The sequence below is a fragment of the Parasteatoda tepidariorum genome, chromosome 9 (assembly GCF_982258835.1).
Source record: "Parasteatoda tepidariorum strain Cologne lab strain chromosome 9, Ptep-v5.0, whole genome shotgun sequence".
Classification (NCBI taxonomy): domain Eukaryota; kingdom Metazoa; phylum Arthropoda; class Arachnida; order Araneae; family Theridiidae; genus Parasteatoda; species Parasteatoda tepidariorum.
Genome location: NC_141763.1, coordinates 43,380,289 through 43,494,267, shown reverse-complemented (window position 1 = coordinate 43,494,267; position 113,979 = coordinate 43,380,289). Strand labels below are relative to the sequence as shown.

The 113,979-nt window shown below is 29.0% G+C and overlaps 3 protein-coding genes across 15 annotated transcripts; all 3 read right to left on the bottom strand.

The window, feature by feature from the left end:
- Positions 1–11,322: 11,322 nt before the first annotated feature.
- Positions 11,323–57,336, bottom strand: Hem (Nck associated protein 1 Hem). 3 transcript variants are annotated; one of them, XM_087151686.1, is made up of 31 exons: positions 57,237–57,336; positions 49,273–49,383; positions 47,815–47,907; positions 45,652–45,708; positions 45,426–45,568; positions 44,184–44,274; positions 43,715–43,852; positions 42,684–42,732; positions 42,453–42,606; positions 40,964–41,020; positions 39,539–39,635; positions 38,533–38,698; positions 37,513–37,604; positions 36,220–36,366; positions 35,341–35,486; positions 32,012–32,144; positions 31,812–31,931; positions 29,686–29,819; positions 28,413–28,544; positions 28,222–28,337; positions 26,023–26,125; positions 24,359–24,489; positions 23,773–23,870; positions 23,578–23,671; positions 21,558–21,575; positions 21,261–21,343; positions 19,422–19,499; positions 18,828–18,912; positions 17,568–17,678; positions 16,361–16,473; positions 11,323–13,233 (listed from the first exon to the last, which is right to left on the bottom strand). In XM_087151686.1, the coding sequence occupies exons 1-31, from the start codon at positions 57,264–57,266 to the stop codon at positions 13,036–13,038; spliced, it is 3,318 nt and encodes a 1,105-aa protein (XP_087007812.1). In that variant the 5' UTR covers positions 57,267–57,336; the 3' UTR covers positions 11,323–13,035. The 3 variants fall into 3 exon arrangements, with proteins under 3 accessions (XP_087007812.1, XP_087007810.1, XP_087007811.1); XM_087151684.1 differs by lacking the exon at positions 57,237–57,336 and adding an exon at positions 50,350–50,815; XM_087151685.1 differs by lacking the exons at positions 21,558–21,575; positions 57,237–57,336 and adding an exon at positions 50,350–50,815.
- A 964-nt stretch (positions 57,337–58,300) lies between these two features.
- Positions 58,301–62,799, bottom strand: LOC107448267 (speckle-type POZ protein B). The gene is made up of 2 exons (XM_016063399.4): positions 62,647–62,799; positions 58,301–59,977 (listed from the first exon to the last, which is right to left on the bottom strand). The coding sequence occupies exon 2, from the start codon at positions 59,896–59,898 to the stop codon at positions 58,429–58,431; it is 1,470 nt and encodes a 489-aa protein (XP_015918885.3). The 5' UTR covers positions 59,899–59,977; positions 62,647–62,799; the 3' UTR covers positions 58,301–58,428.
- A 4,715-nt stretch (positions 62,800–67,514) lies between these two features.
- REPTOR (repressed by TOR) lies at positions 67,515–110,105 on the bottom strand. 11 transcript variants are annotated; one of them, XM_043049828.3, is made up of 7 exons: positions 109,871–110,105; positions 86,913–88,082; positions 81,450–81,846; positions 80,200–80,273; positions 78,460–78,579; positions 77,770–77,863; positions 67,515–77,032 (listed from the first exon to the last, which is right to left on the bottom strand). In XM_043049828.3, the coding sequence occupies exons 2-7, from the start codon at positions 88,063–88,065 to the stop codon at positions 76,999–77,001; spliced, it is 1,872 nt and encodes a 623-aa protein (XP_042905762.1). In that variant the 5' UTR covers positions 88,066–88,082; positions 109,871–110,105; the 3' UTR covers positions 67,515–76,998. The 11 variants fall into 11 exon arrangements, with proteins under 11 accessions (XP_042905762.1, XP_015918895.1, XP_015918894.1 ...); XM_016063409.4 differs by lacking the exon at positions 109,871–110,105 and adding an exon at positions 109,512–109,737; XM_016063408.4 differs by lacking the exon at positions 109,871–110,105 and adding an exon at positions 109,512–109,736 and having other exon boundaries at positions 86,913–88,085.
- Between the last annotated feature and the right edge of the window lie 3,874 nt (positions 110,106–113,979).

Below are 113,979 nucleotides of genomic sequence, written 5' to 3'. Positions count from 1 at the left end.
CAATGGCTAGTCCATACGAATTCTGCACCCAGCTGGCACAGACGAAAAATGTCCTCATGGGTGAGAGTCCCACTACCATCAAGCTAACCTTGAAGGGGGTCGTAGTTTTTCTTTCCATGTACGCAAATGCTGGTTAGTACCATCACAGTCTTCGAAAAAGGCAAATTTCTCTCAGTACTTCATGCTGGAGTTACCTTGCGCATTAGATTAAGTTCGAAATTGCAAGACTACGGTGTTGAACATTGGTTAGAAAAGATCTAATAACGTAACTAATTTTTTTTTTAAATCTATATAATATAAAACGCTAATACGTACGTATGTATGTATATATCAATAAAACCGATGATATTTCTTTTCTCGCGCTGGCAACAGTTTTCATTTTTAATTGATTGGATTCGGCGCGCAAGAGCACGTAGTGAGCAACCAGATAACAATAACCAGAGTGAGCATTATCAGGTTGTTCAATTCAGATTCATGCACTAAAAACATGACAATATTTAAACTCAATTAGGAATTAATTAATTAATTGAGGTGAGAATGCTTTAAAAGGCCGCTGTTGAATTGATATTTTTCTACTGGGAGCTACCTAAACGTCTAAAAAACGTTTAAGTGTTTGTATTGAATGCATTGAATTTTTTTATATTTCGCGTTTATTTATGCATTGAATTTTCACGCTTTAAAATGCAGAATATTAGTGAAGCAATATTTGATAAATTATTTTGCTAATATGTTTCTTATTTAGCTAATGTTTTGATTTTTTCACTATGTACAATCTAAATAGCTAATATACTTTTTTAAAAGCCAATAAGAACATTGGTAGAATTCATCTACATAAGTACAATACTATGTCTTTGATGACAGTATATTATGTCTTTGTGCTAGAACATTGTGTTCATTGGCGAGCGAGCGCAGCGAACCATGGTTCACGGCGTGAACCACATAGGATTGCGTAGCAATTCTCGGGGGTTGGCGAGCGTTAGCGAGCAGGGGGAGGAGCCTCCTAGTAATAAATGAAAAACTTTACTAATTATTTTAGGAGAAAATAGTAAAAAATCGCCGTACTATCCATCAATGACGCTAATGATAACTCGTTAATTTTTGTAACAGGCACTACAGCTATTAAGTCGTGAATACTGCTATTAAGTAGATACCAAAAAAACTCATTTAGTCACAATGTAGCATTTGAAATCTATTAAAACTGCACCAATATTAATGATGCATTTTCAATATAGATACTAGGAAGAGGCTTTTTAAAACCCTTAGAAAGGGATAGGTACAGGAGACAGTTGTTGGTTATGATGAGTTTACCCCCAAGTAATAGAATAATGCAAATGATACTGAATACAGTTGACTTTTATTTTGACTGGATGAACTACTAAAAATGTGTTTCGCTTAATCTAATAACGTAAGTCGAGGTGGCTCAGGGGATAGAGCACTTGCCATCCAATGAGGTACTAACCCAGGTTCGAATCTCAACAATGGCTAGTCCACACGAATTCTGCACACAGCTGGCACTGACCTGTGCTGACAAAAAATATCTTCATTGGTAGACGGATCATGGGTTAGAGTCCCTTTGCCATCAGGCTAACCGTGGAGTGTGTCGTAATTTTCCTTTCCATGTAACGCAAATGTTGCTTAGTACCATCACAGTCTTCGAAAAAGACAAATTTCTCTCAATACTTCATCCAGGAGTTATTTTGAGTATTGGATTAAGTTCAAAATTGAAAGACTACGGTGTTGAACGTTGGTTCAAAAATTGGGTCAGCTGTACAACGATGGTTATAAAAATTTTTTAAAAAATGAAATAGCGTAAATAAATAAATGTATTTTTTTAAATAAATTGAATTATTTTAGCTTATAATTGTGATGGCATGAATCTAATTTGTGTTGATAAATAACAATGTCTTGATTATTTACTTTTTTCCACCCTATACGAAGAACGGGTACTTAGCCAGTACAGAAATAAAATGCAAGCAGTGATTGTAAGTATAGTTCGTAAAAAAAAATTTATTCAAGAAAAAATTGTCTTTAAAAATTTCTCATTGCTCAAAGCTTCGTTTTTTTTTTCTTTTTGAAAATTGTAGTTTGTTTTCCTGGTTGTTATCCTACCTTTCCTGTGAATTGCTCGTCCTCTATTCTGTCATGAAATTGAATAAACAACGTAAGCTATGGCTTCACATAAAAGTGACTTGACAACTATTTTCTTTCCACTACTAATACCATTAAAACTAAAATAAAGTTTCAGAAAACTGATTAAAAAAAAATTTCTTTTTGAAAAAACTGTTTTTGGAATTTGCAGCTTATCACACGAAATCAAATATTCAGAAATCAAAAATTTTTATTTTTTGTCGTTTGCGTTGATTTTTCGATTTCACAATAGTATTCTGTTAACTCATGGAAAAAAAAAGACTACATTAGCAATTATGCAGATTTAAGATCGATTTGATCCGGGCCGTTCGCTGAACCTGAATTAAATGTAATTAATACTTATTCGAATTTATTATCTTTTAAAAATTAATTTAAATGTATTAATTTCAAGTGTGCGAAAAGGAACTTTTAATATTTTTTTAATTGTATATTTTTAATAGCATTGTTTTAGGTAATGTACCGATGAACAATAGTCTATCAGGAAGTTAATATTGTGACAAGCTAAAAATATTAGCAATAATGAAGTGTTTTGTTTTATAAAATTTTTGCTAAAAAAAATCACTACTTTAAAACTATATATTTATAAATCATTTAATTGATGCAATGGAGTTTTTCCCGGATCTATTTTTCGTTTACCCTTCTGTTGCCTAAGTATGAAAAAAGAAAAAGTGGCGTTACTCTGATAACAGAAAAATAAAAATTGCAATTTCTCGGCAGGAGGAAGAAGTTAAAATAGAAAAAAATAAATCACATAATTGTACTAAAAAGTGACATCATATAACTGTCATAAAATTAAGTAATGATTTAGCGTTTCATCCACAAATTTGATAATAATATTTGCAAAGTTGTAAGCTTTCATGTTAATTGAGCATAACTGAGTTATTGAATGTAAATAAATTTATATTAAAAAGTCTCTAAAAGGAGCAACATCAAATAAAAATAATCGCTTTTAGTTATGAAGGGGGTTCCACAAAACCCATGTGTTTTTCGAATCTTTGTAACCTTGTTAATAACGTCGTCTTTTAATAATATGTTAGTCTTTTTTAACTCAAATATAAATTTATTATTTCATTATATATTTCCTACTTAACACAAGGACAGGAACGAATCCTTGTAGAACATAAACAAACTAATTATGCCAGGTTGATAGTTCGCGAAGTTGCCAGGTGCACAAAACAAAAATACATCACGGAAACAATAAAATAAAGAAACAAATAGTAAATCTAAGTTAAGTAAAAGATGTAGATGAGAAGAATTTTATTTTAACAAATTTGATGTGCGATACGGCGGTCTATTTAATTAACTTCACGCTAATTAACATTATAATTTAGGTGAAGAAACTTAGCTCGACTTTAATCTTGTTTCTAAACGACTCGTCATCTTGTTTATAAACAATCAGATGGTGCTGAGCTCATAGGTCACGTGTCTGTGTATCAGTGATAGTCTTCTTTTCGAGTTGCTAGTACCCAACTGTAATAATTTATTCATTCTTTTAATCAATTATTCATCTAAAATGGGAGCCTACATTCGAATTTCAATTATCGTTTTAGTTTATCGTTCAATAAAATACACATTTATAAAACATAATAGATCGAATGAAACATATTAAAAGAATTAATTATACATAAGTAATTTAACTATTTTTAGAATATAAGATTAAAGGAAATCTTACTGTTCAAAATAGTTCCATTTCATTACTATCTGAAATAATTTCACCAATTTCAATTGAAGGAATTTATTCATTAGTTATTTAATCAATTTTTACATCCAAAAACAATTAAATGTATTCGAAATAGAATTCAGAACGTTTTTAAAATTTCAAACAGAAACATTAAAAATAATTTCTTTTAAGTCATGGAGCTTGGAAAGTCATGGAGGACTTTAAAGTCATGGAGCTTGGTTTAGAAGTAAATCATGTTTACAAATTATTCTGAAGATCGTTTTGAGGGTAGGATTCACAATTCTCATGTAAACTGTGCTTGTTATCAAAAAAAAAAGTCAGAAACTGATGAAATAACTATTCAGAAACAATATTAAGGAACTGTTTGGTGTAAAAAGTATCATCTTTTACATTCTCTTATTACATTTAATTACATACAATGCAAAAAAAAGATATTTTTCATTATGATTACATTAAGATACATGCCCAAAATACCTGTAAAACTCAATTAGTACCATTCATTTATTCTACAGGAGGAATTGAGGGAAATTTTGGTGCGAAATTTTTCATGACATTGTATCCAATAATAGGACTGGAGTCAATCAATTCTTTCCATTCATCCTCAGGAGCTATTTCCAAGATGTGTTTAACTGCAAAAACATTAGCTTCTTGTTTCAAATATTCATCTCCGTATTCGTACGCCATCTTGAGAACATCACAAGCAATGTCAACTGATAAAATAGAAGCAGTAATTTCACTGCATTCTTTTTTTAAAATACGAACATCATATTTATCAGCTAAAATAAACAGTTCTTTCACGACTTCCCAGGTTTTGTCCTCGATTTCTCCGGAATACAAATATTTCAGGAAACATTTAAAAATTTCTGGTGATGAATCATTAATGGAAATGGTATTTGTCTTGGATTCTAAAAAGTCATTGCATATCATTCTCTGGAAAACGGGAGAGTGAGCGGCTAAAATGCACTTGTGGGCGGAAAGTGATTCCCTTCCGATTTTAAATTCGATGTCGGTCAATAGACTGGGTTGGTATATGCGATCAAAATCATTCACAAATTCTTTCAGGTTCTTCAGAAATCTCACATTACCAAAATAATCACTCGGAGTGACGAGATGTTCGAAAAAAACTAAATTGCATTTTATCAATAATTTCGAATGATTACCAAAGCATGGATTTCCAGTTTCTTTATATCGTTTATAAATTTGATCATAAACATGGAACTTAAAAATTTCACTCGAAACTGTAATGACGTCCATTTCGTTAACACTGATACTGGATATCTGATACTTCTTCAAAATCGCATCAGATGAGTCATTTATGGATACGGTGATATTCATCTTCATGGATTGTGGAATATTTATCCCCACTTTTTTCCCTAACACCATTTTGAAATAGGATGTTTTCTCATAACCTGACGAACCTTCCGATTTTTCTTGATACCAAATTTCAAAATAAAATTCTGCATCTGAGTTAGGAATCGGCGAAAATGCATTCGTTTTTATGCTTTTTTCACCTAAAGATATTAAGTTCTCTATACTCCATGAGGTAGAATATTCTTGGCTAAGTTTACTTACAGTTTCGTTCTGATTTAGCGCTATAGCCATGGCCAAACACTAAGATGAACAAACTAAATATCTATCGTTGAATAATGTATTGAGTTCTAAATAACTGTTAACTATAATTCATACACATTTATTTTGAATTTAAAAAGTAATAACCAAAATTAACATAGATTATTAGAAAAAAGCAGGCAGCAACAGAAATCAAGTTAAGTAAGGCAAAAAATTGATAACTTGCTATCATTTCTGCTTTTAAAGCATCTAATGCCATTGTTTCCAAGATAATGTTATCTTATCATTCAAAGGATTTCTTCGAGCAAAAATAAAGTTTGAATAACTCAGTCAAAAAGCATTGCATAATTTATTTTCCTCTGGAAAAAATTTGTTACGGTTTGGAAACTTGTTGGTCAAACATTTTCTGGGTACTTACATATCATTCCGTTGACCATTAATGCTAAATCTGAAAATAAATTTGGAAATGGATTACTAAACTTATTGCACACAATAAGTTTTTATTTGTATTTTCTCAATTTCTTTATAATTAATTATTCAAAATAAATTTGAGAGATACCAAAGCTAATTTGACGCCATGTTGGCGAAAATAGTCAATGAGATAATACGTAAATATTCATTTCTGTTAAAGAAATTTCTTGTGTAAAGTACAGAGTTACGTAATTAAGTCTACAATCTGTAGACAAAAGCGGTCTACTCTGAATATGCATTGAAAATCAAAATAGTTGTCCGTAATAAAAGGAAAAGAGGTTTGTTATAACGAACTTTTACTTTACTTTCCATAAAGAAACACAACCGTTTTATTACGGCGAATGTATATTTTTTATTCAAATTATAAAGAGTATCCACAATTTGGAAAATCCAGTCCAAATAATTAAACTATAGACGGATTCGAGCCACTAAATACGAATCAGAAAATAATCAGAATAGAATTAAAACAAAAACATTTATTCAAAAGTAATCTTTTAATTACTTAATTTAATAATAATTATAAAAATACATTTTGGTAATTATTAATAAATTAATCCAAAGAAATAATTTTTGGCGAGTAAGAAAAACAAATTTTTAAATTGCAATCCTTACGAGGCGTTTTACATTGCAACTTGATTCTTCCTTTATTCGAATAATTTTTAAAAATTTCAGAAAATATGTTACTGATTGCTATTAGCGTTTGAAATTTGTACCACATTCGAATTGGATTTTTTCATAAGTGGGGAAAATGTTATTATTTCCGCACTAATGCTATTTAAAATTACTATTTCAAATATGAACAGTTTGAAAAGTTTTTAACTTTTTTGTTGTTGTTTATTTTCGCAATTTCAAACAACGTTCATATTAAAAATAAAATAGTGGTAAAAGAATGGGATGCCTGCAAGTGACGCAGTATGGGTATCTCAATGCTGATTGGTTATTGAAACGTGGTATTTGTTTACGTTAGCAACAGTTCTTTCCATTCTATTTCGAGTAAGCCAAGCCCTTCAAGTATCATTTCTCTTAAGTGACACATTCTATATTCTTACGCAAAGATTCGCTCACAAGGATTTCAATTCCTTCACTATACAGTCCCCGTCCAAATTTTAAGACGCATTATTAAATTCTATGTAAAATCTTAATTACCAGGTTATACTATACAACTTTAGTGTTTTTACGCGACTGAAACCAGTTTGCACTTATTTACATTCGTGTATCAATTGGTTAAATTAGGCGATATATATAAATTCCATAATTGGATAAATTAGACGATATATTATATAAATATAGAATAATTCAGGTATTATATTAGTATATTATAATAATTAGACCAAGAGGCCGGGATAGCCTGGTCGGTAGGGCGCTGGGCCCATATCCAAGAGGTTGTGGGTTCGATCCTCGCCGGCCGAAGACTCCCCGTGTGGTAAATGGTGACTGATGCACGTTAAATCTGTCGAGTCTCAAAGTCCTCCATGCTCCCACAACAAATCAATACCTCTGGGGGTGCTGATCCAGTAGTTTCCTTGTCTTCTGGATTGGTTCAAAATTACAAGGCTACGGAGTTGAACGTAAGTAAGTAGTCCTAAACCCATGAAATTGGGTCGGCTGTTCAACGACGGTTATAAATAAATAAATAATTAGACCAAATTATCAGACGCACTGTAGTGCTTTAATTGCATGCTTTGCACCAATACTTTTTTGTTTAAACATACATGTAATGGGTTTTTATTCTGGAGATTTTTTATATACTTCCTATTTGTATAATATTTATTTTTAACGTATTGCATTACAATATTAACCAATTGATACACGAACATAAACAAGAGTAAACCGATTTCAGCCTTGTAAAAACAATAAAGCTGTATAGTATCACCTGATAATTAAGATTTTACATAGAATCTTATAGTGCGTCTAATAATTTGACCAGGAAATGACCATTGTGCAGCTCTAATGCGACGTAAATTAACTACAACTCTCCTGAAACTTTTATATATTTAAAAACTTCGTTACAAAATATTAGGTATCTGGCAACATTCAATTCCTCACTCTTTTACATCTTTATAATCATTTTTTTTGTATTAAATCAAGCGCGAGCTTATAAAATTGAGAATTCAAAAGCGATAAATGTTTTTACATCAATGGATAAATAGTTATTTTTTGTACCAGAAAGAGTGGTGAAAAATCGCGATAAAGTGCTTAAAATTGCAATAACGATCGAAAAAAGTTGCGTTAAATATAAATTAAAAAGGATCCTTTCAACAGGTCAAATTTCAGCTCTGTAATTGCATTTCTGCGTACTGCAGAGTCGCACTTACGGACCACTCTTATTTACCTATCTAGGATCAAACCCGATTTCTTATCTAAGGTTTTATTTCTCTAACAATTACCTAACCATATTTCCGAAATTAAATTTTTAAAAAACTAGCAATTTATTTATCGCGGACCAATTAATAAGTGAAAATGTGAGACAAAATGTTTACGCGTGCTTTTTTTTTTTTTTTTCCAGTTTTGCATGTAATGATATACGTGCAAAAATATATCAATAATAATATATCAACAAGTATTTAAAACTAGTCTTGTTTAGTCTTGGTCTTATTACTTCCGAAGCTTGCACCCCCCGAGGACGTCAGCTTTGGTTGTCATATTATCCAATTTTTTTCTTTTTTTTTTCCTTCATGTTTTTATTCTTATTTAATTCCTTTTGGATTCACTGCTGCTAAGCGCGTTTTTCCACCGGATGTGTATTATTATTATTTTTAATTGCTCTAAAATTTTGAATTCTTTACTTAATACATGAGAGATACTGCAATGTATTCATTCATAGAACATATTGTGAAACAATACCAATAATCATTTTTTTATGTGTTCATATTCTTAAATATAAATTAACGGTGGAAAAATGCCTTATTTTTCAATCAGTTTTTGGAAAAGATAAAGATTTATATTTCAATTTCAAGAATGGGTATACATAAAAATGCAATTTTTTATCATATAAATGTATTTTTAAACACTATATCAATCCTGTTTAAAACTTTCAAGTAAATATTAGGAAATTATTCTTATTTCCTAATATTCTTATTCCGCTGAGGAAAATAGATTGCGTCAGGCGGATTCCCTTTGGAATAGGGATTTTTTAAAAATTTTAAACTTATATAATGAATCCTCCTACAGATATGGAATAAATGCAAAATCAAAAGTAAATATCCTACTAAAGGGAATTATCATTACACAATTTCGTTTCGTCTGAGCACTTTAATGTTGATTGTTCGTCTTCGTTGTCAAGCAATATAAGTTGATCATCGTTTTTTTAAATTTTATTATTATTATTGTTATCGTAGAGTTATCTAACAAATTCTTGATCGTAATACTGATGCTACTTTACTGAATAATATTTTACTCCATTGTGAATATTCGTCGAAAGTGAATTGTTAATTTCGCCTGAGCATTTATTGTGTCGCGCATTGTCTTTCGTTGTCGCGCATTTTCGATTTTGTTTAAAGTGTGGTTTTGTGAACTTAGTTGTAACAATAGCAGTACTTTTGTCAATAGTTTTAGCTGGAATAATATTTATGATTGAATCGTGAATGTCCGACGTTTGAATAATATTTTAGACTCCGTAGTGAATCATTGGCGAAGACGAATTATCTTAACCCTAAAAATTTCCTGATTATTATGCTGTGCTACGTTCATTGTCGCTCATTTTTGTTTTATTCTAAGCGTGATCTAGCAAACTTAATAATGACTCTTTAAAAAATGCTGCCATAATAGAAAAACTGATAAAATATTAATAAAAAAAATCAAAAGAGAACCAGAAATAAATTTAACGTTGAGAATCTCAATTTTCTAAGTAAACAAAACAAAAATCTCTTTTGATTTTTGAACTAAAGATTTAACGATAAAAATCTTAATTTAGCTTTTTCCATTGCCGTATGTTTAAAAAAAAGTGACCATAAAAGAATAATGCTCATTAGAATAATGCCCAGTGATCTTGACCCCAATCCAGAAGACAAAGAGATATTTGCCTCCAGTGAGTACTTTTTAATGGAACTAACCCGCATTCGCGTTACGTGGAGAAGAAAACCTCCCACTGTTAGCATGACGGCAAGGGAACTCTAAGCCATAATCCGTCTACTTATGAGAATATTTCAGGTCAGCACTGTGGTCTGTGCGATCCAAAGTTGGAATTCGAGCCTGAGCCTCCACAGCTTTCGTCATTGCCGTATGTTTCCATTGCCGTATGTTTAAAAAAAAGTGACCATAAAAGAATAATGCTCATTAGAATAATGCCCAGTGATCTTGACCCCAATCCAGAAGACAAAGAGATATTTGCCTCCAGTGAGTACTTTTTAATGGAACTAACCCGCATTCGCGTTACGTGGAGAAGAAAACCTCCCACTGTTAGCATGACGGCAAGGGAACTCTAAGCCATAATCCGTCTACTTATGAGAATATTTCAGGTCAGCACTGTGGTCTGTGCGATCCAAAGTTGGAATTCGAGCCTGAGCCTCCACAGCTTTCGTCACTTTAAATTGGGTTTTTTTTTTTTAATAAGCATTTTTTTTTTGCAACTTTACTGAAAGGCCTCTCTTCCTACACATTTAAATTTACAAACATCATTAAAACTAATACAGCTCTTAAATTACTATTATTATTATAACCTGTATAAACTAATGAACATAAATGAAACAAATATGTAGTACAGTTTAATTATTTACAGCTAACTTTCGCTTTCATTTCTATCCAATATATAGCTTGGATTATTTCGGCACTTCATTGCCAACGTGAAAAAATATATATCGATTTTTGGATCATATACACCAAAGAGCCATTACATTATGACCACTTTTAGCCCTCAAAACTGCTAGCACCTGCCGTGCCATTGATTCCACAAGGTGCTGATAGGTAGTCTGCGGTATCTGGTACCAAGTGCTCACTAACTGGTCCTGCAATTCCCTCACATTGCGAGGGGTAGTGTGGCAGCACGAATTTTATTTTCCAAGTAGGACCACAAATGCTCTATTGGATTAAGGTCAGGTGAATTTGGGGGCCAAAACATGACTTGAAAGTCACTGGAATGTTCCTCAACGCTTCGACCCTTATGACATGGTGCACTATCTTGTTGGTAAACACCATCCCCTGCAGGAAAAACTGTTGCCATGAATGGGTGAACCTGGTCTGCAAGTAGCTTACAGACGTCAGGGATTGTTCTATGAGGATTATGGGTCCTAATGTGCCCCATGAAAACATTGTTCCTGGGCGAGAAGCCATGAAAACTTGGGAGAGTCCATTGTTACAGATGGAGGGTGGTCATAACGTAATGGCTCTTCGGTGTAAGTTATGTATAATAAAAAGTTAACATCGAATTTCTTATTGAACATCTGTCATGAATATTGTGGTAAATTTTTTTTTACAGTATGTTTCTTTGCATGTCTTAAATAATAACAAATTAAGAATAAGCGATTCTTTGGAAATTTTATTTCTTTATATACATGTAAACAAAGCATCAGTAACAAACTAATATAAATTTAAAGAAATAAAAGTTCAATAATATAAAAAGAAAAGTATATATAAATTACAATTCTCATATATATATGTATAAATATACATAGGTAAATACATTTTTAATGCTCTCATAAGAAATGCAAAGCAAGTATATTAAATAGTTTTTTATTTCACCACATTAAAAACAACTGCCGCATTACATCAATGGCACTCCTTAATTAAAATATATGATTAATGTACATACACTTTTAATTCATTTTCTCAAGAAATATATACTAATTAATAAAAACATTGACAGGGAAGCCAACTTCTAGGAATACTTTACCATGGTCAACAAACGTCACACTTAAAATAATAATAAAATAAGCGATAAAAATGTTCAATAGAAAACAAGCTTTAACATTTTTAACAAAGTCTAATATAGTGTCTAAAGATAAAAAAAATCAGAATATATATTGAGTGGATAGAATGATATTTATGAGAACTGCAAAAAAATAGTTCATGCGAACGGTTCATCATTCCGGAGCTATCAAATTCCCTTTATTTAAATGATGTCAGTAGATTGTTTGAATCAGCTTTTAGAATGCAGAGAAAAAAATGCCTATTTTTTTATTTTTAGTATGCAATTAATGTTTATAAAACAAATATGCCAAAAAAAAAGGAATTAATAAACACTATTTCTATCTAATTTATTCTTCAACAAAAGAAAATTCACTTATTTTAACAAAACATAAATTTGTAAATAGCAATTTAAGCTAAAATTCATGTCAGTAAAATAAATAATCATATATGAGAATGTTTTAATCCTGTTAAACATGCTATAAATTTTTAAAACTAAATTTCATTTTTTTTAAAACTCATCTTAATGTTTTCATTTACAAACATCTATTAAAATTAATAAATAGAAAATTAAGAAAATTTGTTTGCAACACATTAAAAATTTGCATTTTCAAAAGGGTGTTCTGTAATGATTGTTCTTGAGAATTCAAAATGGACAAGATGCTAGGAATGAACAAGAGCTACTGCAATAAAACTAAAATAGTTAGATTGTCTAACAATACTTAAGAGAGAGTTTTAAATAAGAATAAACTTGAAAGTGTTCTTTTCAGTTTCCTCCAGCAATCAAGCAGGTTTAATTTTTTTCAGTCATGCCTTTCTCAATACTGATTCAAAAGAATTTTTTTCTTTGCTTAAATATTAACTTGTAACCCCAAATGTACATAAATTTTAACTGCATTTTGTTCAAGGTTTCTAAAAATCACAAATTATTCTGCATTTAAAAGATATTGGTGATACAGCTAATTTCTTACTTTCAATGAATTTCAATTGGAAGAAAAAGGCACTAGATGAACTTGAACAAGAAAAATAAGAGCACAAAAATGGGATATTCAACACCAAATTTCCCTTTTAAAGTAGATATATTCAGCCTACAGTAACCTATAACCTTTACACAACCTAGTTGGCTTCCCTGCTCTGGTAATGTTTAGTCTGCATTTAACGATAAACAAAAAATGAGGAACAAAAAAGAATGAAATAAATGGGGAAGAATAAATGCACTTTCCACAAGCATTCAAATGTTCATCATAGATGTAACTGCATATTCTTGATATAAAATATTTATAAACGAAGCATGAACACAAAACTGTTTTTGAAGGCATTTTTGATTATACATTTTCAGTTCTATATACAGCATGATATGCATTCCTAAGTAGAGCATAAGGAAAGCAAGATTCCAGTAAATCCATCGTTAAAAAGGGCGACTCTTGTACGATCAAGTCGAGTAAAATATATACTGATTCCCTGTTTCTTGTGGCTTCTTTGTCGTTTTCCTGTCCTAGTCTTAATAGACTAGATGATGCCAGCTACGCAAAAATAGAAGAGTGTTTTAAAATGCAATCATCGCTTTAAAAGTTGGCATATACAGTACAGAACCCGTTATCCGGAAATCAGAAAACCGGAAAACCAAAATCCGGAACGAAATTCGATACATTTTCATGCCATTTTTTAATAATTTTAATCATAAGATTTTACGATTTTTCTTTCTTTTTTTTAAAGATGTTTACCTTACCATCATTTTGGAAATAATCATTAGTGTATTGCTTCATTGTTTTTTTCTTATTTTTAAGATTATTTCCAATTTTGTTTCCTCTTTTAGTTGGGTTTAACAATAAAAAAAACGGCTTTTTGTAGCGATTCAGAAAACCGGAAAAATCAGTTATCCGGAATAGCGATGGTCCCGACCGTTCCGGATAATCGGTTCCCTACTGTTACAACTATCATAACTTCTGTTGTAATTGACAGTTTCTAATTTCCAGGTGTAGATCAAAGATCAGCAATATTTTTATGAATTGAAATTCACTTAAGAAAATATTAAAACTCTTATCCATCTGGTCTGTACTTAACTGTAAGCTCTATTTCAGTAACCCCCTCGTGTGGCGACGATTGTAAAAATGCAGTGTTTAATTATAAAATTTGACAAGAGGTCACATTGTGTGATTAGAGAATATTGAGTCCCACCCATGAATTCCATGTATAATCAGAAGTTAACTGTGCAAGGACGTTTCAAAAGAAAATTTTATAAAGTTTCGCCATATTCTTGATCAGAATTTTTTTTCTTTTTTGAAAAAGTTATATTTTTGAGATTTCTATTTGTAATAATATACTTTATGCGTAATAATATATTTATACTTTATACTAAAATAAAATACTTTATGCATGGCATTTTTACTTTAATTTCATTTCCAATTACAGTAAAATTACTGCAGCCCCAAATGCTTTCTGCACCTATAAAAACATTTTAATGCCAAATCACTCATATTTATGTATCTCAAATATCAAAATTTTCTATTCTTTTTATACTTCAAATAATAAAAATTTTCTTGATCCACGTGGTTGTACTGTGAACCACCATTAATTCTGAACTCGTAGTTTGAAAACCTGTTTATTCCTAAATAATATTATAGCATTTTATTCAATATACAGGGTTATTCATAATTCCCTCCGGGGTTTTGAAGCGTTATAGTAAAAAAAACGGGGACGAATATGGCAAAAAAGAACATATTCCGAAAGTATTCAAGTTTTAATTTAAGCAGTTGCCAGTAGATGGCAGTAGCATGTACCACTGAAGCCAGTTGTAGAAAAGAAAAATGGTGTTTACAGACGGAAGGAATTATGAATAACCCTGTATATTATTCCCTTAAAGGTCCCCTTCAGACAGTAAAGTGATTATACTTCCTCAATGCAAACCTATGGAGAATTTAATGTCTGGAATTTCGTTATTTATTATGTAACTAATTAATACCTTTGAATAATTGTTTCATTTTGTTCACTGAAATATATTCTACTGAGTTAAAGAATTTTAAATTTGTAAATATTTTTATAACTTTTTCAAAGTTCAAGTCTTAAAAATATTTGCAAACTTAAAATTTTTAACTCCGTAGAATACCTTAAAATGAAACAAAAATTCCAGACACATAATTTTAAGTAGGTTTACATGGAGGAGGTGTAATAACTTTTCTGTCTGAAGGATACCACCTTTAAAGGAGTAACACATATCAAATAAAATACTAAAACATTAGTTAAAAATAAACAAATTTTCAAGATATGAGTTAAGAATTAAGAGTGGTTCCCAGTACTACCATGATTGGATCATAATTTTTTTTTTTTTAAATGTTTTACTTTATTATAACAATTCAAATTGAAATCATAAAAATATAACATTTTCATTTTAATTATTCTTGAAGCTTATGAACAGTTAACTTCTGACTATCTAATGGAATTCATTGAGAGGGACGGTCACTTAACCGTGCTTGTCCCGCAGAAAACAATCAAATTAGTAATAGATAATATGAGTCTCTTGTTAAGTGAATTCAGAAAAATATTGCTGATCTTTGATCTACATGTGGAAGTTGGGCACTCTGAATTGTAAATTAGCAAACTTTTAAAGGAAAAAATAACAATATATAAAAGAATTTCAGAGAAAAAAGGAACCAATTAGAATTATCCTGGAAAACACTTCCTATGAAATAACATTTTTAAAAGATAATGTAGATGTAGGCTAATAAAAATTTTATAACGCAATTACATTATTTTAATTTTAGAATTCATAAAAAGTATGAAAAAAAGCAATAAAAAAAACTTAATAACTGTGATAGTTATAAAAAAAAATTAAATATGAGTATAGTAGAGCACCGATTATCCGAACTGCTCTGGACTGAACGTGGTTCGGATAGTTGGAAAGTTGTTTAAAATCTAGTTTAATTGACTATTATTTATGCACTAACTTCCCTTCGCACTTTTTCCAGGCTTATGGCTGGCAGTACTATCTAAAACAACTCTGGCGTGTTTAAAAGTATATTTTTTTCATTTTTTACTTTTTTTTTTATTTTGAATTTTTTTTAATCATGTTTCTGCTTTTCATAATTTTTTTGTGAATTACTGATTTTAGCACATTTTTCTTTATACTCCATTTCAAAAGAAATCCAGCAAAGACTTTTGTTTCAAAGAAGATGCTCTTTTGTGAGCAACCATATCCCTTATTCTTTTTAAATAAATCAACTGAACTGGATCAACATCATTTTGACGTTATAGCCAATTCATTGCAGTATCTAATGAATTGCATACTTCTATATGAGAAGATCCACTAACTTGAACTTGAACACCTATATCTTCGTCTGTGGAGTTCCGATTCCGATTGGAAGATAATTTTCCGTCGAAGAGGGCTAAAGGGGTATGTAGATTTAACTGTATAACAATATATGTATGGCAACAGTAAGAAAACTGCTAAAAAAAGGTTGTAAATTAAATTCTAAACTTTAAAAAAAAAAAAAAAAACTAATTCGGACATAGTTCGGATAATTGGACGTTCGAATAATAAGGGTTCGGATAATCGGCGCTCTACTGTACTATAATACTTCATTACAGAATCGAAAGACTGTTACTGATTAGTACCATAGCACTTAATTACTGAATAGAAAGATTGTTACTTACTGCCAAAAATTCTTTCAATCGATCTTCAATATCCCCATGGCCACAAATAGTAAACAAAGCACCAGCTATTCCATTGATGGCTTCAGCTAGGCAGTGTATATTATTGGTATGGCCTGAAAATAATTATAAGAAATATTTATGTAAGCATAAAATATGATTTCACTTTTTGTCAACAGGCAGTTATTTTAATATTTGGAAAGCTTTGCATATACATTAAAAAGTTCTAAAAGTTTATCATTTGAACATATTATATATTTAAATTGATGAGAGTATGTAGTTAAAGACTTTTTCAAAAATGCAAAAATACAAATCACGATGCGTAAATTTTAGATTGTTTAAATACGAATCCCCATGTCTAAACGAAAAACGAATCACAACATTAGATTTTAAACTCGCTTGAATACGAATCGCTATATAGGATTTTAAAAACGCTTAAATACAAATCGCGCTATTGGATTATTAAATCTCATAAATAATAATCGCAATGAACGATACTTAAATCGCGTGAATAAGAATCGCAATGCGCAATTTTCAAATCAATTAAATACGAAAATTGATGTTTGATATTAAAATCACATGAATCAAGGTATTAACACATTCTGGACTTGGGATTTCTAAAAGGCTTGTTTGTATTGTTTTTTGTTAGCCATAATAAATAAAAATTTACGAGATTAATTGAATGAGCAAATAAATATTTTCATTGCAAATCCACCGCTATTTTCTCTTATTATTTTGTTTGCTTTCGCGCCAGCTAAAAGGAAGCAGCAAGACATCTGAATTACGAAAATACGAGCTATCTGGCGAGCAGGTGTTCTAAAATAAGTAAAAATTCGGGAGGGTTGGTAGCTACGTCGATTGAGTATTCTGTTACCTTTTAAAATCGGAAATAGATATAATTATTTTATTTCAACGACTTAATTTCCAGAAAAAGCGGAATATTTATTAAAAACTTTTAGAGAATCGAAGTTTTTGATAAAAAGGCTGATATTTGATAAACAAAAGCGAAAAAAGTGGGAATCTGCTAAAAAGCGGTAAAATCTCATCCCTGACAATGGAATGATATTAAATTCAACACTTTTTTCATAATATATTAATTTACTAGCAGGTATTTATGGATAAGTCAAGTATCTTTTTCTTTATTTATTGAAATAAAACTGAGCAAATTGTAGATTTGTAAGAACAAAAGAAGTAAAATATAAAGTCTTACCTTCAAGAGATGCTTTATAAAATGATGCCTCATTTCTTGACAGTTTTTTCAAAGATACAGCAACAAATACCATTAGTAAGCAAGCTATTGTGTATTCATCTTCACCTAGATCTAATCAATGGAAATTTTACTTTTTAATACACAAATTCTATATTGATATGCAGCTAAAATTTATAATGCTATTAACTAAAATTTTAACTCTAAACTGATAAAACTGAAAAAATTTTTGTCGTTCGCTTAACTGTAAAAATGTGTCATATTGCACATTATATAATGTGCCATATTCCTATAAATTTATTTTTTTTTATAAAATATTTGTTAAAATACTTTACTACTGACATTAAAACGAAGAACTTGAGAGACTAATAGTCGATCATACAGGCTAACTATTTAAAAGCTTCAAACTTAATAAAGTAGAAATTTTTCTTCACTGAGAGAAGAAAGAAAAAACATTTTTTTAACAACGGAAATATGAAAGCATAATTATCTCGCAAGTAAATACATTATGCATTCATGAGTATTTAGCTGGAAAGTCTTTGCAAACATCAAATGGTGTTTTCAATTCTGGCATATGTGATACATTCTTTAACTTTCACCCAAATTGGTGAAAGATTTCCAACATATATAGTACTGACATACTTCCTATAGCACACAAAATTGTTTTAAATTTTTATTCATACTTTTTGCTTAGTTAAAGAAAAAATGCTGATTTTATAGCATTTTTCACTTGATGTGCTTTTTTTTTCAAAAATATATATATATAAAAAAACTATTTGTAATAATCATGTTGATAATATGCACATAAACATGGTATTAAATTTATAAGTGCATCATCAGTACCAAAATTTATGGAGCACTATCTTGGTAAATTCAAATTTGTCTGTGACCTTGAAGCAATCAGCTACATATTATTGTAAAAATTCAGCTTAATCTAACATATGAGCAGAAAAATTTGTAAATAAAAATTTTGTAAAAAAAACTCTGTAGTATTTTTTTAAATTTAAGATGAATTTTATTCAATGATACTAAAAAATTAACAAAATTCCTATACAGTTAAATCTGTAATAAAGTAACAGAAAAAAATTCTTCAAATTTTGTTTCTGTTGAGTTCTTCCAATACAGCTTTAAAGATTCACCTGATACTTCTTACTGATCTCAAAAAAAACTAAATAAATAAATAAAATTTAAAAGTTATTTATAAAAAAATTGCTTGAATACTCATTAATGAAATCTAAAAATTTAATATGAATGAATGTTTACCATTTTTCTGAGAACGTAAAGCAGCTACTAAATCTGGATCAACACGACAAGGAAAGCCGGCAGCTGAAGCCATTTCAGAAACAATCTAAAATTCAAATTATCTGTTAAAGGGCTGAATTACCAAAAATAACCCTCAAAAAGTTATAACATTTAAAAGCAGATTATGTTGATAATAATTTTCGTAATTGTAAGGTTGATCAAGTAATAGTTAATTAAATGTAGACATATTTAACTTTAAACTACACACATATACACATCATAAGAAAGAGTTTTTTTTTTTATTTCTTAATATAATTTTTTTTATATAGGTAAAATTTAATTATCCTAAGAATTACTATAGATATAAAGCTATCAAATATTAAATAATTATCCAAAATTTCAAATTTAGACATACTAAACTTTAATTTAAAATTACACTGAGTTTTATTGGACTTAATAAATAGAATGCAATCAAAAAATACTCAAATATGAATAGTTTCAAAAATTTATGCTTATAAAAAGTAGGAAAAATATAAAAATAAAATGCAACCACAGGAAAAATATTTTACAAACAATAAAATACTATACTAACATATGATAAAATATTATACAAACCATAGAATCTCCATTTGGCACATGATTTTTAAAGTCACACACTGAACTCAATAGGAAAGGAATACGTTCTGTAAGAACCTAAATGAAAAATTAATAATTCAGTTTCATAAAATTTGCTTTTCCTTAAACAAAATTTTCAGAAAAGAATAATATTCAGCAGTTATTATACATTATTTTAATTTCTAAGACTATCCAAGTTTAAAGTTATTGAGTATGAATGACACTGTTTATATATATAAAGTGAAACCTCATGTTATGGACACTCCTGCAAAACGGACGCCTCTCAATACGGACATATTTTTAATTCCCCGAGAATCTTCTATGAATAAACCATTACGTACATTCTCCGCAAAGCGGACACTCCCATAACCGGACGCGGACAGTCATTTTGATCCTGAAATGCTGTTTTTTATCTCTATAAACCGGACACTACTTTTTCTAAATAAATTGCAAGCTAAAAAAATGCAACTTTTCTCCATTTTTAAAGCATATAAATAAAACTTTTTGCCTTATCCATAGCTAAAAATATTGTTAAGCTATTTCCCCACCGAAAAATCAATCTTTCTCTTGTCACCTTGCCTTATCTTTGTAAAGAAAGGAGAGAAAATGGTACTGCACTCCTGAAATAATTCTGACATCGGCATCTCTTGATCTTTTCATCTGGACCACACAGGTTATGAGACCCCTCAAGTTGAAATGACTTCTCTCAATGCTTCTTTCCCCATTGAAAATTTCTTTAATTTTCTTATCAATTTGAAGACTGTATTTAACACAACTGGGGTAAAAAAAAAAGAGAACAGAAGTATAATCTTTGAGGTGTTTATATAAATGAAACATTTATTAAGACACTTGATAGCTGATCAATTTTGAATAATCATCTCCATAGGTCCTCATGACTTACAGGTATGCATTACTTTTTTTTCTGTGAATCATGGGACGTTTATTTTCCAAGAAGGCATTAACCATGTTCCCTATCAAATGATAAGTAGGTGTAAGGGGATGTGAACCTAATAATTGAAACGGACTGAGGACAGTACGCTCCTATTTGGTATATGTCTAACTTGAGTATCTATGCTAATAGGAAAATTATATTTATTTATCTGTAGCTACATCCAGAATTATGTATTTATATCAAACTTCTTTATATATTCTTTTTTATCTTTCTCATTGTTTAAATAAATATTCTTGTAGATATTTACAGTATCCTTGTAGATATTATTTAATTATTTCTACATCTTTGAAAATATTCTAAAAACAATTTACGGTGTTAAATTTTGTTATTAGGGTACCCTTCCCGTAAACGGACAACTCTCATAAACGGACAAATTCTTTGGTCCCATGAATGTCCGCTTAACGGAGGTTTCACTGCATATATATATTTCTTTTTAGTTTTACATAAAAATAAACCTTCAGCTAAATAACAAAGATAAATTATAATGTAAGTTTATGTCTAAAACATGTATACTATAGCTGGAAAAAAAAATACTTTTGAAAAATTTTAAAATTTAGAAGTTATTATACATTACTTTAATTATTAAAACTACTGAAATTTAAAGAGTATTTATTGAATGAAAATAACACTATATTTATGTTTATTAAATAAACTTACATCATTAAATGAATCTTGAGCTTAATTTCATAAATATATTATAATATTATGTGAAAATTTCTAAAACATATATATCCTAGAATAAATATACTATAGCTGAAAAATAAAATACTTTTGCAAAATTATGATATTTAACAGTTATTATACATTATTTTGATATTGTTAAAACGAAATAATACTACATTTATGTATGAAAATAATACTACATTTATGTTTGGAAGTAGACTTACATCATTAAGTGAATCTTCAGCTAAATTCCTAAAACATATTATGACTCCTATGATGGTCATACGTTGAAGAACATTGTCAACATCTATAAAATAATTATATTTAGTAATTCATAGAGCATTTTCAAATATTATGCAAAATTTCAACATAAAAATGTAAACAGAATTTGTTTCATTATAAGCTATTTTGAAACATAAAATTTTTACAACACCTCAGCAAATGCAACAAACAAACAAAGTCTGACATTAAAACTATTTGTGTTTCAATAAATATAAATGAAATAAGAGTTTATTACTTACTTTGAGCCATCTTTGGTCCTGAGTGACAGCACGTAAAACATCAAACATAAGTAATTAAAACATGTTATGATTTTTAAAAAAATTAATTTATTTCTAATATTTAGAAAGCAAATTGATATTTAGTAAAATATTTCACTTAAAAAATGTATAAATAAATATAATTGCTATGTTTGAAAGCATAAGATATTATGCTTTCAAACATAGCAGTAGCATTTGATATACAGTCGTCCCCACTTAATCGACCCTCGGATACTCGAATAATCCGCTTATATGAATAAAATTTAATGGAATCAAATCATTTTATATTAAACTAATGTTAAATTTCCCCGTTTAAACAGTTATTTCTTGTTTTTTGCCCCCACTTAATTGCATTAAGAAGTGGTACTGAAATGAAAAAAATTTGTTTATTGAGAAATGTTTCACCAGCTAAAATACAATTTCCCCTTTTAAGATAAGGATACAAGATGGTAATTTCAATTGGGACTTATTCATTAGTAGGTGTTTGGGATGAAGTTGAAAAATTAATCAAATCTTGCTGCCAGTTATACATTGAAGTAAACGTAGGGTGTTTTACTCCTCTTTGACTTACTTCACTCGCACATCATTTAGTGTGTGAAAAAGGGATAGAGTGATTTGTTTTTAGGTCAAGACTTGTGGTCCCCTCTTGGTTGCAAGTTGAGAGCGAAAAGGAATGATTTAAATTAATTGGGAAAAAAAACAATGCATCTTAGAATCAATAAATTTCAAAATAATCCCCAACTAAAATAGCGCATTAATTAGGAATTTCTCAAGTTTCAAAGATTAAAAAAAAATAAAAAATTCTGAATGTGTTTGAAAGGAATATGCACAAGCCATGAAAATTTTAATAGAAACTAAAAGGAAAAATCTAATTTTGATAAACTGACGAATTAAACGGGTACAAAAGAAAGTCTTCAATTATAGAATTTTTCGGATGGGATCAAATAATATTTTAGTTCCAACATGATTCACAAACATTGATTTATTTTTATGTAACTTTAAATGATATTTTTTATGATACTAAGGTAGAAAGTTTTAATTATAATTATTTATTGATCATAAAACTGAGTTTATTTAATCAAAACGCTACACTACACATTAAATACCATTAAAAAGTAAAATTTCACAAAAATTCAGAATTTAAGATTGAATATAGCACTCCCCTTTTAATTGAATAACCCGCTTAATAGCATAGATTTGACTGGAACCGATGGTATTCCTTTAAGTGGGGTTGACTGTACTGGCACCAACAAATTGTCACATACCATAGTGCAGTTCAAAGCTTGTTTTTACTTGTTATGTGACTCTAAAATTCACAGAGAAAAGTGCTACTTTTTTCAGAAAATCATAGTAGTGTTTTCAAAATAAATTCAATCTTGATTTGGGTCATTTAACCCTTAAACGGCCCAGATATATTTCAAGTTTACTTCCTACCAGGTATAATAATAATAATTAATTATAATACTAATTATGTAATAGATTGCAATTAAATTGCAAATAGGACTATTGTGTGGCTTTCAAAAGAACTCTTCAAGATATAAGGCTCAAAAGGTACTATGGTTAATGGGGCAAGTCACTTCAGATAGGGGTGTAGGGTGAATAGTTTCGTCTTGATCTTGGCACAGATCTGTGTGAGAATCTTTGCTTTATGGGCAAACAACTTCTTTATTTAGAAAAAGAAAGAGCACATTAGAAATGTGCACTTTCTTGTTACTATAGCAGCAGACAGCCCCAGACTAAGTCTAGAGGAGTTCTTCTCGCCAAACAGTGCAGTAAGCATGACAAAAATAATAAATAGGACTTTAGCCATCATGTACACAATATTTCACTCAATAAGTAAAAGTGCCTTGCCACTTATAAGGCAACGTTAATTGGTTAAGTTTTAAAGTATAAATACATGTAAAAAAATTATTAAGTAGTTACATAAATTAATTTTTAAATATATAAATATTTTTAGAGTGAAAAGCATAAAATTGCTAAATAATAATTTAAAGACATTTACTTTGAAGCCTTCTTAACAGCTCCTTCATTTGTTCTGGCTTGTCAAAATTACTTCTAAGTGCCATTAATATATCTTTGTTTATAATTACAAGTTTCTAGAAAAAAATATTGGTAAATAAATAATTCATCATAGAATATTTTATCACTAAAGTAATTTATTTCTTTAAGCAAATAATAAATGGAATTCACTACTCACTTTTAATTCAGTAATTTGGCTGGCAATATGCCACATTAGTGATTCATTTAAGTATTTCAACCCATATGGACCAATGAGCTCAGCTAGGGCTCGAAGTTCTAAAACAATACAATAATCATATTAGAAACAAAATTAAAGTTTTAAGAACAGGCTAATTAAGTTATCACAGAAGATACAGTTTTTAATTTGTAAAATTTAATTCTTTCTCTTATTTAAAACTAAAAAAAAATCCTAAAAGTAAGTAAAATCCTTATCAATCCTAAAAATAAGTAAAAACTTTTAAAAAAAATAGCATTTTCCTATTACTGACAGAAACTTAACTAATTAAAAAAGTAGAAATAAGAAATTTACAGTAAAAGAAATATAAGTTTCATGCTAAAACTGGCATAGCTAATGTTGGCTTATTTTGACATACATAAAATTGATTACATTAAATACAATAATAATGTAAACTTTCTCAAAATAATGTCAAATTCATAAGACAGTTTTCATAAACTGTAATTTGTAATGAGATGAGAAACTATTAAAAAAATGTTTTGCATATTATTAATACAGCAATAAAAAAACTCTTAAAATTAAATATTACCATTAATATCTGAGTACTCATCAGCGCTGAAAGGTAGTTGTCCTTCTGATGATAAAGTAACAAATGCCCTTTGATTTCTGGAAAAAGCTATGTTACCAGCACTCACACGTCTTAGCAATGCTTGCAAGTACCTATTAATTAATTTGTTGCACAATTTATTTTTTGAAAACAGCATATTTCAATAGTGATCAAAGTTTTAAACTCATACAATAATTAACTAAAACGAACATTTTCATGCATTAAGAACGATTTGGGTAATGCAAAAATTTATGAACAATAGTAAATAATTGAACCTAGTAAAATAGTAAATAATTGAATATTTCTGTTAATTGTTAGAGTCAACATTCTTAACATCCCCCTCCTTACGTAACAAACCTTTTATTAGAATAACTAATGCAAAAAAATCCTTATCTATTCTATAGACACAATGATTCCGTAGATATGTCGTTTCTAAACAAACTGACCCGAATCAATGACCATTGGTGGTGGTATACACATAATCCTTTTACAGCATTATAAAGATTTCAGTTTTATGGTGTCTTTATAAAAATAAGTTCTTTCTCTATCTTCATAAAAATAATCTGTATAAAAATAACGCCCACAGAAATTCATGATACCTCTCAAATAAAGGGTGTGCAACTTTCAGTCATTGAACAGTTTCTGTGTTATCCCCATCTTAAAACAAACAATAAAACACTTGCATAAAAATAGATAATTGTTCCTCAAAACAATTTTTTTTCTTAAATATTGCCGCTGTACAAAATTTAAATTATACTCCAGTTACACAAAATTAAAATTATTCATTGCATGTATGTATTAATTAAAAATTTACTTATTCTTTCTTTAACTTGATTAGAAGTTTCAGAAAATATGTTGATTATATCAGCAGATATCACACAATTCTTTATAATTAATAATTTAGTTTTGCAGTTGACTTTAAAGATAATTTTTAGCTTCTTAATATGCAGACATCAAATAAAATCTTCAATTTCAAGAACACCAGTTTATTCCTTTGTAATGTAGTTATGACAATAAAGTTTATTCACTTACGTTTTCATGATGTTATGTTAATTTTTTTCCTAAGTTTATACTTACATTTTATAACATTTATAATATTTCCAACCATAAGCAATAATGAATTTATATACAACATAACAAAAAAGGAATATACTACGTAAAAAAAATTGCAATAAATATTGAAAAGTCTCTTTCTATAAATTAGTATAAGCTTTTTGATAGACATAGTTTTTTTATGCCTAAAACTTCTTAAATGTTAGTATCCAAATTATTAAGAAAAAAAATTCAAATTAAAAAATTCAGGATATTTTTAATTTTTTAAAAAAATCTTAATTTAAATATTTTTAAAAAAACTGAGGAGATGTGCCCTAAATAATTAAAAAAAATTTATTCATATCATTTGCTTTATGTATCTTTTATCTAGGCATTAGGCAGATCTGTGCTTATGGCTTGGTGCCAAAAGAAAATATCCTGGCAATTGAAAACCTTCAACCTATTTAATAAAATACATACACGAGCATATGCAAATGTTAATGCATATAATGAAATGATATAATGAATGCATACAATAAATGCATACAATAATACATTTAATGAATGCATACAATAATACAATACACAAGAAAATAAATTCTATACATATTTACCAATTAGTATAAAGACTAGTGACAGTTTTGTCTCCATGGCTATCCTGAGGTTGTGTTTGTTGCAAAAGAACATTATTGAAAACTCTAGTGATATCTAAATGAACTGAAAAAAAAATAATTATATCAGCTCTAAGTAAGTGATTTTAAAAAAAATTCATAATTAATAAAAAAATTTAATGGAAATAAAGAAAAATATATATTGTTGATGCATATTATTAATTTAAAAGAAAATACTAATTTAAAAAATTCTATAATTCTTCCATAATTTAAAATCATGTTCCGTAAATCAGTTAAAATATTAATTTTTCATAAAATATAAAATATAATAAACTGGACAAAAAAAATGATAAATATAGCAGATAATATTTTGTGGATAATTTTAACTCAATCATCCCTAGTATCCTTTTAAAAGGACTGTTCTTTTCTTTTTTTTCCCCGAAAAGTAAAAAAAGGTTAATTCAAGTTTTTTATTATTAACCTTTATTTTGAAAAAAAAAGATGGTTATATCTACCATAATATATATAAATAATAAAAATATTTATAATAGGATCAGGATTGAAAGCATGATACATTTTCAAAGCTAAAGGGGTAGTTGAGCGAAAAGAAATATTTTCTTAATTCAAAAAATTTTTATACAATCTATTATTATTATTATTTTACAAAGACACTTTTTTTACATTATTTCAAAATTTGGCATCAATCATTAATTTCAAAAAATGCACAAAGCTCTTTGAAAACAAAAATGAAAGAATGCAATAGTTCGTCTTATTGAACGTTCATATAATTGAAACAATGAATAATACATAAAAATGAATAAGACTGTAAAGCAATTATTAAAATATGAAAGAAATCCTACATATTATTAAATTGATTTATTACTGGCTTGTGTAAGAAAATACCAAATAAAAATTGGTTCATGTTTCTAGATAGTAGCACTCGAGTGAGCACTTATTCTTTGCAGATTTACTTTCCTAAATAAAATGTTCTAAGTAAATGAAGGAGATCTTCTCTCCTAACCCAATATGCAAGTGAAAAAAAAATTCCTCTTAGTTCTTTTATATAGCAAATTAATGTGTAACTAAAGAATATGTTTACAAAACTTAACAGGAATTATAAATTTCCTATCTTCACCATAGTTTCATAAATTAACATATACAGTCAGACCTCGATATAAGGTCATCCGCATATAAGGTCACCCCGCATATAAGGTCACTTTTCCAAAGTCCCGGCTCACTGAATAGGAATTTTTTGTTACAGATTATCGGATATATGGTCAAGATTTAAAACTCGTTATCGCTAATAAGGTCATTTTTATCTGAGGCGTAGCATGGTGTCCACCACATGCATAGCAAATTGTTTTCGTCATGCTGGTTTTGTGAGTTCTCTGAATACTGTGGATGACGAAACCGAAGAAGAAGACAATATTCCTCTATCTGTTCTGATGGAAGAGTTGAAAAATCGTGGCCATGTCAATGAAGAGGAAGCTGAATATGGTTTGATTGAAGGAAATTGCCACTACTTCTGACGCTACGATTTCTGAAATTGTTTCACAAATTGTTGACAGTGATCCTGAGTCTGTAGCTGTAACCCAACGGAAAGCCTTCAATGCAATAAATGCCATACGAATTTTTTTTACAAACCATGAGGGAGCTGAGGAACATTTTGAGAAGTTACAAAATCTAGAAAACATTGTTCTAAAAATGAAACAAAAAACGAGACAGACCTGCATAAGTGATTATTCTGAATAAGGAAAGGTGTAATGTATGTATGTACACTTTGAGGAAATTTGTAAACAGCTTTATTTTAAATAAAACAAATTTTAAAATCGAACTTTCTTTAATTTTCTACTAATTCTGTTAAAATTTATTGACTTAAATATTTAATTTACGGCCGATCGTTTTCGTTTGTCTTACCATTTTTAAAAAATACCAATGTGTACTATTTCCGTACTTAGTTACGAACTGCTAATGAATTGGTTAAAAGGTCACCCCGCTTATAAGGTCACTTTTGCGATGTCCCTTAGGGTGACCTTTTATCGAGGTCTGACTGTATTTCTCATCGCAAAAGTGGCTTTTGCTTCATGTTTGACAAAAGTGCTTCACTTTTCTAACAAATTATATGTTCCTCTAATATAATCACTTTCATTTTAGGATAATAACATAAAACTACTTTAGTTAATAAATAAATTATTTTCTTACCATAATTTTCTATTGTTTGAAGAACACCCATGAATGATCGTACTGTTGTTAGTAACTCAGAAGGCTTAGCAATTTCATTGGTTTGAGGATTATACATAACCATTTTAACTAATGACCTGCATTAAAATAAAATAAAATAAATATCTTTTATAATGAGTGTCATACTCACAGATAGGAGGAAATTTGCATACTTATTAAATCGATTTTCTAAATGCTGCGTTAAGTATTCTCTTGGAGCAAATGCATGATCCCATACATTTATAGTACTAGTATAATTAATAGCAAAACTCAATTCACTAAGAGCCATATGTAACTTATCCATCCTGAAATTCAAAACAAATTAATACAAGTATTACAGCTTGTATGAGATGAAGGTTAACTATCATAACTATACATTCTACAAAAATTCATTCATTTCATAAAAAATAAAAATTACCTGCTTTGGAGTTCTAAAACAAAATTTTGAGTGAGTGAGTAACAAAAAGTCAAATTTTTAAAAATTTTTAGTATTTTGCCTTTTAAAAGTTCTGGCCAAGTGAGATTTTGCTCCTAAAAATACATTAACCACACAAGATTAGGATTGATATTTCCTTGTGTCAAGTTATAGAAAATATTACATTTTGTAGGAGATGAGGTTAACTATCTATAATAACTATACATTAAACAAAAATACATTTATTATAAATGAAATAAAAATTATCTGTTGTCTTGTTTTAGACAACGTTTTAATTGTATCAACAAAAAAATTAAAAGACTATCAATATTTAGCCAATAAGAAGATTCAGATATTGTGAGATTTTGTTTCACAATATATATTAACCACACAAAATTAGAATTAATATTTTGTTTATGTCAGATTCTGTCTCACAAAATTTTAAATGAATATCCTGTAATTTTGTTTTTACTTCACATTTTTCCGGCTAATTCAATTTCTGCATTTGTAAAATGTTTTTAAACATCAATTAAAAATTAAGAGGTATTTTAATACAATAAAACATATAAATAAGACGCTGTTCAAGCAAACTTGTGTTAAAGTTGTGTATGGCAATGTTACTACCAATACAACAATTTCTTGATTTTTTTTAAATAAAAAAATCTAATTTATTTTATTTAAAACAAATTTTTTCTATATTTTAAATATTGCTTTAAAAACTTAGGTTTATAATTAGCTATATTTCATAAATATAATTATAATTGAAATACTATTAAACATAAACCATAAAAATACCCTTCTAACAATATTACAGCATTAAAAATTGCTTTATAGCAATATATAATACATCGAAATGCTTGATTCTACATTACTATGTTTTTTTTCTTTTTTTTTGTTTCAGTTAGTCAGCACATTTTTTTTCCTTCTACTGACCAGTATGGATTAACTGAGTATTTCTAAAAATTATGCATTGAAAATATATACTATCAAAATTGCCTAAATAAATTAACAAGCCTGCATCAAAGCCTTACGTTGTAAGATCCTCTCTTGTTTTCCTATAAGACTCCATTCCCGGCTTGAAAGGCTCAGCCACAATCTTGTTCTTTTTGTCCCTGCGTTTATTTACTACTTGTGCAATCAACTGTGCACAATGCTTAGGTAAGAGCTGAAAATAACATTTTAAAAACATGAAAATGTAAACAGGAAAATGCTCCTAAAAAATCATTTCTAGAAAAATGATTGAAACTAAAATATTTGCATTGAAATTAAAATGATTGAAACTAAAATATTTGTAAGCATTTCAGCCTATAATAAAGAGTGCAATTAAAATTATACAAAATCCTTTTTTCTTTTGGTTAAAAAAATAATTTAATGACATTGAAGACAAAACTTGTTTGATCCTTAAATGGTGAGGAAAAGAGGCATATAACTTTTTAGATCTTAATTTTCTTTAATCTGAAAAAATTATTCTTGGAACAAAATGTTGTAGAACACAAATAATTTTTATACAAAACATTTCCTAATTATTTATTGCCTTAAAAACAAATAACTATCCAAACTACAAATTTAATCACATAATCTATTACAGTAATACAAAGCCATAAAAAGGACATTTAAATATATTGCATATGTACTTGTGTATGAAAAGTGCTACAAGTTACTTTTGAGGATTAGGGGAAAGGGTTTGCTTAAATTTAAAAAGCTAGCACATAAGAGAAAAAATTACTATTGTTTTTTTTTTACCCAATTTTAAGGTTGTAAACATTTTTAAAAAGTTTTGAAGTTGTAATAATAGTTTTTAAAAAGTTTTAAAAATATTTAAACTTTAAAATTTAGTAAGTGCGTGCAGTAAAACAAATTTCAGTGAATAAAATGAAACAAAAAATATTCAAAAATATTAAAAAAGTAAGGAAATTATGTTCATAAAATTCTTTACAGGCTAATGTGAAGGAAGTGAAATCCCTTTTTTTGCCTAATAAACATAAATGTTTCCTAGTAAAACGATTGAAAATAAGAAAAATGTAACAAATTATATGTTCCCAAAATTTGGAGTTTTAATCTATGAAAATTAAATTTTAAAATATAATTTGTCTTTATAAACTGAAGAAGAAAAAATGACTTAAATTAGTTATTTTTCTTTTTTCATTTCAATAAAAAAAAAAAACAGCAAAAGAGTGCAACTCATTCCCAAATGAAAAAATAATTGATATTTTTAAAAACTTTTATTCCTTTTTTCAGCATAGGAATATGTGATATTTCCCTATTGCTACTCTGTAATGAACTTGAAATTATCAGTACTTACAAAATTACTGTTTCAATTTAAAAAAGCAAGTTTAGAAAATTAGATTCTGTCTAAGAAATTTTCTTGCACAATATAAATAAGTTCCTATATTATTTATAAGTTCCCACTTTATTTTATTGTAATTTAATTTTCATCAAAATTCAACAAATAATTTACTTATAAAATGTACATTTGCTTTCAAATGTAAAAGATTTAATTATTTAAAGTTTCCGACTTCATATTATTATTATTCCATTTAACTTTTTACAATGTTAAACGCTATTTTTTTCAAATTATATAGAAGGAATTCAAAGATTAAAACGGAGTGAAATGTTCAAAACTTTTTACACTGCAGGTTGATGCAGGTGGGTCCCTTTCACATATTTTTTTCTGCTCTAATTAAAGCAAAAACATACTTTGGCATTTTTCAATTATAAAAAACAGTCTAATAGTTACTAAAAAGACTGTTAGATTATCGAAATTATATTTATATCAAAATTCAAAAAAAAATTAGCATGAAATTTTTTTTTCCATTCATTTTCTAAAATTTATTATTAATTGATCTTGAAAATTTAAAGAAATTTTAATGGTGAATAACTGTTTCTCTTAGATTTAAATAACTGCAAATTTGAAAAATTATTGTTTGGAAGTGAGTCATGTTTGCAAGATTTTACCTTAAATGCTAGAAGAAAAAAAATGCTGGTGCTTCATGCTTTATTTCATAACTATAAATTATTAAAATGCTAAATAAATTATTTTTCTCGACAAAATAATTTTAAAAAAAGTATGAAAAATATATTAAATTAAAATTCTGCATCAAAGGGTCAAGGTGCTCACTGTTGGCTACCCCTGCACTCATTTATCATTGACACTTACCTTATCACTAAGATCACACTGAGAATCACATAGTGTGGTGATAATATCTTTAGCTTCTTTAGACATTTCATCAAGAAAGCCATTTATCATTGTTAAGCTTCTGTCTCCAATGTGAATTCTCTGAAACAGAAATTTTTGCACATTTATTATACAGAGACTGACCACTGTATATGGCTTGTTTGATTTTTAAAGAAACTCACCTCTTCTGGACAAAGTTCATGAGTGCAATTCATGAAGTGACAGCAAAGGAGAGGAAAGGCTATGATGTATCTGGTTTGGGCAGGGAACTCCAAGCACATATGAAACTGACTTTCAAATAAGGTGCTATAAAAACTTTTAAATAAAAGATTAATTAATTAAAAATATTATACAGTCTCCAAACACACTATAATTTTTTAGATATATAAATGAGTAGGCATATTTGATACTTAGTTGCAAATAACTTGACACAAGTACTATTTGCAAATATAGTCTAATATATAATTTTAATAAAATTTTAAACTTTTTCAGCTTTAAAAAATAATCATAGTCTTACTCATTTACTCATTTACTCATTTACTCTTTTTATAAAAAAGAGTAAAATTACAAACTTTAATTAGAATAGTTTTACAAGCTTTAAGAATCAATTTTAAAACTCAATAAATAGTGTAAGGAAATGAAGTGAATAGTTCCCTTCCTTTACAAATACATTCTTTTTTACTTATTTATTTACTTATTTTTTTAGAATTTTTGTCAAAAATGAAAACTTGTAGTATACACTTAGGGGTCTGGACAAACTCAATATTTAGGCAAAGAAAAAGCTAATAGTAATAATAAATCAATAAAATGACGAATAACTATTAAGGAATGGCAAGAAATTGTACAAAACATCAAAATACGTTTGAAAGCCCAAGAAAACAGTTGAAAAACAATTATTAGAAACACCTTCAAGTTTAGGTCAGCAATCGAACAGTACACTTGCTTAACTAGATAGTTATTTGGCAGATTTCTGAAGTATTTTTAATTCTTGATAAAAAAAAATTAAATGCAATTCTCAATGTTAAAACTCTTTCGTCTTCATTTTTCACAAAGATTCTAAAAGTTCATATAAAAGCTAGTCATCACAAAACACCCTGTGTAGCTGGTTTAAACAGTACAATCTAAATAATTATGAAACTGGTTTAAACAGTTCAATCTAAACAATTATGAAACTGGTTTAAAAAATAAAAACTCGTTATGAATTAATAAATATAACTATATACAGTCTATTTAATCCTCAGATTCTGCATAGACAGGGTGCATAGCCAAATTATTCAACAAAAAATAAGCACCTTTTAAGCAGTTTTCAAGTACTCAAAAAGCATTTTTAAGCACTTTAAAAAATATCATAATTAGGCAAGGTTGGAAAGTTTTTGACAATTGATGGTTTTACCCAATTTTAACCGTCATGTCCACAAAAAAAAAACCTTTTGGCATTTTTTTTTTTTAAACAATTGTCAAAAATCCTGAAAAATAGAATGAAGTAAAACGAATGGCGTTTTCAGATGCTAGGGGCTGACAAATGCCAGAATAGATTGTGGTTAAATTAATTGTGAAAACGTTGAATAGAATAATGTGAATTGTTTCTTTTTGCATAATTCATAGCAAAAATCAACATAATAAGGGAAAAATCTCATTTTGAAAAAGGAAAAATTAATCACTTTTTAAAAACACCCAATAAAAAAAGCACCTTTAAGGGATTTTAAAAAACTAAAATAAGCACCTTTAAAAAACGCTACGCACCCTGGTTGAATAACACAAAGGAAATTGGGGTTTTATGCAAAAATGCCACCCGATTTAAGGTTAGGAAAAGCCAGAGATATAACTCAAAGAAGTAAATAAAAACTCAGATGTAGCCAAAATTTCAATAAAGTTATCATTAAAATACTGCATAGTATATTAGCAGAGTTAAATATGAAACTATGATTCAAAAAATACTAACTGTCTATCAATAGAATGCATAAGAGAATTATAATTTTATTACTTTTTATGCAAAAAGATTTATGCACATATTAATTAAACCTGGAACACAAGAAGAAGTAAAGTGATTTTGCCTAACCATGTAATATAAATCAGATTTAATTGGATACCTATAGAAAATGTCAAGCATGTGTGTCTAACCTGAATGGCTGCTGAATCGATAAATGCCACAATTTACCTACAATGACGCCACTTATTGGCTTATAATCACATAATAAATTAATAGAATAGAATTAGAAAAGCAATTCTCCCACACTTTCTAAGCAATAAAATATGAAAAATAAAGCACTTTTATATTTTAATTGGAAACTCTTCAGAAAATATTTTCAGCACATTTCAACATTCAAAGGAGAAATATACATTTTTAGTAAAGTATAATAGAAAAATCATTTTCTCATTTTTCTTTTCTTTTTCGATGGAGTATAACATGTCCCCAAGATTAGGTCAATCTAATCTATATTATATAAATCGCTAATATGTACGTATGTATCAATAAAACCGATGATATTTCTTTTCTCGTGCTGGCAACAGTTTTCATTTTTAATTGATTGGATTCGGCGCGCAAGAGCACGTAGTGAGCAACCAGATAACAATAACCAGAGTGAGCATTATCAGGTTGTTCAATTCAGATTCATGCACTAAAAACATGACAATATTTAATTTAAACTCAATTAGGAATTAATTAATTAATTGAAGTGAGAATGCTTTAAAAGGCCGCTGTTGAATTGATATTTTTCTACTGGGAGCTACCTAAACGTCTAAAAAACGTTTAAGTGTTTGCATTGAATGCATTGAATTTTTTTATATTTCGCGTTTATTTATGCATTGAATTTTCACGCTTTAAAATGCAGAATATTAGTGAAGCAATATTTGATAATTTATTTTGCTAATATGTTTCTTATTTAGCTAATGTTTTGATTTTTTCACCATGTACAATCTAAATAGTTAATATACTTTTTTAAAAGCCAATAAGAACATTGGTAGAATTCTTCTACATAAGTACAATACTATGTCTTTGATGATAAAATACTATGTCTTTGATGATAATATATTATGTCTTTGTGCTAGAACATTGTGTTCATTGGCGAGCGAGCGCAGCGAGCCATGGTTCACGGCGTGAACCACATAGGATTGCGTAGCAATCCTCGGGGGTTGGCGAGCGTTAGCCAGCAGGGGGCAGAGCCTCCTAGTTATACTATAATTACTGAAATACGAAACTATATTGCAAAATACTTTAATACATTCACTAAATAAAAATATTAGTAAGATATTTCAATGCATAAAGGTGGCTTGTAAAATCTTAGCAAAATATATCAAAAAATAATTTTCTTAATAATTATGCATTTTTCCTTATTAATTAAAATATTATTTATGTTAAAATATTCAAAATTACAGTTCTAAAAAGAAACACGTAAAACTGATATCTCAGTTAAAATTAATAAAAATTTAATGCTTTAGAAGATTTATAAACTCAAGAAACATATATAAAAATCAAATTAAGTGTTTAAAAGAACCATCTTGAAATATTCACCAAAATAAAGATAAATCAGATGTCTCAATCATCAATTCATCCAGGTAATCAACGGCCTTGGTATGAAACACAATAGTATTCATCAAGTAAGCTAGCTCACGATGTTCGTGTAAATTTAGAGGATACTTTGCTACACTACTATATGCCTGAAAAAGTTAAAAGTTAATTAATGAATTGAAATAAATTCTCATAAAAGAAAGATTTCATATAATGTGTAAAAACAATGAACATATTAGTTGAATTAAACACATGTTGAGGAAAAATAAAAATTTATGAGAAATATTTATAATTTGTTCTTAATTTATGTGCAGCTATTTTTTCTTATATAAGTTAAGTTCAGTAGTTTTAAGATGTTCATGCAAATTTAGAGGATACTTTGCTACATTACTATATGCCTGAAAAAGTTAGAAGTTAATTAATGATTTGAAATAAATTCTCATGAAAGAAAGATCTCATATTATATGTAAAAACAATAATAAACGTATTAGTTGAATTAAACACATGTTGAGGAAAAATAAAAATTTATGAGAAATATTTATAATTTGTTCTTAATTTATGTGCAGCTATTTTTTCTTATATAAGTTAAGTTCAGTAGTTTTAAGATGTTCATGCAAATTTAGAGGATACTTTGCTACATTACTATATGCCTGAAAAAGTTAGAAGTTAATTAAGGATTTGAAATAAATTCTCATGAAAGAAAGATCTCATATTATATGTAAAAACAATAATAAACGTATTAGTTGAATTAAACACATGTTGAGGAAAAATAAAAATTTATGAGAAATATTTACATTTTGTTCTTAATTTATGTGCAGCTATTTTTTCTTATATAATTTAAGTTCAGTAGTTTCAAGATTTTGATTAGTTTAATGTTAATACCTGCAATCTAAACCAATCCAGTCTCAATCCTCGGAAGTCAAAAAGTTCTCTTTCATTTTCTTCAATAAGTTTAACATTCAGTGATGAAATAGTATTGCATAATGATGACAAAATTACTGAATCTTCTTCTGGAATTACTGTAATATTCTAAGCATAGAAGGAAAAAAAACATTAGAAGACGATAGTTACAATTTTGTACTGTGATAGATATAAATTTCATGCTTAATAGAATAGAAAAAATTATTCAGTGCAAGATACAAATTACTAAAATTATTTCAAATTGCTACAATTAGTATGCATACTAAAAAAAAATTTTTTTTTGCTTAAATTAATGCATTCGAACACTTACTGCATATATTTTATCTTTATATTATTTTAGTACTTTAAAAGGCCGGAAAAAATTACATCATTAATAATTTGTCATAGAATGCTGCCGTTTATATGATGAATGCTCTACAATAAAAGGTGAAATGAAAGATGTCTAGAATCAATATAGATAAATGAAAAGCAGCATTGTTTCACTTTATTTCATATTTCCTGCCAACAATATTAACCCTTTAAATTTATTAAGCAAATATACGAGCGATCACTGGCTAAGTTATTTTCCTCTTACCAAAAGAAAAATTTTGTTATACAGTACAGAACCGGTTATCCGGAAATCAGAAAACCAGAACAAAATTCGATAAATTTTCCGGCCATTTATTTTTTTTAAAAATTTTTCCTCATAATATTTTAGGAATTTTCTTTCTTTTTGAAAGTTGTTTACCTTACCATCATTTTGGAAAAAACCATTAGTGTATTACTTCATCGTTTTTGGAAATAATCATTAGTGTATTACTTCATCGTTTATCATCTTTTTAAGATTATTTCCAAGTATTTTTTTTTCTTTTTAGTTTGGGTTAACAATAAAAAAAACGGCTTTTTGTAGCAATTCAGAAAACCGGAAAAACCAATTATCCGGAATAGCAATGGTCCCGATTGTTCCGGATAATCCGTTCTCTACTGCATTTGGAAAACCAGCCCTATCAAAAGAAAATCAACCCTATCCATTTATTTTCTTTCTTGACAACTCTCAACATTCAATGATATCAGTGAAGTCAAAAGCTATTGTATTTCATTTAATTTTTTGATGGTTTTTTAAATTGCTATTTTAAAATTAAATAAGTGTGTTTGCCTATGACGACAAGCTCATTACAAAGACTATTCCTCTTGCTGTAGTAAATTGTTTTTACATAGGACTTTTACATTATTGAAATATAATGCATACAATGAGAAGTTGTAGTGTACACTTACCTGAATCATATGGTCTAGAGCTACAGCATCATAGCCAGAAAGATATTGCAAATAATACCTTTGTATAACTTGACTATATTTGCGAACAAGTGCTGAAATTAAAATAAAAAAAATTTAGTTTTAAAAGAAATATTCAATAAAAATCAAAATTTTTTTTTTTGATGAAATAGAAAACTGAAGTTATACTATTGAATATACTTTTTTTATTAACAGTACGTAAATTTTTTTAATAACAGTAAGTTATTCAACAATTGTAGAAACTTATCATTATTAATTCAAAATCATAGTTTTATTAATTTTTTAAAAAATTGTCACATAAAAAAAATTTATTAACAAAATGACATAATACGAAATTTAGAAAAGGATAATAAAATTTCTTTGTTAAAATAACCTTTTGAAGAACAGATTTTTTAAAGCATATTCATAACATTTAGGCAATAATTTGAAGAATTAATACAGGCAATATAAAATGCGTTTTAACTAAATAAAATATGCTTAATCTAAAATTGTATGAAAACTTATACCAACAAATAAACTAATTAAACTATAACACTATTAAACTATCACACTAATTAAACTATGACTTTCACTAATTAAACTGACATATATTAATCAACTTTGATAACTTTCAAAATAATTCTATTAAAAACATTTGTGAATTGAATTAAAAATAAAATAAAACAGACTAAGAACCAGACACACCGTACTGCACCATATTCAAGATTAAAGAAAAACTGTACTCGAGGTAAGAAAATCTAAGAATGTTAAAGATTAAGCATGATGCAAAAAAATAATAATAATAATAAGAGAAAAATGTGAAAACAAACAATAAGGCGGTAAATACTCTTAAGAAAAGAAACCAATATACCACTGAGGAAAATCAGCAATAAATATTCTTTAGCTAACCACGGAAAAATCAGAAAAGATTTTGAGGAATCGGGGTTTGCATCAGACAAATAAACTTTAGTTACATACTGAACTTTATATTTTTTCAAATTATTAATCTGAAACATAGGTTACCTCTGAGTTCTTCCATGTGAAACAATAACTCAGGTAGCTGTCTGTCAACCAAATCTTCAGCTGGCATTCGAGTTCTGCCTTGCCTTTGAGGTAGATTTTCACTATGTCTCAATAACCAGTGAACTTCATCTCGAGCAAAAGATAATCCCATAAAAACAAAAAGGACCTAAAAAATAATATAAAAAATAAATTTAAAAATATGTGTCAAGCAAATTTTAATAATCCATTATGCAAATAATCTATCAAGAGAAATAATATTCCATTTTAGTTAATTCATAATACATATAATTAATTCTAGGAAGAATTGCAATTTGAATTGCAAATAAAGGATGAAAACTTAATCAGTTAGTGCTCACAGTCCCAGTTTTGGGACAACTGATAAAATGCATCATAAATTCATATTAATTAGTTGCTTGATGTCAATTAATTTTAAGTACCCTTTAAATTTTGCTTTAATTTTGGTTTATTCATAATATGCAAAATTATCAAAAGAGTTGCAATTGCAATTACAATCTAATTGCAATCAATCCTTTGATGCCCAACTATTCCATTTATGGGGCAACTGTAAAAATACATCATTAAGCTGACGTCATAGTTTCTTGATGACAACTAATTTTAAGTACCCTTATGTTTACAACTTTATTCAAAAGGATATTGCAATTTTACAAACATTTTGACTTTTTCAAATAAAATAAAAGGTTTCAGACAGCCACTTTTTTTTTTAAATATTTTTGTAGTTTATTGCACATCACCCATTATTAACATGCAGAAGATCATTAAAAATATGACTAGAGCATTAACAAGTTAATAATAATATTAAGGTTTGAAAAAATATCTGGAAAAAAAAACACAAAATTTAATTTAATATATTCATAATGCTTTAATTTATATTAAAACAATAAAAATTGTTAAGCTATCTGAGAATTAAAAGAAACATTCGGATAATAACTTTTTAAATAACATGAATAGAAAATAAATAATGATAACATAAGCAGGAAATAAATACCTTGGGACCTAAAAGCCCAGGTTGATCAGCCAAAATGAGACCCAATTCTTTCAGTGCCGTGCGTAAATATTTCCTTCTTTCTCTATGAAGAAGGCAACTGAAAAAAATATATATATGTTATTATCTAACCAGTTTTGAACTAGTTACTTGATAAACCTAATATATATATGAAATAACTGGGGACCAAGCCCCGATATTTCATGTAATAATCGTCAACATTGCAGGAAAAATGAAGTCCTTTTCTGCACATTCTTTTTTATTTACTAACGATGGTGAAAGCATACATCTCAGCCCCCTCCAAGCTGGAGAGGGGGAGACCCACATCCCGTCTAAACTGACGTAGTTTAGTTGGGCATTATAAACAACAAAAGTCACGCAAAAACCTTCGGTCCTGCTTTTTATAGGATGATTAAAAAGTGTGAAGAGGCCAGTCATATTGCCTTTTCTGTATTCTTACGCCTCATCAAAATTATTTATTACTCATAGAAAATCGTTTAATCTTTCCTTATATGGAAGTGAAAGATCTTAAAATGACTTCTCTTTTGAAATATAAATCTAATTATTATTCATTGGCATGTTTTTAGCCTTGAAGTCCCAAAATAGAATATCTGCATTTTATGAACACGAAAAAGTTTCAATGCTTTTATTAATACAAAAGTATTTTTATAACTTTTGTATTACATATATATATTTCAAATTTCCTTATACTATAAATATTTATCTGAAATTTCTAAATGCTTCCCAGTAGAACAAACTGATTTGTAATAACTATTTCTATAAAGAAATTTAATCATAAAGGGTATGAACTTTTAGAAACATAAACAAGTTTCTGTTAATATAAAATTAAAAACATTATACTACCAAACTCTTTTTAAAAAAAAAAGAAAGTTTAATCAGAACACAATTTCATGAAGTGTCAAAATCAAAAGACCACTTAATATCTTCGCAACTCCAATTATCCAGAAAAACTGTAGTCTTACATTTTAACTGTCATAATAAATCATGACATTAAAAACAATAATTTCAATCAACTTTAAAATATTTATTTTAAACAAATCACCTGAACCTACCCACTTCATTATATTACTTATTTTATCACCTGATTTGTGCAACCTTAAAATATTTCAAAACAAACTTTAAACATTTTAGACTTTTTAATAGATTAATTATTATAAAGGGTTAATTATTATAAGGGATTAATTATTATAAAAGATTAATTATTATAAGGGATTAATTATAACAACAACAGGGAGCCAAAAAGTAGAAAATCTGTGGAAAAACTGAGTACTCAGAGCAATGCAGAGAAAGGCAACAGGGTCAGTTTGAAGTTGAGAAATGATAAGTTGATGACGACTAGTAAAAAATATAGAAATTTCCACTATTTAAATTACAAATGTAGCAATAATTAACTTATTTTATACTTACGCATTTTGAGTGGCAAAATTATAGCATTCTTTTACCTCAGAAACCCTCTTATTATAGCTGTAAAATGTACAAATCATATTAAAAAACCTTTTAAACTTTTAAATTTACAATTAAATATGATAAAAATTATTGTTCAAATGAATAAGAAAATAAAAACAAAACGAAGCTGCATCTTCAGAAAAAAATACTATTCTTTGATAAACATATAACTGAAAAATGCATTTACTATTAGTTTCTAATTTTTTAATAGCTAATAGGAAATGTAAACAAAGTGAGTAATTGCTAAAATTGTTATACAACTATAAAAGTTTAAAAGAAAAATTTAAAAAAAGATGAATATTTCTTTATTTTTTCCAAAGAGCAATTTCATCATTACTAATTTCATCTTTGCTGATTTTATATAACTAATGTAAAAAAAAATATGAAGTTAAAAAATTTTTGTTAAAATTAATTTTAGTGCTTCTTACACTCCTCTAATTTTTATTAACTTTAAAAAATTAAAAATCGGCTGTTACGAATGTATTATGTCTCTAATAGCCAGTTAATCAAAAACATATATGCTAATTTTTTTTAAAAACTTGATAATAGATTAAATAAAATAATCAAATATTATTATAAAATTACATTATAAATATAAATAAATTGTAATAATAACATTGAATCATTATAATTTGAAACAAATAATGTGCTAAGCAAATATTAAGGCTATCTCAAATATTAATTCGTCAGTCATGATAAATGAATCTATTATTTAAAAAAGAAAACCCTCCTCAGAAGCTTTAAGCTAGTTTTTCTTCTTTTAAACCATTTCAATAACAAAATACATCTTTCAATTGATAATTCAAAATAAAAAAAATTAGAATTTGACTAAGGGAGCTTTAAACATAAGAAAGAGAATATAATAATTTAAATAAAATCTGGAAACTTTTCAGCTAAGTTAGTCAACAAATAAGCAACTTATGAGGCCAACTCATTTAGATAATATATCTTTGAAAAGGTTTTAACAAATATATTAAGAAGAATTAGAATTTTTGGCCATGATAGTAAAAAAAGAGAAAAAAAACAAGGATTTATTCAAATTACTTAAATCCATTTATGATAAATTTGAAGTTGAATTTTTCTCTATTTAAATTAGTTATGATTGAGAATTTTTTTTTTCAATCACTGCAATGTGAATTCCATTTTGAGACAATAGAAAATAGATAAAATAGATTAATGAATAGAATAGATTAGAAAATAGATTAATTAGAAAACAATAAAGAATAAAACAATGCAAAATAATAGCTCACATTAAAACAACAAAATGCTTTTTAAAAAAATTTTTAAAAAAATCTTTTATATGTATACATCAAAATAATAAACTAATCCTTGTGCTAGGCATAAAACTCCTAATTAAGAAAAATAATGTGAAAAAATGTACATTAATCAGTACAATTAATTGTACAATTAATCAGTGTAACTAATTGTACAGCATAAAATGCATACTAACCCTTTAATAGATTCGAAAAAAGTTTGTATATATTGATGTGTATGAAGCACTTCATCTCTAAACAAAGTGTGGATCCAACCTCCGTTCAGAGCACTAGTAAATAATTCCTGTGCAGGAGGCTGACTAAGATATTGATGAATCAGAGCAAATGAAACTGCAAAAAGAAGAGGATCAGTTACCTTGAATCATCATATGGGAAAGAAAAATTTTACAAAAATGAAGATTTCTTACATATAATCCATCTCTGCATACAATCTAAAGACAAATATTCACAAGGCATCTGAAAATGTTTCATAGTTAAAAATTAATTTCATTAACAAAATATTAAACATAAAGAAAAATAATAATTTATATTTTAATGAGAAATTTACGTATAGTACTTTTTTAAAAAGCTAGGCAATTTTTTTTAATATATATATACATATAATTTGAAGTTTTAAAACCTTCAAAAATTTTTGGATATTAAGAAGAAATTTTAAAGTAATAAATTTCTTTTTATTGTTACCAATTAATAACTATATTATATCCATTGTCAATGCTTATAGTTCTTAGAGCACTGTTTGTAACAAATAAAAAACATTTAAATGCATATTTTAATGATAATTTGTATTCATCTAACTTTATCTAAATAAAATACACCAGACAAAACAATACCTTTTAATGGTTTAAATTTCCTATTGAAAAAAACAGTTAAGCAGATTTCAAAAACATTGTTTAACAAATTTTCTCTCTACTTGGAATTAATAACTAAATTATGACCTTTGTTAATGCTTGTAATTTTTAACTTTGTCTATTGCATGTAAAAAAACATTTAAAACATACATTTTGATGATAATTTGTATTCATCGAACTTTATCTAAATAAAATACACCAGACAAAACAAAACCTTTCAATGTTTTGAATTCTTAAAATAAAAACAGAATTAAAAAAAAAAATACAATAAAACGGCTATTAAATATATTCTTTACCAAATTTACTTTGAATAAATAATTAAATTATATCCTTTGCCAATGTTATAATTTTTTAGATTGTCTGTTGCAAATAAAAAAACATTTCATCAACAATTTGAATACATCTAACTTTATCTAAATAAAAAACAAATTATTTTAGTTTTCTTAATTCTGTTATCAAAGTAAAATTTATAACTGAAACAATTGGATAACTATCAAAAATTTACCTTAAAAATATTCTCTTTTTATAATATAAATCAATTTACTAGTAATAAAACAATAACAGCTAAAAAAAACATGCAAGAACTCAACTGTTTCTGTTTGTGCAGGATTTAACATTTGAGACGGAGTTGCCACTAGACTTAACATTTGACTTTTTCGCCAATCTTCTACAGATAAATTTCTTCTATGATAAACATGCTGAAGTGACATCAATGCTTGGAATAACAACTAAAAATACATTAGAAATTAAAAACATTTAAAATTGTTTATTCAATAAAAATATAAAAAATGAAACAAAAACTTATTTTAGACATGCTATTTTAAAAAAAAATTTGGAGTTATGTAAATAGATTAAACTTTTTTAATGTGATAGGAAGAAATCAAAAGTTTCCGAATAAATCAAATGTTTAAATTAATTTTAATAAGAGATCGAATAAAAAAAATTGGAAAGAAAACTGTAATACAACTTTAAAAGCAAGAGATTTTTTTAAACAAAAATCCAATTAATTTGAGGGAAAAAAAAATCAGAAAATAAATAAATAAGGAAAATAACACTTACTTTGGAATGAGGAATAAATTCATCAGATAATCTTTTAAGTGGTTGGTCATAGTCAATTATAAGTTGACCAAGCCTCGGAAAGCTTGTATCGCTGAAACAAAAATGAAAATTTAAGTTACAAAACAAAAGGAAATTATTTCAAAAGATAAGACTTTCAAAATATAATACCAAAAAAAAGTTATTTTAGTGAAATGTAATGAATAAGAACATAAAAAACACTGCTTTAAACATATTTATTCAAAATGTTATAACAAATCACAATATAAATTAGTAGTAATATTTTCTTTAATATCTAAATGAAGATTTTAATGCTTGTTTGTACATTAGATATATAGAGTTTTAAAATTTACTTAAAACTAATAGGTTTCTAGATAAAAAAAAAAATCTCCAAAAGCATTTGGATGGAAACATTTTCTTTTTTAAAAAAGAAGTACAACACTAAAAAAATAATGCTCAAAAGTTTGGAAAAATCTAAAAATTTGGAATCAAAAGATTTTTGGCTTGTACTTTTAATAAAGTTAAAACAAATATTTTTAATATCCCTTAAAGTAAAAAAATACAAATCTATAGACCTTAATATCACTTGTGACATTATTTCCTAAAATAGTAAAACATTATAAAAATATCTTTTAACCACTGCAGATATTTACCATAAACAGAAAAAAATATATGTTTTAATTAAAAAATTAACAAAAAATTTATGTTTTAAAAAGACTACAACTAATAAAGGTGGATCATAGAAACTAGCAATCCTCTTCCTTAGCGTCACATCTTACAAACATAAAATTTTATCCAAAAAGTTGAATTTATTATTATTTTTTTTAATTATAATTTTAAGAAATTTTTTCAAAGGATTAGCCAACCCTCCAAGAACAAAAAGTTTATCATATTTCTTTACTGTAAGACTTTACACACAATACAATATATAAAATACTTTTTTGATATTCAAAAATATTTATGCTACAAATAAATTAACAAAATAATTAAGATTAAGGATTGATTAATGTTTATAATGTTGGAATGACATTTTAGAAATCTTCTGTCAAATAATGTGTTTCATCATTAAGTTGAATACAAACATAGTCAATTTTATTAAGATGTGATATTTTATTTTTGTAACATTTTTATTTTCTAAAGGCAAATGTACCGAAAGCAAATATTGATTTCGAGTACTTCTAGTAATAACGTGACATACACAGTGATTCATATATTGCAACATGGCGTATAATTTTTAAGACATACCTGTGACCATGAGTCATCTCATGGGCAGAGTTGAACAGCCCTAAAACAGCTTTCCTATCTTCCACACGGGATAATAATATCATTAGCGACATGTATGTCACAATAAGGTCCAGATAAGATTTGGTTAAATCAAAGCTAGTTGTCTGGAATAAATTTCAAATTTATGTCAGCATAACTATTTTATAAAGTAAAAATACTGATAGTTTGTGAAGAAACATTAACTTACAATATCTAAGGTTAGCTGACAGGCATCCATTGTAGTCAAAAGTTCACATACATGGTCCTGAAAAATTAGCAATTCATTACTTTACATAAAGTTATCCATAAATACCATATATTACAAAATAAAATTTAAATGAACGGAGTGATCGTTTTATTTATTCAGATAAAAGGCTCTTTTTCCCTGTAAAGTGAATCAGTTGAGATTAAATTGAAAGAATTGATTTTAATAGCATTTTCTGCAAAGGTATTTAGAGTCTTTAGATTAAGAGGTTAAAATTATAGTTTGTCTAAAATAAGAACTCCTCCAGACGTTTGTCTGGACTTGTGGCGGTGACTATGGTAATGAGGAATGACTATTTCAAGTAGGGGTGAGGGGTCACTGTTTTGGGTGATTTCAAGCCGGCGAAAGAAGGTGAATCTCCTTCTTCGGACGTGTGTTAGTCCTAGAGTGAAGCAACCCTCCCTAAAATGAGCCATTCTTGTTTCCATAGCACCACACGGCCTCAGACTTTGTGGCGGGAGACGTTCTTAGCTTAGACAGACTATACATGCCCCAAAGAGCAATTAAGTAATGTCATAATTTGTCACATAAAATTTTTCCATTATGTTAAAAGTTTTGCTTTTTTAATACCTTTCATAAATGAATAACACTATTTTAAAAACTAGGGATGCTCTGCTTACTAACCCCCATACCTGGTTCTCATTTGTCTTTATTTCTTATCTTACACATCAATATTTTCCAAAAAAACATGGAATATTTTGCTTTCAAAATATACCATTATGATAGCTTTATGTAACAACATTTTGTTAGGATGTTAATCCTAATAAAAAGATGATTACTTAGGTTTGAAAAATAATCATCAGCAATTTGAAAAAAAATTTAACCTAAGGAACAGATGGTATGATGCAATAATCAAAATAAATTAGTAGTAATTTTACTAGTTTACAAGACACATAATAATTCAAACAGGGTCTTTATCACTCTTCATGAAGTTTCTTTTTATTTTTGAAAATTTTAGTATAAATGCTAATATTCATACATGGCAACATGTAATCCTCCCTCCCCCCCCTCCCTTTTTTTTAATTGGCCTCTACTCGAGCACCAGCTCATAGAAAAGAAATCAAGATCTTATGAGGCAAAAAATAACTTTTCTAAAACAATGGAAAAATAGTCAATAATTATAGGAAAAAAACTATAAAAAAATCATGAAAAAACAATTAAATATGCAACAACTTGGAGCAAATTGGAAATTTGAAACAAAATTCTTGATAAGTTCACAAATAAAAATGTTTCTTTCAGCATGTCAAATTTTTGTCATGGCAACAGGCATTTTAACAGGCTACAGATCGTAAAGAACAATGACATTTTTTTCCAGCAAGTTTAGCAGTTAATAATTCTCAAGCTAACTGTCAAACGTTAATTTTTTTATTTTTTATTCGGTCATACTTCCTGGACTTTTTTCTCTAAATAGCTTCATAATTTAAAAATTCCAAATGTTATAGATTTTGTGCAGCAATGCATAATGCAACGTAAAACCAAAAAAAAAAAAGAGAGAGAGGGAAATTTGCAAAGAAAGCACTAAAAATTGCAATAACTTTCGAAAGAATAGGAATTTCGGAAGAACTGTATTAAGTTCATAAACAAATATAGCCTTTTCAGTATACTAAATTTTAACTTTGCAATTCTATTCTTTAGGCGGGAATGGAATTTTCCCCACTAGTCTAATAGTTAGTAATTCTTGAACTAATTACTGAATTAACATTTTTATTCTGCTCTACTTTGTGCACATTTTTCTATACACCTTCATAATTTCAAGTTCGTAATTGTTTCGTTTTTACACAGAAAAGCAAAATGTAATGTTAAGTTGAACACCCTAACCAGCAGCGACCCTTATGATTTTTTAAAACGGAGAGAAACCATAACAATTATTCCGACATTGTTTTTCTTTCATAATTATTTACCCACATTATTTTACAATAAATTATTACTTTGCAATAAGTATAAATATGTGTACTGCAATAACTATTTTATTTCATAAGTATTCACATATTTTACCATAAATTATTACTCAAAGAAAATATTTTTTACTATGCATATTATTTTAATGAAAAGTGTGCAGTAAAATATAATACAATGATAAAATTATAGAGAAAAAAAAAACATTACCTTGAAATCTAAAAGGTCAACAAAGGTATAATAGTAAAGGGAGAGACTTTTAATAATTTCTTGCCGAATTGTGAAAACAGCATTTAGTTGATTCTATACAAATGAATAAAAGAAAAAAAAATTTAAACATCATGTTAAAAAAATGTTAAATGTTAAAAAAATTTTAAATATCAGTAATAAATTATTCAAATATCCATGCATGAGAATAATAAATATCCAATTAGAAAAGATCAGTTAGGACAGAAACATATATTTTGAACACCAAATAACAACTTTTACATTTAAATAGTCTAAATCTTAGTTTAATACAAAGAAATTAAAAGAAAAAATATATACTATTTTTACTTAATTTTAAAAAACAAATTGATTAATTAAAATGATTTGTAATTTATACAAAAATTTCAGAAAATACTATATAAATAAAAAAAAATACTATATATAAAAAAATATTACATTTGAATTTCATTTTAACTCAATTTTCATTTCAACAACTTTTACATTTAAATAACCTAAATCTTGTTCAATACAAAGAAATTAGGGAAAAAAATATACTACTATTACTAATTTAATTTCTATGTTTCATAATTTATACAAAAATTATTTTAAAAAAATACTATATATAAAAAAAATTTTTATATAATATATCAAAAGACTATATCTCAATTTCATTTCAACTCACTCGGTGGCCACTTTTTAATCACAGTGAATAATAAGTTAACTTATTTTAATATTTGGAATCATTTTTTAAACTTCATTAGTCATTTAGTAGCATGTTGTACAACCAAAACAATAAAATATAAAATTATTAATCTTAAATGAAATAATAAATTTGAATTAAAATAAATAAATATTAAAATAAAAAAAGATAATAACAAAAAAAACACTAATAATTCAATACGGAATTTATTTAAGTTCATAAGAAAAATACCTGGACTATCATGCGAAATGAGAAAGAAAACCGTAGCTCAGTTTTTGACTGATTGAGATTTGACTAGTATTGGTTTAACTATACATAAGAGCAACTTTTTTTCAGGAGTTAGTAAACTGTGTAACTAAAAGCTTCATATTTATTTATCTCTATATCTTATTGTATGATCAAGATAGTCACGAATAATCAGAAGAAAAAAAATCTTAACTATTCCAAAGTGATTTTATCTAATTTTAATTTCCCTAAATTTTTTTTACTAGTGAAATAAATTTTATTATTGATTTCTCAGTTAAATTTTAATCTCATGTATAAAATATAATACCAAACATTTATGTTTGCTATTAGTTTTTTCTTGAATTCTTGGGTATATTAAACAAATTTCCTAATTTTTTTCAGATTAATAAAATTTTCTGATTTTTTCCACTTCTGTGGGCACCCTGATGTTTAATAACACATCAGATCATAAAACAGACATATGTAAAAAAATTGCAACATAAATTAAGATGAAATATAATAAAAAGAAATCTTACGCTGTTTCCTCGAGTATCGATGTTCGGAAAACGCCTTACTATATGCTTTATTGCTGAATCTAAACTCTTTTCGGATAAAAAGTTTGGCTTACTTTTAGCATCTCCACAAGCCTGGAAACAAATATTAAAAAATATAAACATTAATATAAAATTAAATAGATAAGCAATCAAAAATATAATTGTTCTTATTTGAAAATATTATACATTAAAATAGTAAAGCTTCAAGAAATATGTCGGTGAATTAAAAAACTTAATCAACTTTTTAGCAACACAATTAAAAAAATTTACTTCTGAGATTATTGAGCAAAAAAAAACATGTAAAATAATGATACAAATGGATTTTTAATATTATATGGTGATATTTATAATTACATTTAGGAAAAATTAAATATAGTGAGAACAAGGTTATAGAAAATTATCAACACTTATTTGCCTACATTGTTATTTAAACTTTGACAATGAAAATATCATAAATATGTAACAAATTACAAAGAAATTTTGTACAAAATTTTTTTTCATAACAAAATCTTTTTATTAGTTAAACCCAAGAACATAGCATAACAGTTTAAATATTAGATTGAAATCTTGCTTTTAAAAATTATAAGGTAAAGTTGTATATTAATTTTTTTTTTAATATAGAAAAAAATTGTTATTCAAATATAGGAAACTCTTAAACAATAACCATTAAGTTGAGATTGAAATATTATATAGTGCAATTAACTAAATTAGCAAATATGTCATTGACGATTGATATACCCAATATATCTTACATATTGATAACCCAATTATAGATTGATATACCCAATATACCAATATAAGACAAATCTTTTAACTTTAAAATTGTATTATTAACCACAAATCACTTTATTTGACAAACAATAATACAAAAATAAACCAATTAGTTCGAAGTCCAATTAACTAATGAATAAAAAGCAATTTCGCACTAACATCAATCATATTTGTTTTTAAGTCATAAAAACGAAATTTATGTGCGATCAAAGGGGAATTTATTTATTTAAAGAAATTTTGAAGTATATGCAAGGTTAAAAAACGTTTGTTAAAAATAATAATACATACTTTCTTAATATTGTAGATTCTTGTAAGCATACCAATACCCCTATCATTTAAAATAGTCAACTTTTCAGCCAACTTTTGATAACTAGGTACTAATGATCTAGCCATAATTAAAATAATTAATAAATAATTATCACTCCTGCTTAAAAAGATAAAGCACTGTGCTATAACTGGAGTTCCTCTGTCATGTTCAAATTAGACCAAGATTCAATTCAGTTAATTGAAAGCTTCCTTTGAATCATTCAATTCCATGCAGTTAGCGAGTCGCAAATAGTGAATTTAAAAATGAAGAATCGCAAAATTAAGCGGATGCAACTAGTTAATCTGATAAAATAAGTTGACATTACAATTCCATCATGCTAAATCTTTAACAGATGAAAGAATATAAAAAGAAAGATTGTAAATAAATGAATTTATCACGGCCTCGCCAAAATTTACACAGAAACTAGAAACAACAAACATAAGTCACAAAAGTTTTATATAAGATAATGGCAACGTTAAAAAATAGCAGACAGAGGGAGAAATAAGCTATATTTACACTCACACGTTATAAAAAATTAGTTAAAATCAACACACTTGCGTCAGTGGATCACTTTTCATTGCTCTTTTTATTTCTATTATTTTAAATAGTTATATTTTTAAAATAAGGCGACCTAATTACATGATGGTCAAAAAAATAGCACCAATATTTGTTTGGACATAGTTATGAATCCATTCAGAAATCCAACAGGATTCGGGTCATGTCAACTGCATTATGCATAATTTTATATCTGCAACATCTCAGCAACCGGACCCAAATTGGCGACAAAACCAGTATTTCCATCGTAAACAGCCTAAAACTCTTGTCCCTCCAACATAATATTCACCTGCAGTGGGTTCCTTCTCACGTCGGTATCTATGGTAATGATTTAGCGGACAGCCTAGCTAAAGAGGGTTGAAGCCAACCGCACCCTACCTCTTCTGATCTTACCTATCTACCTCATTTGATCTCACCTTTACTCCCTGAAGAAATCCCTGCTTCTCAGAGACTGGTTGATTCCCCCCACCCACCATTGGTACAAGGGAAATAAGCTTGGAACTTCTTTGACCCTTCACTTTGAAAGGAGAGTCTGCACCACCATCTCCCGCCTAGCTACCGGCCATCTTAAAGGTTTACTATTTTCTGAGGGAACTAAAACCTACCCCCTCTGCCCTAAATGCCATCTACACCGGGCTTCCGCCGATCACATCCTGAACTGTCTTGGTCTTCTCTGGGAAGACATTTACTCTACTCCTCTTTTGGTGTCTGATTTTCTTCAGAGGTCAACGGGTTCATAGATCTGGTCTAACTTTGTCAGGCCAGAAGAGGATAAGCAACAACAGCATAATTTTATATACGCGTTTTGCGTTCCTGTGAACGTTACTAGCCATATAGTAGCAGTAGGCCAAATATCATATGATATAAAGGGGCAACGGGATATATCAAAGAGTATTATATTTTTAAAAAAAGGCATGCACATAATGTTATCACAATATTTATCAAAAATGGCTTCTAAGGAAAATATTCCCACAACAGCCCATTATAAGCAAAGGAGGTAGCAGAGATCAAGACTCCATTATTTCATAATTAAGAGATAGGCCAACATCCATTAGTTATTGTATATCACCGTTCTATGCCAAGATCACCGACATAATGGTAGCAATAATTCGGCACCACCGCCTTAAGGCGATTCACATAAGTAATCGCACGCCAATGTGATTCCCGAATGCGCGAGTAGTCTGTCATACATGTGCTTTCTACACACTCACACCCCCGTCTGGGGCAATCGTATACGGTATGAATGCTGCCTTATTTCCCAAGACAAACTTGTTTCCCGCTGATCTAAGCCAAGCTGCTTCAAGCCACAACCGGGCATCGAACTCCACTTCTTTACATTGACTATTTAGTGCCTTAACCATTGAGTCATCGCTGCTACTTAAATATTATTAGAAATAGCAAGTGCCACGGTGGTTTAGAGGGTACAGCGCTTGCCTGACCTGAGTTCGAATCCCGAGGACGGCTGGTCGATGCGAATTCCACACTCGGCTCGCACAAACCACCGTGATGACGTGAAATATCCTCAGTGGTAGGCGAATCATGGGTTAGAGTCCTCTTGCCGTCAAGCTGACCATGGAAGGTTTCCGCGGTTTTTCTCTCACTGTAACACAAATACGGGTTAGTTCCATCGTAAAGTCCGCCATGAGGTCAATTTCCTCCAAAACTTACCTAGGAGTTCCCTTGTCTTCTTTCTTGAGTTCAAAATACAAGGCTACGGAATTGAATATTGGTAATCGTAAACTCAAAATTGGGTCAGATGTTTAACAACGGTTATAAAATCAGGATAAAAAGAAAAAACTGATAATCGATCAATTTCAGCAAAAAGAAAGCAAAAAAGCAATAAGTTTACATCAATCATACGTACCAATGTTTTCGTAAGCTTATATTATTATTACCAGCGGGTGACCGAGCTCCGCTCGGAGAAAACAGGTATCGAAGCTAACTCGAAGATTTAAATTTTCAATTTTGATTTATCAAAACAATACATGCCATAAGAAAATTTGTGAAACCATTGGTAAAAAGATAACCGGTTAAAGTGCACCATTGTAAACTATCTATCGGTCTATATCTATAAATAATCATCGGGTCTTGGATATTCAAAGCGTGCATATTGGTCGAAGATGTGAAAGATGCTGCTTCAGATGGTCCCGACATGTTCAATTGGTCACTGTTCACAACGAATTCGTAAATTTGCTTCCGTTCATCCGCTTCTTGAAAATTCTTGTCCAGGAAAAGGCGTCGATGAGAGAGGTATTGTCGAGCATAAAAGACGATGTAAACTCCGCAGGAAGACGCGTCATCTTGGTGGTTGTAAGCGTTGCGAGGTTTCACGATGCATCCTTTCAGCTTTTCATTCGTAACAACGGTATTCAAAACGTGTCGCAGTATTTTTCTCAAAACAGCATCGATGAGCAGCGGGTTGTCGACTGGATCGCAGACTAATAGTTGACGTTCTCCATAGCTTGCTTCGTAAATTCCTAGCATCCAGTGCTCGCCTCTATCCATTTGAGCTCTCTTGTGAATGGGAATGAGTAGCACGTCGAATCCTTGTTGAACGCCGTATAGATAGTTGGAAGCCTTGTTCTGGTCGCTGATATCGTTGAGAAGAGCCATTCCTTCATAAGCGCCATCCGCTGTTGTAACGTAGAAGCGTGCGACAAATTCAGGGTGAAGTACGGCAACTTTAACGGTCGGGTAAGCTTGTTCGGCGTAATGGAGAAGCATTCTGACAATGACGGTATCTTCTAGTTGTCCATTTGCGGGTAGAATTGAGTTGATCGCTTGTTGTTCCAAAATTCCGGCTCCTTGAAGAATTTCATGTAGAAGTGCGTTCTGCATGTTGAAAATGTAGCTTGAAATCTGTTGAATGTTGAAATGTCGGACTTTGTTGACGGTGATTTTAACACAAAAGTTAAACTTTTCTCCACTTTGATAAATGTAAACTAATGCGAACCTTACATTTAAATTATTAATTCCTTCGTATATTATTGGTTTAAGTTGTCGAAAATTAATACTTCAATTGTAAGGTTCGCATTAGCATACATTTATAAGAGTGGAGAAAAGTATCTATAGCCATTATGGCGAACTAATAAAGTTTGAAAATATCCTATCTGTAACTCCGAACTGCTCGACCGTAGCGATTCAAAACCGGCGCCAATCGATTCCTCGTGGCCAAAAACCCCAGACCCCCAAGTTTACCGGAGTTTATTAATTCTGGGGTGATTTTCGACTTGGCAACCATTCCTCGTATTATAGTATAAGATTTACTCTAAAATCTAAATTTTCGCTTGTATTTGAACGGTTTATGGTGGATAGCCATAAGTCAACCTTACGATGTTTTTAAGTCAAAAAAAAAGAAAAAGAAGTGGTGATGGAAATCCTCCTGTTTTATTCGAAAAGGAGGATTCCTGTTTCTGGGCAAAAGTGGAAAAATGTTTCTGAACAAAAAATAAAATCAAAATTACCATCTTTAATATGTATATTTAGAATAATTGACTTAAACTGTCTGAAAAATAAGTATGCCTCTTAAGATTCGCAAATTCACATACGAGAATAGAAAAAATCAATACATTATTGAAATCTGATTAATCGAATTGAGGAAAGCGAAATTAAATAGGCAAAAACTAGTTCAATTGTCAAAAGAAGTCGGAAAGTGTATCTAGCAATCTACATTTACCTCCTCTCAGTTTTCTTTGGCAATTGAACATATTTTCATGTCTTTATTCTGACCTTCTATAATTGTGTTGCATTTTATTTTCTGGTAAAGTTTTAGTCTTTTCCCCTCTTAGATATTAATATGTGACCTTTAATGTGTATATTGTTCCTACTTCACTCGACAACGTTCAAAAAGCATGTGTAAAATGTCATATGTTAAAGCTTATTATTCTCCTGGTCTGGAAAGTTTTAAAATTTAAATCCCCTAAGTATGGAAACAAAAACACTATTTTTTTCAGATATTTTTAAATAAACTGCTGTTTGTAGAAAATGCAACACCATGAAAGAATCATCAGAATCAAATGAAATTTAATGCAGAAACGACTTGTACTGATACAAATAAATGATGAAATTTTCAAAACAAAAGAAACAAATTAAGCGTCCGAAATCAGTATTTGGTGCAGCCACCACGCGCTGCAATAAGTGCTGCTATACGACGTGGCATGGAGTCAAACAGATGTTGAATATCTGCTTGAGGAAGAGAATTCCATATCGCTTGTATGCGCAACCAAAGTTCGTCTTTGGAAACTGCAGGACGCGGATCACGAGTGAGACGCCGACCAACCATATCCCACACGTGCTCAATAGGCGACATATCCGGCGAATAAGCAGGCCAAGGAAGAAGTTGCATGCGTTGTGCTGAACAGAAGTCTCTAACAGTCCGCGCAACATGTGGGCGTGCATTATCCTGCTGAAAGATAGCTCCAGGGATGCCTTGAAGGAAAGGAACGACTTCGGGCTGTAGCACTTCACGGACGTATCTGTTGCTATTGAGATTACCCTCAATTCGTATCAAATTGGATCGTCCATGATACGAAATCGCACCCCAGACCATAACTCCGGGTGTTCGACCACTATGTCGTTCAATAATACACTCAGGAAGGCAGCGTTGACCGGCATAACGTCTAACACGAACACGGCCATCATGGGTCCACAAATTGAAGCGTGATTCATCTGAAAAGACAACTTGGTGCCAATCAGCTCGCCAGTCTCTGTGCTCAAGAGCCCACTGCCGACGCAGCCGTCGATGATCCGCCGTGAGGGGAATCCTGTATAATGGCACCCTTGCACGCAATCCACGGCGCAGCAGACGACGACGAATTGACGAAGCCGACAATTGTACACCTGTAGCAGTAGACCAATGTGCTGCCAGCTGCCTGGAGGAAGCTGTGCGATCATTCACCGCCATGCGGAGCAGGTGTCGATCATCGCGCTCTGACGTCACCTTCTGTCGTCCAGTGCCTGTTTTTCTAGTTGTTCGGTGCTCGTCGGTCCACTGCTTCCAAACTCGCATCACTGTGGAACTGTTCCGCTGCATACGAGCTGCTATTGCGCGATAGGAAAATCCTCCTTCTCGAAGGCCGATTATCCTCCCTCGTTCAAACTCCGTAAGTTGCTTGAATTTCTTATTCTTCCGTCGTGGAGGCATACTCAGGTCTCACTAAACGTTTGCCACTAACAAATAATCATAGACTATTTTCAACGTCCCGCTACAGCACTTTATTTATACGCTTTCAGCATCAATTCAGAGGGCGCTGCGCGCGCCACGCACGCGCGATGGCTCTGAAACTTTATTAATTTGCATAATATCCTATAATTGACATTTGCTGCGAATTTCATTTGATTCTGATGATTCCTTCATGGTGTTGCATTTTCTACAAACAGCAGTTTATTATATTGGTCTTGACTTTCAAATACTAATAAATCCTTATTGTTTTTTTTTGTTTTGTTTTTTTGAAGTACCATGATTTTTTTGGGGTACCATGATTTAGTCAGGAGAGCGGTCCTAAGTTTGGGCCCCTCAATGTCCATTTCATATTTAAAGTATTTCGCCATATCCCGAGATTTTTCTAAGCAAATTGAAAATTTTTTGCACACAACTATAGAATTCGTTTATGCAAAGGTAATTCCAAGCAAAATATAACTTTTAGTAAATATTTATTAATTCTTAGTATTTTATTCAATAATAGTCGAAAAATTTTGAATTTTAAGGTATATAATTTTTGACATCATTTTAAAGGATGTAATTTTATATGGCAAAAATATAAAGTTTGAGCAAAATTGGTCGAATAGTTCCCGAGATATTGAATTTTATGAGCACCGCATATTTAATAATAATTATTTACTGAATCATATATTAATAATAAATATTTACTGAAAGTTATATTTTGCATGGAATTATCTTTGGATAAACGAATCTTATAGTGGTAACTACAAAAAAATTTTAATTCGCTTAAAAAGTTCTCGAGATATTGAAAAATATGCAAAAAATTAAATTAACAACGAGGTCCAAACTTTGGACCCTCTCCTAACCAAACTTTGGGGACCATATTTTCCTGATTGCGGCTATTCCCTATATTTTGTGGGTCAGAAATCGGAATCCGTCTAAGAAAAGGTATGTTTATGGTAAGGATGGTAAGGTATGTCTGTGAAGTACGTTTGCTTTCACAACCTAAAATATCGTTAGTATTAATTAATTAGCATAATTAAGGTCAACCCGCCAAACCTTTAAGATTGAGTCCTAGAACGTAAAAATTCGATCATTAGATCAAAAATTATTCTGCAGGGGTTCGTTTTTTATTTTGCTCACTGTACTTGCTTTTAAACAAATGTTGCACGATTTAAACATTGGGATTGAGAACTAACGAGTAAGTCAAGGCACGATCTTTACACCTCCGGAACCAGGTACAACTTTAAGGTAAGGCATGAACTTTACACTTTCGCCTACAGTACAAATACGAGTGTAATAACGAAGAACCATGAATCGAGTAACTTTATAATTATTCTCAAATTTACATACTCATTTTGTAATGTTATTTTTGCAATCAACTGTAGAAGAACAATCTATTGAGATTGAGAGGAGCAAAGTAGCAAGTCTTTGAGGCTGAACCAAGTATTTAAAGAAACATGCTGCCGAAGGTAGCAGGTTCAATGTAATTCCGTGAAGTCGTGAATTCAATAAGATCGGCCTATGAGTTTGTATATGAAAATATTGCCCCATGTTTAACGTTACAAGACAAAAATTCGAACTTAACTTTATAAAATTGCACCAGGAAACCTATTTATAAAATTACACCAGGAGATGGCGCAGTGTCCAAAGCACTGAGCTGTCATTGTCACTGACTGGGGTTCATTCCCCGATAGAGACTTGAGGCACGCTCAGTGAGTAGAAAATGACAAATGAAAATGTAGACGATGTGTGTCGTGCTTTGTCTCTAAAGTAAATCATGTTGACGACATTATTAAAAAAAATTTAATGAAAATGCTAATTAAACTCTGTAATAATCTTTTAGTTACCTAAGCCAAAAGTCTCTGACAGATGAGGAGATGACTTTGTAGGTCATTACAGGCCTGCTCTAGATGTTAAAGTTGAGATCAACGGTTTGGAGGTCTCGAAACTGACTAGTGAAAACAGCTTTCAGAAAACTTACACTCTTCCTGAAGTTGAGAACCAGGATAAGTGAAAAATCAGCACGTGAGCCAATTAATACGCGAAGAAATTGTCTGATGTCTGGCTTCTCGTAAATGGGAACTTTAAGCACTTATTTGGGGGGGTACTTGTGTTAGAGATTCGGGAGAAATGCTTATTTGGATTTGGCGTGAAAGTGCAATTTGCTGGTTGGTGCAAATGTGATATTATAAATGCGATGTTTTTACAGCTTCTGGTACATTTATTAAGAAATGACATTTTGGTATAAATCAATACAAAGATAAGTTTCACAATAAATTGTCAGTTGAAATTGCTTTACAATAAATTTAATCATTTTTTATAATATTGCTACAAAAATCATTCAAATCTGCACTGATAATTTCTGCAAGACTTCCGAAGACAGTTTTCGGTTATTTTCAATAAAACAAATCCATTCAGTGGACTGAAGAACTTCACGTCTGTTTGTAAAAATAAAATCCAGAGCGGTCATTTTCAAGTCTCTGTCTTCTTGAAATTCTGCCAATGCAAGGACTTGACAAACAGTTTGGACTGATAAGTTTGACTTCAAAGTCAAAACACACTTCTCTCGCAACCCAAGAACTTGATATTTGTCAGCTGCAACAAGTAATTTAGAGATATTTTTGACGTCAAAGTCTTCTAAATTGCCTGAATACATATAAAGCAGTAAATTATGTAACGTATTCGCATCTAAGTCAGATATATCAACAGTTCCGTTAAGATTTTCAATCATATCTTGTTCAAACATTGCTTGAAAGACAGGAGATCTTACAGACAGCATGGCCTTATGGGCATCGAACGACTCACCACCAGCTTTTAACACCACATCTGGAAATTTCTTTTCTGTCAACATACGCTTCAGATCGTCTTTTAGAGTATCGATAAGTATTGGATTCACAGTAACTTTTCGTGATACTTCACAAACATATATAGGAAGATTTAATGGCTGCCCAGAAGAAATTGCAAATTCACACTGTAAGGTCAAAGTTTCATCTGTGAGGAGGAATTGCTTATCTCTAATGACTTTAGCTTTTGAGATAAATTGAGTAAATGACGACCTTGCATTTGATTTAAACAAATGTTCGAACGTACAGACTTCTCGTGCAATTCCATCTTTGCTCCGTATAGATAAAGTGCAATCTAAAAAACGAGAATTTTTTTCCGATTGTAACTGATTAATCTCAATTGTGATATACTCATTTTTATCTGCCATCTTCTTCAACTTGATTACGATTTCGAATTTTGATTGTAATGGTACAGGTATATGCAAAGTGTGGTCTGTTTTCCACAGAATAAAATTACGTAAATCAAATCGAAAAAAGCATCGATCAATTTCAATTATTGTTCGAGCGATATATCTCCGAACAAGAGAAGCTGAGTTAGCATGTCTCCAGGCATGACAATAAATTGTCAGAGTGTTATTAGGTAAATAATTATCACGTTCGTGGAAAAGTTCTTTTCTGCTAATAAAATTTGAATGTCGAAACATACTCTCTCGCCAAATTTGGTTAGTTTCGGTAGCAAAACATTTTTTATTCAAGCCATTTGCGTCAACGATGCCAAGTTCAACTCTTATAGGTAAACAATCAGATGCTATGTCTGGCCAAGATAGGGATAAATCGCATGCAACGTGATCCGATTTGCTATCAGCTGATCCTTTGGGGTATAGAAATAATCGCCAACTTATGTTGAAAAAATTCTTAGTAAATAAAATAGGACTAGGTAGATACTGGCAACTTTCTTGAGAGCAAAAGGTGAAATTCTTTACACTCCATATGAAAATGATTTCTTTTTGGGTATGAATTTCCTCCATTCTTCAATTGAAGATAGTATTTTTGTGGGTAGCAACTATATTTGTTTCTATAAGATTTCAGGTTCAATCACCAACATACCTGGGAAAAAAATTTTGTTTTTACAATTACTAAAAAAACACTATTTTTGCATTTCTTAAAAAATACTATTATTTTTATAATTTACAAATTAAACTTCACAATTACAAAAAAAAGTTCAAACAATTATTGATACCCAGGAACAATTATTAAATTAAATATCGATTTTACTATAAAGATGTCCAAGTCAGAGGCTGAACTAGATCAGTGTTCCACTATCGTTCAATCAATTTTCGCTTGCATTATAGGTAGGCAATGTAGGTTGGACTATTTGTATTCCTATCTCGATAGAAACCGTCACTGGTAACAGCCATAGCTGATTAACATTAATGGTGCTCCAATGGACAGGTAAGTGAAGTGACGTTAGCTCAGACTTATCTATAGAGTTGTGTGGCAACCATTGAGAATGATGAACATCTATAGGGACATCAGTTTTACAAATAAGAGCGCACTCCCGTTGGATTCTGTTTGTCAGTTCCATGGCATCCATGTGATATGGAAGCTGGGTTTACAAAACACATCAACAAAATTTTTTTGAATTTTTTACTTTCATAACAAAAAGCCAGCAGTGGACTGATTGTTAAGAAACGGTTCCCAGCAGAAAGCATCACTGGCTGCGGTCAGTGTGCGGGTGGGGAACCACTTTGGATCAGTCTTTCCTTATATCTACGTAACTATACCCGGCAGGGTTTAACTCACTTCAGTTTGTTTGGAGGAGACTCGATGATCGCCGAGGCACACCAAAACTTTTAATGAACGTTGGACTAAAAACATCAAGACCTGTTTGACTGCTGAAGTGAAGATAGAGGGGTTGACAATAGGTAATTTGAATCAACTTAAACTATAATACAATTTTCTTCTCTGCCTTCATTGATAGTGATTTTTCAAAATTAAAAAAAAAAGCGTTTTTACACGATTTAATATTAGTTTGCAGTCTTTTTGACAAGAATTGGAAAAATATTCATTAAAGGCAAGCATTACGAAATAGGCTTTTAAGAATTTCATTTCTAAGGAGGGCATTTATATGTATTGAAATATAAAGAAATAATTTTAAGATTAAAATTTAACTTTAAAAAAAATAGGAAGTCGTACAGATTACATTACACCTTTACTTATTTTCTTGTCACAATTAGAGTAATCACATTTCTAATAAAAACCTATCTAGTTAAACTGTGCTATCTAGCTGCAAAAACTAACTCGTTAAACTGCACTACCGTAAAGTGCTCGACTTCGCGTGCAGGTCGTTGGGCTACCGAAGCGGGGATGCCATCCCCTCTGCAGAGGATCAAAATTGTGATGGCATGTCTTCGGATCGTCCTCAAGGGTGCTTCCCAGACCGTCGCCAATAGCGCATTGTGCAGCCCTAGTGCGACGTAAATGAATTACAACAACAGCTATCTAGATGTTTTCTTGGAGTTATTAAAATAGAGCAGTGATTACGTATGGATGGTGTTTTATGCACTAGGGAACGCTGCAAGCTCCATACCACCAATATTTCCGGTTTACTGTTTCCGGTGCATTTTAAAGCTATTTGGCTCTCGACGTGATCATTGTGTTTTGAGATTCTTGCAAACGTGGTATTTGATTACCTATTACATGTTTTTACAATGCTAACAATACTTGTGTTTACAATGCTAAACGTGTTAACACTAACGTAAGATGGTGCATAGCTTGCAATAAGAACAAACAGTAATTAACAAATGGAAAGAGGCCAAATCAAGACTGCCAAAAAAGCGAGTCATTCAAAATCTATCAAACGTGTCACCCTTTTAACAATATATCTATAAATAACTAAAACAAAATTTCACTTCCAACTCACCAAAATTACTTAATAACATTAATATCTCATGATATACGGCAGATTTGAGCTCAGAAATTATCGAATTTATTTCTTTTATTAGAAACAAAATTATCCGTTTGAAAATATCCCCTCGCAGAATAAGCTGTAAGCAGTTGCAAACTTTCTAACCGGAACTAAAGCAGGTATTGAGCTCGAGATTATTATTGTTTACATTTATATTGAAAACACCACCCATCGCTAAGTTATTTTTATTCTTAGTAAATTCACATAGTGAGTGTTTTATTAACAGTACGAATATCAAAATGGTATGGTAGCAAAATTAATTATTGCTTTTAAAAGAATTTTATTGGTTTAATCTACGATAAAATTTAAATTTGTGGACGAAGACATTAAATTTAAAAAGTGAGAAAATTAAGAGGAATTTTAATAGTGAAATTTAAAACCTAACAAACAGTAATAAACTTAAGGAAAAAGGCCAAATCAAGACTGCCAAAAAAGCGAGTTATTCAAAATCTAGCAACCATGTCACAAAATAACTAAAACAAATTTTCACTCCTAACTCCCCAGAATTACATAATAACATTAATATCTTATGAAATACGGCAGATTTGAGCTCAGAAATTATCTAATTTATTTCTTTTATTGAAAACAAAATTATCCGTTTGAAAACATCGCCTATCAGAATAGCATGTAGTAAGCAGCTGCAAACTTTTTAACCGGAACTAGAGTAGGTGCTGAGCTCGAGATTGTTATTGTTTACATTTCTACTAAAAACACCATCCATAAATGCGTTACTTCTTAATAAAAATAAAATTTTATTTAATTTAAATTTATTCGTATTAAGTTTGTAATTAAAAAAAAAGACACTTACCAATTACATCTTATAACTCTTCATAGAAACTTCGATATTGTTTAATTAAAATTTATTAAAAATTTTGAACTCAACTTGAAACTTATTTTGAACTCGAAACTACCAACCAAAATTTATCAACACATATTTTTATAAACAAGAATGTTTAAAGAGAATTCGGTTACATATAAAATGTATTAAAAGAAATAAATAAGTTCAGGTGTTCAAACATAAGCTTTTTAGAATTTTCTGAAATGTAGATGCCACATCAGTGTAGAAGCGTTTGTTACTTCTCTACGCTTTCAGGATAAAAATTGGAGAAATATTTTCAGTATTAAAATCTCTTATTAAATAAGGACGTACTTATTCAGTTTACGATTCTTATATAATAAAATTTAGTTATATAATCATCCAAATATTCTATTGCCCAAAAGTTTAGGTATTCAATTGGGTAAAAGTCGGCAATTTCAAACGAAAATTTTTGAATTTTATTTGAGTTTTAGTTCATTATTTATTTATTTCACTAGTTTTTCGCAACCTTTTACACTTTTGAATTTTATAAACGGAGTTGTTTTTTCATATGCTGAAAGACTAAATCGAAAGTGAACTTCCGAAAACGACATTAAAATTATTTTTGTTATGCTTTGAGTAATTTAACTTTTTTTTTTATTTAAATAAATTATGTTATGAAAAATGAAATTCATTTTCGGAAATAAATTTTGAATAATTAATTTTTTTGTCGTCAGAATTTTCTTACATTTCAGATTTTTTTTACATTTTAAATGCATTTACTGGAAAACGTAAATTTTGATCAAATTTTTTTAAGCACATTAAAAAAAAGCTTACAATCGAATTCTTTTAAATTTTATATGTAGATTTTGTATAATGTTAGCGATGTTTTAAACTAAAAGCTAAGGTCTAATTTTATCGTGCAAATTTGTTATTTTTATCGAGCTTTAAATAAGAATATTTAGAATTTCTCTTTAAAAATTCAATTTTAAACAATATATTTAGTTCTATTTTATTGACTTTATAAAATCTTTCAGGGTTTCGGTTCAAAACACAGGTAACCACATTATTGATCTCGAAAAAAGAAAGATTATTTTGAAATGTATGCATTACAATTTGTTTTAGAACTATTAGCGTGGCATGAAAAATTATAAGTTTTTTTTTGGCCTTATTTGATGAATATTTTATGTTTTAAGCTTTACTTTAAATTTATAATTTTAGCAACCCTGCTTGCCAATAAAACAAAAATTTTAATTAAATCTTTCTTCAACAAAACAAAAAATGGGTAAAATCCAGTCAGATACCTTGAGGTACAAGCACATTAATTCAAACAAAATTTATTTTTGAAAATACACCCAGTAGGACAAACTCGATAACAACAAAGAGGTAACGATACGAGCTAAAGATCACGAATTAATATGCCTAGCAGCAGGAAAGTTCAAAAAATTATGTTAAAAGATAAAACTTTAGGAGAGTTTTAATGTCACGTACGAGACAGACAAATGTTTTAAGGCGATCTAAGGTTTAATTTATAACCGTCGTTGAATAGTCGACCAAATTCTGGGTTTACGATTACCTATGTTCAATTTCGTAGCCTTGTAATTTTGAACTAAACCCAGAAGACAAGGGAACTCATGGATCAAGTATCGAGAGAAACTTGCCTTCGTGGAGGACTTTTTGATGGAACTAATCCGTATTTGCGTTACATTAAGAGGAAAACCTCGAAAAACTCACACAATAAGCCTGACAGTAAGAGGACTCTAACCCATGAAGCGTCAATCACTGAGGATATTTGACGCCCGAACTGTGGTAGGTACGAGCCAGATGCGGATTTTGCTTTGACTAGCCATCGCTGGGATTCGATCCCGGGTTACCTCTTTGTGAGGCGAGCGCTCTATCCTCTGGGCCACCGCTGCTCAAATCTAAGATTTTTATATTATAACCGTCGTTGAACAGCCAAACCAATTTTTGGGTTTACGACTACTAATGTTCAACTCCCACTTGAATCAGCATGCGTAGGGACCGAGGGCGTGCGGTATTGGTCTCGTTAAACTGCTCTACCGTAAATTGCTCGACTTCGCATACAGGTCGTCGGGCTACCGAAGCGGGACTGCCATCCCCTCTGCAGAGGATCAAAATTGTGATGGCGAGTCTTCGGATCATCCTCCGGTATGTTTTCCAGACCGTCGCCAATAGCCCATTGTGCAGCTCTAGTGAGACCTAAATGAACAACAACAATCGTAGATTTGTAATTTTGAACTAATCCAGAAGACAAGGAAACTTTTGCATCAGTACCCTCAGATATACGATTTGTTATGGGAACATGGAGGACTTCGTGACTCGGCAGATTTAACGCGCATCAGTCACCATTTACTACACAGAGAGTCTTGGGCCGGCGAGGATCGAACCCACGACCTCTTGGACATGGTCCAAGATTTGAAAAGAATAAATCGCACTACTCCATCAAAGTATTTCGTAGAGTAGAGAGGTTTGTGGACAGGGGTGGTGAGCTGGAATGGCTGCCAGTATAAATTCAGGTATGGAGATCTGGCAGGGAACTCCATTTTCCGAATGTCATGGCTTCAAGTTTATCACCTTGATCAGTTTAAGTCCTGAGTAAATGTACGTCGTCATTAGGACTGGGCGAAGTAAGAAATTTTATATCATGATGCATCGTCAGTTTTGCATAGCGATATAGCATTGTATCGCGATATAGTATTTTTGAAATTCATTTACTTGTAAGGCACAGAAAGTTGGATTTCTATCAAAACTTCATACTCAGATTGATTTAAATCAATTTATGAATTTGATGTATATGTTTTGCTTAAGAAAGATATTAATGTTATATTTTCTAAAAATGATCACGCAAATAACGAAAGATTTCTTAGCTTAAAAATAAATAAAATTGAAATTTATCAATATATTTACCTAACAATATAGAAAGAAAATTTAAAAAATAAGTTCGTTAAAAAATATTTGTATGCTTAAAACAAAGGGCTAAATAAATTAAACAAAAAAAAAAAAACACTTTTAAAACAACACTATTTTTTATCATTATTATTTCACATAAATAATAAAGTTAAATTGAGTAATTACCGAATTCTGAAAGAAAAAAACAAAGTAAGGTTTAATTTCCTAAAAATAAAAACAAAAGAATTATGATATTCGATAATATATATTCAACTGACAATATTTAAAGAAAATTAAAAAACACGATTATACTCTTTAATAAAACGAAGTGCTAAATGATTTTTAAAAAAGAAGTCGCAATCGCAAACATTACTAATTTTTTTGAATAAACAAAGTTGATTGACTTATGTCCAAATCCAAAAGAGGAAAAATAAGATTTTGTTATAATTTTATTTATAAAAATGAAAATAACTAAAGATTTATAAATTTAAAATTAAAATCAGTAATAAAAATGAATTAAATTATTATTTTATCCAAAAAGTTTTTAATTAAAATAAAGTAAAAAATAGCCTAAGAAATTTAATTACTTTTTAATTTAATTCTTTATGGGCACCTTAAATTAGATTTCCGTTTGTAAGAAATTCAATAATGTAAAATAATACTTAAACATATAATATCAAAATTAATTTTCACATTTAAGAATAAAAAAGAAAATTTTGTTTCAAAAAAAAATTTACCTAATTAATTAAGAAACACTTCTTTATATATTCTTTTCAATAATAGATTACGTTCAGAACAAGGTAACAACGGCAATCAGAAAGTCAGTCCCACTGAAAATAATCTACAAGAAACGATATCAAGTCGCGACAAAGTAGAAAGAAAAAAAAACTAAGAGGTGCGGAAACGAACATGGGAGATCACGATATATGTTCTCACAACTGATTCTGATTCTACCGCTCATCAATCAAGGCCGTTTCAATATAACGATACGTACATCGTCTTCCCCAGCGCAACATAGGAGATCCTTGCGTGTCTTGTATCGCTATATCGTTCGTCTTCTTTACTCGACGGCTTAAATCAGATTTCTGATGCATCGCCTGGAACGAAAGTCGCTGTATCAGCCTGCCGATACAGGCGTTAAATCGATATGTCGCGATATATAGCGTAGTCCTAGTTGTCATCCATAAAAATAAGCAGAGCACAAACAGATGGAATGGCCAGCTTAATCTCCAGATCTAGATCCTATGGAGCATGTCTGAGAAATGCATTATTGGGAACAGCGGACATTCAAAACCGAAAAGTGCAATTTTTACTCGATAGTTTGAAATTTAAACAGAATATTGATATTATCAATCAACCAAGTTTTGTTTTAATAGTTAAAAAGTTGCCAAGGAAAAAAATAATTTTCTTACATTTTTACCATAATAAGTTGTTGATACTCATTTTAATAAATTTGAGTGGTTAAGAATCCGTAAAAATTTATAACTAACTCAGGGATAGAATTTCTATTTTGCTGTCAATATTTTTTTTAAACATATTAATTAATTATATTTGTATACAAATTTAGAAATTAAATTAAAGCAGTGAGCCAAGCAAATGAATAATCTTAAAACTGAACAAGACACACCAAGAAAAAGTCTCCTAACTAATGAGCAAAGACATGTGAGCAGGGAATTTTTAAATCAGCAAGAACATTGAAAAAACAAGGCAATTTTGTCAACGAGAACAAAATATTATTAAACAAATATATACAAATTAAGAATCTTCGACAAAAAGCTCTGATTTGAAAATGGTTTCTTCTTCTCATTGGCACGACAGCCCAGGATGGGCCCTGGCCTTCTCAACAAGCCTATGCCAAGACATTCTTCCCTTAGCCAAGCTTCTCCAGTTTATTATCTTCAAAACTTGTAGGTCCTTTTCAAGGCAGTCTAAAAATCTTAGGTTTGGTCATTCTCTTTTTCTTGTACCTGTTGGCCTGGCACTGAAAACTTTTTTGGTTATCCTGCTATCCTCCATTCTCACAATGTGGCCTGCCCATTTAATCCTTTGAATTTTGATAAATTTAATGACATCAGGTTCTTTATATGCTTTGTAAAGTTCCGTGTTTGATCTTCTAAACAGGGTACCGTTTTTACTTATTCCACCAAAAATGCTTCACAGTATTTTTCTCTCAAATCTAGCTATCATATTTTCATATACACATCATTGTCCAGGTCTCACACTTGAAAACGGTATATAAATAAACAATATGTGAATTTTTTAAATATTTTAAAAACATTAGACATTTGACGTATCTTTCTTATTCTGAACGTCTTCTGTTTCCTTAAACACTTATTTTAATTTTGAGAAAGATCTTAATTGACAGAAAAATAACTAGTTTTATTTATTTTTTAAAAAAAATGTGAGCCAATACTCTTTTTAATATAATAAATAAACATTGAAATGAGAAAACAGCAAACTTTTTTCACAGGGTTTTATTCATGATTTTTTACACGAACAAATTCTTTGAGAACTAACAATCAATGAATGCATGACTAAGTCTGCACTGCACAGAGCTAATCGTAAACTAGAAAAGCTCTTCATTATCAACTTGTCTTAATAAAATACACATTTTTAATGGTTAAATATTCAATATATGTATATAATGTGTGTATATATATATATATAGATTCTTTGAATTTTGAATAACATCAAAAATAGCTATATACAGTGTCCTCTTTTAAATACAATTCTTAAAACCATCTCAAAACAAACAAAACAAGCACATTTAAAATCTAACTAAAACAAACAATATCACCCATATCAATATCGCAAACAAGAAGGCTTAGAATCCTTGATCATTTACCTCAACAATTAAAATGAAAATATTCCAGTTTTGTACCCGTATAACATTTACGCTCTGGTTCGAAAAAGCTGTTCCCAAAATTTTAAAACGATATTGTGTAACAAAAAATTCTTAAGAAGAAAAAAAAAATTCATATATATTTTAAAGCAAATGAAAACATTTCCTGCATGATATGTTAAAAAAGTGAAGTTTATACACAGTTTATGTGCAAATATTTACAATGCTTTTTTTTCCAACCCCTGCTTTTATATACACGTAGGGTCGATTTTAATAGTACATAAGCACCGAATAGGGGTTGAGGGTTAAGAATTCCACTAGTTTTGCAGAGGAGAGGGAAGGGTAGTATAAATGCTTACGTAAAGCATTTAAAGTACATTATTTTTAAATTTATTTTGCAAAAAAATTTGGAAATACGATACACTAGAATAAAATTTTAAATAAAAGTTAAGTCTGAGGGAAGAAAATGTTGAAAATTTTTTTCAGAGCTCCTGAATTATAACTACAAAAGATGAATAGTATATACTATGCTCAAAATTTTATAAAATAAATTGAAAATAAATTTTGTTTCATAGAAAGTTACATCGCTTATTTGAATTTAAATCTAAAATTAGATTACTATTGTTAAAGTCAAACTTGAAGCAAAAAACAAGGTGCTGCATCTATCATACGTAAGCATGTGCTTTTATACATAAGCATGGGGGGAGGTTTGTGATTTGCTAATATTTGAAGGACCCCATATTTTTCTAACAAAATAATAGAAAAATAAGCTTTTTTAAAGATATTTTTTTTTTTTAAAAAAAGGGAAGAAATAGTAAAGATTAATACTAAAATGGGGGACATTAATATTATTCAGTGAAAGGACAAAGTAAGCCTGGGAGGTTTGTGATTTGCTTATTTTTGCTGACAAGGGGAGAGGGGAGGCTAAAACTCTCCAAATCATGCTTACTTAATATTTGAAGGATCCCATATTTTTCTAACAAAAAATAGAAAAATAGTCTTTTTTTAAAGAGATTTTTTTTTCTTAAAAAAAGGGAAGAAATAGTGAAGATTTATTCTAAAATGGGGAACATTAATAACTTTATTCAGTGGAAGGACAATTTCAGTGATTCGAATATTATTTGTTTTTGCTTCAAATACAATTTATGTTAGGCAATTTGTTCAAGTTTTTAATGCAATAATACTGTAAAGTATCCAATAGTAATTTTGCATAAATCAAATTAACAATGAACTTGATAAAATTTAGTATGGGAATTGCAAGTCAGTTGCATAAAAATGGTTAGAAATTAATATTTTTCGAAACATAACAACTAAACTTAAAAAGTCAAATTAATAAATTATGAATTTAAAGGATACAATACTTTATCCTGAATTTATACTGCATATTTTATCCTTTACTTACATAATAAAATTAGCAATATGTTTATACATAGCAATATGTTAAAATTAGCAATATAGCCTTCTTCATAAGACTCAGTGAGCAAACTATCCTTCAAATGAAACTCTTTAAGATATAAAGATTTAAAAGTTTAAATTGATAAATTTGCTGATCCATAACATAAGTTTAGTGGGAGTTAGAAAATATAAATGTAGGAATAAGTTGACAAATTATTAATCTCAAGAACGAAATTATTTATTCTGAACCTATATTGCACATATCTTTTAACTTATAAAAATGACAAAATGCTTCTGTCATCCTAATTCACACAGATTTATGTAGCTATAACTCAAAACTCTTTAAGATATGATTAAAAATTTGAAGCCAATAAATTTGCTAATCTTGCATTATAAGTTAAGTATAACATAAACATTATGAATTAAAAGTCATTGTTAATCTTATACGTTTCCAGAATAATTTCTTATTCTATGAGTACATATAGAATATTTAGCAAATTTTTTATAACATTAGTATTGGCCTTTTAACACGGTCTAATTATATTTAAATTGGGGCTTATATATAGAAACTATACAAATATCTGAATTTAATACATTAAAAGTAAAACAAACACGTTATAAAATGTAACACAACCAACAATTTTTTTGGTAGACTAGTGTAAAATTAATAAAGAATAGATTGATTTTTCTAATTAATAATCTTAGATATTTTCACTAAACTACCCCTGAAAAAAGGAATACAGTTAACATACTGGTACAGAGTAAACAAAAAAAAGTCCATTTTTTTGAAGGATATAAAGCTAAAAAAACACCTCTGAGATATGAAATGAAAGGGCTAAATGCATATAGTTTTATCAATGCTATTGACGATATGCCACGAAAAGAAGTATTTGGGCAAGCTGGTTATAAAAAGGATCATAACGACTTTTTAAATATAACCTTACGATTTGTGCTTTTTTAAGTTGTTACTTAGCTTTATATTAGCAATGCAAATGAAAATATAATATACTGTCAAACTTGGAAGAATCAAAGTCAAAGAGACAAGAGAAGAAAAAAATGAAATATCCAAAAAGTCTGAAGATAACTAACAACTCAAAGCAGGAAAAAAAATAATAAAAAATCGTGAAACTATTTCGCATAAAAAGAAAACATTTAAACTATTTATATAATTATTCAAACAATTTTTTTTTACTGTATGTGTACACCAACAGTCAACAAACTGTTAAGCTTTATATGTACATAAATCATGATTAAAGAGAATAAAATTATAATAAAGTAAAAGTAATGTAGAAATACTGCAAAAAAAAAAAAAGAAGATATTTAACACAGCATTTTCCGCTATTATTTTCTCACTTAGTATTTCATTTCAATTTTAATTATTTACATACAAATATCCTGATCAAGTAAGTTGAAAATTCTGGAGAAAGCCCGAAATGAAATTGACTCTCCTGTCATAGGGATGCATAGATGCCTCCTTACAGGGACCACAGGCATTGGATGAAAATTTAATCACAAAAGTAAAAGAGAAAGGACATCAACTTTTGTTTTTCTCAGAAAAATTGTCTTAAGTACATTATTTAATACAATAATTTGAAAAAATTCACAATGTCTATGTTTTTTTTAATATTATTATAATGCAGAAATCAATTGGATCGAGCAAAAAATTCAAATTTGACTGTATTTTAAAATTAACACTTGGATTGCCACATGGCTAAGTAACAGAATACACAATGCATCCAATTGAACCATATGGCTTACAATAATTTGAATATTCTAATAATCAGAAAGTAGCATGTCATAAAGAAATAATAACTCCACATATGTAAGTCAAAATTAAATTTATAAGTAATAATAGTATTATATGAGAAAAATGGAAATATTTTCAGCAGATAAGCAATAGAAAAAATAATTTATGCCCTTATATTTTAAATTGTAGAACAATACGTGTCCTAATTTTTAATCTTCTATTGCAATTAAATGATAATCCAAAATTTATGTTGAACATAATGTAAAATAGAAAATGTATTAAGCCTAAATGATAATAAAATTTGTTTATTAATTTAAAACCATATCGTAAATGAAACTATAAAAGATAACTCTGAAATAAAACGTTTTCATAATTAAATGAAAACTATCAACAAACAGGTATGGCTAAGAAGAATAGTTAACAATCGATGACAAATGAGACAGAAGAAGAAAATAGAACAAAAATAAACGAATTTATGCCACTAGAAATTTACAACAATCAGAAATAAATGCACATATGTTGCAAATATAACATCACAGTTTTTACGTACACACATTGGGACTAAATCACAGATATTTTGACACAAAGCTATTTCAGGAACAGCATTTTAGAAGGGCAACCGCTTGAATCTAAGATAAATAAACATATGTACACGCAATGACTATATTAACAAATGTGAATATAAAAATGAATCTCTAAGCCTTCAAACATGACACCACAAATAAAGTGGACTGAAAAGTACTCTTTCATATTTTCACCCTTGAATATATTAAAAATATTCATTTATAAAAATTTGTGCATTTTATAAATATGGTTGAAAACATCCTTTTAAAATAAAAGCACATATTGCAAAAGAAAAAAAAATTATTATTATTGAAAGTGGAATTAATTTTTTCTGAATTTCAAAAAAATTTTCTCCTTTAAATAAATTACGATTTGTACAGAAATCTAAAGAAGCAAATAGAAACCTAACTCTTGATTTTTAATCAAATTAATATGAAACATTCACGAAACCATATATATATATAAAATTCACTTAAACTATACTTCCTTCATAACAATAATAATTTTTTTTAAGAATAAAAATAACTTATTAACAAAATTATTAGAATTATTAATGAATTAAAACACAAAACTAATTTTCATTCTAATGAGTTTTCAATGAACCAAAGAAAAGATGAGCTACAAATCAAATCTGCTCTGAATACTAAAATTAAAAAAAATAAATAAAAAAAAGCTTTGATTTTGTATGACAATTTAAAGATTATTTTCAGAAACATTTAAACATACATATATTTCCTAATCAATCTTAATAATCAACACTGTATCATCATTGCTTGGTTGTAATTTAACACAGTTATGGTAAAAACTAACACATTTCTGTAAAATAACATTTATATATCTTATACTATTATTTTAATAATTGTTATTTCAATGAAAGCTTTACGAGATAGTGAGAATACATAGAATATTTTGGAACCATTCATATTTATCAATTAAATTTTATAAGAAAACTAATACACTAAGAGGGATTAAGTTCCATATTTTACAAATCAAAGGAAATATAAAAAATTATATGTTGATCAGAATATTAATTTTTGGCATTTAGATTATCATTATTTTGGTTTTGAAAAAATAATAGTAGCATTTGTAAACAGAGAATTTTTAAAATCAATTAAACACTATTTTATTTATGAAATAAAATTACAAAAAAAATATAGGAATTATGATAATGCCACAGATTTTAATATTTATTGTGTTTAATAGAAAACAAATTTAACAATTCTGTCAAGATATGACAGAATTGGTCTAAAATTTCACAGGTTTCATTAACATTACCATTAATTGAGCATTAAAAAGAAAACTGCATTATTAGGTTAGTTTAAACTTTACCGATGATTCAAGTGCCTGAGAATGTTTCTGTAAATAGAGTTAATAAAGTTATACCAACAGTAGCATATAATATGATAATATATGAGTACAGCAATATCCCACTAATAAATATTAATACGGAATGAAATTTTATTTAAGAATAATGAAGTAATAAGCACAGATTAGCATGGAAATGCTATATCACGTGCTTATAAACATCAACTACTTATAATTAGATACTAACAAATAACATGATTCATAATATATATGTATAACATAGCAATGTTTGTTGAGTAAATATTCCACACATTTCACATTTATAATATGAACTTGAACATAATGCTAAATAATAATGGTACATCAATAAGCATGTGCATGTGAATGATTCTCAATAACATAACATAAATGAGTTGTATAAGACTAGAAATGATTCAACAAATAACTATCAGCTAAAGAGGGTTCAATGGTAATAATAATGTATTAAGTTATATCAACAACTGGTAATCATGCTAAGTTTTTTTAAGACACTTCAAGTTTGTTAAGAATCAGCTTTCTTATTATCAGTGACAATCATTTTGATGTTTTATTAAAGATATTTGGACAAGCAAATTTTAATTTTTTCAACTTTAATTAAAGCTGTAAAATGTTTTATTTAATTTATAATCCTAGATTCTAGTTAATGAATTCGAGAAATTTTTTTTAGTCTCTTTACTTTAAGTGATACATTGCAAACTAATGCACTGTTTAACAACATTCATTGCTCTAAAATTTTTTTCAAAAAATTAAAAAGCCGGAAAACAAAATAAAAAAGTTTTTGGCTTTCTAACTTTTTTAAAAGACTTTTTAAATAAAAAATTTTATTTTTGATAGTTTTTTTCCTTCTTTAAAAAATGATTTTCCTTTTTATTACTTTGTATTTTTATCTTATTATATGGGTTCAATGTACATACAGCTATATATATACTTAACTACTTAAGAAAATTTATAAGGACAATATAAAATTTATTAATTTCGTCTTGGTATACATTTAAGGAAAATAAACATGAAAAAATATCATTTTCAAGACATTCAGTGATAAAACTCTTCAACTTTAGTGACAAAAGTACTTGAAATGATAAATAAATGAATAATAATAAAAAAATTTATGCTTATTTATTTTTTTTTTTAAAATAAATTCGTAATAATACAAATTTATTTCATAAATATACTATAGACATTTCAAAATTCATTTCACATTTTATTTCAATAAGTGACTAATTTTACTGTTTTTAAGTTGAGAAAAACTTTTAAGATTAAGAAATCTTGATAATCCACAAAAAAAATGAAAAAGATAGTTCTAAGGGAACCTAACTTTAAACTTAAGATAAAAAAAATAATAATTAAAAATCAAAAGCTTGCTTTTTACCAAATATCTTTAAATCATGTTTTAGATTATATATATATATTTGACTAGACATAATTTACTTCACCAGATAATCTACAAAATTATTTGTGGAAGGTTATAAATTTCCTTAGATTCTAACATACTTCGTTAGATCATATATTCATTCAATTACATGTTCCACTAATGTGTACAGTATGACCCATTAATAATAATCTCGTCGAAACAAGTTTTAGATTTAATAAAAAAATATAGCAGTTGCTTTAAGTGAGCAATTTCTTAAACTTTTATATGGATTTAACAGGGAAAATATATATTTGGAAGCAATAAAAAACGATTTTTTTTTAAAAAAAAAGGTAAAAGAATGTAGTGCTCAAAATAATAAATATTACTTGATGCACAAACATATATAAGGGCTGTAGAATCACTAAAAATCTTAACCAGTGTTTTAAAGTTAGTGAAAAGGCAGATACATTTTAATGAAGCTTAACAATCAAAGTTTGATAAATACTTTTTAACTTCTCTTTACAGATTAGGGGTCATTTATAAATGTCAACATTTTTTTTAAAATTTCTTCTCTTCCCTTTTGTCACATAGTGATACAGTTCACCATATCCCTTTGTCAAACAATATAATATAAACAAAACATGGTATAGATCATATTTCAAATTTTATTTTTGAACTCTAGGTTTTTTAATGATATTTGTGATCATAACAATAGTAATGACAAGATATGTGATAACAATGATAATGATTAGATTTGATTAAAAAAAATATATAATACATATAATTTTGATTATTTTAATCAATATGATGCCATATTTCTTCCCCCCTCTTATCACAATCTCATCAGCCCCCTCAAAGTATGGCATAATTGGTATTAACATTGAATTTGGATTTATCGAATATTTTTCTATTTCCAAAACTTCTCGTTATTTATGTAGATATATACATATTCTTTCTGTAGATATATACATATTTATATGCAGAAAATAACTAAATAAATCATAATAATACTTTATTTTCAGATTAAAGATTATATTGAAATTTCCTTACAAAATGATGAAGGCGCATTTGATGATTTAAACGATTTTTAGAATTTACACTACAGCTAAGAAAAAAGTGAAATAGATAGAAAAGTGATTAAGAAAGTAATTTATAGTGTCAACAAGAATGAAATGCAGTACAGTGCTACTCTTATTCAGTAAAAATAATGAATTGAAAATACAATATAAACTTCTTAATTTTCATTTGAAATATAATTACTATTAATATAATTGCATAGATATTTTAACTAGCAGGTACTTTAATAGCTCTATAATAGGGAAGAAATAGATTTTAATTTCTAAAAAAAAAGCTGTTTTGTTTAAAAACTATTGAAAAACATTTTACTATCTGAATCAATATTAAAACTAAAATAATTGTTCACATGAAAATATAATAAAAACTACATTACAATAAAACATAATTAGATATAATTAATAAGTAAAATTATGAGAAGTAAAAACATTGCGGCTGGCAATAAAAATTAATTAGAGACAAATTTCATATTTATATAGAAAATTTTTGTTTAAAGCTGAAAACAGAACAAAAATTGCTGATTCCTATAATCATTAACTATCAATATGATAATAGATTATCCACCAATATGATAATCTATTATATAATATCGATCAGATGATTTAAATATATATTTAAACTTAAATATATATTCACTAATATATAAGATTAAAATAAATTACAAAAAAATAAGAGCAATGGTACAGTAAAAAATTATTTTTCAAAGATATATTTTATAAATATATATATACTATATATTGAAAAAAAAAAACATACTGTTTAAATAGGTACATTCAGTTGTTAAAAAGGGAAGGCATCAAATATTATAAGTATATTTTAAAACTTAATTATGAGCTATTACAAAATAATTTTACAACATCTATTAATGTTAATAAACGTTTAAAATTAGTAATAAAAACTTAATATAACTACTTACAGTAAAACTTAATTAGAAAACAACAAATTATAAAAATGTATAGTTCACAGTTCATTTTAAAGCTTTAATTACGTAGTTTAATAATTGAAACAAAGTATAAAATTTAAACTTAACAACTAATAATTCACACATAAATCAGATTCTGAGCAGAATTTTTTTTCCTTAACATTCTTTCTTCAAATGGTAAACAGATGTCACTATATACAAACGTAGCTGTACACTTAAAGTCTGGTGATACTCTTCTGCACAGAAAATCTGAAACAATATCAATCCTTAATTGATGCATTTTTTCAAACACTTATCATTTACAACTCATATACAGATAAAGAATCTGTATTATCCCACAGAATAAATAGATGAAGGCACAATCTGAAAGCACAAGTTACAAAATAGCACTACAATCGATATCATGTATGGTCACATGAAACATACAATGATATGATGCAGCAATACAACTCTGTAAGTAGTTAGTTCATAAATAATCGTAAATTAAAAGATAAAAATCAATTTAAGATAACAACAGCTAATCAAGAAATTTTTTTCATCAAATAGCTAGGGGAAAAAACACTATACAAATTTTTTTTTGTTATAGAATTAAGATTCCAGTTATGTGGGATAAATATAAAGATTTCTAATAAGGTTAAATGTATTTAATATTTTTTTAAAAATATATGATGACAATAAATATGGAGAAAAATTATTCTTAAGATGAAAATATGGTTACAATAAGGCTTGTAATCTTTTCACATAAACTCTCAGACAAACAATAAATTGTCATAATTAAATATATCTATTAAAAAAAAAGTTTCTATTATAACTGAAACAAGTTGCAAATGTTGTCAATAATGCAATATAAAATAAAACACGATATATTTATAGATAATTATTATAAATAAAAATTATTAGAATAATAAAAAAAAGGTATAATCATCAGTTGTAAAAGCAGAACTAACAACTTAAAGAGTTACAACGACTCGAAACAGGTAGCTTACAGCTGATTCATGCCACCGTCCGGTTCTCCTTTGGCGACTGCATCCAAAATTTCATTGACAAATGTAGCTGTGTTACCAGCAACTCTACGTGGTTCTGGAAAAAAAATTTACAATTCAAAAAACCACAAAATTAAAAAAAAAGTAAATATTTTTTTATTTTTTACATAATGAAAGAGTAGTTAAAACAAACATAAAATATAAGAAAATAATGTAAAATACAGATAAGAACCCTAAAACATTTTAACTGATTTTTTAGGTTTGCTTTCGAGTTTTATTCATTTAATTCTCTCTCTACATTATAACTCTTGTTTTCTCTTCTCTGGTATAGAAAGTTTTAAAAAAATATTCACTGATGTAAAGTACAAGTAACTAAAAGGTATTACCTCGTACATATTTTCACTGGTTTATGTACATGCAAAGATTAATAGAGTGAATTTCGATGAAAAATTACAATACAGAGTATGTGTAATGCCCTTGATTAATTTAGCAGCAAAAACACTAAATGTAACACAAAATCAAAAAATGTCCCATTCCATTAAATAGATTGTGGACTGGGAGACCACTAAAAATATATCTTGTGGTGGTTCAAGTTTAATTTTAGTGATCCCGAACCAATGGACTATCGTTTTTCAACTCTACAATAAAATAGATGGTAAATAAAACGAATTTTGATGTTGATAAAATACATACCATTTGCAGCCAAAAATGTTACAAGCTTTTTGGAACAGTTTGAAAGTTTCTTTTCATGAAGGTTCTCAATTTTAAAAGAAAGAAGTTCTTTTGTATCCACCAAAATGTCAAGCAATTTTTCTACAAAAAATAAAAGTTTTAGTATTTAAGTAATATAGTAAAAGGGAATAAAACACAGGCTAATTCAGCTTTAGCGACCATACAATAATTTGAAAGTAAATAAAGAATACCTCTTGTTTTGGGTAGCATTTACATTTTAAAAACTCATAGTTGAAAGAGTTAATTGTGAATATTTATTTTTCAATTATTAATATTTGAAATAACTTAAGTTTTTTATTCGCGACCTTTGGCTGAGTCAAAGAATATATACATAGGGAAGAAAAGCTACCTTCGATAGACCTAATGTAAACCGATCCACCAAAACCTGGTGCATTGTTGATTTGTTTTGCATTTTTGCACTTTTTATAAACAGTACTGTTTTATTAATTAAGATGTTTCTTTGATAACACATTTATATAATCTATGTTGATTAAATATGGTAGACATTTTGAGATAGATAGAAAGAATGAAATGGCGGTTGGCGGGGAAGCATACATTCAGAGTTATCCAAAAACCAGTTAAAAGGTGACGTATCTCCTCTGTCACTTTGCTTCTTATGCATATGTGCTGGAGCTTAGTAAATATGACTGATTTGCTATATCTGAGTATGTTGGTTCCTGTAAGCTATTTTTCTGATATAGTATATAGCATCGAGGGATTCCCTGTGTTAGTTCCACAATCGAAGAGCTTGACTTCTTCTTCCTATATTCTTCGGCTGAGTGGTAGAATTTCGCGGTCTTAACTTAACGCGGTCTAACTTAATCTTTCATCCCTTTAGTGGGGTTGATAAAATGAGTACCAAGCATGCTTCGGGACTAAAAACTGGGGGTTTCTAGGCCCGGCTGACCACCAAACTGGAACATCAACTCCTGCACCTCACAGCCCAAAGAACAAGAAAACTGGGTTGGGCATAGTTTGCCTTGGCCCTCCATGGGCAGTTGCGCCACTGAATTTATTATTCTTTCAGGAAATACTTGGTTCATAGTGCTAATTCCTTTTATTACTGATTTTGTGCTAAAATGTATATAAAGCTCTGTTATTACGAGCACACCTTGATATTTTACCTATAAAAAAAAACATCAAAGTACTAAATACCTGACGATAGCCCTTTACCTTAAAAAACTTTACTGTAGGGAATGCCTGGTATTGGCTCAACATTGAATTAAGAAATACTCGGTTATTTTTCTTTACGTGGGTTGAACATTGAGGTTGGAAATAACTAGTAATAGCCATTTACTTTAAACACTGATATAGAGAATACCTAGAGATGGCCCATTACCTTAAAAAACATTGATGTAAAGAATACTTGGCTTGGTTGTTATTGATATAAGTTTTACTGAATACTGTACAATCTCCTTTTACCTTAAAAAAGCAGTTTAGAGAATACTGGGCAAGTGTATGCCGAGTATTCGAGTAATGACCCATTCATCCCTATTGGATTATCGTCCCATTTATTTCGGTCATTATTGATAACACAGCCATTACTAAAATTTATGCCTTTCTTTTTAAAGGAAATGAAATAAAATATGAAACTATTACTTTCATTAACAAAATTACTCTCAAATAAGATAAATAAAAATAAATATATTAATTAAAATTAATGGTGGAAATTTAACTATTAACGAAAATGGGAATACTCACTGTGTTCTCGTTGAAGACCATATAATTTAATCTTGTTTGCTTCATGTTGAGCTTTCTTTTTTAACCGACATACCCTAAAATTATAGACAACAAATTCAGTAAATAAATTTACATGTTTAGAATTCTATTTTTGTGTAGCATAAGTGTAAATTTATTTGAAAGAGAGAGAGAGAAAGAGAGATCAAAATATCTATTTTAAGATATTTCACAAAAATAAAATTTATAGTAGCATCAATTTTAATTCGCCATTAGACTTAATTTCTGCCTTAAGTGAAAGGGCTTAACATTTTTACACAAATATAGACATAGAAGAATTATAACAATGTAGTGCAAATGAAATAAAGTTAGAGAACTAAAGAGTGTTATTTTTGAAAGTTACACCACCCACTGTAAAAGGGTTATTTTTAAACAAAAATATCAACTATACATACAATACTGAGGATATAAAAAATGAAAAATTTTTGATTGTAGAACATGAAAGGTACTTTTAGTGCAGTTATGAAAACATGTTGGCCATTTCTCTTAATCTACAAAGAAAGTAATCTGAAATATTTTTACTAAAATAGGGATAAAATTCAGCATTTTCATGATGTCTAAGAATATATGTTAATTCCATTTTATAAAAGAGTTTAATTGATACCCGTAGTTTTAATATTGTAATTTGTTAACAGTTAAGTGTTAACAAAAAATTTTATAACTGCAAATTTGGGTGAAGTATTGATTACATTGATTTCTCCTGATAATCCCTTACCCAGTAGAGTGAAAGGGGGGATAAAGGGGGCAACAGCCCCAAGCATTCAATAAAAGGACTATCCAATTAACAACTGACATCAATAAATTTTAACAGCTATTATTTTTATTATGAAATTAATTTTTTAAAAAGTAAATAGTTGACACAAGCAAGATATTTTATAAAGAAGCAATGAAGACTGGTAAAAACTTTTCATAATGTGGTTTTAGATCACAACACAACACTGTAAAGTTTATTTGAATTTATTAAAAAATTTAAAATATTTTATATGAAATAATAAAATTTCACTACAGAATAGTTTCTGCTTTTGTTTATATAAAAATAGATTTAGACTTCTATAAATATTTTTAGTGTTTTCCCCTGCCCCCTTTTTAGAGCATTGCACTCCTTTTTTCAAGCCATCCCATCCAGAAGATCTTCAATTTAAATTTAACTAAGTTCTACAACCAAAAGTTAAGTCATCAGCACACATGTAAATAGTATAGTAATAAAAAATTACCTTGATGCCAGTTTGTTTTTTTCCTTTCGAGAAAGAGGTTTTCCATGTCCAGTTCCTTCTGGATTAGTATTATAGATCAACTTGTTCAACTTTTTCAACTCAAGTCCAATATTGTACAGTTTTCGTGGATCAGGAGTCAGGTCATTCCCATCTCCACGTCGAGCTTTACCAGAATGTTTGACAGGAAGAGCGCACTCCTCAGAGAAGACTGGATCAAAAGCGTCATGCAAGATATGAGGATCCGTGGATTCAAGACGAGGGAGAACATTTTGTGTTTTGGCACCTCGTGATTGAAGGTTATATTGCCAAAAGTATCTGTGTTTGCGAGGCTGGCATGATTTTTCTTCTTTTGAAGGCCAACTAGTAGAGAGTTCCTCACTATCATACTGATAAACATCTGAAAAAGTATGGAATTTAGCTGTAGAAAACAGGATTTAAGAAGTATGAAAATTGCCCAAATTATAAGTGAACATGAGTGATAGTATCAGAAGCACTTAAGTAAGAATTGTTCAACGTAGATTGCATAAATAAACAGATTAAAATGTTCGCATGAAAGTTTCTAAAGTGAATGTAAAGTCGTGCCAAGATGAATGCATCCAGAAAAAAAATAATGCATAGTCATGGAAATTTTACAGGCAGAGAACAAATGCAATGTTGACATATATCATCATATGGTTGCTGTTAATGGTGAATGGTGGTTGTTAATGGCTATTAACAAATGGTGTATATAAAACTGCAAAGAGCCATAAAGTAAATGCTATGTTCACCTCTAAAACCAATGCTGCTGCGAATGAAATAATAAGTTGTATTTTAAAGTAGTGATTTTGGCAGAACTTAGCTCGAATGAAGAAATGGTGCAATCTATCATCTTTCCACCATCTACATTAAAATCGTATTATTTCTCGCTGTTCTGTTCTGTACCCATCCTTCTAATCTGCAGAGCTCTTGAACCTTGAACTACGGTGCTGCTAACGCTAGTCAGATTTCTGATGTTGGCACACAAGTGTTCACTTTTCATGTGTATAACCTTTATATCATTTTTAAAAATGTGGATATTTTAAACTAGAATGACTGGTTTAATACCATATAAAGGAACAGATGGACAAGCATGTAAAAAAAATTAATAAATAACATTGGAAGTAAGATATAGTCATCACCAGATGACATCCTGGGAACATAGCGAAATTTTTGCCACTGAAAAATATGAAGTATTTTGTTGGTTAAAAAATAATTAAGGTACGCGAATAGTCGTGGTGGCTCAGGGGATAAGAGCATTCGCCTTCCAATGAGATGAACCGGGTTCAAATCCCAGAGAAGGCTGGTCGATACGAATTCCGGATTCGGCTCGAACCGACTATAACTATAATAATGAAGTAAAATATCCTCAGTGGTAAATGTTCCAACAGTTAGCCGCAGGCTAACTGTTGGATGTTTTCCTCTCCATGTAACGCAAATGCGGATTAGTTCTATCAAAAAGTCCTCCACGAAGGTAAATTTGTCCTAGGAATTCAAAATTACAAGGCTAAGGGGTTGAACATTGGTAGTCGTAAACTCAAAATTGGGTCAGCTGTTCAACGACGATTATAAAATAAAATAAAATTAAGGTATGCATACTTATATATTTTTCACTCAGGGTTGGGGTTTTGGACAGGGCACGTGGATTTTACTGTCTTAAACTGCCCTAAACTGACTAAAACTGTCCAAACTAGTCTTAATGTGTCCAAATCCTTGAAGTTTGGTAAAAGGTAAAAATTCTATAGGTGTAACCATTGTACACATATTAATTACATATATTAATAATATTTAATATTTTTTAAACGATTTGCTTTAACTTATTAAAGGAAAATATAATAGGAAAATATTTATAAGATTTGAAGCTCCACAATTCATTGAACTACAAAATTGAACACCTAATCTTTAAATATGAATAAATATGCTTTTAATACTGATAAATAATGTTTTTGCATACAATATCAAAAATAATAATAAACTTTTTTAATAAAACAAAAACTTGTCTTCATTTTGTTTCTTGTTCAAAAATTAACCTTTTATTTTTCGCAATATTTTTTTTAAATTGTGACTTAATTTTAATAAAAGGGTTTTGGACAGGACGGTTTAAACCTGGCTTTAACCGTAGATTAATCCATTCTGTCCTAAACCTTGTCAACTCTGACTATTATGTTAAGTTTTTCATGTATACACACACTATCCTACAATAGTTGATGAGAAACTGGCATTAAACAGCAAGCAAAAAAAAGGTGTTTTTTGAACAACCAATGTCAGAAAATATAGCAATTATAAATTGTCTCGCTTAGCTTTGATATCTATATGCAATAATAGCATAAAATTTCATAAGCCTAGCTTAAATATTTATGGAGATACGGACTTCTATATAAAAAGTAATTTTTTTATACTTAGGTTTTTTTTTTCACTATAACTTTCAAAATATGAAATAAAATTAAAATTTGAAAAATGTTTGTTAAAAATTGGACAAGTTATAAGTATTTAAAGTAGTACTTTCATAGTGCACATAAGCAGTAAAATTTAAAGGAAGAAAAAAAAATCTCATAATTTTGTAAAGAATCGTATTTGGCACGTAAAGAAAATTAAGCACTTTAACGAGCACCCAATGAAAAAAATCCCAAAAACGAAAATCAAAAATAAGCACCTTTAAGCACTTTTTAAAAACGGTGGTATGCACCCTGTCTGAAAATGTCATTTACAAAATATTAAAGAATTTAACCAAACCGATCTCAAGGAGATTGGACTGATAATATAAAAGTTATTTAGATTTAATGATTAAAAAGTTCAGTTTTGAACTATTTGCTCATTGCTACCTAGACAAGTGAGGTATTGTTTCCTCAGTACTTTTTTTCTTGCGCTGAATAGAATGAAAGCAAATCATAGTCGATATAATTATCGACATAATTATAAGAGCTTTATGTATAAACAGTACAGTTTTGCTTTTCTATTTATATGTCTAACATTGCTATAATTACAAAAAAGACATTTTTCGTATATTTTTACTCTACATCAAATTAAATGAAAATTAAGTTGCAAGGGTTTTATGAGTTAAAGGATATAAACCAAAAATTATGATATTATATTTTAAACTTTTTACCTTTAAAGTAGCTAGATATCGAGTTAATTTTGATTATATTAGATTTACTGTAAAAAGTAAATAAGAAGCCTTGCCTAATTTGTTCAGATAGCTATGTCAGAAACGTTAATAGGTAGAATTCAAGAAGTGTACTTATTGTATTTGAAACCTTTATAGCTTTTAAACTATAAATTTGAACGACTTGGTTTCAATTGAATTCGAGTCAACGTAAGAAAATATTGCAGAAACAATACCTCACTTGCCTAGATAGCAATGTCAGACGCGTAAAAAAGCTTTATGTACAATAGTGTACTTATTATATACAAAATTTAAATAACTTCTAAACTGTTAGGCTTATCGACCGAGGATTGATTTTATTCGATACATTTGATAACATAAAAATTGTAAATGAAGACTAAGAAATGATAACGATTTGGTTTCTGTATCTTCAAAACTTGGAAAAAACTAAGTAAGTATCTTTAATAAAAGAGATTTATAAATTTATTTACTTATTACTTTCACAAAAGATATAAGGGAATGTAAAAATATTAAAAAGGATAATGCTAAAATTATTCATAAAAACTTAATTATCTTATCATTTTTTTTTTACTATCTACTAGTTTTAAGTTTACAGTTCGGCGCCAAAAATATTTTTTCAGACGACTCTCAGATTTATCCCCCTCCCTCATACAAAGGCATTATTATTTTGACATTCCAAATTCCAATGACAAATATACAATTCAATTCCTGCAATTAAATACCTTATTGCTATTGATAAACACAAGCGGCATGACCTTGAAAGCCATTTTAAGATTCTTATACACTTAATTCGGCTGTTAGCCTTTTCTACTTGGGATACTGGTAATGCTGGTTTAAAAGGGACCTTGAGAGTTCATAGGAGCTTTCTTGATATGCATGCATAATTTTAAGAAGAAAAAAATATACATAAATCTACATCTTTGTCTGGTTTCATCAAATAAGGTGAATCAAATACAGAAATTAGCATAAAAAATATTCTCTTTTAAACTAAAACGATAAGTAACTTGTCGCCATTTGAATCCTAAAGAGATTAATCACGCTCGGTTCATCCTTCATTTAAATAGTCTGACCTAATTTTAAGAAGAACAAGTAAATATAAACATTGTAACATTGAAATAAAAGTTGACACATTAAAAAAAAAAAGCAATAACAAACTGTAATTTGAATATTTCGAGTGTATATCATTTATTACAGCGATTTTGTAAACAGATTAGCCCTTAAACGCAGATGGGAACATCAGTGTCCCATTTGTATTTTTTTTTTTCCTGAAGTATTTTTTTTCCCCAATTACAAGCAAAAATATATTTTGACATTTTTTAATTATAAAAAACAGTATAGTAAAAAAAAAAATTTTTGTTAGGTTAAAAAGTATCTGTTATTATAAGAAAAGTATCTGAAGTTTTCCCCCCCCCCTCAATATTTTAAGTAAAACAGCTTAGTTAAAACACTATTAAGAACTGTTAAAATATCATAAATTAAATTAATAATATTACAAATCACATATTGAATTTATATTTAAAAACAGCATATACTAATTTTTCTAATGAAATGCGGATAAGCTTGAATAATCAAATCGACTCTTAATTAACGAGATATTAATTTTAAAATTTTATATAAAATTTAAAATAATCATAAGAAAATTATTACCTTCCTCTATTATCTATTCTAATTATTATTATAAGAAAATAATTACCCTTATTAAAATAACCATAAGAAAATTATTACCTTCTTCTATCACCTATTCTAATTATTATTATAAGAAAATAATTACCCTTATTAAAATAATCATAAGAAAATTATTACCTTCTTCTATTAACCATTCTAATTATTATTATAAGAAAATAATTACAGTTATTAAAATAATCATAAGAAAATTATCACTGTCTTCTATTACCTATTCTAATTATTATTATAAGAAAATAATTACCACCCTTATTAAATTAATCATAAGAAAATAATTACCTTCTTCTATTACCTATTCTAATTATTATTTTAAGAAAATAATTACCCTTATTAAAATAATCATAAGAACATTATTACCTTCTTCTATTACCTATTCCAATTATTATTATAAGAAAATAATTACTCTTATTTAAAATAACCATAAGAAAATTATTACCTTCTTTTATTACCTATTCTAATTATTATTATAAGAAAATTATTACCTTCTTCTATTAATCATTCTAATTATTATTATAAGAAAATAATTACCCTTATTAAAATAATCATAAGAAAATTATCACCTTCTTCTATAACCTATTCTAATTATTATTATAAGAAAATAATTACCACCCTTATTAAATTAATCATAGGGAAATTATTACCTTCATCAGATGAAAAGTCGTCCTCTTCATCCCGCTCTTCATCTTCATCGTCAAAGAAACTACCACTTTCATCGTCGTTGGAAAGGGACAATGAAGAGAATCCACTCAGAGATCTTTCAGTGACACTTCTCTGTCCCGGCGAATGAGACGGTGGTTCAGTCTTAATTTTTGCAAAATAGGTCGCCATCGTCACATCAGGAGGAGCTGAAGACGAAAGCAGATTGCTTTCCTGAAGCCTGCTGCTTTGCGCAGCAATCAAAGGAGAGGTCGGAGCACGAGGCCTAGGAGATATTTGATGTTTGGTTTCCACAGACTGAGCTCTCGAGGACAAAAATGTTTCAGTGGCTGGACTATTCTGTGGGCATACAAGGAACTTTTCTTCATAAGGAGGGCTCAGAAATTGTGGGCTCGTAATTAATCTTGAAGAAACCGGACAACTGGATGACATTTGGGGTTGTACATTAGGTTTGATATCGATAAATCCACTGGGGATGTAATTGATACCACTAGAGAAGGAACTATTGGCGATACTACTGCTGACAGGCGAAGCCACAAAGTGGCTTTCAACGTTCGCAAAAGATTTAGACATACTGTCAGTAGATAATAACTGAAATGGACTATCCTCAGACATAAAATTGTTGTTGACAGGGAATTCGAAAGCTGTGTCCCCGCATGAATTCAATTCAGCGAGGGTTGGATCGAATTCTTTACCCGGGAATTCGTCATCTCTTGACATATCGTCCTCATTCATGTATTCCGGTAAGGTTGGCATTGTGCTGTCCATCTGCATATCGGTTGAACCAGATGGACCGCACGCATCGAAGTCCGTATGAGAATAAAAATTCTCACCATCCCAGAATGAGAATGATTCTAAAGGATCATAATCGTCCATTGGCACTTGCTCAGAAACTAACGGGTTCATTTGCCCTTGAAAATAGGCAGGCAAAGGTATGGCTTGAATAAATTCATATTCGCTGGGTACAGCAGCCACTTCTTGCTTGATGGTGGTGCCCAAAATTTTATTTGCTTGCTGTTGATCCGACTGTTGGACGCCAAGGCTCTGGGAGCTTGGTACGAGCTCTGAACTGCTGCTGGCTGGTGCCCAAGTCTCCATCATAGCTGTAGCTAATTCAGCGATCTGGCTTAAGTCCATGCCACTTAGGGGTGAATCTACTGAAAAGAAATACAATGAAAGAACTATTAAAGATACAATGGTATTTAAAAAAACAGCTTTATTTTAGATATCATTAGACGTTTAGATTGAGTGATGGAGGGCATTAAACATTTTATGGATAACATAAATACATTATTCAATAAAATTTCTATTGAATAGTCAAGTGTGATAGAAGCAAAAAATGAATTTCTGGCAGAATAATTGATTGAGCAAAAAGTAAATAAATAAATCGGTAACTGCGTTTTTAATTGAAGCGGTTTATGTTAACAGGGGGTAAGTAAAAGTTTTGCGAAAATAAGTTTTTTGTTGGTTTTGTAATATTCATCACCGATTATCAAATACCGAGTAATTTTCTAGACAGTCTTAAGAAGAGAATCCAACCATTTGGAAGCAATTAAAAGAATCTTTCCACAATTGACACAGATTTTTGGTTTTTATCGAAATTGATAATTTGTAACATAACCACTTTTAACATTGACCGCTTCAATTATTTATATTTATTTCTCATTAAATCATTAAAAAAATTATTATCGTCTTATAGTTAGCATTCTCATTGGACAGTAAAATCACACGATATGATTATTACTAAAGAAAATTCCAGTTATCTTTGGTTGTAATCCGCATACAAAAAATAAAAATGATAACGTTAATTAACATTCGATTATCCCTTATTTAAAGGTACTTAAGAATTTAAAACACAAGTTTGTGAATGAAGTTGCAATGGTAAACGGGCAAAATTATTAATTAATTTTATTAACAGTACCAAATCTGTGTTAATACACAGATTATAAAAAAATTGTAATATTTTAATTTGATATTTTTTAAATTTGATGTAACAATCTATATCAAATACGTCATAAGACATACATGACAAGTAGAGTCCTTTATATCTCCGAATCAGATCTTTATATCTCCGAATGATGAAAAACTATCTTCGAGCTCCATATAATAATTTATAAACAAAAGAAATGATCGTAGTATTTGTAATTCAAAATTTATATATCTATGCTTGATCGAAAGCCAAATATCCGCTCTTCTCGGTCAATCTGTGGAACACTAGAACAGCATGCACACAGCATTTATATTTACAAAGTTTTTTATCTGCGGAACACTAGAACACCATGCACACAGCATTTATATTTACAAAGTTTTTATCTGCGGAACACTAGAACAGCATGTACACAGCATTTATATTTACTAAGTTGTTTTATCTGCGAACACTAGAACAGCATGCACACAGCATTTATATTTACAAAGTTTTTTATCTGCGGAACATTAGAACAGCATGCACACAGCATTTATATTTACTAAGTTTTTTATCTGCGGAGCACTAGAACAGCACGCACACAGCATTTATATATACAAAGTTTTTTTTATCTGCGGAACACTAGAACAGCATGCACACAGCATTTATATTTACAGAGTTTTTTATCTGCGGAACACTAGAACAGCATGCACACAGCATTTATATTTACAAAAATTTTTATCTGCAGAACAGAAGAACAGCTTGCACACAGCATTTATATTTACAAAGCTTTTTTATCTGCGGAACACTAGAACACCACGCACACAGCATTTATATTTACAAAGTTTTTTATTTGCGGAACTCTAGAACAACATGCACACAGCATTTATATTTACAAAAATTTTTATCTGCAGAACAGAAGAACAGCTTGCACACAGCATTTATATTTACAAAGCTTTTTTATCTGCGGAACACTAGAACACCATGCACACAGCATTTATATTTACAAAGTTTTTTTATCTGCGGAACTCTAGAACAACATGCACACAGCATTTATATTTACAAAGTTTTTTTAACGTTTTATACTAAATTGTTTCACAGGTGAATTTTATCTTTGCTATTTATGTGTAAAATTGTTTGGTACATCAGTATTTAATTTTATCATATAATTTATATGTAGCTCAAAACTTAAAAATAAATAACATAAAAAGGTCATTTTTCTTAATTTTAAAATTAATTATAATATAAATAAATCTATTAAAATGTAACTGCTTTGAACCAATTGTGGTGCTACATATGGAATAATTTTAAATTAATGTTCAATTTCGCTTTATTAGTCTTAAATTAAATACTAGTTGTATATAAAACTTCTAAATAATATGATTGTCTACCAAGAAAAAATCGTTTATTATGATTTTTTTTTAAAATCTGCGTTCATTTAATTTATAGTTAAAAAATAAATTACATTCTATACAATTTTTTAAGAAATATGTTTTAAAACTAAGTTCATACTTCAATTGCACAAGTACAGCCACTTCTTTCAATAATTAGTTCTTATGAATTAAGACCACACTGTGCTTTGCTGAAGTACTATATCGGATAAAAATCAATCTGATTATTACAAAATATGTTATTGAATTGAAGCAATTTTACAATACACATTTCGCAATGGATTTATCCCATGGAATAATTACTACTTATAATAATTTATTTCTCATTTACCATTTTTTAAAAGCTTATAATACTTCAAAACACCAATTAGAACGTTTTAAAGGGAAAAGATTTTCTTCCTTCTTAGTAATTCACAAGCTGAATATTTTTTCAAAAATAGCACAATTTCTTTTCTTACGAAACGATGCGTTTTAATTATGTAATATACGTGAATTGTGAGTAGAGTATATACTGTATTTTATTTTTAAACAAAAAGAGGCTCGTTCAAGGACCGAAAAGCTGAATATTTTGTATTCTACCTGAGGGCAAACGACTATTCGTTGCAGTACCAGAGAATAACATATGAAAGCACTGACAAAAGTAGTTAAAGAAGAGAAACTATCCTCTGAGTACTATAACAAAAACCTAACATTTCCATGTCACAGAATTAATATATAGTATCAATATTTTATAACCGTCGTTGAACAGTCCACTAAATTTTGGGTATACGACTACTAATGTTCTGCTCCGTTGCCTTTTAGTCCAATCCAGAAGACAAGGGAACTCCTGGATCAAGTGACTGGTGATGGTACTGGGAGAAATTTGCCTTCGTAGAGGACTTTTTGATGGAACTAACCCGTATTTGCATTACGATATGTGCGTTACGATAAATGGCGATATAAGTTGATCATTAAAAATTGAGTTCTACGTTTTTCGCATAACAAAAATAAAATTATTTCAATTTTTTTTAAAAATTTAATGAAAAACGTGTTTAAAATTTTTTATTGCACATATAGTATTATCTTTCTTCTAGTTTCGTTTAGTTCAGAGCCTGTTTGTTTACGTTGAATAGTGGTCAAAACTTCGATTGGCGATGAACTTTGCTTGCGCAATTTAAGAAACAATCATAACTTGTATTGGCTTTAGGCACAGTGCGGCAGTTGAAATTTAAGTAATCTAGCTAATCGGAAAAAAGGGATGTTCTTGGCAACAAAAATAAGCAAATTACCTTAACCCAGTGGTTCCCAATTTTTTTTCGAGTTTTTTTTTCCGCAAAACTCAAGAAAAGAATTAATAACACATTTATTAGCCACTGTGAATATGCTAAGAAAAATTTTTTTAAAAAAAATAATACTTTTCAAACATTTATAGTGAAAAATGAAATTTATTAATTTCTTCATCAATAAGAGCCTTAAAATTAGGTTTTATATTAAGCAATTGAATCTATGGGTCTGCAGCGGCTTTTTGTCTAGCAGTTTTTGGCGTATACGTAAATCAAGTATAAAAAATAAGCTGAATTATGGTTTTTTAAAAAAAGATTTCTTTCAAACTGTCTGAATCGTAATAAGAGAAAAGTAATTCTTTATTTACCAGTTTTGTTATTTTATTCTGAATATTAATTTTCGATGGAGATATTTATGCATGAATAAGAGGAGAAATAATTATGGATTTTTTTTTTTTTAAACTTTTGTCATTTTTTGTTTTATTTTATTTTATAACCGTCGTTAAACAGCCGACCCAATATTTGGGTTTACGACAACTAATATTCAAAACTCCGTCGTCTTGTAATTTTGAACCCAATCCAGAAGACAAGGGAACTCTTGGGTCAAGTATTGGGAGAAATTTGCTTCCGTAGAGAACTTTTTGATGAAACTAACCCGTATTTGCGTTACATGGAGAGGAAAATCACGAGAACCTTCCACGGTTAGCTTGACGGCAAAGGGACTCTAACCCATGATCCGTCTACCACTGAGGATATTTCATGTCAGCACTGTGGTCGGTGCAAGCCGGATGCGGATTCGTATCAACCAGTCATCGTGGAATTCGAACCCGGTTCACCTCATTAGAAGGCGAACGCTTTATCCCCAGAGCCATCGCGGCTCTTTCTTGTTTTATTGAATAATTTTATAAAAATAACCAAAACATTAAATAAATTAGAGTGGCCTATTAAAGTTTTTTTTTTTTTTTTTTTTAAATGGTTGAACACCTTTTGAGAACCGCTGCCTTAACCCCATTAAGGTCTTACGCAATATTTGATGACCCCTTAGGTTGAAAAAAAAGAATCATAGTAAAATCCGTACCTACTTGTATATAAATAAACTAAGCAAAATAAATAAATAAAAATAATGTCACTTTTCATTTATCTTTATTCACATTTTTACTTGAACGCGATAAAGAAACCAATGTAAATCTTATCATAACGATCACGATATGATGAACAAAGTATTTTTTTTTTTTTAAGTATATCATTAAAAAACTTTTAATCTCATAAAAGAATTTTTGATACGAACAATTTAAATCGACATTTTGCGAGGAAAAAAAAAAAAAACGATTCATGCTGCATCATAAAAAAAAGAGACAATTTTTCAAAACTAGTACAAAAAAGAGTACACCTTTACCGCTATGGGAATTTAAATATGATAATAACTTATGCGATGACAGTATTAAAAATAAAAACAAAAGCTTTCTTTTACGAACGAAATCGAGGAAAAAACCCCGTCACGCACCACAATAGCATACCGATACACACTCGCCTTGGAAACAAATGGTTATTCATTATACGGAGTTGTTGACATCACCAGTTGTGACTGGGAAGCACCATCAGATATTCTATTTTTGGATTATTTCATTTAACTGGAAAAATAAGAGTGTGTTACTTTTAAACTTACAGTGGTTAAAACCAAATAATGAAAAGCTGCCAAAAAAGTTTTTAAAAAAAAAGTCCGCGGGTTGTCGAGTTTTTACATTTCGATTTTGAAACTTGTAATCACTTTCTTGCTTTCTACGTTAGAAGTGAAATCAGTTACAAGATTGTGACACTAAGAAAGAGTTGTGTAAATTCATTTTGTTAATTAGTAATTGATGGAGTTAGCCGACATTTTGTATTTTATATTTCTCAGAAAACGTATTAGAAATAACGGCAATATTAAATTTAGCAACCGCAAAAAATAGTATAAAACATACTCTTTCGGAATTACATTAATGGTAGGAGAAAAAAAAAACCAAATTCAAACGGAAAATAAACAATCATGACTTAATACTATAGAAAACAGGAAATGAAAAATATTTCGTAAGTTAGAATTTCAATTTCAAAAAACAAATTAATACCTGTTGCCTGTTTTAATTTAACGAAGTTGAATATTTCCCCTATTTTTTAATTCGTTTGATCATTCCAAGTTAAAAAAGGGAAATTAAAATCGATCTCTGATCAAATTACGACAATACTAAGTTATTTAATTATAATAAAAGGGCTTAAGGAAATATAACGATAAACTATCTAAACAAAAGGTTTCGTCAAAAGAAGGGCCGAAAAAAATTGGAAAAATGGAAAAATTAGAAAATTGGCTTCAAGGCCGGGATAGCTTGTTTGGTATAGGGCACTGGGCCCATATTCAAAAGGTCGTGGGTTCGATCCCCGCGGTCCGAAGACTCCTCGTGTAGTAAATGGTGACTGATGCACGTTAAATCTGTCGAGTCGCTAAGTCCTTCATGTTCCCATAACAAATCAATACCTCTTGGGGTACTGATCCAGGAGTTTCCTTGTCTTCTGGATTGGTTCAAAATTACAAGGCTACGAAGTTGAATATTGGTAGTCGTAAACCCAAAATTGGGTCGGCTGTTCAACGACGGTTATAAAATCAAATAGATGTGATAAAGGAGCCGTGGCGGTTCAGGGGATAGAGCGTTCGTCTTTCAATGAGGTGAACCGGGTTCGAATTCCGGCGATGGCTGTTCGGTACCAATTCCGCACTCGGCTCGCACTGACCACATTGTTACGTAAAATATCCTCAGTGGCAGACGAATCATAGGTTAGAGTCACCCTTACCGTCAGGCTAATTGTGGGAGGATTTCGTGGTTTTCCTCTCCATGTAACGCAAATGCGGGTTAGTTCCATCAAAAAGTCCTCCTCGAAGTCAAATTTCTCACAATACTTGATCCAGGAGTTCCATTGTCTTCTGGATTGGGTTCAAAATTACAAGACTGAGGAGCTTAACAGTAGTAGTCGTCTTGACACTAGTAAAATTAGGTCGGCTGTTCAACTACGATTATAAAATAAAATAGATGTGATGAAATAAAAGAATAACGTAACTTACCTACACTATCTATTGTAATTTGTTTAACGTTAAACACTAAATCCAACGTTGTTCACAAACGCAGACTATCCACAGAAAATATATATCACCCAGCGAGTATGAAAATATTGAAATGTCCACAAGTTACAGCACATTTACAAAAACCAAACAAATCCCGGAGGTTTTTGCGAACATTAACCATGAAGTTGGTCGCTCCCATGATCTCCTAATACTAAATCGATATTTTAGACACCACAGCAAGAGGGGCACACAGATCCTACCAAATCCTCAAAGAACTATCACCCAAACATTATTTGAAATGGTGAACCAATTTTTCAAAGATTAATTTTGATGATTACGCTAAGTACATTCCAGATAAGACCAAAACCAACCAAAGTGTTATCAGATTCAAGGCTAAATAGACATTTCAATGAAAGTGAATTATTTCGTCACATATCCGCAATAATACTTAAAAGAATCCATTACACATTGATAGCTTGTGTCTGAGTGTTATCATCTATCACGTGAGCAGGTATTTACAATAATGCTGTCTCGTTCGTGGAAGGTTTTTGTGTACAAATATCGAAGTACAAATTTCCCTTCCTCATCTGGAAAAACGCTTTCCATGCCAGATATTTTCTTATCAATTATTCCAGTTATTTATTTATCGTTTGCACTCAAGAGAAAAAGAGCATATGATTCGAACACAATGACAACTCAAACGATTTGAACAATAACTGTTCCACAAGATTGTGGGCGCCGTTGGCGGGGGGCACGGTGGGTACACTTCCACTTTAACCTTTCAGCCAAATAATAAAATTTTTCGCGAATTGTCATCAAAGTAAATTCTTTTCTGTTAAAAACAGGAAAAAGATAAAATAATTCATCTTTTATTTGCAGGTACATATTTAGAACATTTAAGAATTTTTTTTCTACTGTGACTGTGCAATTTAATTTCGTCCCTCTCAAAAATAGGGCCCCCGCGATGCCCATGCAAACGATACAATATAAATGTTAGAGACTTAATGTTAATGAATTCTAACTATAAACTCCAAAATAATTTTAATTAATTATTTTACTAACATGAATTTTGACTTTTTTGCGTGATAATTCTTTTTAAACGGTAATAATTACAGTAAAACATTTAAAATAATTCCACTCAAAGAAAAAACTTTTAATAAATATTGATTAGTTTTTATTATTTTATTTAATAATAGTCGAAAAAATTTTGAACTGTAAGGTATACACTTTTTTCTTACATCATTTTAAAGAATGTAATTTTACATAGCAAAATACAAAATTTGAGCGAAATCGGTTGCATTATCTTTGTGTCAACGAATTTTATAAATATGTGCAAAATTTTTTCAATTCACTTAAAAAGTTCTCGAGATATAGCGAAATACGCAAAAAATAAATTTAACATTAAGGAGACCAAACTTAGGACCGTTCTCTTTTTATTGGGACTATATTTCCCAGATTGAGGTTACCCCTATATTTTAAGGGTCAGTAATCCGAATCTGTCAACAACAAAAAAGAGGTATGTTTTTTCAGAGAAAATACATTGTGTCTAATTTTGTAATTTTTAAGGAAAAAAAAAACAAAAATCCTAGAGCATAAGGATTTGAATCCTAGAGCATAAAGACCCGATCATTAAATCAGAAGTTATTCAGTGTGGTCTTTTTTGGAGCTTTGTACATTTTAGTTATAATTTAATTTATAAATATATAAAAGTGGCAATTACGGAACTACCTATAAAAGCTATTTACATAGGAAAATTAAAGGAATATAATTTTAGCTTCATTTACTGGGGAATTTTAAAAATATTAAGTTTTCAGTCAAATGTGTGTTAATTTAAATCCAGGTGTAAGAGTAGTTTTCTTAGGGCTATTTTTTTCCATCCATTATAGGGCTATTTTTTTCCATCTAGGTTATGTTAAAAAAATTTTGGGATTGAGATTTTTTTATGAAAAGAAATTCATAGCTTAGTATATAAAATTTATTTTATTTTTAAGACTAATTTTTTGGTGGAAATATGAGTGAGAATTTTTAAATTTTACTTACTGTAAAGAATTGACCATAAACTTGAACTTCCATTCCTATAAATATCCGAATTTATAAATTGTGAGTTTATAACTACGCATAAACTTGATGAGAAATGATCAAATGAAAGAACGCGTGAAGGACAACAGAAATAGAAGCTAGTATTGACCTCACCTCTTGACCCCCCGCAAACCTTTACTGATACCCACGTTCGTATTATCTGAAGTTATAAACAGATGGTCATACAAATTATAGGTGAGAAAAAAAAAGATAAAAATACAATACAATACAAATTTTTGAATCAAAAATACGTCTAGTAATAGTCTTAAAGCCAAAATAGCAAATAACATAGAATTCAAATTTTAAAAAAATATCTGAAAACAGAGTTTTGTGCAGAATAATATAATTCGTTAGATACAAACTCAAATAGCAAATTAAACCTAAAAAGTTAAAGGGGCCCACTACAAGCAGAAATAGTACATGGTTGAAATAAATAAAAGGCAAATAAAAAATTTTGTAAAAGTTTTACATAAATTACTCTCATAAATACAAATTCTTCTCATAAATAAATTTTTTCCATCTTTTGATGTTTAACATTACCATTAAATACTTTTAACAGCATTTTTATTTACTTATCTAAAATATATGCATTCATACTAGATAAAAACTGAGAATTGAAATAAATTTGAATTTTATAAGAAAACGCAAGAATATGTAAAACACTTGGTTTCGGCTATTAAACAGATCCTATTTGATCAGGTTATCACTATAGATTTCGAAGTCACGTGGCTTGCAACGTGAAATGAGTTTCACAATCAGTTTAATAGCAAAAGAAGATGCATGACAAAGAAGAAGAAAGAAAAAAAAAATCAGTCCATGAAAGATAAACAAGTATTAAGCCTTTAATAATCGATGTAACATTTTCTAGAACAAAATATAAATATATTCTTTTGATTCTTATAAAAGGGTTTTAAATAATTATTATTATTCGTATGTTAATAAAAAATTAAAACTTGCCACAAATAGTGCACAAATAGAATTAAAATAAACTATCTCTATTAAAAAGTTGCAAGCGTGTGTGTTCAACTTTATGTTACGCTTTAGACTTAGAAGAGCGGTTTCCAATTTTTATCGGTTTCTTTGTAGCCCGGTTAACCGTGGGAGGCTTTCCTCTCCGTGTTTTTATTTTATAACCGTCGTTGACCAGCCGACTCAATTTTATGGGTTTACGACTACTAATGTTCACCTCCGTAGCCTTGTAATTTTAAACCCAATTCAGAAGACAAGAGAACTCCTGGATCGAGTATTGGGAGAAATTTGCCTTCGTGGAGGATTTTTAGATGGAGCTAACCCACATTTGCGTTACATGAAGAGGAAGACCACGAGAATCTTCCACGGTTAACCTGACGGCAAGGGGATTCTAACCCATGATCCGTCTACCACTGAGGATATTTCACGTCAGCAATCTGGTCGGTGCAAACCGGATGCGGAATTGCCTCCTCTAAAGCAAACAGGGTTAGTTCTATCACAAAGACTACCGAGTTGAACATTGATAATCGTAAACTTAGTATTGGCTCGGCTGTTCAACGCAGATTATAAAATAAAATAAAGTGATTGACCTTCTGTTGGCGAAACCTCGACTTTATAAATAATCAAAGTTTATTAGCAACTGTAAATATAATAACCAAAGGAAGAAAAAAAAGACTGCTTAATATTTAATGCGAAGAAAAAAATATTTCCATCGTTTTATCAATTATCTTAAAATTAGGTTATATGTTCAGGTTCATGTTATAGGTTATATGTTCAATTCACGGGTCCTGAATGACACATGAATTTGTTTTTAGGTACATGCACGAAGGTGAAAATGAATAAAGTAAGCCGAATTATGGTTTTCAAGAAAGAACTGTTACAGGGTTGGCAAATATTTGACAAATGACGGTTTTTACCGGTTTATACCATGGTTTTTACCGTCATGTCAAAAACCCCTCTGTCAAAAACTGTAAAAAACCCATAGTTTTGAGAAAACTGTATTTTAATTTGAGTTTAACTGCTTAGGATTTAAAATTAATTCATTTTTGGGCAATAAAATTAGAAAAAAAGTTGCTAAAAGATATTTAAGAACAGATTTTTGCATTTTCCCAACATGATTATATCAAATCATACTATTTGAAGTAAAATATTAGGATACTAAACAAAATTTTCAACACTTCCAAGCCTCATTTTGTTTGGCATATTACATAAATGAAGAATGTCAAGTCATTCCTGACTTAGAGTTTGTTAGTAGTTACAAGTTTTGAAAGTTTTGTTTAGCTTATTTCTAATATTTAAGAAATGCCAAATTTTAAATTCTTCTCTTTAGTTCTTGAATTTATTAATAGTTCCAAGTTTTTTTGTTTGTTTGTTTATTTCTAACAATTAAGAAGTGCAAAATTTTGAATCCTTTGCAAATCAAGCTATAATGATAAAAGTTAAGTATCACTATTTTCAATAAGTATATTACAATATTTCTGTATGAATGTATATCCTTCTATAAGAATACATGTATATAGTCGCAAAATCAATAGCAATTGTTTACAACATTCATTTATAAAGGCAAAAATAATAAAAATAATATATTGTCCACTATATGCCATATTTTAACGAAAACAGTAGGTTTTTGACAGTTTTTACCGGTAAAAACACGGTTTTTACCACTGTCATGTCAAAAACCAGTTTTTGACGGCAAAAACCCAACCCTGAACTGTTATAAACGTTTAGAATAGTTATTATATTGAAACATAATTCTTTATTCTTGAATTATGTTATTTCAATTTGGACTGAAAATTTCTTTGAAAAAAACTGATGAAAATTTTTAAAAATGCATATCCTTTTAATAATTAAATCACTATATATTGAGCTGTTTGAAGTTACCCTCTGAAAATGAGAGAATTCAAATATGTAAACAAAATAAAAATCAAATGTTTATATTGTAATCGTTAGACCACAAATGTCCAATTATTACTTTTTTTAAACACCCTTATTTTAGTTATAATCATAAAAATAAGGGTTGGGGAATAATCCCAGAAAATAAGGAAAATAAAAAGATTCACATTTCTGACAACAAATAACCGCCTTTTAAGTTTTTATTTTATTTTTACCATTCTTATTTTAGCCATAATTTTAAAAATAAGGCTAGAAGGAATCGTGAAGTTAGCCCCTGAAAATGAGGAAACCCCTCCCCGTGATCTTGGGCCACTAGTCATAAAGGCTTGTTTAATAATTGATCAGAAGTGGTCAAATGTATCGAAAGTCTTGCTGCCTTGTACAATTTTGTTTGTAATATAAATTTTTAAATTTTCTTGTTTGTTTTCTACTTACTTCTGTAAAGCCTCATGCTATACTTTGTGGTGCATGAGGAGTTTTCAATCATTTAAATATAAAAAATGGGAGAATACAGCGATTACGGTCCTGATGTTGTTTATAAACTGATTTATATAGTACTATTACAAGTAGCATGTAGTACGATTGCAATAATTTATACTGCTATTGCTATTAATAAAATTTACCACAGCTATTATTTACTATTTTAATAAAAAAAAATATCAAATTTCTTTACTAAGCAATATTTCTACCATTTTTTCACTAAGATCGCTGAATGGCCAACAACAGTAAATGTATCCATGGTTTAATACGTTAAGCATACCCAGATAAATTTCCCAAATAATGATATAATTTTAATGTAATTAAAATAAAATATGACGTCATTTATTAAAAAATATTTCATTCCTTCACTTATGAACTGATATTTACGCATAGTCACTATTTTTAAATAATGATAAAAATACAAGAACATTCCCTCAAAAATGAAATATTTAGCATTTTTCTTTTTGCTATTTCCCAAGAGTGAAAAGTTAATTAAAAAGTTTTTTTTTAAAAAAAAATAATAAAGTAGCAAATAATAATAATAAAAATAACACGACTCCCGAATTTTTTTTTTAAACATGTTGTATATTAAATATTAATTTTTGTTCTGAATCATCACTGAAAAAAAACCTTGAAAAAAAACCCCGAATGTTTACCTTTTACTCTTTAATGCTCCAAAGGGGTCAAAAAAAAATTATTAATAAAAAAATTAAGTAGCTGACGGTGGGGGATAGAAGAGTTGTTAAAAGTAGTAAGAATCAAAAAAGAGCAAGAAACCAGAATATATATATATATATATATATATATATATATATATATATATATATATATATACATATATATATATACATATATATATATATATATATATATATATATATATATATATATATATATATATATATATATATAATATTTCATGGCTGCATGTTAACTATTAATTTTTATTCATAGTCATCAAAAAAATCCTTGTAAAAACGAAGCATTTAATTTTTTTTATTGCTTCTCAAGACGGAAATAGTTAGATCAAAAAAATGATAAATAAATCGAGAAAGTACAGTAAAGGCAAAAATATATTGTACTGAACACAAGAAATTAATTATATTTACATTAAAAAAAATAATTTAAAACTATACAAATATATCCCCACAAAAAAACGAGCAATTGGCTTTTTTTTTATAAATCTTTTTCAAGGCGTGAAAATTAGATTAAAAAAAAAATTACAAATAAATTATGTAACTGATCGTCGGGAAACGGAGAGCTGTTACAACCTTGATAAACAACTAAAAGGTAAAAATGTTCCAAAACCATCCTTCCAATCTCTGAACGTCCTTGACTGGTGTGATGCATGCATAAGTCAGCTGACATATAAAGGACGTACCAGTAGTTCCACTCGCTTGGATTGATGCCAAAAGACAGACGCCTAAATGAGCTTCTCTCTCTCTGTTTACAGTTACATAACACTAGCAACTGATAAAAACAAAAAAACAAAAAATGTCTTCGGACAAAGAAAGCGAAAAATAAATAATCAGAAAAAAAAATTTCGATGAGAAACTTATACCTACAAACAAACTCGTGAGGAACCAAAGAGTAGGCCACACATACATTTTTTTTATCAACAGGTCCAAGGGTTGAAACTCTGTTTGTTAAAAGTTACTAAAAATAAACAGATTATTCTAAATGAATGTGCAGGACATAAACAAGGAACTAAGAGTGTTAAATCTTTTCCCGCCTTTCAGTGATAAGAAATCATTTAGCGCCATTTTGTTTTGGAACATTAATTTAAAAAATATTCAACGGGGGTTATAGCAGCGGTTCTAAATCTTTTTCAGCAATGAAATTCTTAAGAATCGAAACATTTCTTACAAGAGTCTGACATTTAAAAAAATGTTCTTTCACAAGTGTGAATCCAATAAGCAAGTTGCGCAGAAAAAAAGGAGAAAAAAAATACTACAAAATGATTTTGAAACATTTTCTGTGAAGAATGATTTTCTTTCATTGCTTTATCAATAACAGTCTAAAAAATCGGGTTCTGTGTTAGGCTATTCGCAAATCTGCAGCGACTTTTAGTTTACTAATTTTTGGCGTATGTATCAATAAATTGAATTAAATAAAATATGAATTATGGTTTTTGAAAAAGAACTGTAACAAGTTGTAAGAATTGTTATCAGAGAAAAAATAGTTCTTCATGCGCGAATTGGGTAATTTTATTTTGAGTTATAAAGTTCTATAAGAAATACTACTGTAAACATTTGTAAATGCATATAGCTTTAGTAATTTAATCAATATATTGTTATTGAAACTATTTAGTAAAATTTGCCTTTTTTTATTGACATTTAATTTAAATAATTTCATAAGAATAACCACAATAATAAATAAAAAAATCAATTATTGGCCGGATACAAACCTATAACAAGTTCAAAAAATCACTAATAGTGTTTTTTTTTTAAAAAAAAGTGCTAAACGATATGAAATTAAGATAATGAAGATTAAGCGATATGAAAATACACTTGCATTTTAATTCCAACAATGGTCCTAACGTAAATCTTATGGAAAATAGCTTTCCTCATATCAAAAATAGCCTTCCTCGGTAAAAAGGCTTGAGTACAGTTTAAAACAGTAATAACTATAGTAGATCAAAATTTAGTGAGGATCGGTTGAGAATTGCGAAATTTTACCCGGGACATACAAATAAACAGACCAACTTTAAACAAGCTGAAATAGTTTTATCGAATACATTTGAGGCCTCACATGTCATTAAACGTGACATAAAAATCCAGAATAAAACGAGACTGAATAATCGCGAATCAAACTATTTCTGTGATACAACTCGTTTGAAAAGAAATAAAATAGCTACAAAAAAATTATAATAATAAACAAACCAAACAATATAACTATTTTCGTTTCTTATCTTTTTTGTTAAAATTAAATAATTAACATGAAAATACCGTAATAGCTTAAATCTTAAGCTGATGGCACTCTAAGATATATGGATCATTTTTGTATATTAAAAATCATATCATGTGATTGTTTGGTCCAATGAGAACAAGATGCGGTTAGGTGACATTTATATTTTTATGATGTATAAAGAAACAATGTTTCTGAAAATTACAATTCAATTCTGCAACATTTATTGCTTAACCAACAAATGACGACATGATGATGTGAACAGATAGTCACGAATTTAAATATACACAGCAGAACTATTAAACAAATAAATGTTATCGTATTCAGTTTTCCGAATATTGTTATGACGTAAGAGATTTGAAACAGAAACTGGCAAACCATATTAAAACTTTTAATACGTACGTAAGGAGAGGGGGAAAAATGAAATGAACTCCTTGAATAACTTTTGATCAGCAGATCGGATTATCACATGTTAGGACTCGATTCAATCCTGATGGTTCGTCGAAGACCTAACTTTAACAATGCTTTAAAACTAATTAATCTAACCTTAAAATTTATTAGAGCAGACGATGTCTCAAGTTGTGAAATAAGAACAAAAGGTATAGTTTGTCTAAAGTAAGAACTCCCCTAGCCATTTGTCAGGATCCATGGCGGTAACTATGGTAACGAGGTATGGGGTTACTGTTTAGGACAGGTTTTGTGGCTTGGGCCGGCGTGAGAAAGGTAATTTTTTTCTCCGGTCTATTGTGTTAGCCCTACAGTGAAGAGAAGCTACCCTCCTTGGAATGCCCTATTCTTGTTTTCATAGTAGCAGACGGTCTCAGACTTTGTGGCGGGGGGAGTTCTTACCGCAGACAAACTATACTCTCTCTAAATAAACATGCATTTACCACTACATATTATAATTCAGAAACTATTTAACTTTTCTTTTTTAAATTTATTCTTTATTATTATTTTATTTTATAACCTTCATTAAATAGCCGACCCAATTTTGAGTTTACGACTGACTTGTTCAGCTCTGTGGCCTTGAAATTTCGAACCCAATCCAGAAGACAAGGAATCTCCACGATCAAGTATTGGGAGAAATTTGCCTTCGTGAAGGACTTTTGATAAAACCCGCATTTGCGCTACATGGAGATTAAAACCACGAAAAATCTCACATGGTTAATCTGATGGCAAAAGAGACTCTAGCCCATGATCCGTCTACCACTGAGGATATTTTACGTTAGTACTGTGGTCGGTGGAAGTCGGGTGCGGACTTCGAATTCCAGCCATCACCGGGATTCGAACCAGGTTTACTTCATTGGGAGGCGAGCGCTATATCCGCTGAGCCACATTGTTGTGTCATAACAATTTACATTGTTATAGCTTAGAATGAAAGTCAACAAAATTTGAAAGTTAACTTCACTTCTTTATACATAAAAAGTGCTATTTCTATTATATCAGAGTTATGATCAATAAAAATAAAACATGCAAAATGAAACATTACAAGGTAACATTTTATTTTTAAGGGGCATTTATTTTAAAACTGTATTATCGAGGTTTATTATTTTTCTTTTTCAAAACTTTATTTTATTTTTCAACAATGTCCAGAAATTGAAGTAAGACAGTACACCGCTTCTGCTTAAACTCGAATTAACGGAAATAGATTTAAAATCATCAAACACCACTTAAACAAACACATCTTAACACACACAAACACATCTTAAAACACCACTTAAATACAATAATAAAATGCTGGCCTTTTGTTATTTAAAGGCACCACTAATAAAAGAAGAAGAAAAAACTACGATTAGAATATTATATTGTTATTTTTAGTTTCAATGAAAAAAAATTCTAAATTTTTCAATTTTCAATTATATCTTTATATCTACACAGTACAGTGCTTATAATAGAAAATGGGTGTCGATATCTTCGATACGAAGTTAAACTTAATATCTCCGATGCAAAGTTTTAAAAATTAATTCCGTATAATCCCGTGACAGAACCACATTGTCGCAGAACGTTACAGATATTTTGGCAGAAAGATTTTTCCTTTGAGAAATAAAAAATAGTGATTTTCTTTTCTGCTGAAATTTACGTAAGATTTTTTCTCTGGAATTACATTTAAAAGATCGGAGGGGAAAGAAATGCTCCTGATTTTTCTACCCTCATTTGAGAATAAAAAATTAAAAATAAATGACTGGCTTCAGCCAGAATTTCAATTAGATTAATTTAAAAAAATATCCGAAATTTAGAAGTTTAAGACATAGTTCATTCTAGAAATTCTGTCCCTTCTTTCACTTTTCTATTTATTAATTTAAAAAAAAAAATATGTTTCACATTTTAATAAAATTTGCCTGTAAGTAGGGATTTTGTTACTAGTTCAGATTTTTGTATCAAAATAATTAAATAATCAATGTGGCACAATTGTTACTCTTCTTTTTTTAATTTGATTGAAATAAAAACGATCCAATTTTTTTAATATATTACGCACATGAATTACCAATTTGTCGCAGAAAGCCCGAAAAAATTCTGTCACGGAGCAAAAAAATTATAAAAATATTTCTGCTAATTTGGCATGGCCCCTAGCTATAAGAATCGTGTTGCCATCAGCGTGTCAATTTAGAAGCAACACTAGAAAATCATGATAAAAAACGCTTATCATGTTTGAAAAAAATGCAAATGAAGTCAATATCGTACAAAAATCGGTAATTAATATTTAGCTCTGGTCTTATGAGGTTGATATGGGTTTTAAATCCCCAAAAATCTGCTCTCTCGCAACGAAACTACAAAAAAAAAAAAAAAAAAAAAAAAAAAAAAATTACAGTAAAAGAACATTATAAGTTTATTTCTATCTTGGGGATCTGATCCTGATCTGTTGCGCCAACTACAATCGCCAAGGTGCTAAATAACTTTCAAATTTATTTTTAAAAAAATATTAAAAAAACATGTAAATGTGTATGTAAAACATGTAACATGTTTGCCCGGTGGTGGCTACGAGTTATGCACTTGGAGTTGGTCCCTTTCTGTGATGTTTTTTTTTAAGTTTCTCGCGGGTTTTTTAGTTTCCCCGGACTTGGCGATTATTCTGCCACAGATCAGGATATGGAAATCTCCCCATCTCCTCTTTTCAAGAAGATAATATACATACTTTCCAGATATGTTGATTAATATCTACTGAATTTTAAATATAAGTATTAATCTTAATCATTCTGTATTGAGTTAACTCTTTTTGCACAAACATTGGAACAAATAAATAATAAATAATTAAAAAAAAAAAAACGAAATGAACTAAAAAGCAACACATTACAATTTAACTAGGATTATATCGCAAAGAAAGAAGAAAAATAAAACATTCTAGGAACTAGTACATAATTTATTTATTAAAAGAAAGAACATGAAAAAGTTGCTTCTTGCAAAACATTTAAATTATTTGTACAGAAAGATGTTGACATCGAATTAGATGAGCAGGAATAAAATGCCGTTGCCATAACAACAAATGAGACCATTTTAAATCAAAACAAAAAAGAACAAAACGACATCCAAGAAATGACTGAACAAAGCTAAAAAAAAAATGTTTATATCTTCTTTTCTAGCTAACAACGTTTCTTAGAAAATTACCCCTTCATCACAGAACTGTTTCTCAGGGAAACCGCATCAAAACCAGACATGCGCAGAACACAATTTGATGAATATTTACAAACATAAATGCCCCCAAAACAGAAAACGACATTTTTAGAATAAACCATGGTAGAATATGACGTCAGTGAAAGTGAAAGAGCAAATTCTAAACGTCTGAAGTTACGTAAATTGCCACTTATCTTTAAGTTAGAGGGAAAAGAGTAATGATATTACAAGCAATATAGATAACAAAAAGATACTAATGTTTCATTTAGGGCCCCATCTGCTTGTCAAATTAATCAAATTCCAAATAAATTTTAATTCCAGCAAAATACAGAAATAATTTAGATTCTTTATGGAATTCCGTACAGGTACATGATTAAGCAACAGCAATGATAAATAAATTTCTAACATTTATCAAAACTAAAAGTATTAATTTTTGAATAAAAATTTCAAAATTATTATGAGGATTCTAATTAAATTTCCAATTCCGTGTTATGAATGATATATTCAGCATACATAATACTCCTAAAACGGATATAATAAAAAATAATTAAGTCTATTAATCTAATAATTATGAGTACCTTAGAAAGTAAATGATTAATTTCATAAAAAAGTAATAAGCAAATTAAAAAATATATTTGAAAAAAAAAGTTTAATAGAAAATTTTTGAAGCAAAATAAATAAATAATAAAATAAATTATTATTTAATATTTTGTAACTTTATTAAATTATTTCATTTAATCATCATCATAATTATTCATTATAATTAATTTATCTAAATTTTTTCTTATTAAAGTAAACTGTTTCATTTTAAAAATCCCTTTTAAATATCATCATTATTCATAATTTTAACTAAAATAATTAATTAATTATTGATTAACAAATATTCACTAAATTATTAATTCACATTGATGATTTGTGGTCAACATTTAGAGAAAGAAACTGAAACATCAAAAGATGAAAATATTATTTCTTTAAGAAAAAAAAAGGCCTCTAAATAAGTTATTTTGCACTGATTTTTTATTATTAGTTGATTTTTTATTTTAAATCAAAACAGACTATAATTTTAGTTATAACTCAGGTAAATAAAAAAATAATTTTTTCATACCTTATATAACTGTTTTACTTTTGAACTCTTTGAATATTTTTAAGACATATATGTAAATATTTTTTTCTTTTAAAAAGAAAAAAAAAAACATAAAATTCTGAAACACAAAATCAATTTTTGAAGAAATTTAAAACCCTTCAAATTCTCTTTTCTTACAATGAAAATTAAACAAACGAACAATAATAATAATAAATACAATTGCTTACACCTTTTGTGAGACAGACTAATTTGGACAAAAATTTTAATCAATAAGATCATAGCAGAGTTATTCAAAAAGAGATTTGATATATTTCTATTCCTCATTATTTAAAGTGATTGATAAGAAACACTGAAGTTTAGGAGATAAAAACTAAATTATAATTTGACTGGTTTATGTATTGTAAAAAAAATATATAGGTAGGTATTTCATTTAAGTTGCACTAGAGTTGCACAAAGGGCTATTGGAGATGGTCTGGGAAACACCCCTTGGATAATCCGAAGAATCACTAGAAGACTGAAATAATATTTTGCCAAATTTCTTACATAAGATTTGCATTTTCAATCATATATAGTTGAAATTATACAGAAAAATATACAGAAAATAATCTATAACAACTTAGAAAGTAAGTTTTAAACGACTTTGTGACTGTACAGATTTTTTTAACCATAATTATAAGTATTAGAAAATCATTTTCACTTACACTTATAACGAGGAGAAAAACAATAATAACAGGTAATATTAGAAACATATGAACAAACCAGTCTGTAAGAAGTGTATACTAAAATATGTTTAGTTATTAAATTAAAATATTGGCATCTACTTTAATTTAAATCTAAATAAACTTAAATAAAATTAATATTCTACAGTTAAACATTGACTCATAAGCAATATGAATCAAAAACGTACTCCTTTTTATGTTTTCTATATTTATGCCAAATAAATTATTATAGCTTAAGGAAAATACTTTGAAATTTTTATTTAAATACACAGAAAAGGGATAAAATTAAAGCTTTGCAATCTTTAAATGTATTAACCTACTGGAATAACATCTCTACTTTGCATATCTGGCAACAGTTGGGATAATATTTGACTAACTTTTTTGGTACCTAGTATTAAATAAGAAGACATTTCAAATCTAAACTCCAAACTAAATATACATGAATAAACTTTAATAACAATGACTTTATAATAAAGATAAAGAAGAAAAAATCTTCTTACTTAAATTTTAATTATTTAAACTATCACTCTTTCATAAAGTCTAAACAGGGAAAATAATTATTTTAAATAATCCTACTATTAAGATAAGTTATAAAAATCAATACCAGTTATGAATAAAACATATAAATTTAACAATAAAATCTTACTAATTAACATATGACATCCAATTTTGTATTTACATAAGTTAAAGCAAATTATCTAGAATTATTATGAATTAACAAACTTACTACATTATTTTTTAAAAGATTCAAGAAAAAAATTTCCAAACAAATATTACATACCTATTCAAGTTATTTCCATTTCTGATATAATTAATAAACAAACTAAAACTCTACTTGAATACAAAACCGATTCATAAGCACTTTCATACTGTCTTCAATGATTCAGCGAAATGTTTTCGCTTTCGATTATCAAAACACTGCATTGACGTGAAAGATTTAGAAAACAATAAAAATATATCAGATTAGTTGTTTCCTCCACTTAAATGACAACATTATGGTAAAACACGAACATTTAATATTCTTTTTCGAAAGTAGATTCGGAAATAGAAAGATCGATCGAATCGTAAATGACACATCTTAACATGTTTACCTATACTGAAAAAAATAAACATCACAAGCATCTGGAACATGTGACACTATATCAAATCAATGATAATTCTAAGAATTTCTAGAAATATGGTGAGAATTTACTCACTTTCTGTAGTTATTTTCCATTTCTCCATTCACATTCAAATAATATATTTTGATTAACTTCCACGTGAAAACAAAGGATTCGATATCCTTAGTGAATATGAAGAAGCACAATCAAAACACAAACACTTGCATCATATCCTGAAGGTTGCGCAATCATGACTTTTGACTTGCAATTCGTAAACAAAGAGCAGTGTTGCCACAATCCTTTAAATGGCAAAAAAGTTTCTTCATAAATAAGTGGAATTTCTAATAAAGGTTATATTCTTGCTAAAACATACGAGGCAATCACCAATGTTAGAAAGGAAAAAAAACCGAGACAGCTGAAAAATTTAACCGAAGCCATATTTAAATTTCACTTACCGTAAATGATGCTCCACCTGGGATTAATATGAATGATGTAAACAGTTCAGATTTAAAACTGATAGGTTATTCGAATGAACTTGTGTCTGTCCGTTTCGGTTGGTTGTTCTCATCATAGCTTAACTGTCATCCCTAGTCTGTTCCATTGTTCTGTTAGTAGATGTAAAATTTAGGTTATAATAATGAAAATTAACTATTAGTGCAGGCTATTAATTCAGTTTGAAATTCAGACGAGAAGTGATAGGCATGGCACGAGTTTCAAAGATATAAGGAACCCGTAACAGGAAGTGAAGGTCCTATCTTTCCGGTGGCAATGAAAAATAGCTAGTGTTCCTGCGCATATTTGTGATGGCTTGTTAAATTCACGTGTTGAAATTTTACAGAATGAAATAAATATCTAATCTGTTGTGGTAAGTAAAAATTATTAATATGTTAATTTTATATATTCATTTTATTTATCTTCAGCTAATTGAATTTGAAAACATTGCATAATTTCAGCTCCGCATAAAAGTACACTCTATTTAAGGCTCTGTCAGTAGTTTAGTTGCTGTAGTTAATTTATGTCGCACTAGAGCTGCACAATGGGTTATTGGCGACGATCTGGGAAACATCCCTGAGGATGATCCGAAGACATGCCATCACAATTTTGATCCTCTGCAGAGGGGGTTACACCCCGCTTCGGTAGCCCGACGACCTGCACGCGTAGGCGAGCACTTTACGGCAGAACAGTTTAACGAGGACCAATACCGCATACCCTCTGTTCCTACGCAGACTGATCCAAGTGGCCACCCACCCGCATACTGACCGCAGCCAGTGACGCTTGATTTCGGTGATCTGCTGGGAACCGTGTCTTAACGGTCAGTTCCCTGCGGGACGTCAGTTGTTTAGAATTGTAAAATTAAATTGTCAAATTAATTATTAATAAGTAATTAACTAAGTTAAAATAAGGTAAACCTGAAAACCGGTTTTTCGTTGCCATCGGGAAGATCGGACCTTCACTTTCTCTTCGATCATGTTGTGGATCAATTCTGTTGATGTAAATGAGTCAAAGGTTTCATAAATCTTTGAAGTAAATCTTTCTCAGTTTATTGGTTATTGTAACTATTATAGTAACTCTAATTAATTTTTATTTTGCTTAAAAATAAACTGCAAGTGTATTGAAATATGCAAGACTTGGGGCCATCTGGGGAGAAGAATGGTTCCATGTCTTGATCCTCCCTCCATCCCTCTCCTCCACTTTTCAGTTGTACAGGAATGTATTACAATATATCCCCCTTTCAAATTTTTCGGATTTAATTGTCAAAATTTTTTTTAAAATTTTTACAACGATTTTTTTTAGAAATATGTAAAGTGTAGTTTTCAGTTCCCTTCCCTAACTTAAAAGTTTTTAATCTATTTGAAAATTAAAGCAGAACCTTAACGTACTTCCTTTACCTATGACTTTCCATACGCTATTGGGTAGAGCATGCTAAGTGTTGTCATATTTAGAGAGTTTTGCTTTACGCCACCTGTGGCCCATTTCGATCGTCATCTTCCTTCCTTCATCTACTCTATTCAGATGCATTGGATTGGGAAAGTATTGTTATAAGAAAGTATGATTCTTCTTCCCTTCATAATATTTTTCACATTTAGATTGTTAAAAATATATTTTTAAATTCATGCGATCCTTACTTTAAGCACTGTATTTAATGCAGTTTTGAGTTCCTTATAGTTTTCAAGCTTAAAAAAAATTAATTGGTTTGACATCCTCACTCTAATGGTAAAAGCATGCCTAGTGTTGCCATAGGTATAAATAGTTCTGCTGAGTGCCACCTAAAGCCCATTTCGACGACCAATAATTTTATTTGAAACTTCAATGAGATTTCCGAGGATGAAAAATAGTTATTCGCGATCGCAACACTCGAATACGCCATCTGGGGAGAGACCGGTTTCATGCCTTTAGCCCTTCTCCCTTCCCTCTCCTCCTCTTTTCATTTATATAGGAATGTACTACGATATTTTCCCTTTTCTTAATATTTTTCCTTTTTACTTAATAAAAATATTTTTGAAAATTTCCGTGATACTTTTCTTTAGAACTATGTTTAATGTAGTTTTCAGTTCCATATAGTTTTCCAACTTAAAAGATTTTAATTTATATGAAAATCAAGAGAGAAACTAACGTACTTCCTTCCTCTATGACTTTCCACACGCTAATGGGGAAAGCATGTGAAGTGTTGCCATAGGAAAAAAGTTCTGCTCTACGCCACTTGCAGCCCATTTCGATCGCCAATGAACATTTTATAAAATGCATTTTACTTTAATCTTGCCGCTAGGCTGGATTAAGGGAAGCTACTAGGGCTGTAGGCACAGGTGGTCCCAAAATGTTTTAGGGTTCTGCCAGGAAACTCAAGGTTTCAACTGATCTTTTAAAAATATTTAATATATATATATATAATCAAATCGATAAAAAATTTCATCCCTTTTTTTTTCTTTTTTTTATACATATTATATAATCTGTTGTTTGTTATTTGTTGGGTAAATTTTGCTTAAAAAACTCAGGAGTAAGATCTCTTCAACCATTTAAATATTTTTTTTTTTTCTGGAGCACTAAGTATATAATAACATCGTAAGTTTACTGAAAAGCTGTGATTGCTAATTTCCTTTCTTTTTAATTTCTATAAAAGTTCTTTGAATTTGTAAGCTGTTAAAAAAATATTTCAGTAATATAGTTGCTACTTCGAAGTGTATTAATGAGCATTTACTTCCTATTGTTTTTAATTCAAATGAATCTTTTCACATATATTTTTTTTCAATACTTACTACTTTATAAATTTGAGACTAAATTTTGCTTTATTTATTTTCTAATTCAAGGTATTTTCTTATGAGTATGTTCCAAATGTAAACAAATATATACATATATATATTTCAGAGAAAAAAAAAATCATAGAAAATGTTTTTTAGTGTGTATTTAAGATCTCTGTAATGACTTATCCAGAAATCTAATTCTGTTGTATTCCCAATATGAATTGTATTTAAAATAAGAATAGGGATTAAAATTGAGATGTTAATGGAGTAAAAAAAAATTATGTAACCGTAATTAAACTTAAAATGATAACAATTTAAATGTTGATCTAAAACAAAAAATGCAAAAGAACAAATAAAAATTAAGAACAATCCAGACACAATTTGGAAAAAAAGTTTTCCACTGATAAAAAATATTTATATATTAATAATTGCATACCTTTTTTTTTTGCTAGTATAAAAATTCTACAGCTAATGTATTTTAATGTTCAGTGCAATTAAAATAAAAATTTGATCATATTTTTTATTTTCACTAAATTTATATAATAGAAATAAAATTTATAAAACAGATATAAAGTTTATATAAAAAAAGTTTAAAAAAAATTACAAATAATTTTTTAAAAGTATTTCTGAAAAATATGCTTAGAAAAGATTCATATATTTTCAAAATGTTGCATAAAAACTAAATTCTTGCTGAATTTCCACTAATTTGTAATGGACAAGGCCCTAGGTAATTCATCAGCCTTATCTCACATTGATCCAGCCCTGCTTGTTTCAAAATGAGTCATGTTTACTTATTACTCATAAGGGAAGAGAAATATAAATATATTTATTCGGTAGGAAACTTAAATTTTCGTTCAAAATTAAAATTTTTGATGCACTTTTGTGCTTTTCTATATTATTTCACTTTATTAACACAAAATGAAAAGTTTTATTTATTCAAAATAAGAAATGAAAAACAAAATATGCTTTTCATTCAGTAGGATTTCTAGGCCTAAGAATTGCACCCTTTGACGTTGCAAGTGCCATCGATAATCTGCACATATGCCAGTTTCCTTCTTGTAGCAATAATGAAAACGCGTCTTGATAGATCAAATAAAATGCTTCAAAGCAAGCACAAAAAAGCTCAATTTAAGTAATTGGTTTGAATTTTTAACTTTTTATTCATAGTTTTGTCAATATTTTTTTTGTTTTTTTTTTTAAATTCATACTTTTGAAAAAAGAAATAATTTAATTTATCCCAACAAATGTTTGAATGAGCAATTAAAACATATTTGGGTAAAAGTATAAAACAACTTTCTTTTCGTTCTAAAAGAATATAATTATTT

Coding starts and splice junctions, on each gene's coding strand:
- LOC107448267 (XM_016063399.4), bottom strand. CDS start 59,898: ATGGAGGAAATTCATACCCAAAAAGAAATCATTTTCATATGGAGTGTA.
- Hem (XM_087151684.1), bottom strand. CDS start 50,454: ATGGCTAGATCATTAGTACCTAGTTATCAAAAGTTGGCTGAAAAGTTG. Junction 45,709..47,814: donor TTGACCTTTTAGATTTCAAG/GTAATGTTTTTT, acceptor CTAATTTTTCAG/GACCATGTATGTGAACTTTT. Junction 26,126..28,221: donor TCAAACAATAGAAAATTATG/GTAAGAAAATAA, acceptor TTTTTTTTTCAG/TTCATTTAGATATCACTAGA.
- REPTOR (XM_016063408.4), bottom strand. CDS start 109,539: ATGGAGAAATGGAAAATAACTACAGAAA. Junction 88,086..109,511: donor ATGGAAAATAACTACAGAAA/GTGAGTAAATTC, acceptor ATTTCTTTTCAG/TAGATTCACCCCTAAGTGGC. Junction 77,033..77,769: donor GACGGTGGCATGAATCAGCT/GTAAGCTACCTG, acceptor ATATTGTTTCAG/ATTTTCTGTGCAGAAGAGTA.